The sequence below is a fragment of the Hypanus sabinus genome, chromosome 25 (assembly GCF_030144855.1).
Source record: "Hypanus sabinus isolate sHypSab1 chromosome 25, sHypSab1.hap1, whole genome shotgun sequence".
Taxonomy (NCBI): Eukaryota; Metazoa; Chordata; class Chondrichthyes; order Myliobatiformes; family Dasyatidae; genus Hypanus; species Hypanus sabinus.
The window spans coordinates 19598182-19706305 of record NC_082730.1 but is presented as its reverse complement, the minus strand read 5'-3'; the positions used below and the strand labels follow the sequence as shown (position 1 = coordinate 19706305).

The 108124-nt window shown below is 40.3% G+C and overlaps 1 protein-coding gene across 2 annotated transcripts; it reads left to right on the top strand.

Moving 5' to 3' along the window:
• Positions 1 to 25514: 25514 nt before the first annotated feature.
• dstyk (dual serine/threonine and tyrosine protein kinase) lies at positions 25515 to 100626 on the top strand. Of its 2 annotated transcripts, none has more exons than XM_059950249.1 (13): positions 25515 to 25858; positions 43481 to 43866; positions 69548 to 70241; positions 79680 to 79918; positions 82052 to 82135; positions 83611 to 83787; positions 85464 to 85593; positions 86197 to 86353; positions 87179 to 87311; positions 90508 to 90621; positions 93221 to 93335; positions 94944 to 95078; positions 96287 to 100626. In XM_059950249.1, the coding sequence occupies exons 1-13, from the start codon at positions 25609 to 25611 to the stop codon at positions 96448 to 96450; spliced, it is 2778 nt and encodes a 925-aa protein (XP_059806232.1). In that variant the 5' UTR covers positions 25515 to 25608; the 3' UTR covers positions 96451 to 100626. The 2 variants fall into 2 exon arrangements, with proteins under 2 accessions (XP_059806232.1, XP_059806233.1); XM_059950250.1 differs by having other exon boundaries at positions 25704 to 25883.
• Positions 100627 to 108124: the final 7498 nt, after the last annotated feature.

Here is a 108124-nt window from a genome sequence, read left to right as displayed (position 1 = left end):
TGTGTGCACATTGAAAGCTGCGTGTGGTGTTCTTCAAGAAAAATGAATGAAAATGCAAATTTTGCACGGTCGACCTTTACTGCCAATGCTGAGTTTTGTCAGCGAAAACAAAGATTGTTTTTCAAGTAGGCTTTCAGTGGTGTTTCCTTGGTTTTTAATGTTAAACTGGAAAAATTCAAGCCCTCTAAAAATTTGACACGGCCAAGAAGGAAGATGAAGACAAATAAAACCAATAAGTAAATTTATAGATTATAAAATAAAAACTTGAAATACTCATCAAGTCAGGCAGAATTCATGGAAGGAAGATTACTGTTTATGTTGCAGTTAGAAGTTCATGTATGTTTTTTTTAATTTCCATCTGCAGTTGAAGAACCTGCGGTTCTTTGTAGTTCTTTGATTTGCATTTATATAATACACTTTAACCACATTACAAACTGCTTTACTGGCAACAAAAGGATTTTAGAAGTGTGAAGTACAGCACAAAGTACTGGAAATACTTAACAAGTCAGGTAGCATCTGTGGAAAGAGAAACGGAGTAAATATTTTGTGTCAATGTTCCTTCATCAAAACTACTCTGATTCACAAATCCACCATATGTCAACGTACACGACCATGAGATTTATTTTCTTGCAGGCATCCTCAGTAGAACAAAGAAATACAATTGGATCGACAAAACACGACACACACAGATTGACAAAACAACCAACCTGCAAAAGACAAACTGTGCAAATCTGAAAATTAATAAATAAATACAGTGATTATATAACTTGTAGAGTACATGAAAGTGACTCCACAAGCTGTGAAATCAGTTCAGCGTGGAGGAGAGTGAAGTTATCGACGCTGGTTCAGGAGCCCCAGTGTTGAAGGACAACAGCTGTTCCTGAACCTGGTGGTGTGGGGCCTGTATCTGCTTCCTGATGGCCTTTAACCTCTTAGACAGCTTGAAATTCCAGACGTCTGGACACAGCAGCTGATGAGACGTGTTAAACCAGTTCACATCAGAACTGTGCAGGAAGTGTACAGATATCTTGAAGGATTACAGATGGAAAGTGAAAGAGACATTAAGGGATTTGGAAATAATTGAGACATTCCCAGACTGGGTGATAATGTAGATCAGTGTGGAAGTTAAATTCATATAACTTGGATGCAGGCAGGAGAGTTATGGATCACCTGAGGTTCACAGAGACAGCAGCAAAAGGCCATTACATTTTCCTACCAATTCTCCATTCCCCACACTGCAACAATTTATCTCACTTGTGAATACGTTTGCTCATTCTCTCTCCACAGTTCTCAGCTAAAGACTTACAAAAGGTTCACAGCCCTTTTGAGGGATAAATTCCCCTTCATTTCTGTCTTAGGTTGATGTAGCCTTATCCTGAAACCTCAGAATGTTTCCTCTTATTTCAGATTCATCTGCGTTGGAAACATTCTCTCCACCTTGTCATAACCTCAGAATCTTAACACTTTTTCTAAATTCTGATGACCGACTTGTTTGACCATTTTCACATAAGGCAACCCACTCATCTGAGAAGTCAACCAAGGAAATATTATCTAAATTGTCTTCAGGCACACATCTTCCCCTCTTGATAGTCTTGCCTGCTGTAGAATGATGCTCAGCCTCATTTTGAACATCATCTATGGTGGCTCAGGAGCCTCACTCATGCATGATAGCCATGCTGATACTTGCTTGAACTAGAGGTTGTGGGTTTTAATGGTGAAAGGTGATACATTGAAGGTTACCATGAGGGGAAACTTCTTCAGTAAGAGGGTGGTGCGAGTGTGGAACGAGCTGCCAGCAGAAGTGGCGGATGCATGTTTGATTTCAACATTTAAGATAGAGCGTAGAATAGTGGTCACCAACCTTTTTAAGCCCAAGATCCCCTACCTCAGCCTCAGTGAAAGGCAAGAACGATTCCAAATCAACTAGTTACACGCACGCGCACCGGGGCAGAAAAGACCAGAAGTAAAACCCCACAACCCGGAAGTAGAAATAATGTATGAGCACCAAGGGTTACCACCCATTTTTTCGCACCGCGGACTGGTTTAATATTGTCAATATTCTTACAGACTGGCCAACAGGGGGTGGTGTTAAAAGCAACTGGAATACAGCAATACTCGAAGCAGGGTCCTTATGCCCAGTCTGTTCTGCAATTTAGTTTACGTGGGTCTCAGGTGCTGTCCTGCTTGCTCATGTTTTTCCTGTCTTTAAGTGCAGGGTGCTTGGACTCAAGGTACCGAAGCAGTTTTGAGGGCTTCATTGCCTCATTAGACAGCCTCTAGGCCCGAACTCCATCCTCCCGCCCGCCTGCCGCCAGCCGCCTTGGCCAAGTGCGTCTGTTCCCGTGCCAGGGCCGCGGCGGTCGCAGTTCGGAGAGAGCAACCAACCGAGCGAGGAGTGCAACAAGGCGCCCGCCCACCCCCCTTGTAGGATCTATCGGCGGACAATAGTTTGTTTCAGTAGATCGCAGCGAGGCAGCTGCTCTGCTGCTTATGAAACCCTGAGCCCAAATTAGGTTGTCTGTGAATATTTTAGCACCAGGTTCCCCACGAACATTCGGTGTGCTAAACAGGTTTAGAGGCGGTGCCCATCTGTGCGCGCTCCAGACTAGTAGCAACGGCACTTCTCGCCAGCCGGTTACACGAGGCCAACCAGTGATCCCTGACACACTTGGGCAATGACCTCACGTGTATTCAAGTTCAACGGTGGGCGTGACAGGGAATGAGGAAAGGTGAAGCTGACTCATATTGTTTCCTCGCAGCCTGGTGGTTGGGGACACTAAGTTACACTGTAGTGCATGGCGGGGGGAGCTGCACGCATGTGCACTTGGCAGAAAGAATGGAACTAAAACCCCACAACCCGGAAACATTCTCTCAAGAATATTTGTGTATTTATTTTTCTTTTATTTTTTTTGGGATCTGCTGGGAAAGTCTCAAAGATCAACTAGTCGATTGCAATTGACGGGTTGGCGACCACTAGCGTAGATGAATGAGGAGAGACTTGATAGGTGTATATAAAATTATGATGAGTACAGATAGAGTGAATGCAAGCAAGCTTTTTCCACTGAGGCTAGGGGAGAGAAAAACCAGAGGACATGGGTTAAGGGTGAAGGGGGAAAAGTTTAATGGGAACATTAGGGGGAGCTTCTTCACACAGAGAGTGGTGGGAGTGTGGAATGAGCTGCCAGATGAAGTGGTAAATGCAGGCTCACTTTTAACATTTAAGAAAAACTTGGACAGGTACATGGATGAGAGGGGTATGGAGGGATATGGGCCAGGTGCAGGTCAGTGGGACTAGGCAGAAAAATGGTTCAGCACAGCCAAGGAGGGCCAAAAGGCCTGTTTCTCTGCTGTAATGTTCTATGGTTCTATAAGTTTGTATAGATACGTGTATGGGAGGGGTATGGAAGGCTATGGTTCGGGTGCAGATTGATGGTGCTGGACAGTCATTTTGGGAGGTTCATGTTGCATGTGTTTCTGGAATCCGGTTACTCTTTTTTTTTGCTGTTTTTGAGTGTTTTGATCAGGGCAATCAATGTACTTTGGCGAAGAATGGCTCTGTGGCCTGCAATCACCAGCGATGGGGCTGAACTAAACCGAATACTATTCGACTCTTGGGTTTGGTATTTGATATTCTCTGTGTTGTCGACTCGCCTTTTTCCATTTGCACATCTTGCTTTGTTTGCTTTGCTCTTGAATGGGTTTCATAGGGTTTCTTTGTTTCATAGTTGCTCCTGCAAGGGTGTTTCTCAGTTGTATTCTGTGTGCATACCGTAATAACAGATGTACTTTGAATCTTCGAACCTTTGGAACCATAGTTCAGCACAGATAGATGAGCCAAAGGTCCTGTTTCTGTGCTATACTGCACTATCAGTCAATACTATGATTCAATGGCCCAAGTAAATGGCCCCACACAAACACTGGACTGTGATGGAAAGGGTGAGACTTATGGAAGAGGAGTGGCGTTTCTAGTCAGGAAAAAAGTCACTGCAGTGCTCAGTCAGAACAGACCAGAGACTTGTCCATTGAGGTTTTATGGGTGGAATTGAGGAATAAAAAAGGTGTGACCACTTTAATGGGGCTATATTATAGACCATTCAACAGCCTGTGGGATTCAGGGGAACAAATTTGTAGAGAGATCGCATGCTGTTATAAGAAACTTAAGGTTGTGATAGTAGGTGATTTTAACTTCCCACATATTGACTGGGACTCCCATACTGTAAGAGACTAGATGAGGTAGAGTTTGTCAAAATGTGTTCAGGAAAATTGCCTAATCAATACATAGAAGTCCCAACTAGAGAGAATGTGATACTAGATCTCCTATTAGAGAATGAGACAGGACAGGTGACAGAAGCTAGTGTCGGAGAACACTTTGCATCTAGTGATCATAATGCCCTTAGTTTCCAGGTAATTATGGAAAAAGATAGGTCTGGTCCTTAGGCTGCAATTCTAAAAGCCATTATTGATGATATCAAAATGAATCTGACAAGTATGGATTGGGACTGGCTGTTTTCTGGCAAAGGTGTACTTGGTGTACTTGGGAGGTCTTCAAAAGTGAAATCTTGAGACTACAAAGCTTGTATGTATCTTTCAGAATAAGTGGTGGCACAGGTAGATAGACATCTGTTAGTCTCAAGAGACCATGGATTTGCACTTTGGGAAGTTTCCAGAGCGCAGGCCAGGGCAGGATTTGTATGGAAGACTGACAGTTGCCTATGCTGTAAGTCTCCAAGACAGCAATGTTGTCCAAGGGAAGGGCAAGGGCCGATACAGCTTGGCACTGGTGTCATCGCAGAGCAACATGTGGTTAAGTGCCTTGCTCAAGGGTACAACACGCTGCCTTAGCTGAGGCTCAAACTAGCGACTTTTCAAATCACTAGACCAATGCCTTAACCACTTGGCCATGCATCGGGTAGATAGGGTTGTAAAAACATGCATTTGGCACATTGGATTTCACAGATGGAAGTATAGAGACAGGAGATGGGATGTTATGTTGGAGTTGTTTTAGATGTTGATGAGGCTTAATTTGAAGCATTGTGTGCAGTTTTTATCACCTACCTACAGGAAGATGTAAATAGGATTGAAAGAGTACAGAAAAAACTTAAAAGGATATTGCTGCGTCTAGAAGACATGAGTTATAAGGAAAGTGAGTTTGTTAGAACATTATTCTGTGGAACTTAGAAGATTGAGGGGTGATTTGATAGAGGTAAACAAAATTATGAGGGTAAATCTTTAAGGGATACATGAGGGGAAACTTCTTCACTCAGAGGGTGGTGAAAGCATGGATTGAGCTGTCAGCACATGGTGGATGCAATTTTGACTTCAACGTTTAAGAGAAGTTTGGAGAGGTACATGAATGGGAGGGGTATGGAGGGCTATGGTCAATGGACAATAGACAATAGGTGCAGGAGTAGGCCATTTGGCCCTTCGAGCCAGCACCCCCATTCAATGTGATCATGGCTGATCATCTACAATCAGTACCCCATTCCTGCCTTCTCCCCATATCTTTTGACTCTTTAAGAGCTCTATCTAACTCTTTCTTGAAAGCATCCAGAGAAATGGCCTCCACTGCTTTCTGAGGCAGAGCATTCCACAGATCCACAACTCTCTGGGTGAAAAAGTTTTTGCTTAACTCCATTCTAAATGGCCTACCCTTATTCTTAAACTGTGGCCTCTGGTTCTGGAATCCCCCAACATCGGGAACATGTTTCCTGCCTCTAGTGTGTCCAATCCCTTAATAATCTTGTGGTCGAGGTGCAGGTCGATGGGATTAGGCAGGTTAAATGATTCAGCATGGACTAGATAGGTGGAAGAGCCTGTTTCTGTGCTGTAGTTCTCTATGACGCTCTGACTTTAATGGGCCAGCTGGACACCAGCACTGTTTAGAAGAATGATCTAGCCAGGCATCACTCCACTTTTGCAACCCAGACCAGATTTTTTGTTTGGGTCAGGTTTTGCTCCTAGTCTTATTCTTTTTCATAATTCCCACAAACCAATGTAGTAAAGGTTTGGTTTGTGAGTGCCATGAGAGTCACAGAGCACTCGTGTGCAAATATAGCCTGCTCTCTACTATTGTTCTGCCTGGTCCTATCAACCCACACCTGGGCCATAGTCCTCCACACTCCTCTCATCCATGTACTTATCCAAACTTCTCCGAAATGTTGAAATCAATAGTCAGGTTCTCTGACTATGCACATCTGTCTCTTCCTCCTTTCCAGGATTGGGATCGTAAGGTACACAGTCTCCAGATGTCACCATAAGGTACACAGTCTCCAGATGTCACCATAAGGTACACAGTCTCCAGATGTCACCATAAGGTACACAGTCTCCAGATGTCATCATAAGGTACACAGTCTCCAGATGTCATCACATTCAGGCAAACAAATGATTTGTCTAAGGCAAAGGTACATACTTCCACTGGCGACTCAGCTCTCATTTGTGCTTAATTGCCAACCAGTGTTTTAGACTGCTACTGAAAATGTCCTAACACACTGGCAGAAAGTGGCACGTTTAACCTCTCCACTCAAGGCAGGCAGAATCCCTCCTGAAATAAGACCAAAGTGCACACCAAGGGCAGTTTCACCAGCATTCTGTATAGACGGGGTACTCCGTCCACCTTACAAAGAATGCCAATGTTTCCGTTACCTCCTAATCATTTGCTTTACCTTGAAGTCAACTTTCTTTTCTTCAGTAAGAAAGCTCAAGCAGATATATCTGTGGTGTGTTACTTTGTAGTCTGTAACCATTTACACCTTAATCTGGTTTTCTATTTTCCCGAACAAAATGGATGATGTTACAATTCCTCACCTTTCATTCCATCTGCTAAATTTCTGCCCTTTCACTTAGCCTGTCTATGTACCTTTGCAGATTCTTTGTGTTTTCTGTGAAACTACCTTGCCCAACTACCTCCTTGTGTCTGCCTGTTTGGTGACAGCATACTTGATCCATGCAAATAGCCAGTACTGAAAATATAAACCGTTGAGGTCTCAGTGCTGATTCCTGCGGCACCTCACTGACTGGAGCTTGTCAACCTAAACATGCCATAATGATCCCAACTCTCTATAGTCTGTGAGTGAGAAATCCTCAAAACTTGGTAACAAATTACCCCCAAGACAGGGAGTCCCAGCCCGGGGTCTACAGACCCCCTCAGTTAATAGTAAGAGTAAATAAGATTGAAAAACCCCTGCCTTAAGACCATGAATATTTACATTTCATGTGACACCTCATTGATTGCTTTTTGAAATTCAAATACACTACATCTATGAGTCTCCCTTTATTTTCCCAGTAAAGTACATCCTAAATCTTACACGTTTATCAAATACAATTTTCCTTTTATAAAGCATTGGTGATTGTCCTCTATTTTAATTTTCCCTGCACTTTCATTGCAATAGAAATGATTTGGAATAAAGTCCACATGCAATTACTAAAGTCTGGATGAGGGTTTGCAAGTCTGAGAGTCTTTCCACCCACATAACATTGCTACAGGTTCCTCCTGAATTCCAAAGGTGAATGGATTAGCAATTTAATTGTTCAGATGGGTGTAATTGGGCAGCAAGGGCTCATTGGGCCAGAAGGGCCTTGTTACTATGCTGTACCTCTGAGGACCCCAACCTTGAAGGAGGGTTCAGAGGCTTGCGTGCCTCAGTGACCTGGACAGCTATGTTGGCTGGAGTCAGGGCTTTTATGCTTTGGCTCTTAGTAGGGTCACCCATGCCAAACAGGTCAAAGGGTCGAGCCCAGACTAAGAGAGGTCCAGCAGTCCTCCCGGTTTGGAGGTTTAGCTCAGGGCTAACAACCCTGACTGGTTAAACAAAATTGTTACGGAAACGGCAATGAAGAATCGTTCTACATCTGAATGCGATGGTATTCCTGAGTCTCCACCCGGAACTTTCATGAATGACAGCAATGAAAACGAGAGGAAGCGAGAGACAGGATGAAGGAAGCCCTGAACTCCGTCTGAGAAGGAGGACCTTCATTGCTGCCCTAAAAGCTAGCCGCATAACGGGCAGTACAGTGGAGAACTTCTAAATAAAGTAAAATAGAAAATTAAAAAAAAACAGGGCTCAAAAATGTTTGATCTAAAATTCAATCTGGGATCACATGCTTTTAAAAGGTGGATATAATTGGTTGATTTAATTTTTTTTAAGAAGACAGAATGCTTCCACCTGCTGTCCACAAGGACTCACAACTGCTTCAAATGATTCCATCGTTACAAATCGCTGGTTCCTTGCACCAGGGGCCATTATTCATTTATGAGCCTGGATATTGAAAGGCAACTGGCTCCGGTACTGTGAGGGACGTCACATCCAAGCAGAATCCTTTTCTCTGCCAACGTTCACACGTGGATAAATTCCTCTGGATAAAGATAAGGAAATGGAAGCCCTGCTCTTTCTTTCCTAACAGGATGGGGATTTGTTGAGGAATACTATAGTGTGGGTTAATTTAAAGTTGGGTGGTTGTTTAGTGTGAGACGTTTTCATTGCTGCCATGAAGCAGACTTCTTCAGCACAGAATGGGACTGTCTGTACTCCTCACTGCCCTGGCGACGTAGCCAACATAATCAAAGACCACCCTCCCATCCCAGATGTTCTTTCGTCTCCCCAACCAGAGGCAGAACATAAAAAAAGCCTGAAAGCACATACTACCTGTCTCAAGGGCAGCTTCTACCCTGCAATAAGACCACTGAACATACCTCATCATGGTCTTGTACCTTATTATTGCTTGCACTGCATTTTCTCTGTAATTTTAACACTATATTCTTCATTCTCCTGTAGATTTTCCCTTGATGTAATGATATGAGGAAATAATCTGAATGGGTGGTGTGCAAAACAAAGTTTTTCAGCATGTCTCAGTGCACGAGACATTGATAAACCAATTTAACAGTGATAAAGCCCACCATATCTGTGCTGTGAAACAACTACCCAACACATCCCACTCTGATGCTCTTTCCCCTGGCAGGCATATGATTCCCTTCAACCCTTTATCTAACTCTTTTTGAAGGTTACATTTGACTCTGTTTCTCCTGTCACTTGAAGGCATTGTAATCCAGATCATAGCAGCACGCTATAAATACAAAAAAAAAATCCTCACATCACCCCAGGTTCTTTTGAACGATTTTGTTATATCAGTGACCCCCTTGACCACTGCACTCTACCATCAATACCTCTGCATGTCAATCTCAATTTAATGGTTTTAGTTTAATTTGAGCCTGATGCCAAACAGATCAGATACATGCAGGCAGCACTGGGAGAGCAGTGTGCTGTCAGAAGTGGCATCTTTCCGATGACGACGACGACAAGGCTTTGCGTGCACTGATTGACCGAGGGGAGAGATCTCAAACGTATGGGGAAGAAGCAGGAGGATGGGATCGAGAGGCCATGGGTACTAGACGGCTGACTGAACTTCTGTGCCCCAACTCAAAGTATGTATCTGGCAAAATATGTATGTATCTCACAAGGGGTGAGTACTTCAATACCAAAATGTAGCAGAAATAAGAGTATGACATACGGCACCAAATCCTAATCTGAGATCCATTTTCTTGCGGGCATTCACGGTAAAACAAAGAAGTGAAGTAGAATCAGTGAGAAACTACACACAAAGATTGACAAATTGTGCAAATACAAAAAGTACATAATAATTAATTAATAAATAGATAGATATATAGATAAATAAGTAAATAGAGACCATGAATTGCAGAGTACTTGAAAGTGAACCCAAAGGTTATGTTCAATGATAGTGCAGTGTTGCGGTGAACGAAGGAGTCCAGCCTGCTTTTGATTTTAATTAATATTTTTCTACAACAGGGTGAATTTGAAATCTCTAACTCAGAGCTAAGAATGCTATCCCCTGATTCATATTAACTTATGGATATCATCTTTCAGTGTATGGGAGATGACTGTGCTTAACTGGCTATCACATTCTGCAAATTATGAGAGTGAGCACACTTCAAAAGAGAAATAACTTGGAACATCATGTGGTTTGTGTGTAGTTTCTCACTGATTCTACTTCACCTCTTTGTTTTACCGTGAATGCCCGCAAGAAAATGGATCTCAGAGTAGGATTTGGTGCCGTATGTCATACTCTTATTTTTGCTACATTTTGGTATTGAAGTACTCACCCCTTGTGACCTGAATTTTAATACTAAAATTCCTATTCAAGCATGGTGGCAGTCATTTGGCCTGCTGCTTTGCAGCTCCAGTGACCTGAGTCTGTGCCTGATCTCTGTTGCTGTCTGTATGGAGTTCGCAAGTTCTCTGTGATTGCATGTTTCCTCCTCTAGCTCTGGTTTCCTCCCACTTTCCAGATGTGGGTTGGTGGGTTAGTTGGCATTCCCATTTCCTCTTCTGTGGCTGGGAGGCAGGGAGGCAGGAAAATCAGAAGTGTGTGTGTGTGTGTGTGTGTGTGTGTGTGTGTGTGTGTGTGTGTGTGTGTGTGTGTATGTGTGTGTGTGTGTGTGTGTGTGTGTGTGTCCAAGATGGAACAAGCGAGAATGAGTGAGAGAGCAGGTTACCAGTGAACATGTAGAGGATTGGTATTGATGAGATTTCTTAGAGCATGGGGTAAGATGTAGGTGCTGTGCAAATACAAGCTGGTGTTAACATTTGAGGACATTGTTGTCTTGAGTTCAACAGGACACTATTTTAACCTACTTTCGTATAATGGTTTTCTTAAAAGATGCCTTACAAGGTGTGGTGAACTACATATACCTGTCTGGACACGCCCCCTGCTGACTGCTCCTGTGGCTCCTCCCACAGACCCCTGTATAAAGGCGATCAAGGCCTGAGCCCGGCCTCTCAGTCTCCAGGATGTAGTATGCTGGTCACTCACTGCTTGTTCCTTCTTCCAGTCTATAAAAGCCGATATCTCGCCTTTACGTCTCAGAGTGAGTTATTGATGGTGCATCACAAGGGACATTTGGTTTCTCTGTGGTCCCTCTTCTGATGAATCAATATTTAATTGGATTTGTTCAGTTTTTAAAAACTCAGCAAAAAAAATGAACAGGTGTTCAATAATTAATTCATTTCAATCTCCCTTCCCTTGTAATTATACTTTGAAATAAGATCCATGGAGCTCCCATTCATTCAGTCCCAAGATTAATTTACTTCCTTTCCTCTCCTGTAAAGGAGCTGAAATGTCATTTTTGGAACTGCTGCTTCACGATAACTGAGTAAGTTAAATTACATTTGCCGTGTGCTGCTCTGGGATTTTTACAAGTATTTTATTATTAGCAATTTCATCATTCATCTCTGCAAACTTTAAATGCAGCCAAAATTGTGTAACACAGAGGGAGGGATTTGGACCATTCAGTCGTTGCAAGAACCATTTTTTAAAAATAATTGACAAGAATAGCATTTATTACATATTTGGAATTGCCCTTCAGTTTGGTGGATTACCAAACTATTAATGGAACAGAGTGAAGAGTTAACGATGTTCTCGTAGATAAGGAGTCACATATTGACCACATTGAATAAAGGCAAAAAAAATCCTTTTCTGTAAATACGGAAGCAAGATATTTCTCTGGTCACTCAACATGCAAACTACAGTTTTTTTAAAAAAAAAATTCCCAGATTTAATTAATTAATTAGATTTCCATTACCAATGTAATAGGAATTGAGTTTCATTCACGGGAATGTCAGTTCAGGCCACTGTGATGCACGTCCAGCAACCTAATCATTTTTCACTGTAAAAGCATAAATCAAATTAGGCCCATGGCCTTATTCCAAAGACTTTACAAGTTTCCATCCTTTAACTTTCAGACTTTTAGTTTCTTACTGTTCTACTAGTCAGACAATGTTTTCTAGATCATCATTCAGTAAATAAACAACCTTCCTTCAGATCCTTCTAAAAATATTCTAAAATCTATACCCTCTGATCATCAATCCTGCTGCCTCTAGAAACATTTACTCACTTTGTTCTCTGCCAAATCCCCGTCATCATTTTGGATATTGAAAACTAAGAAAACCACACAAAATTAAATTAAAACATTAATGTTGGAGCAAAAAAGCTGGTGAATAGAGTATAGCTCAGTGCATTACTCTCACTCATTTTAGTCATATTTGGACATACAGTAACTTCATTGTTATCAGCAGACCCACTAGTCACTCTTCCAGCATTTTTATAGACCATCCTTGACAGTCTCCAAGAAAAGAATGTTTATCTCTTTAACAAATGCCAGAAGTAGGCAAACCCTATGTGTGCTGGCGATAGCAAACAAACACAGAAGCCATGTTTCAAATAAAAATAGAATTCACACATAATACTTAGTCCAGCAGCATTCAGTCGAACAAAACAGCATTTCAGATCAATGACCCTTGACCTGAAAGTCTATTTGTCATTGCACAGATGAAGGTATTGCCAATGGCATGGGAGAAAGATGAGATTTTATGTTAAGATTCAATGATACAATGGACAAGCCCATGAGCCATCAGGATGGGGGAGGAAGTTAGTGGTGAGCTATAGAGAGCAAAGGGAATAGACAATTCAGCAAAAATAGTCAACGAAACTACGTTGAACCTCCTTAGTGCAGGATGGAGGAGATGGGGGCATTCTATGAATTACACATATACCGGGCCATCACTTGAAAGGAAAGCTTGAGTCAACTCTTTGAAGAGGAGATGAACAGTAAGATGGGGAAAACAGCATTGTGGTGCATCTGGTAGAGGTATTGCCAGTGGCCTGCATTCAATCCTGACTTCAGATGCTGTGTGAAGCTTCCACATTCTCATGTAGGACTGTGAGCATTTTCCTTTCTGTCCTCTGATTTCCTGTCATATTCCCAAAATTGGCTTCTGCAAAGTGTCCGAGACTATTGCTGAGTGGATGAAGTTTGGAAGAATTGATGAGAACTTTTAGAGATTTTAAAAAAAAGATTAAGAAAGGTTTAATGCAAGGGAGGTGCTGATGGTCAATGTGGACTAGAGAGCCAATGGACCTATTTCTGTGCCATATCTTTTTATAACTCCTTGACATTACATTTTCTGCATTGGCGCTGGTGAGTGTCAGGGAAATAGTACCTGGAATTGAGGCTGGGTGCTAAGAAAAAAATTAAACTTGTGTTTTTGAGTAGTTCATTGTTTCTATCATATTTCTTTGCTCTACAGTGAATGCCTGCAAGAAAATGAATCTCCGGGTAGTATATATGTACTTTGATAATAAATTTATTTTGAATGTCGAATAGTAAAAACTGGAACTAAATAAAGGAGAGGGGAAAGGGAGCTATGTGTTGTGGTGATAGCCCCTGCCAGGTGATAATGCCAAGACAGCAAAGGGACGTGCTCTGGAGAAACAGTTGTCCCGAATAGATGTAGGTCCTTCCCATCTACTTTTTATTAGACCATAAGATAATGGAGCAGAACTAAGCCACTTGGCCCGTTGAGTCTGCTCTACCATTCCATCAAGGTTAATTTGTTATCCCTCCCAACTCTATTCTCCTGCTTTCTCCCTATAACCTTTGATGCCCTGGTTAATCAAGAACCTATCAATCTCTGCTTTAAGTATATCCAGTGACTTGGCCTCCACAGCCATCTGTGTGTGGTGAACTACATATACCTGTCTGGACACGCCCCCCCCTCCTGTGGCTCCTCCCACAGACCCCTGTATAAAGGCGATCAAGGCCTGAGCCCGGCCTCTCAGTCTCCAGGATGTAGTATGGTGGTCACTCACTGTTTGTTCCTTCTCCCAGTCAATAAAATTGATGCACCATCAATAACTCACTCTGAGACGTAAGGCGAGATACCGGCTTTTATTGACAGGAAGAAGGAACAAACAGTGAGTGACCACCATACTACATCCTGGAGACAGAGAGGCCGGGCTCAGGCCTTGATCGCCTTTATACCGGGGTCTGTGGGAGGAGCCACAGGAGCAGTCAGCAGGGGGCGTGTCCAGACAGGTATATGTAGTTCACCGCACTGTGGCAATGAATTTCACAGATTCACCATCTAAAGAAATTCCTCCTCACTTCTGTTCTAAATGGACATCCCTCTTTTCTGAGGCTGTGCCCTCTGACCCTAGGCTCCCCAATAAAAGGAAACTGCCTCTCCATGTCCACTCTACCTCTAGGTCTTTCGATATTCAATAGGTTTCAATGAGATTCCGCCCCTCCCCTTCTTCTAAACTCCAGGGACTACAGGCACAGATCCATAAAACACTCCTCCTACGTTAACCTTTTCTTGCGAGCATCCTCCGAATCCTCTCCAATGCCAGAACATCTTTTTGAATATAAGGGACCCAAAACTGCTCACAGTACAAGTGAGCAGTGAGGTCCAACCGAAGTCACATAAAACCTCAGCATTATATTATTGTTTATATTCAAAATTAATGCGAACATTGCCCTTGCCTTCCTTACTGCCGACCCAAGCTGCAAGTTATCCTTCAGGGAATCCTGTACAAGTCCCTTTGTACCTCTGATTTTTGAACTTTCTCCCTGTTAGAAAACAGTCTATGCCTTTTTTCCTTGTACCAAAGTGTACAGCCATACACTTCTTTGGACATTCTCCTAATCTGTCTAAGTCCTCTGCAGACTCCCTGCTTCTTCAGTACTACTTGCCTCTCCACCTATCTTCGTATCATCTGAAAATCTGTCCACAAAGCCATCAATCCTGTGATCCAAATCATTGACATCTAACATGACAAGAAGCGGTCCCAATACGAACACCTGTGGAACACCACTACCCTACCCAAAAAAAGTTCAAAAGATTCAAAGTTCAAAGTTAATTTATTATCAAAGTACAAAAATGTCATCATGTACAACCCTGAGGTTAATTTTTGTGTGGGCAGTCACAGCAAATGCAAGAAACATACCATAATAGAATCAATGAAAGACCACACCCAACAGGACAATTACCCAAAGAACCATTGTGCAAAAGCCAACAAACTGGAAATACAACAAGAAAAAATAGTACCATATATGGGGAACATGAGATGAAGGGTCCTTAAAAGTGAATCCATAGGTTGTGGGAAGATTTCAGTGATGGAGATAGTGCAAATTAGTGAAGTTATCTCCACTGGTTCAAGAGCCTGATGGTTGAGGGGTAATAACAATACCTAAACTTGGTGGTGTAGGTCCTGTGGCTCCTGTACCTTATTCCTGATGGTAGCAGTGAGAAAAGAGCATGGCCTGGATGGTGGGGGTCCTTGATAATGGATGCTGCTTTTCTGTGACAGCACTCTGTGTAGATGTTCCCACTCTGCCAGTCAGCCAGTTTTCTATCCATGTTGGTATCTTTCCTGAAAAACCATGGACTCTTAGTTTGTTAAGCAGCCTCATGTACAGCACCTCATCAAAGGTCTTCTGAAAATCCAAGAAAACAACATCTACTGACTCTCTTTTGTCTATATTGCCTGTATTTTCCTGATGCACCATCAATAACTCACTCTGAGACGTAAGGCGAGATAACGGCTTTTATTGATGGAAGAAGGAACAAGCAGTGAGTGACCACCATACTACATCCTGGAGACTGAGAGGCCGGGCTCAGACCTCCATCACCTTTATACAGGGGTCTGTGGGAGGAGCCACAGGAGCAGTCAGCAGGGGGCATGTCCAGACAGGTATATGTAGTTCACCACATTTCCTCAAAGAATTCCAACAAATTTGTCACACAAGATTTCCCCTTATGGGAATCAGCTGATTTTGGCCTATTTTGTCCTGTGCCTTCAAGCGCTCTGGAATTTCATCCTTAATAATGGAACCAACATCCTTCCAACCACTGAAGTCAGGTTAAACGGCCAATAATTTCCTTTCTTCTGCTGCTTTCCCTTCTTAAAGAGTGGAGTGGTATTTGCAATTTTCGAGTTCTCCGGAACCTTTCCAGAATCCAGTGATTCTTGAAACCATTACTAATGCCTCCACAATCTCTTCAGCTACACCTTTCAGAACCCTGGTGCAATCTAGTGCAGCTTCATCTAGTGCAAGTGACATTTACCTTCAGTTCTTTCAGCTTCCCAAGCACCTTCTCCCCAGTAATAGTAACCACATTCACTTCTGCCCCTGACACTGTGGAACTCCAGGCCTAATGCTGGTGTTTTCCTCAGCGAAGACATGCAAAATACTTAGTAAGTTTGCCTGCCATTTCTCTGTCCCCCATTACTACCTCTCCAGTGTAATTTTCCAGCTGTCCGATATCCAATCTTGCCTCTCCTTAATTCCTTATATGTCTAAAAAAAAGTTTTGGTATCCTCTTATATTATTGACTAGCTTTCCTCATGTTTCATCTTTTCTCTCCTTATGACTTTTTTTAGTTGCTTGCTTTGGATCTTTAAAATCTTCCTGATCCTCAAATTTCCCATTAACTTTTGCTACGTTGTGTGCCCCCTTTTGCTTTTGTGCTGTCTGTCACTGACTTTGTCAGCCATGGTTGGCTCATCCTCCCTTTAGAATACTTCACCTTTGGGATGTATCTATCCTGCACCTTACAATTTGCTCCCAGAAAACTCCAGCCATTGCTGTTCTGCCATCAGCCCTGCTAGTGTCTGTGGTGAACTATGTGCCTGTCGGGACACGCCCCCTGCTGACTGCTCCTGTGGCTCCTCCCACAGGCCCCTGTATAAAGGAGATCTGAGGCCTGACGCTCGGCCTCAGTCTCCAGGACATTGTATGATAGACACTCACTCCTGGTTCTTTCTTCCAGTCAATAAAAGCTGATATCTCGCCTTACGTCTCAGTGTGAGTTATTGATGGTGCATCAGTGTCATTTTCCATTACAAAGGTATCTCTCTCATACCTCCGTAGTTCCCTTTAGTCCACTGCAATACTGATACCTCTGGTTTTAGCTTCTCCCTCTCAAACCGCAGGGTGAATTCCATGTATCATATTATGTTTACTGAGTCCTAAGTGTTCCTTAACGTTAAACTTCCTGAACAAATCTAGTTCATCACACAACACCCAATCCAGAATTGTCTTTCCCCTTGTTGTTGCAGCTGGTTTGCAGACAACTTACAAAATAAATAGATGCTCTAGTGGTTATACTTTTGAACTGCAATCACGGCAGTCAGCAGCCTGTTATTTCCCTTTTGAACCGACTAAATAATCTTGCATTTTTGCATTTTCCTGGGGGATTCGGTGAACTAGACTCTCAAGAGTACAGGTACGGCAGGGGCAGCCGTCACTGGGTGTGGACACTGCATCAAGATCTGAAAGCGCAAGAAGAACCTATGGTCAAGATCTGAAAGCGCAAGAAGAACCTATGGTCGGCTCCATTACTCTGCACCAATTAAAACATCGAGCAGGAGCAAAATCATCGAGGATGAGAGTGGAAAACGAACAGGTACTCAGTGGTGTCTGCCAGTATTTGCCTGGTCTCCCTTTCTCCTCGCTGCTGCTGTCGGGCGGGAGGTGCAGGAGTCTTGGGTCCCACACCGCTGGGTTTGGGAGCAGTTGTTACCTTGCAGTCATCGGGCTCCTAGACAGACTTCACTCACCTCAGCACTGAACGGACTCTGCAGCTGCAGACTCACCTTTGGGGACTCTGCAGTTCATGTGGTTTATTTGCTCTTTTGAAACCATTTGCACAATTTGCTCTCTCGCATATTGGATATGTGGCGGTCTTGTTGTGTGTGGGTTTTTATTAGAGAATTCTATTGTCCGTCTTTGTTTTGTGAGTGCTTACAAAAAGATTGTACGGGATATGTATACTTGCATAGTACTTTGAACTTTGGACTGTGTGTCCAATGATTGCCTTGTTTCTTTCTTCTGTGAATGGGGGGTGATCTGAGATTTACCAGTTCACCGGCTGTTTGATTGAGCTTCATGTTGACTCATTTAATTGTTTTTTCTTCAGAGCTACAGCACAGTTACAGGTTCTTCCAGCCCAACAAGCCCAATAACACCCATGTAACCAGTTAACATACTAACCTGAAGATGTCGCCATGCCTCCAGCGCCAAAGTATCACGCCTACAATTTACTAACTGTTTCTAACCTGTACGTCTATGGGCAGTGGGAGCAAACCACTTGGAGCAGGTCCTTCCAGCAGGTCCAGCTCCCCTAGCCTAATCACGGGACATTTACAATGACCAATTAACCTCCCAATCAGAAGAGCCTATTCTGTTAGGTATTTCAGCAAATAGTTAATAATGATTCCTAGGTTCATTCAAACATGATACAGGGAGAACGTACAAACTCCTCACAGGCAGTGGTAGGAATTGAACCGGGGTCACTAGTATTGTCAAGCGTTCTGCTAGCCACCATGCCGTCGTGCCACCCTACTTCGCTCTACCATTGCAAGTAGCCTCTAATGGGATAAAGATATTTTAGGGTAATTCCCAAAGAAATGTTAAAGCCTGCCCCCTTATTCTCGATGGTTCAAGAGGAACCGTTCTTGCCACTGATTTAAAAGGTTAATGGTTCAATTTCAACTCCAGAGGTCATGGAACCTATACAGATTGAAGAGGAGGAGGTGCTTGCTATCTTGAGGCAAATCAGAGTAGATAAATCCCCAGGACCTGACAGGGTATTCCCTCGGACCTTGAAGGAGACTAGTGTTGAAATTGCAGGGGCCCTAGCAGATATATTTAAAATGTCGGTAACTACGGGTGAGGTGCTGGAGGATTGAAGGATAGCTCATGTAGTTCTGTTGTTTAAAAAAGGCTCAAAAAGTAATCCGGGAAATTATAGGCCAGTAAGTTTCGGTAGTAGGTAACTTATTGGAAGGAGTACTAAGAGATAGGATCTATAAGTATTTAGATAGACAGGGACCTATTAGGGAGATTCAACACGGCTTTGTGCATGGTAGGTTATGTTTAACAAATCTATTAGAGTTTTTCGAGGAGGTTGCCAGGAAAGTGGATGAAGAGAAGGTAGTGGATGTTGTCTACATGAACTTCAGTAAGGCCTTTGACAGGGTCCCGCATGGGAGGTTAGGTAGGAAGATTCAGTCGCTCGGTATACATGGCGAGGTAGTAAATTGGATTAGACATTGGCTCAATGGAAGAAGCCAGAGAGTGGTAGTGGAGGATTGCTTCTCTGAGAGGAGAGCTGTGACTAGTGGTGTGCCTCAGGGATCAGTGCTGTGTCCATTGTTATTTGTCATCTATATCAATGATCTGAATGATAATGTCGTAAATTGGATCAGCAGATTTGCTGATGATACAAAGATTGGAGATGTAGTGGACAGTGAGGAAGGTTTTCAAAGCTTGCAGAGGGATCTGGACCAGCTGGAAAAATGGGTTGAAAAATGGCAGATGGAGTTTAATACAGACAAGTGTGAGGTATTGCACTTTGGAAGGAAAAACCAGGGTAGAACATACAAGGTAAATGGTGGGGCACTGAGGAGTGCAGTAGAACAGAGGGATCTAGGAATACAGATACAAAATTCCCTAAAAATGGCGTCACAGGTTGATAGGGTAGTAAAGAGAGCTTCTGGTACATTTGCCTTTATAAATCAAAGTATTGAGTATAAGAGTTGGAATGTTATTATGGGGTTGTATAAGGCATCGGTGAGGCTGAATTTGGAGTTTTGTATGCAGTTTTGGTCACCGAATTACAGGAAGGATATTAATAAGGTTGAAAGAGTGCAAAGAAGGTTTACAAGGACGTTGCTGGGACTTGAGAAACTGAGTTACAGAGAAAGGTTGAATAGATTACGATTTTATTCCCTGGAGTGTAGAAGAATGAGGGGAGATTTGACAGAGGGCTATAAAATTATGATGGGCATAGATAGAGTGAATGCAAGCAGGCTTTTTCCACTGAGGTTAGGGGAGAAAAAAACCAGAGGACATGGGTTAAGGGTATAGGGGGAAAAGGTTAAAGTGAACATTAGGGGGGAGCTTCTTCACACAGAGAGTGGTGGGAGTGTGGAATGAGCTGCCAGATGAAATGGTAAATGCAGGCTCACTTTTAACATTTATGAAAAACTTGGACAGGTACATGGATGAGAGGTGTATGGAGGGATATGGTGCAGGTCAGTGGGACTAGGCAGTAAAATGGTTCGGCACAGCCAAGAAGGGCCAAAAGGCCTGTTTCTGTGCTGTAATGTTCTGTGGTTCTATGGTTCCAGAGACCTGTGTAGAAAACTACAAGTTTGCACTGCAGGGCAGTGCTGATAGGCTGCACCAGAGATGGTGATTGCCATTTTGCAAATGATCTAATAAACCAAACCTGTTGCCAGCTGACGAAAACAATCATGATATTACTTTGAAAAAGAGTCATTGCCAGTGGTCTGGTCATCATTATGAAGGCAACTTTTTCATCGCACCTTTGTTTGTTGGGGTCTTGGGTACAATTTGGCATGCCATTTCCTATGATATTGCTGTTACATTAATGCTTAATTGGCTGTAAATCATTGTCAATGTTCAGAGGTTGTGAAATGTGCTGGTGAATGGAAATTGTTCTTTCAATCTGTTGGAATAGGTGGTTTGAAGCTTGGTTAAAGAAAGTCCGATTTCAGAGGGGGCAGTGGAAGAAAAAGTTGAATGAGAAGGTTTGGAGTCGATATCAAGATAACAGAAAGCCTGCTAGCAGTGGTGGAACAGTGGAAACGGAGTACATATATGAGGTAAAATGGAAGGATGCAATTAATTCTGGATAAGACTGGGTGAGCTTTAGAGAATGGTGTGAAAAATAAAAAGGTATCCAGTAAGTGGTAATTCTGTGGACAAAAAAGACAAGAATGGCCACACTGGTTTAAGCTGAAATAAATGCAGCAGCAACTCAAATAACTGGTGTTGTGCAGAAGAGCATCTCCAAATGCACAAAACATTAAACCTGGAAGTAAATGGGTACAGCAACACAAGTCCATGGACACATACTTAGTGGCTACATTACTAGGTGTGGTGAACTACGTGTGCCTGTCTGGACACGCCCCCTGCTGACTGCTCCTGTGGCTCCTCCCACAGACCCCTGTATAAAGGCGATCCGAGGCCTGACGCTCGGCCTCAGTCTCCAGGACATTGTATGATAGTCACTCACTTCTGGTTTCTTCTTCCAGTCAATAAAAGCCGATATCTCGCCTTACGTCTCAGAGTGAGTTATTGATGGTGCATCACTAGGTACAGGAGATATCTAATAAATCGGCCACCGAGTGTAGTGTTTGGGATGGTGGTATGTCAGAAAATAAAGAAGAGTGAGAATTAAGTTGGACACAGGCCTATATCTTTTTTCTGTCAAAGGGTCATGATTATTGGAACTGTCTTTCCAGAAGGGCTGTGGAAACAGAGCCTTTGAATATATTCACAAGGAGTAGATGGATCTTGAATGGCAAGGGAGTGAAAGGTTACTGGGGCTAAATGGGAATATAGAGTTATGGTAACAGTGATCAGATCAAGTTACAGAGCAGGCTAAAGGAGTCAGGTGCACTACTTCAGTTACTATTTCTAAATTTGTATTCCCAAAATTTGCTCTCTGTACAAATGAAAACAAATGGCAAATGTTAAAATAATAAGAAATGGAAAATAGGCTGAAGACTTGAGACAAACCTGATTAAGAACTGCTGCTTTTGTGTCGATGATAGAATTTTGTTTTTGTTGTTGTGTTGCAGACACTCTACCAATTAAAAGAGTGTTGAAAATCATAATTTTCAAGCTGAGAATTTGGCCAGTTGTCAGTTTCAGGGGTATTCAAAGTCTGTTTAATGCAATTGGACAACCTTGGCCACCTGCTGTCTTCCAAGCCATGGGTAGTAACATAAGAATGAAACTAATTAAAACTCAGGGTGGGATAAGTACTGAAGTAATCTTAACAAGTATAAATCTATCAAATGGAGAACTTCAAAACTGCAGATAAGTAAAAGGCAGGCATCTCTTCTGTTAATATGGTTGGGCCATATTACTTTTGGGACTGGAGGGAGTCGAGAGCATTAAAAAAAGATGGATAAATATTTGAGGTATACTTGCATAAGGGCAGAACGACGGACTGAGTGAAAAATCAATAAACAGCAGATACTGGAAATCGGAAAGAAAAGCAGAAAATCCTGCTTCAGACCAAAGCCATTTCATTAGGACCAGGAAAGAGAGACAAGTAAGTTTTATGCTGCAGAGAGGGTGGGAAGAAAAGAAGAAGTAGATGCTTTTTATAAGGTGGGTGAGGATTGTCATGGCGATAAGCGACTGAAAAAGCCCCCTGGTTGATAGGTTAATCAGGAGTGTGCCATTCCATGTTGATATATCATATAAATGCATGTCCTGGAAGGTGGATAATGAAAAAGAGTGCAGCAGAAAATGGAGAATGGAAGTTTGGGTGAAGAGAGGGGCTCTGCACCATGTTAACCAGAAAACCCTGGAATCCAGGATGTAGAAAAGAGGCAATAGCATGAAAAAGTAGGGTGTCCACTGCACTCCTTGGGAATCAATGGACTGAGAAGGTTGCAAGGGTTCATTGGACAGAGGACAGTGGATGAACAATACATCGGAAGCAGTGAGGAATTGCATGTTCTTCATCACTTTCTTCAATAAACAACAGTCGGCAATGGTGTATTGGCATCTGCACCAGACTTCAAGGTGAGTGGTCCCGGGTTCGAATCCGGCCGGCTCCTTGCACGGTTTCCATCCGTGCTGGGGTCAAGCGTCGAGCTAGCAACTCGGCCTTGTAAAAAACAGGCAAATGCTAAAGCAGCAGCAAAGTTGTCACCCAATGTGCCACAAGGCGCAGAGAGAAACTCAAAAAGATCATTAAACAAGATGTATTCTTCCCTGTCATTGGTAGTTGCCTCAAAGAAGCAACATCTATCATCAAAGATCTTCTCCATCTGGGTCACGCCATCAGATAAGAGGTGCAGATACCTGATGTCCCACACCACTAGGTTCAAGAGCAGCAGCTTATCTTCAACCATTTAGTTCTTGGACCAATCAGCACAACCCTAATCACTACAGTTGAACAACACTGCATTAAGATTGACTTTCTTTTGGATCTAGTGGTATTCCTCCTTGTAAAGATTGAATATATTGAAAGGCCTAATTTGAGTGGATGTGGAGAGAATGCATCCAATGGCTGGGGAGTCTTGGACGGGCACAGCCTAGAATGCAAGGACTTGCCATTAGAACAGAAATGAGGAGGAATTTCTTCAGTCAGATGGTGGTGAATTTGTCGAATACATTGTTTCAGATGGCTGTGGAAGGCAAGTCATCGGGTATGTTTAAAGTAGAGGTTGATAGGTCCTTGATTAGTAAGTGTGCCAAAGGTTTCTGGGAGTGGGCAGGAGAATGGGGTTGAGAAGGGTAGTAAATAGGACAATACTGAATGGGGAGCAGACTCAATATGTTTAATTGATGTCTCTTTTCAGAATGCCGCTTATTTGATGCTATGTGCTTGCGACGCTGTTGCAAGAAAGAACATCATTGTACCTGTGCCAATGACAATAAAATCTCCTTTGACCTTGATATTTTCAAGGAAACCCAGGATGCAGGAAAGAGCAGGCTGAGAAGTAGGAGGTCCATTGCATTACCTGAGACAGATTGCCATATCCACAAGGCCAGGGCTGCATTAGACAGAGAAAAGTAGATGGACTATTTTTAACTGCACTGAGGAAGCAAAGGAGAACTGTACTTAGTGATTCTGAAACAGCTTCTTGCCTTCCACCGTCAGTTCGTGAACACTACCTATTGCACTATTTATTTGTTGTTATTTATAGTAATTTCATGCCCTTGCACGGTGTGCTGCCGCAAGACAACAAATCTCACTCCATGTTATGTGATAATAAATTTGACTCCGATTCTGTTTTAAGAAGCTCACCAATGCTTCTACCTCCTCAGGAGGGTGAAGAAAACTGGCACGTCCCCATTGATCCCAACAAATTTTTATCGAGACACCACAGAAAGCATCCTATCTGGATGCATCCCGGCTCGCTATGGCAACGGCTCCGCCCGTGGCCGCAATAAATTCTATTTAGGACTCTCATTCCGTGGCTAAAGTATTCCAAACCGGATTTAGGGTTGCAGGCTACATAATGAGAGGCAAATTTTAAGTGGCACATAGATGTAAATAAACTAAGGAGCAGCCTTAGAGCAGGCTCTGGGGAAGAGGTGGTGGGATGAAACTAATGTGGAGCAAAGGAAAGGGAAGTGATTTAGATAAATGTGGAGAAACAAAAGCAGGGTGAAGACTTTGAAAAAAAATCAGGAAACGAGATTAAGTTGCTCAAGAAAATGTATCTAGTAGTACATTTTGTGGTAATTCAGAAAGTTCACAATGATTTTGTTCACTGCTGGAGGAATTCCATACAAAAGTAGATAAGTTACGCCTCAGCAATGGGGGGCATTTGCGAAACAGCAACTGGAATACTGCACACAGCACTGATCTTTTTTTAAACAAACGATACTGAAACATTTTGACAATCTACTTCGTTATAGAGTCAAAGAGCACCTCAGCACTTCAGCCAAACTGTTATTCTGCCTAGTCCTATCAATCCACATCTGGACCATATCCCTCTATGCCCCTCCCGTTCATGTATCTCTCCAAATATCTCTTAAATATTACAATCAAACTTGTATTCACCACTTCTCCTGTCAGCTTATTCTGCACTTGTGCCACCTTTTGAGTGAAGAAGCTTCCCCTCAGCTGTGCACCTTAACCTATGACCTCTAGTTCTACTCTCCCCAACCTCAGTGGAAAAAAGCTTGCTTGCATTTACCCAATCTATACCCCTCATAATTCCGTATATCTTATCATTTTGCACCTTATTGTCTACTTGTACTACACTTTCTCTGTACATGTCACTTTATTCTGCATTGTGTTATCGTTGTACCTTGTACAACTTCAATGCATTGTGTCATAATTTTATCTGTATGAACAGTGTGCAAGACAAGCTTTTCACTATATATTGGTACATGTGACATATACATGTTTGGAAATTGCACCGTCTCGGATCGCAAGACCCTGCAGCGGATAGTGAGGTCAGCTGAAAAAATGATCGGGGTCTCTCTTCCCGCCATTACGGACATTTACACTACATGCTGCATCCGCAAAGCAAACAGCATTATGAAGGACCCCACCCACCCCTCATACAAACTCGTCTCTCTCCTGCCATCTGGCAAAAGGCACCGAAGCATTCGGGCTCTTACGACCAGACTATGCAACAGTTTCTTCCCCCAAGCCATCAGACTCCTCAATACCCAGAGCCTACACCAACCTACTGCCCTCTACTGTGCCTATTGTCTTTATTGTCTTGCCTATTATTTATTGTACTGCCTGCACTGTTTTGTGCACTTTATATAGTCCTGTGTAGGTCTGTAGTCTAGTGTAGTTTTTGTGTTGTTTTATGTCGTTTCAGTGTAGTTTTTGTATTGTTTCATGTAGCGCCATGGTCCAGAAAAACGATGTCTCGTTTTTACTGTGTACTGTACCAGAAGTTATGGTCGAAATGACAATAAAAAGTGACTTGACTTGACTTGATGATAAACTAATTCCAATTTGAAATTTGGACTACATTACCCAGGCGACATCGGTCTATTTCCCAGGCGTCATTGCCATTAGACATTAGCTATCAGAAAATAACTTTGTCTAATGAAGCCTGAGCGGACTCCAATTCCCAGCGGCCAGTGCGTTGGTAGTATTACCCATCAGGCCCCGGTTAGCCAGGGGGCGGAAGGCGGGTGTTACCCGAGCGAGGGAGGCCGAGGGGCGGCGCCGAGTCGAGGCGAGAATCGCTGCAGCCGGGCCCAGCCACTGCCGTCCCCAACACGGGGAAATGGAGGCTGCGGGCGGCGGCGGCAGCAGCAGCAGCCGCTGCCTGACCCCGACGGCCAGAGACCTGTACCGGATGCTGGCCAGCTGTAATAAGCACTGCTCGTACCTCAGGCAGAACCTGCGAGAGACTAAGAAATACTTTAAAGAGCTACGGCAGCCGCAGTGCAGCAGCCCCGGGCCCCAGGTCGAGGAGCCGGCAGAACCGAGCAGCGCGCACGCCGAAGCCCTCAATGGCATCGGCTCTCTGGAAGGTGAGGGATTGTGGAACTTCCCCGGGTAAGGAAAGGTCTTGTAAGCTTTGGAGGTGGAGAGGTCCTGGGACTGGGGTCCACAACCTGCCCTTGACATTCGCTGGTAAAGGTGGGCATAACTGCAAACCCGAGCGTAAAGCTAATTTGGCGAGGGATTAAAAATAAAAAAAAAAGCTGCTTCCAGCGTTTTCTGTTTTTTTTAAATTGATTTTTTTCTTTGTTTACATTGCACGATACGATACATTTCTCATCCGTGACAAGCAGAGAAAAGTTGGGAAAACTGCTTAACATCTTTTATCCGAACCTTTATATTGTTTTGAGTGACATTATTTAAAGGTCTGGTTTTGTTTACTGGAATCATTACACAGTTCAGAGCCTGTGTTTAAAAGCAAGCCAGGCAGAAGAAAAAAGGTTTTTGCCTTGCTTGTGATAGTTGACAAGAATGTCGGGTGCAAGAGGCATGCTTGGGCAGGAGTGAATTATATAAGTATTTATATGGAAAGAGACTTGAATCCTTCGATCAGAAAGGATTTATCGATATCGGTTTCTTGTTCATCTCTGAAAGTCTTGTATTTTCACCCAGTATAGATTCTGGAGGAAAATAGAAACGTTGCAATATAGTTGTCCTGTTGTTTTCTTGTTTTAACTGTACAAACTTAGAACGGTTCAGTTATTTTCATGTCTCTCCACTGGTATTTGAACTCCACCCCTCCCACTTCCACTACCTTTTGTCTAATTCTATTTGTGCAAAATCATTTTAATTCCAGCTGCTGGCTAGTATACAAGCACAACAGAGCCTAAAGCTGTAAAATCCTCTAGTATGCAAGAAGCAGAATGTGCTTGTTGACTTTATTTCTGCTTTTCTAGGATTTTTTTTTGTGTGTGCATGTAACAAAATAGCAAATGCTATCAAGTATTAGAAAACCACTTACCACTTATGTACTTCACTGGCTTCGTAAAGTGGCCTGCTTGCTGTCAATCCCAGACTTCTGTATAGGTTCCACATGTAATTTTCAGGTCAATGTTTTTGGATACAGATGCTTTTTCAGAGCTTTGTTGGCGTACAAAACATACCTTTTGTATTGAGACACCAATACCTTTAGTAAAATTATTGGAGTGAAAGAGATTTGCAGCTTTTGGAGATTAAATATTAATGAGCTTGACCTGATAAATGGTGAGCAATTCAGTGGCTTATCCTTGATAAATAATTGCACATTGTGTTGTATAGTCAATAATAAAATGAATTTAAATACCATTTTTATCTGAAATGAATTAGTCTAGCTGTTGCAGAAGAGGCTGCTGTTGAAGTATGAAGTGCCTTGATTGGCAAGATTGGAAAAAGGCAGGTGTAGATGAGTTGATCAAATACATTTTCATCATAAAAGGTAAATAAACCATATTGATTAAAATAATGAATAATTATTGCCCTTGCGTTTTGTAACTTAAATGGCTTTGTATTCTTGGGTGATCCTTGGGAGTTGAGGATAATTTGCTTTTGATCCAATACTCCTAGATTCAAGTCTCTCCAATTTTTTAGATTCTGCAGAGTGGGGTACAGTATTTATTTGTGACCACAAACAAGAGGAGATGTACGGGTGCTGGAAATCCGAGCAAAACACTCAAAATGCTGGAGGAACTCAGCAGGCCTGGCAGCATCTAGGAAAAGAGTACAGTTGACATTTGCGATGTTGATTTTTTTCCCTCTATTGTTGAACTTGTTTTGTGTGCTTATTGTAGAAATGTTGAGTGCCCTTCATTTTGTACCCTCATTTATCACTTACTCCCTGGTGGAGGTGTTAATTTTTTCCAAGGAAACTTGGAGAACACCCTTGAAGAATTTACTCTGTTCATGAAAGAGGTTTGTTGTACAATGCCTTGTTATAGAGTTTTTATTTTGGAGTTTCATTGTAGATGTGTTAATTTAGTGTTTATGGGAATATAGGCCTGTAAAAATGTGCTGACTCGTTGCCTATTCTGTTAATTGGAGTTTTTTTCGTCTAGATAACATTGGTGCTTTGCCTGAACGTTAATGCTTCCCCCCCCCCCCCCCCAAATTATTGGTTAGATGAAAAGTGAATTTTACTGTCTTCCTTGGTAGAATATAACAAGATATTTGAAATATCTATTTCTGAGGTTGTGGGGGGGGGGGAGGGCAATGATATTTGCTTTGGTCTGATTCGTAAAACGCCTTTGTTCCCTGTTCATTGTCATGGTTCATCCTCTTGTAAGCTTGTCAGGAAATCTGTAGTTGTCCTGTCGAAGGGTTTTGGCTCGAAACATCAACTTATTTTCCCATAGATGCTGCCTGGCCTGTTGAGTTCCTCCAGCATTTTGTGTGTGTTGCTGTAGTTTTGATGTTTTGCTACTGTGCACACAGGTAAAATATCACGTTAGTTAATTAACAATATTCAACTCCATGATGTTTGGTTTGAGATAAGAACATAGAACATCAGAGTACAGTCTCTTTGATCCATAAGCAATACTTGCAAGAAATCAGCATGGATGTTAATTGAATGTACAGTACATATTCAAAGAAAGATGGTGATTTCTTCTTGAACTTTCCAAAGGTACTGATTTAGTAGTTGGGCTGAGGGATTGTTGTGTAGTGAAATAAGGATCAAGCTGTTCAGGGGACGTAGTCACTAAAGGTGAAACTGAATGGTGACTTGGATCTGGTGACGTGAGCATTCAATACTCAAGTTAAGGAGTCTACCCACTAATGGTACAGCGTGGCAATGGGTGACAGAGTTAAGTGTGATTTGTTTTGGGGGAATAAAGGATGGAATGGGGCAAGTGGGTGGAAATAACAAGCTGAAGGCCATAAAGTGGGGAATTATTTATAAAATGTGGAAGAACGAGCGAGCATTTTCTGGCAGCTGAGGCAAGTGTTGCAGAATAAAAAAGATGATGAAATATGGAAAGTTAGATTATTAGTTTAAGCTGTGGAAATAATGCAGGGCACATTGCAGGATATAGTCTTGTATTACTGGTGTCCCTTGAGACAGGTTGTAGCAATAAACCCTTTTCCTAACACAAGATCCAGATTGTGTATCTTGGCTGAGATGAAAAAAAAATACTGGTGCTTCTAATTCATGTAGGTAATGTTGAATTTTCATTTCATAAACATGAGTTTCTGCGGATGCTTGAAATCCAGAAGAATGCACACAAAATGATGGAGGGACTCAACAGGTCAGCCCGACATGTGCATTATCCATTCCCCTCCATAGATACTGCCTGACCTGCTGAGTTTTCCATTCTGTATGTTAATGTTGACATTTGCTGCAGACAAAATAGCATTAAATGATTAAAATAATTTTATGCAAGTGATTATGCAGTGAATGTTTTTCAAAAGCTTATCAGTGTCTTTTTAATAGTGCAGCTTAGAAACAGGCCTTCAGCTCATCTTGCCGGTGCTGACCATCTGCAACCATCCCATTGGCTGTACTCTGACTGTGTCCTTTTCAGGCACTATCGATCAAACCACTTGTCAAAATGACACTTGGATATTGTAATTAAAAATGTAGGATTTGTCTTGACCAATTTTCTATTGGTATAAATATTGTACCACAGCTGATGTAACCCTACAGTGTTGTATCTTCTCAAATACCATTTTGGAAATCTAAAGGAAGTACATCTGCTGGCTTCCCTGCTAGTCGCATCCTTCATGATTTCACTTTCATAGAATCTTGCTTTAACTGTTTAATTAGTTTATCCTTCAGTTGGTGCAAATTCTCTGTAGTTTGTGAAGGCATGTAAACACTCATCAATAGCAGGGAGTGGTGAAATTTCACATTTGCTGAAGGATGCATAATTTCTCAATGCAGCCTTGAAACACTACTAAATCTTTTTCTCGCCAAATCTCAAATTTTGGTGTCAGAGTATTATTTTTGCCACTTCAAAGAAAACTTGTAACCTGTGAAGCAGAAAAATACACTACCTGGGGTATTTGTTAGCCAGGTACTTTTCCTTAAGTTGGTAGAAGTGATCTGCCTGCTTTAGTCAGCATTATATATACATAGCATTTTCTAAGCCATGTTTTTCAAAAAAAAAGGAAGATGAACTAGTGGTTAATTACATTTTGTCCTCAACAGAAGTAATAAAAATGATCTGAACAGCCATTGTGCACGTTCAGCCTTGTCAGCCTGGAATATTTGATGATAGGTTTTCCAATAATGGCAGTAACAAAAGTTATGATTACTGGGTCATGTTGATGTTTCTGACACAACAGTTAAATTGTTAAATGCAGTGTACGTTCTGTGAAACTTAATCTTGACAAATCATGACTGATAGCTGCAATATTTTTTGGTTCAATACTCTGTTAAAATGCAGTGCTACCAGTGCATTAGGAGAAGCCATTAATGACTAAATAAATCAATTCCATGTTGAGTCATAGTTTAATGCTTTCTCATGTTATGAAAGACATTTCAAAGCCAAGACTTTGACGTGCTTCTACACAAAATTGTATGTTGTTTTCTGTCCATGGTTCACTAGCCCTATTTATACTTGATTTCCTCTGTCATTCCTTTCTCATTGCTTTTGATTGTTTCTTAAGAGAAACAAATGGCTCGCTTAATGGAAGAGGAAAAGATTTCACTTCAATGATAAGAGAATATCTGCAGATACTGGAAATCCAAGCAACACGCAAGATGGTGGAGGAACTCAGCAGGGCAGAGAGCATCTGTGGGGAGAAAAGTACGGTCAACGTTCCGGGCCAAGACTATTCGGCAGGACTGAAGCATTTTGTGTGTGTCGCTTGAATGAGTTAGTTTCTATGATCTTTTTTACGCAGGAGGAATTCAGTGGGGTCAGGCAGCATTTGTGGAGGAAATTGATTTTAAACATTGCAGTTGTAGAATTTTATTCTAGGCCCAATAACTTCTGTATGTGGTTATCTTGCAACTCGGGGTGAGTTTCCAGTGTTGGCAGTAAGAATGGAACCACAGCTGAAAGGTATTGTTTTAAAATGTCTGGAGTGATTTGTTACAGGCGCTATTCAGGGAACCTTTGAGATCCACCCTTTGGTACTGAAGCAGCACCGATACCAACTGTGATCTTACCACCACATAATGTGCTGTCAAGGCGATGAGTGGGTTGGGGCAAATGGCGCAGCCACCTGTTATTGGCATGGCACACAGTGTGCCCTGGCTGACATGATCTTTCACCAGTTCCATGAGTTTGCATATTCCTGGGATTGTACAGTCACTCAAATGGCCACGTTCATGTAATAACAGCTGTTGTTACTTTTTGCTACAGTTTTCCCAGTTTGTTTGGATGCATAGTCTCCCCAGTGGAGTTACTTATCATTGATAACAAGTTCAGTGGTGCCAGCTGTTGAGCTTGATGCCATGAGAGACAATGGTTTCCAAAAACTCTGCAGCCAAACAAAGGAAGGGGACAGCAGCCCTCATCAGTTGCAGCAGAATGGGATAGAGGGTTGTTGAAAACCCTGGCAAACTGTCAACACATGGGGTTGAAAGCCCCAGCCATCTTGAGTTCCACGTTGACGGGCTGTACTGCTTTCCCCAGTCCTGTCCATGTTGAAGATAACTTGTGAGTGCAGAGTTTCAGTAGAGGGCGTGGATTCAGTCCATATTTCCAACAGCTCGTAAGGAATTGCACTGAATTGGTGCTATGTTCTTGGCATAGTTGCTGGAATTCAAGTATGTCTTCTCCATCTGCAAAGGTGTACAGTATGTACTTCAGTTTTCATGAGGGGACTGAAGATTCTCTGCAATATAGTGCGAGACAAGGTCCTAGTGTGTGGATATTGTGATAACCTGCCTTGGCACTGTTTTCGGTCACCATCTTTCCTGCCCAGTATTTTGTTTAATTAATATTGTTAGTTATATGAAGGAATTGGTTTCTTAAAGTTGCCATAGCCAGGTGTGGGGGCTATGGAAACTATGAAAGTGGAGATGAGCTCCCACTACCTGTTGTTATATGCTTCTGATGGCTTGTGCCTAAAATAGCCTCTGACAACCAAGTCCAGCTCTTGGCCTTCATGTGTAGCTCAGCTACTCAGCACAGAAGAATCACTTTCCCATCCCTCTCCACTTTGTCATTTACTCATGATGCTTTCCCACCTTTTTCCAGTGCCCTTCACCCTCACAGCTGTCTACCTGAGGTTATTGTATATAGTTGACCTTTTCTATCTCCTCCCTTTTTGGGTTCTACCCTTCATCTATCAGTCTCTGTCTATCCTCCTCCTTCACGACCATCTAGCTTCACCTGCTCATTATCCTCCCCTCATCTTCAATCACCTTTTGCCTACTTGCCTCTGTATCACACCTTACTCTCTTGTTTATATAGCAGTTCTTTTCTCTCTACATTCCCGAAGAGTTGACCATCCCTCTGCCTTCATAAATGCTGCTTGACCTGCTGAGTTTTTCCAGCAGTTTTTTTTTGCACTTCAGTTCCAGCAGACGCTTGACTGAAAAATGTATGTTGTGGTGGCAACGTTTGCTGTAAAGGCAGATGATTGTCATTTCAAATGAAGTTGCATAGGATTTTTTGAAACAGCAAAAGGTAGGGTGAAGGTGGGTGAGAAACTGCATTTTTTTCTCTCCTAATCAGTAGATACTGGCAGTAATGATTTTCCTATTGTCATTTGCTTATTCAAATTCTTTCTTAAACTATCCTTTTGTACCCTCGTGTCCTTTGCTATTCAGCTATTGCAACAAGTGTGTTATTTTACCAGCAGTCATGGTGTGAAGTACATTGTCAGTACCCAGCATCATGTCACCCTTTGTCTTTCAACTCCTTGGCTATCTCAGTTTGGTGTACAAGTTGTCATCTCATGATGAGCTGACTGTTCTCCAAGTGTAAACTGGGAAGAACAAAGCAAGTCTGTGATTATCATTATTGATGCTGTTTTCTTCTGGGCCAAATCACTTCTGACAGGTTTCGTTCGATCACTTATGTTGGCAGTTCTGTAGCTCTCAGCTTATGATCTTGAGGATGCCAGCACTCCAATTTGAGATTTTTGCTCATTATGATTTTTATCCTTTCTTCCAATATCGATGATCACAGCCTGAAGGCTCCTGAACTTGCTCACCAAACCACTGAAGCTTTTGTCTGCTCCCCATCCATCTTGACTCCATCAGTAGGGCTGTCAATAAACCTACCTGCATGCATTATTGGAATGTATTTCAAGATGTTACGAACTACGTGGAAATTCTAATCGACTGGTCAGTGTACTTAAATTTTGTGTGAACCACTAGGCTAGTGCTGTGGAGTTGATATATGTCCAGATTTACTTACCTTGATCCTCCTGTATTCCTGCAGACTATGGCTTTGACTTTAAAGGTGTAGAAAATCATGAGGCCCATAGGATGAATTCACTCAGACCCTTTCCACCCTGAGGAAAATTTAAAAAAATTGAGAAGGCAGTGATTTAAAAGGGACCTTATGGGTAACCTCATTCAGACGGTGGTTTGTATGTGGAACGTGGAAGTGGTTGAAGCAGCTACAAGAACATTTTAAGTTACTTGGGGAAGCTTCAGAGCAAGGGGTCACAAATTTTTTTTATGCCATGGACAAAAAAAAACTATCTGCCTTGATGTTAAACATATGAAGACCACTAAAATGGATGAGAACTGGTCGTGGCCATTTAATATGAGACAATTGAGGAACTTTGCCTGATTGTGACTGCAAATCATGGAGCACAATAATGTTATCGCCAGTGTTAAGTTTTGGATTGAAATTTATGCTGCAGAATTGTATTATTGCCTTGGTTAAGAAATTTCAAATTAGCACTGGATATTCCTGCAGAAGCCAAAATGTGGTTTTGATTAAATAAACAATGCCTGGTGTGAGCACCTCCATATTTGTTGCATGTTCAAAATTCTGCATCATCCAATTTGGAAATATTTAATGTAGATATAGATTTTTGTACTTATTCCGTATTGCTCTAAGTAGAAAAGTGTTTCCTCTAGGAGAGAATTCGACCACATTAAAAGATGAAATATGCCTATTTGACCTCACCTCTGCAATTTAAAATGTGCATTTTGTTCTGCATTCAAAACAAATTTTTTAGTGTCATTTCTTATATAATTCAGACAGCATTGAGGAAAAATATGCAGCTTAAATGCTGGTTTTAAACATCTTTTTCTCCCCCCCCCCCCAAAAGACTGTAGTCTGTAACATTTAGTCTTAGACTTTAAAAAGTAATTTAATTAATTCTATCCTGGCCTTGAACTTGGTTATCTTCTAAACTTCATAGAAACTCAGAATTTTTGATCTGAATTTAAGAGTATCTAGCAGCACTTTAAGGAATTAATGTTTACCTTTCACATTATTTTCCTAACTGGCAATTGGGATTACTTTTTGACGTATCAGAGACATGCAGGTGAGTGAAAAGGTGCGTTTATGCATAGAAAATCAGAGTCGGGGGAAACATGATCTAACGAAGTTTTTGTAGTCTTGGTAGATGAACTCTTTATCTTGCTGGTAATATTCCAAACCTAAGGAGCTTGGAAGCTATTTCAAACCATAGAAGCTGATCAGGTTAACCTTTGGTTGCATTACTACTGTGAATGTACTGTAGACACTGCTCTGAAGATTTAACATTGAACAATAACTCCTAAGGGAATTTCCTGAGTGGATGGAGATGAAACAGTCTCTTTATTGTAATAACTTTACAGTTATGCATATGAATAGTCTGCTGGATCTGATGTATGATGTGGTAATTTAAAATTCTGCTTGTGTTTTGGTCCTGTGAGCATATGTCCAAACCTATGATTTGAGAGCCCGTTTGCAGCGTCAGTTGGTAAATTTCTATTAAATTGGAGCAGTTTATAGACCCAAGGGGAAGAGTGAACTTGAATTTGTTTTGTTCAAAATAAACATTAAGCATTTCAAATCATCCTACAGGGAATAAGTTGAAAGAGAACTGCACAACTTAAAAACATATTTGGCGCAATTAACGGGCTGATCGTTTTCCTTGGCGTCAATTTCCTGCACTAACACATATCAATAGATTTTTGAAATTAATTGAAACTCGTGAGCTAATAATAAGCTTTCAATGCACTCTTTGGTAAGGAGATTTTCCACTTTGTGGGTGAAGAAATTAATTCTCATCACAGTCTGAAATGACTGGGAAATTTATGATCATAAACATCAATGCATCTCTGGTGTATTTGATTTCAGTAATATTTGAAATATTGTAGATATATTTAAGCATTCTTATTCCTATTCAATTCATTACAGGTTATATGTAATAGTGTGTGGATGACATACTCACCATCACGTCATATGTAATTGCCTCACTTTAAGTAAATAAACATAAACAAGTTATCTTCTGGCTCCCCTTGCTTTCCTTTCAATTAGGTTTATTTTTGTTTTGGAGCAAAACAGTAGCAACAAGCAAGGTTTAAATGAACCAGCGATGACTACCTACCTACCTGATGAAGCAAAGTGAGATGTTAGACTTTTTAAAAAAAAAAGTGATAAACAGTCAGGTGAAGAAATAAACAGTGTAGTACGTGTCTCTTTGGGAATGGACAGAGACTGTCGTTTATTTTTTAAAAGGCAGAAAATAGGAGAGTTTTGGAGTTGATAAACAGTGAATATCATGTGATACTAAATTTAAAAAGAGCAGAAACAGTTGGCTCCACCAGAAAGATATGTGTTCAGTGGCTCAATGGATGACTGGCTCTTGTATACTGAGCTAATTGAGCATTATTTTGAAGGAAATGGAACATCCAGTAAGAAGCAAGTGCCAATTTTGCTTAGTGCATTGGGTTTAAAGGTATACAGTTTGCTCATAAATTCAACTTCTCCAACCAAACCAGCCAAAATTAGCTTTGCTGACATCATGAAAATTTTGCAGGAACATTTAGAAGAGAAACCATTGCTGATTGCAGAACACTTTAGATTTCATACACGGAATCAAAATGAAGGGGAGTCCATTTCAGCATATGTGGCTGAATTGAAGAGATTGAGCATTGTAAATTCAGTGGTTAGTTTAATGATGCATTAAGAGCATTTAGTTTGTGGAATTGTGAAAGAAAGCATTTAGAAATGTCTCCCAACTGAAGCACAGCTCACATGTAGAAGAGCAGTTGAAATATCTGTATCAATGGAAACAATAGACAGAGACAATTGAGTTGCAGTCAGGAATGAAAGTGAGCGAGAACAAAATGGCAATGTCCAAACAGAAACCAGCCAGGTTACCATTTTGACAGGGGCTTGCGTACTCCAGAACAATGCAGAACAAGGCCAAATTTACAAAGTAGAACACATACAAAGAGCATGTTGGGCAGACAAAAATAAGTGGATTGCACAGGGAAAAGAAAAAGCTAAAAAGTCAAGTTTTACTTTTAAAAAGGGCACTGATCTGCATGATATTGATAAAATCTGATAATGATGAGAGTGACACAGGACTGGGTAGCCTTGAAATTTACAATGTGAAAGCAAGACACAAGCAGAATTGCTTAGAACAGGAGTGAATGACAAATTAATTAAAATGGAATTGGACACAGGTTCAGCTGTTTCAATCATTCTACAACATGAATTTGAATGGTATTTCCAAGATACTAAACTGATGCCTGCAGATATTCAGTGAAGAACTTGTACTGGAGAAAAGACAACTCCTGTGGGAATGACATTTGTTACAGCGAAATACAACAACCATAAGCTACTTCGGGCTTGTATGTGTTTAAAAAAAAAACACAAGAGGGCCAGCATTTTGAGAATGTGAGTGGTTGAGACAACTGTAACTTTATTGAAGATCCAGCTATCATCTCCATGCCATATCCCCTGCAATAGAGTCAACTGCAAGCGGATGATGCCACAGCAGTGTTCAAGGATGGCATTGGACAACTCAAACATATCAAGGGTAAAATACTGTTAACTGAAAATGCCACACCCAAGTTTTGGAAAGCCCATCCTGTCTTTGTACAATCAGTGATTTTAAAAAAAAGCCAGTAAGCTGGATCACAGGCAGGCTAAATGAATTCTTTCTCAGTTTGAGTGGAGCCCAGGGGCATTGTTAGTGGGTCCCAGTAGCCAAGAAGAATGTGTCTGCCAGGATTTGTGGTGATTTCAAGGTACTGAAAGTGGATCAGTATCCTCTGCCCAGGGTAGAAGATATCTTTGCAAACCTTTCTGAAGGAAACCACTTCAGCAATGTGGACTTGGCTGAGGTCTACCTACAGATGGAGATGGAAGAAGAGTCTAAAGTACTTTTCACCAGAAAGACTCACAAAAGGCTTTATCGCTATAATAGGCTTATTTTTGGAGTTGCATCTGCACCAGAGCCTAAGGTTGTTTCACAGCCACAAGACTCACCTGCCCAGCAGAGTGATCTCCCTGTTCAGGAAAGACATTATCCCACAAGAGTAAGAAATCCTTCACAATGATTAAATCTTTAGGCCTGAATGGGACATCTTAAAATTTTCTCTGCTGTGGATGTCTACATAGTTGGTGTTTTATAGTATATACTGTGTACATTGTTGAGATGCAGTTTGTATTGAGTTGAAGTTTATAGCTGAGCAGGGATTAGTGTTGAATTTAATAATTCAGTTATATTTGAGTAATGTTGTTTAAGAGCTCTTTGTTTTAAGGGTTATATGCGATAGTATATGAATGTCATGTGTCATAATGCCACCACATCATACTTCAAGTTTTAAAAAAAGTGAACAAACACCAGTTATCTCCTGGCCTTGTTTTTCCTTAATTTAGGTTTTATATTTGGAGTTTTCAAAGAAAACATAACTATCTCCAGACCTGAAATCTTGAATCCTGAAGGTTTAAAAGTGTTTCTGCAGATATTGGGTGCAAGATTGCACATTCAATGGTTCTCACAGATTAAAAAGTAACATTTATTACATCTAATTGGAGAGATGAATTGAAACTGAAGGCTAAATAATGTGACATTTAGCAGAGGTTAACTATTGAGTAATCACTGAAGAGTTTGGGAGTGGGATTAATATGGATTTATGAGGGGAATTTTTTTGATGAATGTTAGTTTTGAAGATAACTGACAGAGTAAGTCAGGAAATTTTGGAAATTATGAATTAAAGGGAACTTGAAAATTAACTGCCACCTGAAGTTTCATAGAATTTGAGCACCTGAGGTTTAGTAGTAGTTAACTGGCGTGTATTGAAGATTGGTTAATCAATAGAAGACACAAATTATTTCAGTTTGGGTGACTGGATAGTGGGCTGCCATTGGGATTGGTGGTCATGGTGACATTGTGGAGAAGAAGTCTATGCCAATCATCAATCACACATTTGTTGTTGGGGCCTCTGCTATTTAATATCTTCAGGTGATTTGGATGTGGATTAAGTGCCACATCGATCTTTGATAGTAGTGAACTGGGTCATGGGTGTTTGAAGGGCTGCAGAGATGTTTCGTGAGGATGTAGGCTGGACAAGTGAAAGGGGCATGGCCATAGATTAATGTGTTCAAAAATATCAAGTTGCATGGAACACGAGTCTTGACGTGTTGAGACTTTCAATGGAGTCTGCTTTCCTGTGGAACCTGGATGTTGTTGTGTGCAATTTATCCGAAAGTAAATTTGCAGCTACATCAAGAAATTAGGTAAATTCTGAGATGGCCTTTGTTACGTATTCAAATGTACTCACAATAAAGAAATCCAACTGTGGTTACATAGAACATTGAAATTGACTGGAAAATGGTCTGCAGGTGTAATCTTCCTAGCCAAGGAAGAATCTAATTGCAGTAGTAGAATGCAACACAAGTGAAATCAGATGGATTCTTAAGGTAATGTTTTGCCTTCTGAGGTTAAAATCTTCTTTTGAAGAATGAAAGTTAGTTTAACTGAGAAATCTGATTAGACAAAGTTTTGCCCAGCTGGACAGTCTGGAGTTTGGGCTAATTCCAAGAAACAGAATTGATCATTCAATAGATTTCCTACCCAAAGGGCACTGAATGAATCCTTATTTTCTACTCATGAAGGTTATGAAGGCTGTTAACTATCTAAATACATTGGAGTAACAATGCATGTGAACTTGAGCAAAAATGAATTGCTTGTTTTAATTAGCAAACATGAGGAATTCTGTAGATGCTGGAAATTCAAGCAACACAAAAAATGCTGGTGGAACGCAGCAGGCCAGGCAGCATCTATAGGGAGAAGTGCTGTCGACGTTTTGGGCCGAGACCCTTTGTAAGGACTAACTGAAAGGAAAGATAGTAAGAGATTTGAAAGTAGGAGGGGGAGGGGAAAATGTGAAATGATAGGAGAAGACCGGAGGGGGTGGGGTGGAGCTGAGAGCTGGAAAGGTGATTGGTAAAAGGGATACAGAGCTGGAGAAGGGAAAGGATCATGGGACGGGAGGCCTACGGAGAAAGAAAGGGGGAGGGGAGCACCAGAGGGAGATGGAGAACAGGCAGAGTAATGGGCAGAAAGAGAGGGAAAAAAAGGAGGGGGGGAACTAAATATATCAGGGATGGGGTAAGAAGGGGAGAAGGGGCATTAATGGAAGTTAGAGAAGTCAGTGTTCATGCCAACAGGTTGGAGGCTATCCAGCTGCTTTATAAGGTGTTGTTCCTCCAACCTGAGTGTGGCTTCGTCTTGAGAGTAGAGGAGGCCATGGATAGAGATATCAGAATGAGAATGGGATGTGGAACTAAAATGTGTGGCCTCTGGGAGATCCTGCTTTCTCTGGTGGACAGAGCTTAGGTGTTCAGCGAAATGGTCTCCCAGTCTGCGTCGGGTCTCACCAATATATAAAAGGCCACACCGGGAGCACCGGACGCAGTATACCACACCAGCTGACTCACAGGTGAAGTGTCGCCTCACCTGGAAGGACTGTCTGGGGCCCTGAATGGTGGTGAGGGAGGAAGTGTAAGGGCAGGTGTAGCACTTGTTCCGTTTACAAGGATAAGTGCCAGGAGGGAGATCAGTGGGAAGGGATGGGGGGGGGACGAGTGGAAAAGGGAGCTGCGTAGGGAGCAATCCCTGCGAAAAGCAGAAAGAGGGGAGGAGGGAAAGATGTGCTTGGTAGTGGGATCCCGTTGAAGGTGGCAGAAGTTATGGAGACTTATACGTTGGACCTGGAGGCTGGTGGGGTGGTGGGCGGATGGGGTGAGGGCAGATGTGCATGAAATAGGAGAGATGCGTTTGAGAGCAGCGTTAACGGTGGAAGAAGGGAAGCCCCTTTGTTTAAAAAAGGAGGACATCTCCTTCGGGGCTTCCGTTCATCCATGCAGCTCTGTCATTTCTGATTCCTGAAATGAATTGTCAAAATGAGTTCAGTGCAATATGGTTCACTAAATGATTCTTGAAGGTTAGCTGTTAATTCAGTGAAGGATTTACAGCTACCCAGGTGTTGCACATGTAGTGGAAAAACCTGTGTGCAATCCAGAAGTTCAGTAATGTCTTTGATCCAAGGCATGCTTAACATTTTTGTCATAAATATTACTTAATGACTTGGGGAAACTCTTACTTTTGGATACAACAAATTTGAGCGAAGTTAATGCTGGAATAAGGTTCAAATTAATGTATGAATTTTAGAATAAAGATGTATTATTGAAGATCTTTGTAGTGCTTTCATCTGCTTTATGGCAAAAATTCTAGTTCATACACTTGTGATCATCTGACCTCATTTGAAGATCTTGTTTTTTAAAGATAATCTTCAAAATGAATTTGGTTGTATTTCAGTATTTTGCTTTGTGTGGATATGCTTCTCTGTTTATGTATTGATCATATATTGTTTAGATTTATTAGCTTTATCAGGCTCTTTTGCAACTAATAATAAAACCTGAGTAAAGAACAAATCGTGCTGAGTATAAGAAGGCAAATCCTGCAATTAAATGCTGATTAAGTTTAGAGCGAAGGCCATTAATAGTTGAGTAAGTTTTATTTATTAACTGTTTAATACATCACAAAACAGAGCAATGTGGGTAAAATTCTTTGAGGCAAGAGCACATTAAAATTGCATACTGAATAATTGTTCTGAAGCATACTTTAAACTCGTAAAACATGTATATTACTAAAGGCACTTGGCAAGCTTGAAAAAAAGAAGCATCCCCTATTTAAAAAACGTGGATTAATTTTATTAATCCATCTGATTTTCATGCTGTGCTCTTCCAGTTTCTTAGCCCTATAAAAAACACTGTTTCTGAGAACTAGCTTCTGCCTATTCATCTTTCTGTCTAGGTCATTGCACTGTCTGATTTTGTCTTATTTTGGCTCATGGTTCAATGTTAAATCTTTGAATTTAATGGTTTTAAAAAGCAGGAGTGGGTTATTTAGCCCTTTGTCTCCTCCAGGATTCATGATCATGTTAAAGCTGGCTGTAACTCCTTACCTTAGTATGATTAATATCCAAAAGTCTATCCAAATCTGCATTGGATAGAATAGTCTGAAGGGATACTAACTTCTGAAGAAATTTCTTCTCCCATTGCTGAAAGGTTTAGTTTTATCTTGAGACCATGACTTTTACTCTGAACATCAAAGCAGAGTGAATATCATCCCCGTATTGGCCCATTTAAAATTATATTGTTCAGCAACTTTGTCTTTCACAATAAGCAATAAATATCGAGAACATGAGGTTAAGAGAAAGTGAGTCCATTGGTTGTGGGAACATTTTAATGATGGGGCAAGTGAAGTTACCCCTTTGGTTCAAGAACATGATGGTTGAGGTGTAGTAACTGTACCTGAACATGGTGTTGAGTTCTGAGGTTCCTGTATCACCTTCCTGTTGGCAGCAATGTAAAGAGAACGTGTCCTGGGTGGTGAGAGCCCCTGATGTTAGAGGCTACTTTCCTGCAAGAATGCTTCATGTAGATGTGCTCAATGGGCTATACCCATGAATGACTGGACTGTAGGAATTACTGATGCAGCCAGTCAGTTTTCTATTCTTCCCACTTCTAAAGAAGTTTGTCAAAGTTTGCTTTCTTTGTAATTGCATTTGCATGCTCGAACCAGGATAGTCCTTCAAAATGTTAACACCAAGGTTTTAACAAAGTTGCTGACACTTTTCACCTCTGATCCTGCAAGGACTGGCTCGTGGACCTCTGGTTTCCTTCTCCTGAAGTCATTAATCAGCTCCTTGGTCTTGCAGACATTGAGTGAGAGGTAGTTGCCGTGGTACACTCACTCAGATTTTTAATCACCCTCTGAGATGCTGATTTGTCACCACCTTTAATTTAGTCTATGATAGTGGAGACGTTAGCAAACTTAAAAATGGTACTGGAGCTCTGTTTAGCCACCCAGTAATAAGTATAAAGCAAGTAGAGCAGGGAGCGAAGCCTCATGATGCACTTGTACTGTTTGAACTCGTGGAGGAGTTGTTGCCAAACCATTCTTACTAGGGTCTGTAGTTGCGGAAATCCAGGACCCAATTGCACAAGGAGGTATTGAGGCTAAGGTCTTGAACCTTAATGATTAGTTTTGAGGTAATGCCAAGCTGTTGTTAATAAAGAGTTGACAATTGATGAGTTTGTGATTTAATGTGATAATATATTCCCAATCTTTTTTTTATGGCCTTTTCAATAGCCTCTGAGGTTAGTGGTAACTTGATGTTGAGTTGCAGGACTTGTATACACATGTGAAAACTGGGAAATGATAGCTTGATAAAAGGATGCAAGATGTGGAGGCACCTCATTGAGGAAAGGGAAAACCCTTTCAACCCTTTGGAAAATGCAGCTGTAGATATTAGAGAAAAGGATTAGAAGCAAATGTGGAAATACTCAGATCAGAAGTTATCCTTGCTTGAATTGATTTCACTGTGAAGCACTGTAGCTCATTCGCCATGGTTTAATTATTCTGATGAGGAAATCTAATTGCCCAAAAGGTGTGCTGGTCTGAGTGAATGGGGATAAATACGCTCCTTTATTGTTCTCGGAAACCAGAGGTGCATGTTTAATTTTTTTTTAAATTGCTTTGTAAAGCTCTTGGCAGCTCCAGGTATTGAGGTTTGATCCTCAACTGTGTGGAGTTAGCACATTCTCCCAAAGACAAATTTAGTTTCTCCCTGATGCTCTGGTTTCTCTTTTTATCCCATTGACATGCTAGCTGGTACAAATGTAGATACATTAGGCAGGTAAATTGCACTATGTATGTTGGCTGGAGGTTGCATGGTGGGGGGTTTGGGGGTTAAGTTGATGGAACTGAGTTGATATAAGTTGGATATTAGATGCCCCTCAGGCTTGATGGACCAAAATTCCTTTTTTTGATATGTGGATAGAAAGAAGCTGTTTGACAAATTCCACTGAACAGAATTATCAATGACAAGTGGTATTAATGTTGCTTCTCCAGCCTGCACAGTAGAGCCAGAATACCTGTAGTTAATTGATCTGTGCTGAATCTCATTTAGTCTTGCTGATGGTTCATTTTACATGTAATACTCTTGTCCTTGTAGGGCATGTCTGATGCATAATTGAAGGTTACCTGATAACAGTGGAAGAAAGCTCCCATTCATAATTGCTTTGGGGCTGTATTTAACTTTGCACCCAACAAGTTGTGCTTCCTAACAGTTGTGAGCCTTGTCAAACTCTTGGTTCTGTTGAGGAGCATGGACCTCATTGCTAATTTGTTAAACATCTGGACTTGGGCAAATGTACAGGTCCCCAAGTATGGAAATTAGCTTAGACGTTATGTCATTGATTCCATGGTGAGTTTACAATTTCAAATGTTTAATTTCTGTTTTGTAGGTGCTTTATGCTGCATATCATTCCCACGCCATGAAGAGGACTACCTCCAAGCAACAGTGGGCTGCTTTCCCTGCATCGTGATCCTGGGTCAGAATTGCTGGGCCAAGTTTCATATACTGAACAGTCTCATGGGTGAAAGGCTCTTGCCAGTTATAAAGGGCAGTAATGAAAATAAGTGTAAAAGGCGTCGGCTGAAATTCACCCATGGTAAGAGGACAAGTGTTAGCTTGGCTTTGCCCGGACATTATGTATTGGTCCACCATCATGTTGCACAGCAGGGCAAGTGGGACACCATTCCTGAGGAGGACCTGGAAATCCAAGAGAGTGAAGATCCTGCAAATCGTGCAGCTCATTTGGAAATAACATTACACCATCCGTTATTGCAGGTAACATGATAACACCTCATATACCGTTTGGGTAGTCTGCAGCCCCTTGGCATGAATATTGAATTCCCCATCTTCTGGTAATTCCCTCCCCCTCCCTTCCCCCATCCCAGTTTCACTGTGCCTCCTCCTCCAGCTGCCTATCACCTCTCTCATGATTCCGCCTTCTACTACCCATAGTGCTTTCCCCATGCGTTCCTCCTTCACCTTTCCTGCATATCCCCTCCCTGCTTCCCCTCCCCCACCCCTTGATCTTTCCTCTTACTAGTTTTTCACCTGGCATCTACCAGCCCTCTCCTTCCCATCCTCCCCCCCCCCCCCCCCACCCACCTTCTTTATAGGGCCCCTGCCCCCTCCCTCTTCAGACCTGATGAAGAGTCTCAGCCCGAAACATTGACTGCTCATTTCCACGGTTGCTGCCCGACCTGCTAAGTTCCTCCAGCTTGTTGTGCATGTTGCTTTGACCCCAGCATCTGCGGTGTACTTTGTGTTTATGATAACCATTAATGTGGACAATTCTAAGTAAAGTCACTGATATGAAGGGCTGCATATTTCTTATCGTATTAAGGCATATTGATATTTCTTTACTTGGCAATGTCTGACAAGGAGCATTGATGCTTTTTTTTTCATTCTTAAGGTCAAGTTAAATGGCCATGGACTTTTTTTTCCTTTTAAAAAAAAGTTTGTAAATAAAAGCCTATGGGATCTTGGGTAAAGTTGCATGTTATATCCAAAGTTGGTTGAAAGTAAATAGTATTGCAATACTGCATTATGAAGTTGTGTGTTTTATTACTGAAGGTGTTGTTGTTCTATGTCCATGATGAGGTGAACAGTCAAATATCTCTTTGGGCTATATCTGACAGAATTATGCAGTAATTGATAACTGGCATTTTCTAGTGATTAATCTAGAAGATGCCCATTCTCAGCTGCACCCAAATGTTAAAAATCAGAAAGCTTCAGTTTGCAATTTATTGTTGCCATATGTACGAAGATACTGTGGAAAAACCATTTTGTAAGCCGGGTATACAGATCATTCCAGTTGGATGCACTTTGAGGTAATACAAAAGGAAAGGAAGAATATATGTGTAGGGCTCCGTTAGTCTTGATAGACCATGGATTTGCGCCTTGGAAAGTTTCCAGGGCGCAAGCCTGAGCAAGGTTTTATGGAAGACCGGCAGTTGCTCAAGCTGCAAGTCTCCCCTCTCCACGTCACCAACGTTGTCCAAGGGAAGGGCATTAGGCCCCATACAGCTTGGCACTGGTGCCATCGCAGAGCAATGTCTGGTTAAGTGCCTTGCTCAAGGACACACATGCAGCCTCAGCCTAGGCTCAAACTCGCAACCTTCAGATCACTAGACGGACGCGTTAACCAACTGGCCACGTGCCAACACTGAGTATAGTATAACAGTTACAGAGAAGCTGTTGTATTTTATATATTATTGAGATACAACCCTTTGAGCCATGCCGCCCAGCAAACCCAGATTTAACCCGAGCCTATTCAAAAAGGCAGTCTGTCATTAAGAAATCCATGGGAATGAGGCAAAACTGGCATGTTTCAATAATAGAAAACCATAGTCTGAAAACGGGTATTATAAGACTATTTGTTATTCATTTATTTTAAATATTTAAAGTTGAATTTACTTAGTGTAATTAAGAAATATGCAGATATAATTTACAGATAGTTCATAATGAAGAAGAAAATTGTGTCCTGGGAAAGTGCAAGTGGCAAATGGATGCTGAACAAGATAAGTTTGAGGTGATACAGTTGGTGGGAGCATAACAGGTAAAGGGAAGGGAATTCACAATAATTAAAGGCATAGCAAAGTTGTGACCTTAAAGAGCTTGCCTTTTAATGTGTTAAAATTTACAGAATTTTATTTACAGAACATGTAAAAGAGCTTAAAATACAAATGGGGTTGGAAGAGGATGTACTCTGACTCTATAAAAGATCATTTTAGATCAAGGCTTTAAGATTGACTTGCGTTAGGAAGAATGGTGTATGTGAGCAAGTTACCTGTAGATCTGAATTTTAGTTGGCCTTTTTGAAACACAACTTGGGGCATAGATGAGGGAGAAACTGCTAGTTCTAGCAAAAGATAACAGCTGAATTTTAGGTTTGAGATTGTTTAATGTCATTTCTAGTACAGAAGTGTGAAGCAGAATGAAATTGTTAGTCTGGATCCAATGCAGCACAAAAAAGCATAAGATAAAGAACATGGTAAAAAACGCCATGCTGAATAAATACATACAAGAAGGCTTGTATAGATTGGTTGTATATCCATAGAGTGGTGCTAGGCTCAGGAGTGTCTGTATATAAAATGACTGACAAGAAATGATGGGTGGTGGGTGTTGTGGAGTGGGTTTGTAGGTGGAGGTATTGATCAGCTTTACTGCTTGGGGTAAGTGACTGTTTTTGAATCTAGTGGGCCTGCTGTGGGTGCTGCATTGTCTCCTCCCCAGTGGGTGTGAGATGAGCAGGGTGGGTGGGATCCTTCATGATGTTACAGACCCTTTTCTGGCACCTTTTTGAATGTACATCTTTGGTGGTGGGTAGGCTGGTGCCAGTGATGCATTGGGCAGCTTTGGCTACTGTACCTGTTGAAGAACCTTCCTGACCGCTGTGTGCTGCATACCATGAAGCTTTGCAGCTTTTTAGCATGCTCTACTGTGCATCAGCAAATTGACGAGTACAGATGTGTGTAGTACAGCTCTCTTCAGCCTCCTGGTTACAAGAGGAAAGACCTCTGTAATATAACTTTTTCAGAGGTTTTTAAGGCTTGGAAATAGCTATATGAAGGACTGGGTGAAGCCAAAACTGCATGAATAACTACAGGAATAATGAATTGATGTTTCATAATTTATGAAACTATGGATCAATAATTGGAAAGCTGGATTCAACTGGAGCTGATCAGTCAACTTCTACTCAGAATTCTAAAGCTTTCCTTTTTTATCATGACCAGAGTGAATGATGACTCTTATGTTCATCAAAATTATTGTTATATCAGTGTTGGTTGACAGATTTCATATAGTATGACCAGAGGGGAAGGTAATTTGCAGTTTGGAATGTGATCATTTTCAATGGCACCCAAGGTTAGAAACTGGGACTTGCAGTGTGTTTTGAAACTCGGTTTAGTAGCCCCTCAATCAAGGGTTATGTAATCTGGTCCTTCATGGCTTGAAAGATTAGTAGTGAGGAAGCTGAGTGAGCTGTCTGTTAGCAACATTCCATTCGGAATGTAATAGCTTGAACAGACAGCACTTTTATTTGATGTTGCATAGAGGAAAACATTATTTAAAAGTGTGACATGTTCTGGTGCCATGAATGTTGGCCTAGATTTCATGTTTTTAACTACTGAACAGTAAACAATTCTTCAGTCTTGCCTAAATTATACTGTGAATCAAGATCTCAATATCTTGGAATAAAAATGATTAGATCCCTCCAGTCATCCCTTGGCTTGAACTTCTCATTTGTCTGTGTTGCAACATAATCAGAGCATTAAAACTTACGGAAATTTTAACTTTTAAAAATGCATTACACAATTCTAAAAAGGCAGGTATAATTAGATGCAGGAGTATGCCATCTGGCCATTTTTGAGCATGCTTTGCCATTCATTGATCATTGTGGCACTTTTTTTTTACACACTTTTCACAATTCTGTTGATGTAGAGTGTATTGACCAGTTTTGGTTGAAATGAATGACTGAGCTTCCATAGCCTTCTAGAGAGGAGAATTCCAAAGATTTAACACCTGAGTGAAGAAATTTCTCAGTGCAGTGAGATTACCTCTTGTTTAAACTGGTTGCATACGGGACTAGTCTATTAAATTTCTCAAATGGCAAATCTGGCATTCTAGAAACTAGTCTGATAAATCTGTCCAGTAGAAGGGTCTAAGCTGGAAATGTCAACTGTTCACTATTTTCCATAGATGCTGCCTGACCTGCTGAGTTTCTGCTCCAGCATTTGTGTGCTGCTGATGAATCTGTTTCATGCCTTCCAGCAAGGATATCTTTTCCTTGATAAGGAAATTAATATTGTACATAAATCGCAAGAGCACCCGTTGGGGGGGGGGGGGGGTCAGTAGACCCAGGAAGTGGGAGAGAGAGAGAGATGTGCTGAATAGACTCAGGAAGTGGGAGAGAGAGAAACGTGCCGAATAGCACGTTCCACCCGGGATGCCAAATAAGGTGACAGTGACTACGTGAAAAGCCCTTGGGCAAAGTGGGCTGGTTGAGAGAGAGATTGCATCATCCCAACTTGATTGACACCTGCAACCCCATGAGGAAGTATAAAGGAGGGTCTAAGGGGGATAGCCCCTTCAGCCACACCAAGAAGACACGAGAGTGATCCCGCCATAGCAGGAAGCCATTCTGAAGGAGGCCACGTGCGTTAGATTCTGGGATTGGAATTTGTGGCTGGAATCATGGAAAACCGCTTTTAACTAACATCGGGGAGAGGGAACCAACGCTCCCCCGATTCCACAGAAGCTTCATCAAGACCCGGCAAGTTTTTCCTCTTCTCCCCAATCTCTCTCTCTCGGTCGCCCCACGTGAAACCCAGCGATTCCCAAAAGGCTGAAGCCTGCAGACTTCTGAGTTACTTTTATATTTCCAACGGACAATATATTAACCCCTAGACAACATGAGAGCTCACTTCTTAATGATGATTATTACTATACCTGTGCTTTAGATTGAGTATTGATGACGTGCATGATCTGAATGTTTGTATTAACCTTTTGTGCCCCTTTATAAATAAAAACGTTTGAAAATAGTGACATCAGACTTCAACGGACCTCTCTATCTTTGCTGGTAAGTTATCCAGTTACGGGATACGTAACACTCTGAAAAATTTGTTCATAGTAGTGAAGATTTTGTGTAACTAAAGGATTGTATAAGACAGTATGGTATCGTAACACCTGCATTAAAATCTTATTGGAATAAAAACCAAAATACCATTTGGTCTTTTAATTTCTAGCTTCAGCTGTATGTTAACTTCAAATTAATTAAATGCCAGGACAAACTTCAACATTTCCCAGTCTAAAGTTCAAAGTAAAATGTATTATGCATGTCACCACATACAACCCTGAGATTCTTTATTTTCCCTGCGGGCATATTTAGCAAATCTGTAGGACAATATCATCACTAAAAAGAAAATGTTGAACTTTTCTGGTTGATTCACAAGTGATGATCTATTTTTGTCCCATTGATTCATTTAAAAGATGTTGCAGGTTCTTTCTGTACAGTGTTACCTGAAGAATCGTGGTATTGGTTTATTATCACATGTACTAAGATACAATGAAAAGCTTGTCTTGAATATTCATACAGATCAAGTCATTCCACAATGCATTGAGGTAGAATAGGTCGAAAGGTAATGCAGAATGAAGTGTAAGGGTTACAAAAAAAAAAGAGCAGTGCAAGTAAATGATAATGTGCAACATAATGAGATGCATTGAGAGGTGAAGAGTCTTATCATACAGGAGGTCTATTTGAGAGTCTGATAACAGTGAGTAGAAGCTGGCCTTGAGACTGGTACATGCTTTCAGGCTTCTATCTTCTGTCCCACTGGAGAGGAAAGAAGAGCACGTCTGGGGTGGGTGGTACTTTCAGTTATGCTGGCTGCTCTATTGAGGCAGCAATTAGTATAAACAGTCCATCGAAGGGAGACTGGTTTCAGTGATGTGAAGTGCAGAACAGTTCCCACACCAAGCTGCTATGCATCCAGCTTTCGCTGGTGCATCAATTTGAAAATTAATAAAGGTCAACAGGAATGTGTCATTTTTTTCTCTCAAAAGTAGAAGTGTTGGGTAGCTTTCTTGGCAATGACATTAACATAGTTAGACCAGGATAGGCTATTGGTGATGTTGAAAGGTCGAAACTTGGAGCTCTTAACACTCTCGACCTCTACTTTTTTGATAAAGATGGGTGTGTGCACTGCTTCCTCTTTCAGGGGGCAAAGATCAGCTCTTCTGTTGACATTCAGGGAATGGTTACTGTCTTGTACAATGTCACTAAACTCTCAATTACCTTCCTGTACTCCAACTGATTGTTATTTGAGGTATGGCCCACTATAGTGTTATCGTCTGCAAACCAGCATAGTAAATTTTAATCTGTTTTTGATTTGGGATTTACTTTATCTGAAAGTTTTGTAAAGAGATATGATCTAATCCCCTTCATCAGTTTGTACAAGTAGCTGTATCATGACAGCAGTTTATGATTTTTGATAATCTTAAGAACATGTGCTGATTGAAATCAATGCAATCTAAAGTTGATGTTGTAGAAACATAAAAACATAGAAAAACTACAGCACAATAGAGGCCCTTTGGACCACAATGCTGTGTTGAACATATACTTACTTTGTGTGGTATCTTTTTTCCCCTCTCTCTCATTTCTCTCTTTAGCTGAAAGCAAGTTGAATATTGGGAAGCCCTTTAGGAATGAGAAGTTTGGTTGTGCATTGACAGGAATGGCACGTGCTGTCCATACTTGATAAACGTTCCCATTCCTGACAGTTTCCTCGTAAATCAATGAACGTCCTGTTGGATTGTTTATCTTGCCAAAGCCATGTATCAGGTCAACTGACAGTGCAGAGAACAATTTGTAGTTGCAATCAACACAACATTCAGTCAAGTACTCCAGCCATTATAATAGAAACAGTATCCGCATTCTTGTAAGAACTACAGTCTGGTCACTTTATTAGGTTCAGGAGTGAAACCCATTGTGGTCTTCTACTATAGCCCCACCACTTCAAGATTCGACATGTTGTGCATTCAGAGATACTCTTCTGCACACCACTGTTGTAAAGGGTGGTTATTTGAGTTGCTGTCATCCTCCTCTCAGCTTGAACCAGTCTGGCCATTCTCCTCTGGCCTCTCTCATTAACAAGGTGTTTTCACCCAGAGAACTGCCACTCACTGGATGTGTTAATTTTTTCCACACCATTCTCTGTAAACTCCTCCAGAGACTGTGCATGAAAACCCCAGGAGATCAGCAGTTTCTGAGATGATCAAACCACCCCTTCTGGCACTAACAATCATTCCACAGTAAAAATCACTTGGATCACATTTCTTCTCCATTCTGATGTTTGGTCTGAGCAACTGAACCTGTTGACCATGTCTACATGCTGTTATGCATTGAGAGCTGCCGCATGATTGGCTGATTAGATATTTGCATTAACGAGCAGGTGTTCCTAATGAAGTTACCACTGCGTGTATCTGGTGCCAGAAGGGTGAGTCCTGAGATGCAGTAAGCATTGAATAAGCTATCATTTTTTAAAAACTATCATTTGATTAACTTCTAAGCATGTTCTGAAGTTGGGTGGACCTTAATCATTACAATGAGCTTGAATGGTTCCAGTGCTTGATAACTTGTAGTGATAATATCCAGATGCATGAGTTTCTTATAGAAGCTGAGTCATTTGGAAACTGCAATGTTGTAGGCTCCAGTTATTTCTGTTCCTGTCCTAACTCTCATTGCAACACATCTGTGTCTGTTTTGAAAAGTAACTGAACATTAAAACACAAGTTTTTGTTGGATGTTGCATGATTAACGGAGGGCTGCCCAGTTTTGGAGTTTGGCATGCATTTAAAGCAATAGCCATGTTCTGATTTAAAATCTCTAGATAAGCATATAATCAATAGAAGAATTAGGCTGCACCACTATGCACAATTTATTCAGAAAACTGTCCAACCCCAAATTGCAAACTGTTGGCTTATTTTTGACCCATTTTGTTGAATCAGGCATCAAGTGAGAGGTACACTGTATGGTAATTTATTTGACAGTAGTGTCATGAGGCATTTTCAAAAAAAAAAGAGGTTAAGGGTCTTGACTATTCATTTTCCTCCATAGATGCTGCCTGAGCTGCTGAGTTGGACCAGCATTTTGTGTGTTAATCACAATCATTAGTATCTGCATAATCTCTATCTGTTTTATGATTAGTTGTTTTGAATAATAGGTTGTTACAGATGATCTTAACTTGTGCTCTGCTATTGAACTGCAAACTTAATATCCACTTTTTTCTTTCTTTCTTTCTAAATCTTTTTATTAATATTAGTAATATGGACAGAATACAAATGATATATTGATAAAGAAATTACCAACATACAAATTCCATTACATATGAAAAAAAACATACATAATAGTTACAATATAAATGAGTTTACCAAGACATAAGCCATAAAATATATGTATGAACATAGTAAATCTAAATATTTCATAATGTATGATATAAAGAGAACAGAAAAAAGAAAGAAAAAAAAACAAAAAAAAATTTATATAATGCAAAACTAGCTAATCTAATCTAATAACTATAACTAATAAGTAATATAGAAGAAAAAAGAAGCAAAAAAAAAAGAGGAAAAAAAAAGGGAGCTGTTTATAATATCTCACAAAAATAAGTATTCATCAATGCTGTCACTTCCGGTCCTCTCAAAATACATAAGCTAAAAGCTGGGAAATCAAATGAACTTGGCACAGGGTCATATTACATCATATGAAAATGTTGAATAAATGGTCTCCATAACTTTTCAAATTTAATAGAAGTCTCAAAAGTACCACTTCTAATTTTTTCTAAATTTAAACATAACAAAGTTTGAGAGAACCAATTAAATACAGTGGGAGGATTAATTTCTTTCCAATTCAACAATATAGATCTTCTAGCCATCAGAGTTAGAAATGCAATCATTCGACGAGCAGAAGAAGATAAATGCAGTGAGTCTAACATTGGTAAACCAAAAATTGCAGTAATAGGATGAGGTTGTAAATCGATATTCAAAACCGCAGAAATAATATCAAAAATATCTTTCCAATATTTCTCCAAAAATGAACACGACCAAAACATATGAGTTAAAGACGCAATTTCAGAATGACATCTATCACAAATAGGACTAATATGAGAGTAAAAATGAGCTAATTTATCCTTGGACAAATATCCAACAAATATAACTTGCCTAGATTTCATTTTTTTAGATATTTACAGATTAGACATTTTTTAAGTTCTGTACTCTCTACGTTTCCAAATTTTGTGCCTTCAGATATTTTGGAGAGTTTATTTGAATTAGACCCTTTTCAAAAAGGGCTTATTTCAAAACTTTATAATATAATTATGAAGATACGTTCAGAGCCTCTTTATAAGACTAAAAAGGATTGGGAAAGAGAGCTTAGTCTTAGTATTTCTAGTGAGAATTGGGATAGAATTCTTCAATTAGTTAATACATCATCGTTATGTGCCAAACATTCATTTATACAATTTAAGGTCGTACATAATATCCACTTCTGCATTAAGGATAATGTTTAACTTGTTTCAAGTGCTAGAGAGGTGGGGAGAAGGGGAAATGAACAACACAAAGTAGGAACTTAGCTGTTCTTTGATGCAGTTGCAGTGTTTAATGCAGCTTCTCAGTGGGCAGAGTCTATATTCCATTAACTGCCACAACTTAAAGAAATTGAAGGTGGTAATCTCATGTTTTTTGTTTACTTGTATCTGTGCATTGAATAATTGAAGCCTTGCTGTCATTGTTAGTTTAAATAAGAACTGAGCTAATGAATGGGTGGTGTTGGTTGTTGGGACATGAGAAAAGTTTAGAAATGATCCGTTTGAGTATCAGATGGGGCTTGTGTGCCCTGTTGCCTTGATTATTAAAGAAAGAAGCAGTGTGTAGTACTTCTAGATGAAAAATGCATTTAGAGCTCATGATTAACAATCCTCCAGTTTTTGAGATAAGTAGCTATGATTGAATTTGCTTTATGTGTATACTGTTTTTGTTATTGATTCTGGACTTGATGTTTGGAAATTTTCTATCCTTTTCTCAAACTTTTATTGCCTTAGTGAGAGAGAGCATAAGATGCTCAAGTTCCAAGCAGTTGTTCTTGTATGCAGATTAAAAGCTAGTTCAGCAAATATATTGAACTCCATTTTTAGAGTAATGGCATAACTTCAATTCAATGCATAAATGTCGAGAGAGAATTGATGAGGGGAGAATTTCATGAGCTCAGAGGGATCCAAAGAGATCAATCTTGGACATCACTGTAAAATAGGAAGGATTGGCTTTGGCACTGGAGCGAGAAATACATTGGCTCACATTTCAACTGCGCTTGTGAAAAGGCAACTGAGCTAAGCTGTGGTGTACGTTGAGTAGAAAAGTTGACATTCATTATTTTGGTTATAATATGCCCATGACTGAACTGTAGCCCAATTGGAGTAAAGACTGTGAACGGAGAGTTACTTGTCATTGAGAAAGAATGAACTTCAGGTGTTATCAGGAAGATTCTGTAATGAATTCACTACAGTTTCTGCCCTGTATCTGATTGGTATTGACCGGGACATAGTAATTTCTGAAATTGCTTTTCATGCAGTTATTTTTATATGTTTGATATTTATTACTTTTTCTGTTGGATTGTTTGTCAAAAGAAGCAGGTTCCTCGAGCATTTTGATTGAGTTACTCTCCATTTCCATCATCTGCGGAATCTCTTGTTTATAGAGTATGTGATGCCTTTTTTACTGGGAGGATAGGCAGCCAGATGGGTTTGTAAGGTGGTTGGGGTGAAGAAATGATAAAACCTGAGCTACTTTTGGCAACCTGTAAAATTCCTCAGTGAGCTACTAACAGTTTGAAAGCTGCTGTTCCAAAAGAAGAGTGGAATGCTGCTATCAAACTTATTTTGGTAGAATTAATTAAAGTTCTTCAAATCGTTTCTAGTCTCTCAGCTCTTTTTAATCTGAGTGCCTTTTTAAGTGTTTTGCTTGAAGTTTTTGAATTATTTTAATTTAAGTTATTGAATTGATCTGTTGATTAAGATTTCTTTCAAGATCAAAGTGTATTTTAAATTTCAAGGGACAGCCTATACCATGGATTTTGTCCTTGAAGAAGCATGTAAATACATGAACTCGAGTATATAGTTTACTACATGACAAAATAATTTCAGTGCTTCAATATAGGAAAAGCAGGAGTAAAAATTTACCTGCTCTTAACTTTAGCACTCTGAATGTTAGTACTCTTTTCCTCAATATTATTATAAACAGTTTACATATCATGAGTCAGGGAGTATCAACAGACCCATTCTGGCTCATAACTTTTTTGTGTAAAGGGAAGGGTTGTGTAGAAGCAATGCTTGAAAAATGAGAAACTAATTAGAAATGCTAAGGAGAAAAGGGCAAAGCAGTAGGTTAAGTCATAACTGTATCATCCAGTTAGTTTCTGGAACACAACAATAAGGACAATTATTGATGAAAACTTGATGCAGACATGAGCTAAGTTGTGGATGAGTACAATATCATGCTTTATATTTCTAATGCTTTTCATTTCATCTGAGAGATGTGAGCAATATATCATTCTGGAATGGAGTTAAACAGTATGAATTGTTGGAGATGGCATGAAAGGTTCAAATCAAGGGATAGACTCTGTTCATTTCAGTGACCTGGGTTTATTGCTGACCTTGGGTACTGTCTGTGTGGAGTTTGCACCTGAAAAAATTTCTTCTCTGTGCTCAGGTTTTGATCTTAAAGATATGTGGTTTGGTAGGTTAATTGGCCACCATGTAGGTCCTGGCATTTTGCTAAGTTTGGAGGATAATGACCATTTACAGAGAATAAAAATGGGGTAAATGTAAGAGGTAAATACAAATACTTTATTGTCACCAAATAATTGATACTAGAGCATACAATTATCACAGTGATATTTGTTTCTGCGCTTCGCGCTCCCTGAAGTACAAACTGAAGTAAATATAATAAAAATTTAAATTAGAAATCATAATTAGAAAATAGAAAAGGGAAAGTAAGGTAGTGCTAGTGAGGTCCAAATATTTGGAAGGTACGGCCCAGATCCAGGTCGGGATCTGTTCAGCAGTCTTATCACAGTTGGAAAGAAGCTGTTCCCAAATCTGGCCGTATGTATCTTCATACTCCTGAACCTTCTCCCAGAGGGAAGTGGGACAAAAAGTGTGTTGGCTGGGTGGGTCTTGTCCTTGATTATCCTGGCAGCACTGCTTCGACAGCGTGTGGTGTAAACTAAGTCCAAGAATGGAAGATTGGTTTGTGTGATGTGCTGGGCTATGTTCACGATCTTCTGCAGCTTCTTCCGGTCTTGGACAGGACAACTTCCATACCAGGTTGTGATGCACCCTAGGAGAATGCTTTCTACGGTGCATCTATAAATATTAGTGAGGGTTTTAGGGGACAGGCCAAATTTCTTCAGCTTTCTCAGGAAGTAAAGGCGCTGGTGGGCCTTCTTGGCAGTGGACTGCTTGGTTAGACCAAGTCAGGTAATTTGTCATATTCACCCAGAGGAACTTATAGCTTTTGACCTGTTCCACCTGCGCACCACCGATGTAGATGGGGTCGTGCGGTCCGCTGAAGTCAACAACCGATTCCTTTGTCTTGCTGACGTTGAGGGATAGGTTATTGTCTTCACACCATGCCACCAGGTTCTTAATTTCCTCTCTGTACTCTCATTACCCAAGGTGCGGCCTACAATTGTGGTGTCATTAGCAAACTTGTATATTGAGTTTGATAGAAACTTGGCTACACAATCATGGGTGTACAGTGAGTACAGCAGAGGGCTGAGTACACAGCCTTGTGGGGCACCGGTAGAGTGATTGTAGAGGAGAGCTTGTCCCCTATCTTTACAGCCTGGGTCCTGTCTGTGAGGAAGTTGAAGATCTTACTAAATGTAAGATTTGGTATAACTGAGAGGTTGATTGACATGGATTACAGGGCTAGTTTCCTTGCTAAACAACTAACTTGATGACTTTGATCTAAAAGTCAGTGGAGGAGATAATAGATGTCCAGAATGGCTAAGTGAGGGTGTTTAGAGTGTTTTGAAGACAGTGGTGGTTATATTCCAACACATTGATGTGGCGTGGGCAATGGCAGACTCATTGATTTTCCTTCTGTTATGAATCCTGTAACTGGAGAACTTACTAGCAAAGATAGAGAGGTCCATTGAAGTCTGATGTCACTATTTTCAAACGTTTTATTCGTAAAGGGACACAAAAGTAGGGTTAATACATACATTCAGATAGTGCACATTGTCAACATTCAATCTAAAGCGCGGGTATAGTAATAATCATCATTAAGAAGTGAGCTCTGCTGGTGTCTAGGGGTTAATAGATTGTCCGTTGGAAATATAAAAGTCACTCTGAAAGTCTGCAGGCCTCAGCCCTTTGAAAATCGCTGGGTTTTGCGTGGGGCGACAGAGAGAGAGAGATTGGGGGAGAAGAGAAAGAACTTGCGGAGTCTTGATGAATCTTCCGTGAAATCGGGGGAGCGTTGGTTTCCTCTCCCCGATGTTAGTTAAAAGCGGTTTTCTGTGATTCCAACCACAAATTCCAATCCCGGAATCTAATGCACGTGGCTTCCTTCAGAATGGCTTCCCGCTGCTGCGGGATCACTCTCTCGTGTCTTCTGGGTGCGTCTGAGGGGCTGTCCCCCTGAGACTCTCCTTTATACTTCCTCACGGGGTTGCAGGTGTCAATCAGGTTGGGATGATGCAATCTCTCTCTCAACCAGCCCACCTTGCCCAAGGGCTTTTCACGTGGTCTCCATGAGACAATAGTTGCTGGCATCTTATTCTGTATCCCTGGTGGGACGTGCAATTTTTCACGTTTCTCTCTCTCTCACTTCCTGGGTCTACTGACCCCCCCCCCCCCCCCCTCAACGGGTGCTCTTGCGATTCTCACAAAGGAGGGGGCTGGGATCATAACACTTCATTCTGAGTTATTGAATGAAGGCAATTACCAGAAGTGAACTTGGGTTTCCAGTGATGATCCAGCAAATCCCAGCTAAGATCTATCTGGACAAGATTGCTTGTCCATGATTGCATTGCTTTGTGCAAAATGCAATGTGGTTTGATTTTCATGCTTTACTGTAAATGTTGGGAATCAATTAAAGATGAATTGTTATGTAGCAATGATTTTATTATGAGACGAGTTAGATTGGGTTGAACTAGGAAGAAACAGAGTGCAGGGCGCCAGATGATCATGCTGACATTTGGGTGCATAAATGGGAAACACGTTCAGGACTGTTAGAAAGATAGAGTGTAGGGCGACTGAAGATTCTTGGACTGTACATCACATCAAAGTAGAATGAAGTCCTTGTTAACTCTTAGCCATAAAATGGGTTTTGTTCCAGTTGACGAAGGAAAGAGGATATTTATCCAAGGGGAACAGTGAAGAGAAGAAACAAGCATTTGAGACTTTGGGGGTCTGAACTAAATGAAAACTGGAAACTAGTTGCCTTTTCTTTCTGTGCTGCGGTTTAAAGATGGTATATGGTTTGGAAAAGCCACAGTTTGAATACTATGGGTAAATTCGGGGCATAGACAAGAGCAAACTTAAACTCAAAGTCAACTTTGAAAAATGTTAGCAACACACACAAAATGCTGGAGCAATTCAGCAAACCAGGCAGCATCTATGGAAAAAAGTACAGTCAGTGTTTGGGGCCGAAATGTTAATAATTTTGTTTATAGGTCACTTTTCATAGATTTGGCTCGAAGTGCTTTACAATGAGATAAAACTGCAAGCATGAAAATAAAAATAAACATTAAAATGAAAGACAAAGTTGTCGGTTAAAATCAGGGTTTACAAAAATTGGATTTGAGCTTGTGTTTAAGTGTCAACTGGGTCTGCATCCCTAATAGTTACTGAATTCCACGGTTAGGAGCATAGTTCAAAAAAAAGCTGACCCTCAAGAGATTGTTTTGAAATGTATTCAAAAGTTTGTTAATTTAAAAAAAATGATTCTGGTAAAATGGCAATGCGTTTGATCACTGCACCTTCTATGGGCTCAACCAAGATTGTTATGGTCTTTTTTAATGTATTTTTTATGATGCCAAGACCTTGCTAGACATCAAGAACTTAAAAGTAGCACGTCTTACACCATCAGCAAGTTGCTCAATGCTGGCGAAACTGAAGGTGCTGGGCTTGGTGTGTACCATGCTGCTGCTCGATCAGAAGAGTTGGCGCACAAAGGTGGTGTGTGCTCCAATGACGAATGATTCTCTTAGCTGCTTTTGTTGCGGTCATAAGACCTTGTTGGATATTATTAATGTGGAATGCCGCAAGTCTGATTGATTTATTGGCAGACAGCGGGGGGGGGGGGGGGGGGCGGTTGGCTGTGTGGCCTCGATCGTTGCGAGGGCGAGGCCTCAACCTGCAATGTCATGTGCTTGCAGCTGCTCAGAAGAGAGCCGTCAGAGTCAGTGCGCTCCATTGGAGGCGGTGTGGCGCAGCGTCGAAGCTGCAGTTGGTGCTGGCCCCAAAGTATTTGCTCAACAGAAGACAAGCAATGTTGTGTTCAACTGCAGACTACTGCAGCATTCATGGACTCTGGGTCTTGGACTTCCTTTGTGTGAATATATATTACTAATATCTTGACGAATATTTGTATGTACTTTGTACTGTGTGTGACTGTTGGTCTGTGTTCTGCTTGACCTCTGAGCAATGCTGTTTTGATTATCTGTATTTGTGTATGGTTGAATGGCACTTGAACTTGAACTTAACTCCTGAAAGGGTTGTGGTAGAGTGGTGCAGTGGAAACATGATTGAAACTTGATTAACGCTATTCACATTTGGGAACTGGAGTTGCTTGAGAGTTGGTGAGTGGTGATTTTGTTTATCTGTAATTAGTGTTGTGTCAAACATTTTCCTGCTATTCAGGAATTGGTGGATGGGAGAAATTGCTGCAAAGGGTATGATCTAGGTAAAATTCATTGGATTTTTAACCAGATATTATGGATGAGCAGAGAGCCGTTGAGTTTAGCACTTTCTCTAAAAGAGCAGCACCAAGGACAGTTTCAATGCTGCTTTTAATAATACTGGTCCATCAGCTTGGATCATGGAGAAAGAATTTGCAATTTGGTGTTGCCATTTTCTCTGCCTTAACTATGCACTACAATCCAGTTCATCAGGCTGCAGTTAGTCCTTCAGTTTTGAACAGTTTCATTAGCTTGTGACTGAATTCCTTTTTCTGCATCGTTTTGTGTGGTCTCTTGGAGATGCCACTGACTGCCTCCATTGTGGAAACAGATGAAATTCATCATTCATTCCTCAGCGTCTTGTGGGCAAAGGCACAGTCAATTATGATGGAGAGTTTTTTCGAAGGATTTTTTATTAGATTACATCTTGATTAGGGTCTTGTCCTTTTGTAGCATGATTTTAAATTGCAAGGGATTTGGGGTTGGGGTAGAATGACATTAAGCAAGGAATAAGCACTTAAAATTAATAGTCAAAGCTACTTTTAAATAGAAATGGTGATTGTAATACTGAGATTTCATGCAAATGAATCCTAAATTTTGTTTGTGTCTTTGGCTCAGAATCAAGTTTATTGTCACTGACATATGTCAGAACATTTGTTTTGTTATAATATTATAGTTCAAGACAATGCAAAATTACAATAAAAATTCAAAAAGTGCAAAAGAGGAATGGTGAGGTAGTATTCACAGCTTGCTCAGAGATAGGATGGCATGGGAAGAATCTTTTCTTCATTATGTGTCTTCAGGCTCTTGTATCTTCCTCCTTGATGGTCATAATCAGAAGAGGGTTTTGCCATTGGCTACCATTTGACAATGCATTATCGAAAGCGCTCCGTTAAGCTTTAGTATTAGCTTTTCACTGACGCAGAAAAATGGGATTTTAAGTTGTCAGAAGCCATTGATGGAAAACATATATAGTTCTGTTGTATTTGATCAGTGGATTGTACACTGTTTGTCAGAGTAGAATGCTGCTCAATAGTTAGATACTGTGTGTGGCACGTTCTGGAGGAATAAGCACTGGGCAAAATTTTGATTACATTACTGGCCCATGGCACAATGATTTTCATTTTGGAAGTAACAATTGTGATTTCAAGCTCCTGTGTGTGTGAACGGACAGAATCTTGGGAGGCAATTTTTGTTTTGGAAAATGCTAATATTTGTCTGCAGCTATAGAATGAGCTGCTTAGTTTCATTTTGGCACCCAGAAAAATTAAAGTGTATCAGTAGAGTCTTTCAGTTTATACTTTTCATAAATTGTCTACTTTCAATTTATTACAGACTTGAAATGCATTGATGAAAATTGTGATTTTTGTCAAAAATCTCATTAAGGAAAAGTCATTTAAAAATAGAAATCCCTTAACTGTCATTTTGTTCAATCTAGTTAATTTAAGACTCTAAGAAATCTAGTCTTCAAGTTGAGGATTATTGGAATGTTTGTATTCAAAATTTTGTTCCCCACAGCTCGCCATTTAAATTGGTTGTGGTTTAGCTAACTATGAGTCATTGATGTAAATGAAGCTTTGTGATGAGATCTAGCAGAAACTTAATGTGGTTTGAAAGTTTGGCTGCAAACCCTGGACTTGATGTATATGAACTTTCAACTCAGCATTGCCAAGAGCAACCTCAGGGGAACAATGAGAAATTAATTTGTTTGCTATTTAAATGAATCGTTTCATCTAAGAGAAGCATCTTTTTGGAGAACTTTTTAGATTTCCCAGCATTATTAAGTACAAAAATTCTTTAAAGAAAGTAACATTAAGTAATAGACCACTTTTAAACTAAAAACTTGATTACTTTGTAGGTATATAGTCCAATGCGTGATTAAACAAACATAACAAATAATTGCTAATGATCAATGACATTTTGAGTTGAATGAGCAAAACTGATTATCTGGGCGTTGAAGCAGTCAAACTGGGTGAAGGACAACTAAACAAAAAGGAGAGCGTGTGGCAGATGTGACAGTTTAACCTTCAGATGATCAATTCTTACAACATGACAAGAGTGAGCACAGCAGCAAGACACAATATGGTCACTCTGCATCAGTGAAGTCTCTCCCAAGCCGAAATTTTGTGACGCAAGAGCTTCAAATGTGCTGTCCAAGCAGTTCTGAAAGAAGCACTATGAAATGGGTAAGGTTGAGCACCAGAAAAATGGTGGTTGGCCATGGAAACTGAGTTCAGCTGATGTGAGACCTATCAGACTGACTTCCCTCTAAATCGAAAGAAGTCCAGCACTGTTATCAGCCCTGAACTCACTGGAACCCAACTGCACCCTACTACAGTCTGGAGAAGTCTTGTCAAAAATGGCCTTCAAGGAAGAGTTGCTGCCAAAAAGCCATTCCTCCAAAATGGAAACAAAGCCAAAAGACTTGCCTGCATGCAAAACCACAAGGACAGAATAATGGTAGCAAGTGCTCTTGACTAATGAGTCAAACTTTGAAGATTTTGGCTCAAGTAGGAGGTAGATTGTCCTTTAAAAGAGGTGGATGAGTGTCTACAGCCAACACTGAAGAACAGCAGAGGTTTCCTGCAGGTTTAGTGCTGAATTTCTGTAAATGGTTTAGGTGATCTAGTCAAAAATAATAGAATTTTTAATGCTGAGCAGTACAAATGTCCTCCATTGTGCAATGCCATCAGGGTGGTGTCTGATCCGTCCCAATTTCATTCTGCAGCAGTACAATGACCCCCAAACAGATGGCCAAGGTCATAAAGAATCATCTTCAGTGAAAATAACAGAGTTCTGCAACATATGTTATGTCCTCCACAGAGCTCTGATCTCAAAATCATTTAGGCTGTCTGGGATTATCTAGAGCATAGGTGTCAAACTCAAGGCCCGCGGGCCATATCCGGCCCGGCGTACAATTATATCCGGCCCGCGAGATCATTTTAGATAGATCTATTATTTTAATTATTAATGGCCCGGCGATATGAAGCCTATGATTGTAAGTTAATACCAATCATAAAAATAATGCTTGCTCAGCAGTCTTCTTCATAAGAAACGGAATTTGTGAAGTGAAACACTTTGTAGTTATAGCAGAGACTGAGACACATGAGAACAGGCTGAAAAAACGGAGGCAATGAAAGCTGCATTCGCACGCGCCCGACTGATCCGGCCCGCATGAAGCAGCATTTTGCCCAATCCGGCCCGTGACCTAAAATGAGTTTGACACCCCTGGTCTAGAGAGACAGAAGCTAGTGAGACAGCCAAGTTCTGCAGAAGAACTGGAGCAAGTTCTCCAAGATGCCTGAAACAACCAACCGATTTTAAACTGCACAACAGTGTACCAAAGAGAATTGATGTAGTGTTAAAGGCAAAAGATGGTCACACCAAGTATTGATTTGATTTGATTTTTTTTTACTGTTTGCTGCTCTTGATATTTAGAACTTTCTATTTATTATTTTTGAAAGCAACTTTGCTTACAGATTTTGTTTTACATTCATCTAAGTCTTACACAACATGGGTATATATACAAATAAATTATTAATACACAGAGGAAAATACTGAGGTAGTATTTATGGGCTCATTGTCCATTCAGAAATCTGATGGCAGAGAGAAAAAAGTTGTTCCTGACATGAGTGTGTCTTCAGGCACCTTTACCACCACCTTGATGGTAGCGAAGAGAAAAGGGCATGTCTTGGCTGATGAATGTCTTTAGTGATGGATCCCACCTTTTTAAGGCATTGCCTTTTGAAGATGTCCTTGATTCTGGGGAGGTGATTGCTTTTGATAGAGCTGGATGGATTCACACCTTTCTGCAGCCTCTCCATTCCAGATGTGATGCAATGAGTATGAATGCTCTCCACAGTGCATCAGTAGAAATTTGTATGTTTTTCTGGGTAACATACCAAGTTTCCACAAATTCCTAATGGTACATAGCTGCTGTTGTGCCTTCTTTGTAATTACAAATATGTTGGGCCAAGGATAGACTCTCAGAGATGTTGACACCCAGGAACTTGAAACTGCTCACTCTTCACTTCCTGATTCCTCTCAGGACTGGTGTGTGTTCCCTCAACTTCCCCTTCCTGAAGTCCCCAATCAATCCCTTGATCTGTCAGATCTTAAGTGTAAGGTTGCTGTTGCAACACCCCTCAACGACTTGATCTGTCTTACTTCTGTATGCCATCTGATATTGTTCCAACTGTTGTGTTGACAGCAAACTTGTAGATGGCTTTTCAACTGTGCCTAGCCACACTATCATGGGCATAGAGGAAGTAGAGCAGTGGGCTATGCACGCATCCTTGAGGTGCCAGTGTTGATTGTCAGTGAAGAGATGTTGTCTCCGGTGTTGGAACACAATGTAATGTTCTATGATTTCAGTTTTTAACTGTATCTATTCATTGTTTGATCAGTAAATATTTTATGGCCTGACTTGCCGAGTATTTCCAGCATTCTGTTATCATTTGTGAAACCTGAATTTATAAAATTCAATAGTAAAACCAGAAGACTGCAACAGAACTAGATGGAAGATGAGGTGCTGTTTATCAAACATGATGGGCCTGATTCTAAAAGTACAGAGATCTCTGCTTTCTCGTTTCCCTTTTTTTCTTCCTCTGAGTGGTGGGCACGCTCAGCCTGACCTACTGAATATGTCTTCGTCTTCCAGCTCTGCACTTTGCAACTCCATTCTGTCTTCTATGTTCTCACTTTAACTGCTCCCATTTGGTCATTGACTAGGAAGAAGACATCTCTTCCTCTCAAATGCCATTTCCATCTCTGCTGCATCTGCTCTTAGGATGAGGCTGTACATTCCAGAACTAAGGAGATCCTCCTCCTCCAAAGAAAGGGGTTTCATTCCTCCACCCTCAACCTCATCTGTTTCACGCGCATTTGCCCTCATCCCATCCTCCCGCCACCCCACCAGGGGTGAGGGTTCCTTTTGTCTTCACCTAACATCCCAACAGCCTCAGCAACTAGCACATAATTCTCTGTAACTTCAACCATCTCCAATGGGATCCCACCGTCAAATGCACATTTCCCTCCCTCCCCACCTCCACTTTCTGTTTTCTGCAGAGAGTGCTCCCTATGCAACTCCCTTGTCCATTCGTCCCTCCCCTCTGATCTCCCTCCTGGCACTTAGCCTTTTAAGTGGAACAAGTGCTACACCTGCCCCTACACCACCTCCCTCACTACTGTTCAGGGCCCCAAAGAGTCCTTCCAGGTGAGATGACACTTCACTTGTGAGTCTGTTGGGGTCATGTACTGTGTCTGGTGCTCCCGATATGGCCTCGTCTGTAAGTGTAAAGCTAACTGAAATTCTGATTGTTTTATCTTGCTTTGTTTTTTTTAAACTTCTATTTGTTTCAGCAAATGTTTCTGGCATCAGCCACAAATTGATGGGAATTATTTGTCCCTTGGAGGTCTTTGCACATTGTCAGGATCAACACATCCTAACGTTTAAGTCCACTGTTGTTAACTTAATATCAGTCTGCCAGAAAAACAGGATCTCCCAGCAGTCACTCATTTTAATTCCATTTCCCAATCCGACATATCAGTCTATGCCTTCTCTACTGTCACAATGAGACCACACTCACTTTGGAGGAGCAACACCTTGTATTCCATCTGGGTAGCCTCCAACCTGATGGCGTGAATATCGATTTCTCAAACTTCCGATAATGTCTCCCCTTTCACCATTTCCCATTCCCATTGACCTCTCCGTCCTTTCTCCTCGCCTGCCCATCACCTCCCTCTGGTGGTCCTCCCCCTTTCTTCTAAGGACTTCTGTCCTCTCCTATCAGATTCCCCCTTCTCCAGCCCTGTATCTTTTTCACCAATTGACTTCCCAACTGTTTACGTCACATCCTTCCTGCTGCCTCCTGGTTTCACCTATCATCTTGTGGTCCTTCCTCCCCTCTCCCCTCCCCCCCACGTTCTTTGACTCCTTATTTTTCTTCTAGTCCTTGCTGAAGGGTCTTGGCCCAAAACGTTGACTGTACTCTTTTTCATAAATGCTTCCTGACCTGAGTTCTTCCAGCATTTTGTGTGTGTTGCTTTTATTTAAAGACTTCAAAACCGCATCAAAACAAATTGTCCCTACCCTACTCTTTATCCTTTAGTGGTCCTACTCTCCCTAGTTAACCTTGCTACTCTGCTTAGTTGATCTTGATGTACAGTAAATTTAGAATGCCTTGGAATTCTTCTGAATTCTACTTGCTAAGAACTTTTAATGGCCCTTCCTGGCTTTCCTAATTCCCTTCTTGAGTTCTTTTCTGGCTTCCTTTTTAATCCTCAAGTGCTCTGTTTGATTCTGTCTTCCTAAGCATTATATACTTTTCCTTTTTCTTCTAGACTAAGTTCATTGATTCTCTCGACATCCAAGATTCTTTTATCTTGCGATCCTGTCCTTTCTCTGCCTTGCTTCAATTTGATACACTCCTGTAAGATCCATACTTGACCTTATTTCTATAGCTATATTAAAGCTTGGGGTGTTGTGGTCACTGTTTGCTAACTGCTCGCCCACTAAGGTCAGTCATCTGGCCACGCTCATTACCCAACACTAGATCCAGTGCGACCCCTGTTCTTGTTGGACTGTCTACACGTTGATTTGAGAAAACCTCCTGGATGCTCCAAACAAATTTTGCCCCACCTGAACCTCTTGCACTTAAAAAGGTTTCAGTTTATATTAGGAAGTTTAAATTCCCCATATAACAATCCTGTTGTTTATACAGCTTTCTTTAATCTGCCTACATATCTATTCCTCAATGTCTGGTTGGCTATATTTGGGGGGGGGGGTAGGGGGTTCTGTAGTGCAGTCTCATCAGAGTGATTGCACCCTTCCTATTTATATTTGAGTTCTACCTATATAAACTCAGTGGACTAACCCTCCACTATGTCCCCTCTGAGTGGAGCTGTGAAATTGTTTCTGTTTAGTAGTGCAACTCCCCTGCCTCTTTTTCCCCTCTTTGAAGCATCAAAATCCTGGGACATTAAGCACCCATTCCTGTCTTTCTCTCAATCAAATCTCTGTAATGGCCACAGCATAGTTCTGTGTACTGATCCATGCTCTAAGTTTGTCAATTTTACCCACAATGCTCCTTGCATTAAAAAATGCAAATTTCAAGCTATCTGTCCCATCATAATGTATTAATTTGTCCTGCCTGCTTAACTGGCCTTGACATTTACCTTCTCCATCCATTCACTCTCTGATCTGGTGTCCTGGTTCCCATCCCCTCCCAAACTGGTTGAAAGCTAGTTCGATAGAGCTAGGTGAGGTCTCTGTAAATGTACAGCCAATTTTATTTACTCAACCAGGATTTTAACGAGGAGCTTAGATCTTCCTGGTTTAAGATTCACCAGGAAGAAATGAAAAGACTTTTTGATATTATAACATTGAAACCTCTTTGAAATGTTCTCCTGGAAAAATGCTGCTCTTGTACACAAAATCAATAATAAAATGGGTTAGTGGTTTGTAAGTAAAAGCAAGAAGTTAATGAAACAGCTGGTTCTTCCTTTCTTCTTTTCCCCCTCTTAACTGCATCCCTACTCCCTTGAGTTACTTCCTCTGTCATTGAGGTGCAGATTGTAAATGCAAAGATAAAAATAACCAGTTTAGAGTAGCTGTTTCCTCTTCCACCCCCTCGTCAAATAATCACATTAAGGAACTTTAATTTAGTCACTATTGTATCCTACCTAGGATCCAGGTTTCTTTTTTTTATTTTGCTCCCCTCATTAAGTTTGACCACTTGATTTGTAGGGGAGTTAGGTCATTGGCTGAGGTTGATAGTATGTGGCCCTGTAAACTTGAGTGCGGCAGCAGAGGAGCAGAATGGATTGGTTCCTTAATTCCAGCTGCAAGTTCAGATAAAGAGGCAGAAAACCACTTGGTCAACATCAGCAGAAAAGCTCATAGGAGCACAAGGCCTAGAAGGTTGTGTGAAATGTCAGGTACTCTTAGATGTGTTCTTAATTTCTAAATTTTCCAATTTATTTATTGGAGAACTGGATGTGATCACCTTTATTACCTTATTTTGTGATTATTATGTATTTTCATTGTCATGTTGTCACTGCGATTTTGAGACCTCAGTCACGTCTTCTCGTTGTATAAATAGATTTGATTTCAAACTGTAAGCTCCTGTGGTTTATTTGGCTGTTTTTTGGGGGGGGGCACTGTAAATGCAGATTATAATTTCATAGGAAGTTTTTGCATATATCTGGAGAACTCTGGGTTCAAGATCATGAAGATCTTATTAATGCAGCAGCTTAAGATCCAAAACTCATAACACTAATGACTTGTAGCAACACTCACAAAATGCTGGAGGAGCTTGGCAAGTCAGGCCAAAACTATCGAGAGATATAAACAGTTGTCGTTTCAGGACAAGCTCCTTCATCAGGACTGGAAAGGAAGGGAAAGAAGCTTTTCAATTCCGATGAAGGATCTCGGCCTAAAGTGTCAACTGTTGATTCCCTTCCAAAGGTGTTGTCTGACCAGTGGAATTCCTTTAGCATTTGTGTGTTCTTGGAGATTTCCAGCATCTGCAGAATTTTGTCTTTTAATGCCTTGTAACTTATTGCAGTTACTGGTTATGTAGGGGTGGTAAGTTGCATATGACCCAGTTCCCAGAAGTACTTGGTTTGGCAATCATTCCGGTTATTTTGGTAGTGACATTTTTTTTCTAGCTCAAAATAATTCTATTTGCATATGACATCATCAAAGTGGGCTGTAACTAGTATGCAATGTTATGTCATTCTCAGTTGTCATGCAATAATCATTGATCCAATTTAAAGACAAAAGGAGCTGCCAAACTCTGGTGCAGGTAGGTCTGCAGAAGTTCAAAGAGCTACTATGTGCTTGATTCAGAGTTGACATTCATTTCTGGATTTCAGAGCCTTGCAACACAGAAACAGGCCTTTTGGCCCATCTAATTCATGCCAAACGATTACCCTGCCTAGTTATATTGACCTGGACCACAGTCCTCATACCTTTTCCATCCATGTACTTATGTAAACTATGCTTGAAAGTTGAAATCAAGCCAGTGTCCATCATTTTTGCTGGCTGCTTGTTCCACACTCTTAAGACCACCTGAGTGAAGAAGTTCCCCCTCGTGTTCCCTTTAAACATTTCAGCTTTCACCCTTAACCTATAACCTCTAGTTCTCATCTCAACCAACTACAGTGGAAACAACCTACTTATATTTACCCAATCTATACTCATAATTTTCTGTGCCTCTATCAAATCTCCCCTGAGTTTCCTATATACTACAGGGGAAAAAGAAGTCCTAAACTATTTAATCTTCCTCTATATCTCAGGTCCTCAAGCCCCAGCAACATTCTTGTACCTTTTCATTTTACTTGTTCAATCTTATTTATATCTATCCTATAGGAAGGTAACAGAACTGCATGCAATGCTCCAAATTTGGTCTCACCATCATATTGTAAAACTTAACACAGCATTTCAACTCCTGTACTCAGTACTTGGATTTATGAAGGGAAATGTGCTAAGAGCTCTCTTTACAACCCCATCTACCTAAGGCACGACTTTCAAGGACTTGTGGATCTGTATTTTCAGGTCCCTCTTCTCTCCTCAGTGCCTAACGTTCAGTGTAAATTCCCAAAGTGTAACACTTACCAAAATTAAGTTCCATCTGCCATTTTTCAGCCCACGTCGGCCCTTATTGTACTTAACCTTCACAGGACTGAAGGCCTTTCTCTTGTATCGCTAATCACTGTCATCTGTATTTCATTTTCATTGCCTTACAATATCACAGGAATCCAACAGCCGATTGCAATGCAGTTTTTTGACTCCATCAGTCAATGGATCCTTGTGACTGAAACTTGCTGTTGGCATGGGAAGCTAAAGATGCCTTTGCAGCATTCTTAATACCGCATTGGGAATTCTCTGGTTTTGTGTAATCATTGTTGTTGAAAGTGGGCATGAAGCTGTATTTGGCTTTGAAAAAGCTTCTGAGGCAAGTAAATTTTTCTTTTTCTAACATTGTTTTTCCTTTTTAGGAAATGGATGTCCTAGTTGTACCTTGTCACGAAGCCCAGGCAGAACGGGGCATATTAGATGAATACCTGAGACACTCCATGCCAATTCTTGTCTATGCTATCAGTGAGGACCGTTTGACAGACAGTGAAGAGGGAGAGCTGGAGTACTTGAAGAAGAAACATGCCCTACCTATTTTCTTCATCAAAGTGCCAAAACAGTTGACAGGCCACCACCCAGAATCTCACTCAGGACCAGACAAGGATTACCTATTGAAAAGTTCAAAGACTGAAAAAGAAAAGAGCTTGCTTTATCGTCAGCTGACAAAGTTGGAGTACTTAAGTCCCACAGGATGTGGAATATTTCTCACCAACAAAGTCCCAAGTGTGTTGGTAGAACACTTTGAGAAGTTAAGGCAACTTGGAGCCTTTGCAAAGCAGGTGGTGCAGATGTATCTGGTTGATGCAGCAACTGTGCTGAATGGTGTCCACTGCCGCTGCCTTGATATCTTCATCAACCAGGCCTTCGATATGCAGAGGGACTTGCAGATTACTCCCAAGCGACTGGAATACACGAGGGACAAGGAAAATGAGTTGTACCAGTCTCTGATGAGCATTGCAAATAGGAAGCAGGAGGAAATGAGAGATATGATTGTTGAGACGCTGAGCAGCATGAAGGAGGAACTTTTGGAAGAAGCGGCAAACTTGCAATTCAAAGGTGAGTTTAGCCTGTCAGTTTTCATTTTGAAATTAATATTTGTTTGAGTCCATTTATTTTACTTTGTGCTCACATATTAAATGCTGGTCTGGGTTTCTGATCTGTAATTGTGATCTATTGGATGACATTGGAGGCTGCATAGTGTTGGGTTTGGTGCACAAATTTGTAATGCTGCCACTACTCTTGTACGTAACTGATTTTTCTATTTGACGCACTCTTACAAGTGGAGAGCATGCTCTATTTCTCAAGCATTGTATGAAGTTATTTGCTTTTAAAGTTTTAAAATTTTCCATGCTTTCTTCCCCAGTTTAAAACCACTCGTATCTAGTTTGTGGGAATGAATTGATTAACAATTTATTTAAAGAATTATTTCATTTTATACATGGCCAGTTGATATAGAAAAAAATTCGATTCAATTTATCTGTGATTTCGAAGTAACTAAATTGGGAAGTGGGTTCTTTTATATTTCAGCTTTTTAAAAAAACCCACTAAATTTGTAATTGGCCTTTGTCACCTTCATGATCTTGTTTGCTTCTTTTAACTTGGAGTAGTAATGTGTGCTGTATTTTAACATAGCATCCTATTGGTCTTTGCTCTAAACATTGTATCAAGTTGTTGCATATCAGTGGTAATTCCAATAAGAATTGGTGTTTAAATTGGAAAGGAGAGACTTGCCATGTTTAAGGAAGTAAGGTGCTTGTAACAAAAGCAATGATTTGGATATATATTTGAGTTCACTAAGGCCTGATAGATGAAATGATTCAGAACTCTTCAGATTAGGAACAAAGTACATGAAAATTAAACAGAAAGTGAGGATATGGGCAAATCGGGGATTAGGTCACAATTTAAGTTCAGGTTTCTTTCCTAGCCCAGTTTTAAAAACAAGCCATCCATCCATCCCACTATGGTTCTTTCTGTCATATTCAACAGCCTGGGAATTTTTCTTCCCAATACCTGGAGGCTGTTGGATTTTGCAAGCATTTTCCTCGTTTCTGTTCGCAAATATTTTATTTGTTGCAGGTGATTTCATACAGAAGCTGTTGGTGTTGAACTCCTGGCACACTTGTGCCGAATACAACTCACACTAAATCCACAATCTGTGGTTGTGTCTGTGTTGATTGGCTGTGTTTTCTGAGAGTAATTGCATTTAATATGTTTATTCAAGGAAATCTCAGTCTCCACCATCCAAACACCTCACACTTCTCCCAAGACAATGTACCGTAGATTCCGGACTACAGAGCGCACCTGATTAAAAGCCGCACGCTCTAATTTTAGAAAGAAAATCAATTTTGTACTTGTACAAGCCGCACCGGATTTTAAGCCGCAGGTGTCCCACGTTGTAATATGAGATATTTACACAGAAAGATATTACACGTGAGGATTTTTTAACTTTTAATTAAATCCGTATGGTAACAAACAAATATATATTGCAAATGCTTTTTTTAGAACAGTGCCTGTAACACAGCTACTTTTAAATATACATATGTATCGGTAACACACAAATTACGTTGCGTATACTTTTTTACTGAACAGTGCACGAACAACATTCCAATATCTCCTAACGACTGGTAAAAAAAAAATATATACTGCAGCCTACCAGGAAAAGTTATTGATCGCCTTCTTCATCTTCCTCCTGCGCACTAAAACCATCAAATCCTTCAGTGTCCGAATTGAATAAAACCTCAGGATCTCGTCACTCACTTCAGTCTCTTCGTTGTCGCTCTCACTTGAGCGAGCGCACGCGGTCCTCTTCATCACGCAGCAGTCCAGCCTTTCGAAACCCGCTGGTGATGGTGGATGTTGTGACACGGCTCCACGCATTTAGGATCCACTGGCAGACTTGAGTTAAAGATGCTCTTCGCATGCGTCCTGTTTTGGTAAAGGATTTCTCGCCGCTCGTCATCCAAGCCTCCCACTCAACGCGCAGCGCCACTTTAAATGCCCGGTTCACGCTGATGTCCAGTGGCTGCAAATACTTCGTGGTGCCCCCAGGAATTACAGCTGGAATTGAGTTTGTACTCTTGATGGCAGCTTTCACTGAACTTTCATTGTCAGCCGCTTAAAAAATCACCATCAGTGGAAGCTTTAGTCCGGATGCTGTGCAGCTCAGAACAAGTAAAATGCGTTCTCTCATGGCCACTTGTTTTCAGTGTGATGGACGAGTCACCTTTTTTATTAACAGTCCGAGTGAGAGGCAGGTCAAACGTCAAAGGTACTTCATCCATATTTATGATATCATCTGGCCCGATGGAATTCTCCGCTATCTTTGTTTGAGTGAATGTGCGGAAGTTAGCAAGTTGTTCCTTGTGGTCGGGAGGGAGCTGCTGACACAGAGTCGTGCGTACCCTGACGGACAGGCCTTTTCGTCTCATAAATCTAAAACACCACGATGGCCCACCTCTAAAATCTTCGATTTTCATTTTGGTGGAGATTGCTTTAGCCTTCAGTTTGATCTGCACGGTGGAAACACCGCGGTCGCCTGCTCTCTGTGTGTTAACCCAGTCTTCAAGAAAGTTTTCAAGTTCGGGCCATCTGCTGTGATTACCTCTGAAAGCTTTTGTCGTCTTTTTGCATTGACTCAGTTCTTCACGCTGGCGTCTCCACCGTCTCAACATCGATTTATTTATGCCAAGATTATGTGCAGCAGCTCGATTTCCTTCTTCAACCGCCAGATTGATCGCCTTTAACTTAAAAGCTGCATCATATGCTTTTCTTCGAGTGTTTTCCATGTTGATGAGGGTGAGTACAAATGACTGATTTACAATAATTTAATTGTGAAAGTGCGCTTGATTTATTGTACAATTTCATTGGACCTCTGTGAACTACTCATCAATTTTATTGGTCTACTGTTACGAGGCAAAATGTTTTTGGCGGCATGAAAAAAAAACATGCATTAGCCGCACCGTAGTATAGGCCGCAGTGTTGCCGCGGTGTTCAAAGCGTGGGAAAAAAGTAGCGGCTTATAGTCCGGAATTTACGGTAAATCATTATTGTGCAGTGATACTTTTGACTGGTTGGAAGCTGCAGTGGGAATGAGCACCCTCTAGTGGTAACACAAACATGAACCTCTACAGATGCTGAAAATCCAAGCAACACACACAGTGCTGGAGGAACTCAGCAGGTCAGGCAGCATCAATGGAAAAGAGTAAACAGTTGACATTTCTGAGCCTGAAACATTGACTTTTACTCTTTTCCATAGATGCTGCCTGGCCTCCTGAGTTCCTCCAGCATTTTGTGTCCCTTTGGTAAGCTTGGTTTGACACAACTGCTGCATGATGGAGGGAGACTGATCAGAGAACTTAATAAGACTGCATTGTAGCTTCAAAAACAAACAGGCTTCAGGGGAGTTGACGAAGAGATCTTTAAGTTAATCTGGGCAATATGATTGGTGTAAGAATTGGGTTTCATCATTTCTAGTTGAGCAGCAATCTATATGTGGTTTCACTGAGATTCCAGGAATTTCTACATTCGATAGAAGCATAACAACTAGAGATTATATTCCTCTGGTTTCTTATTTGAGCTAAATTGTGCCTGCAGTTCCCTTGGCTCTTGTACTGATGTGTAGAGCCAAATTTTGCAAGTCTGTTAAGTTTAGCAACTCCACAAAGAGCATTAAATATTGCCCAAACTAATGATTAGTGATTTAAGGGTAAAGTCCTCAAAAAAAATGGCAACTTTTAGATCTATGTCAAAGGGTAAATTGGTTCATTCATCCAAAAGAGAGGTTCAAGTTTATTATCCTCTGTATATGTATACAACCGAATGAAACAACGTTTCATTGGACCATGGTGAGTCTTGATTTTTCCAGCTTGTTGACTCTGGCCTGCATGTGTGTACTGGGCCCTTATTCCCACCTTGTTCATGATGTTAGAATTGACCTGTCAATTGGTGGAATGTGTGCCTCTTGTGTCTAAAGTTGTAAAATTTATCTGATCTGTGAGTCCTGAATGAACTGCTTTTGGTGCCCTATGGATCAGCCTTGATTTAATTCCCTTGGTCATTTATGGAATTGGGCATCAGTTGCTACTGTGGTTGGCAGGACAAATGTAGGAAATGAGCTAAAGCATTGGAGTAATTTCAGTGCTTTTGACATGAAAGCAGGGAGTCCACTGCCTTCTAAGAATATTTATTAAAGTTGTATTTGTGTACAATAGAGCAGAGGACCAGTGGATGGGAATAATTTTGGAGTAAGTGTGAAACCAGTGCTTTTGTAATTACAAATGCTTTGTTTTTACATGTTTATCATATTTCCAAGTGTGCAAATGAAACCTTCAAAATAAATTAACATAGAAATTAGTGGATGAAAAATTAAGATTCATTTATCAGATAACATCTTGTGACTTCCTTTTAGTTCCTGAAGCTGGTAGATGTTTCAAAAGCTCACTGCCAGAAATCCAAATGATCAGAGGGGAACCTTTTATGGCATGAAGTTGTAAAATATAAAATGTACACAATTATGCACTTTTCCCCTACTTCGCTTTAAACACGAATTCAATACAGAATGCATCTCAACTATATATACAATATACTACATAATACAACTACTATTTCGATATCCACAACAAGAGGCCCCAGAACCCGAGATTCAAGTCTCACCTGCCAAGCAGAGTGACTTCCCTGCTCAGGAAAGGTTTTCTCCCATAAGAGTCAGAAAGCTGCCATACCATAGTGAGTAATTCTTTTGGCCCTGAATGGACAATTTAAAATTTACCATGCTCTGGACGTCTGTATAGTAGTTGTGCTATATGGTATGTATATAGTTGAGATGCATTCTATATTGAGTTGGAGTTTATAGCTAACCAGGGAGGAGAGATGTGTATTTGATACTTCAGTAATATTTGAGTAATCTTGTAAATGTTGATTAAACATTCATTATTTATGTAAGTCAGAATCAGGTTTATTATCACTGGCATGTGTCGTGAAATATGTTAAATTAGCAGCAGCAGTTCAATGCAATACAGAATATAGAAGAAGAAAAAAAATTAAAATATAATAATGTGTGACGCGTAGCCAAGTGGTTAAGGCGTTGGATTAGCGATCTGAACGTCGTGAGTTCAAGCCCCAGCCGAGGCAGCCTGTTGTGTCCATGGGCAAGGCACTTAATCACACATTGCTGCAGTCCACCCAGCTGAAAATGGGTACCGGCAAAATGCTGGGGTTAACCTCGTGATAGACAGGCGTCCTATCGGGGGGGGGGGGAGTCTTGTACTCTCAGTCGCTTCATGCCATGGAAACCGGCATAAGCATCGGCCTGATGAACCTATAAGACTCAGGACAGACTTTAACTTTATAATAATAAATACTGTAAATCAGTTTACAGTATATGTATATTTAATAGTTCAAAATTGTGCAAAAATTGGAAATGTATATTAAAAAAGTGAGGTAATGTTCACGGGTTCAAAGTTCATTTAGGAAACTGATGACAGAAGAGAAGAAGCTGTTCCTGAATTGCTGAGTGTGTACCTTCAGGCTTCTGTACCTCTACCTGATTGAGAAAAGGGCATACCCTGGGTGCCAGAGGTCCTTAATAATGGACAGTGCCTTTCTGTGACACTGCTCCTTGAGGATGTCCTGGGCACTTGGTAACCAGGATGGAGCCGACTAAATTCACAACCCTCTGCAGCTTCTTTTGGTCCTGTGCAGTAGCCCCCATCCGCATACCGGACAGTGATGCAGCTTATCAGAATGTTCTCCACAGTACATCTATAGAAGTTTTTGAGTGGATTTGAAATACCAAATCTCTTCAAACTCCTAATGAAGTATAGTTGCCGTCTTGCCACCTTTTATAGCTTTATCGATATGTTGGGACCAGGTTAGGTTCTCAGAGATCCTGACACCCAGGAACTTGTAACTGCTCACTCTCTCCATTTCTGATCTCTTTGAGGATTGGTATGTGTTCCTTTGTATTACCCTTTCTGAAGACCACAGTTTTCCTCCTAAATGCTGATTCCTCACCACCTTGGATCTCGCCAACTGCAAATTGAAATATGGCATTGAGACTGTTTAGCTTTGTCGTAAGCATAAAGCTAATAGAGCAGGGGGCCTAAGCTCACATCCTTGTAGTGCACCTGTCCTTATGAAGATTGTGCAGGAGATGCTGCCAATCTGAACTGACTGGGTAATCCAAGTAAGGATATCAAGGATCTAATTGCACAAAGAGGTATTCAGATTTTTATTGGCATTGAGTCCTTTTTGAAACGGAGAGCAGAACAGTATTCCACCCGAAGTAAAGCAATGATCTATGCATTTCCTTGATTCAGAACATGTCAGCAAATATCAAGTTGACAATAGAAATGCTGAATTTTTAAAGTAGTCACGCACTGAAAAATAACTTGCTGTGTTCTACATTGATCCATGCAACATTTCTACTTGGTTCAGTAGGAGACTGGAGTTTTCACTCATACGAGTGATTAATGGCTGTGAACACGATGCATCCTCATTCAGTACTTGCTGTTCTTGAGCTAGGAGTAAAGTTCCCTTTGTTAGTCCAGTTTCCTACTGTAAAAGCAAAAACTTATTTAGTTGAAGAATTTTCATGTTTGAAAATCTTTTCTAGCCACTTTTATATGATGCAAAATGGGAGTTTCAGCATTGTGTTTTATTTCAGAATTGACCCCATGTTGCCAATACTGTACATTGTATTTGGAAATTCTGAACTTCATTCAACGAAGATGACTTGAGTGCATGTTGGTCTATTTGCTTCTTTCCGTCAACTTTCTCCCCACTGTTTTCTCCCATACTTCCCTCTTTCCAAGTCATTCTGATAGTCTGCCACTTCAGTAGTTTCAAGAATGTAATGTTCACTTTGTGTATTCCCTGCTAGATCAATGCTGGAAGCTGCCATGATAACTGCTGTTTCTGTTCCAATTGTGATATCAAAGCACAGGGGCTTTCCTTGATTCTAACATTTATTTATTTCTAAGTTATTAGTTATGATTTGTACAATTTATTAAGCTTGGAAATGAAATTATCTGTTTCTGCATCACATTGTTAACTATGTTCTGTACACTTCACAGCCAAGGATAAATTGTGAAAGCTGCCACTAGAAAGAATCTGATTTCCCAGAAGCCAACAGGAACAGCATGTTGCCATGATAGTGGGGTGGGGAAAAGCCAAAAAAAGGAAGTAGTGGTACAGCAGTCAGCACAAAGAGGAAATACTTTGAACAGTAGCTCATTAAGTGGACGGATTATGAGCAACCTGGAGAAGTTGGATCTGCACGATGAGTTTGGGGAGCAGTAGCACCACCTAGTGTCAGAAAGCACAGAATGCATTGACAGTTAAAAGGTCTAGTGTGCTCAGAAAAGATAATGTACAGATTATGGTGTAACTAAGCATTATAAACAGTAAGTTCTTAACTCTAACCCTACCTTCCCTCATTCTTCCCCCCCCCCCTTACAAATGCTGGGAACTGGGATCAGCAGGATTTTCAGCGTGGTACTTGGATTGCAAAATGGTATTTGGTCATTTATTGATAACTAAATACCCAGAACTAGTAATGATGTCACTTTATAAAAATCAATGGAGCAGGCAATGTACCACTAAAGCCTATTCTGCTAATACTTAAAAAAAAATTCCTGTCACTAATTAAATGACCTTGCCATGACTAGTGTTGGGTGTGTCTGCATCCATGCCACCCCCCTGCCCCCCGGCACTCCTTCTCTGCTACAGTTCTTGTGCAACACCCTTCCAGTTGTGCTCCACCCTTGCCATTCTCAACATCCTTTGTTCCTACCAGATTTACAAACTCATTCTCTACTCCATGTTGACAAGTACAGTACTGTGCAAAAGTCTTAGGTATATATATATATAGATAATGAGCCTAAGATTTTTGCACAGTATTATATTTCTTCCAATTTCAATCCTGAATACAAATAACCAACCACAAACTTTGGTATTCAAATCATTAAAATTTCTCATTTCATTTCTGAGTAAGTGATCCCAGCCTGTCTATATGAAATACTATTAATTAACTTCAATGTTATTATGTAGCAGTTTGAGTTGAGGTGAATTAATTATGTAGGAGAATAATCTCTGGTAGGAGTGTTAGTCACACTTAAACCAATTTAATAAGTTGGGCTCTTAATTTAGTATGTTAGCTTTAATTGATATTCAAATTTGCATTTAATTTGTAAAGTGGAACAGAATTCAGGGACTGGATAGGGACTGATTCTGAGAGACTTCCAGTGACGGTCCTGTAGCCTGAAATATTTTTACTTCATGCTGATTTAATCCAAATTTGCCAATCTCACTTCCACCCTCCCCCCACCTTCTTTATAGGGCCCCTGCCCCCTCCTTCTTCAGTCCTGACGAAGCGTCTCTACCCGAAACGTTCACTGCTCCTTTCAACGGATGCTGCCTGACCTGCTGAGTTCATCCAGCTTGTTTGTACGTCTTGATTTGACCACAGCATCTGCAGTGCACTTTGTGTTCACTAGATCCAGAGTTGCATGTATCCTGGTTATACCTCACTACATAAGGCTTCAAGATTTTATTGCCATATATTGTGTATTTTTATCTTCCAGTACCTTCATTACTTTATTTGAAGGTGGCTTAAGGCACTGTCCTTCATCAGTCAGAACATTGAGTGCCTTGCTTGTTGTATAAGTCATTGATGAAACCAGATTTGGAATATGGTGTTCAGTTTTGGTCACCAACAAACAGGAAAGATGCCATTAAATTGGAGTTTGAGAGAATTTATATGGGTGCTGCTGGGACTTGAGGGACTGAGCTGTGGACACATGTTGAACAGTTAGGGACTATTTTCATTGGACCACAGGAAAATGTGGACTGATCTGATAGAATATATAAAATTACAAGTGGCATAAATAGTGAATGTGCATAGTGTTTTTTTTTAACAGCATCAAGGGTTAGAGCAGGGGTTCCCAATCTTTTTTATGCCATGGGCCCTTACCTTTAACTGAGGGGTCCATGGGTGAAAACCCTGAACTCGAAGCTGTAGGCTTAAGGTGAGAGGGAAGAGACTTTAAGGCTTCAGCCAGAGAGTGATCAGTACTGGAGGAAGTGGTTGAGTTAGGTACGTTAACAACATTTAAAAGACCTGGACAGAGACATGGATAGGAAAGGCTTTAGAGGGATATGGGCCAAATGCAAGCAAATGGGAATCTTGAATGGCATAAATCAGTTGGGCTGAAAGATGTGTTTCTGTGATGTATGACTTTTGCCAACATTTATAGAATTTTGCCACTCTGTCTTATTTCCATTTTAATTAAAGTGTAATTTAATTGTGACTCTTTTGCCTTGGTTAAATGTAGGTTCCCTAAATTTTTTTTGGTCTTGTAATACTATTCTTAACATGTACTGAAATATTTAACTACAGTATTTATGTAATTTGAATTTTTGGAATGCTTTTTAGCATATTAAGCTTGTTTTCTCATTCTCTTTTGTTGCCCTCTCATTCCCCACCCTCGACTACAGACATAATTATCTCTGAGAATGGTGAGACTGTTGGCAATAAGGATATTAAGTGCTGCATCAAACAGATTCAGGAGTTGATTATTACTCGGTTAAATCAGGCGGTTGCTAATAAGCTAATCAGCTCTGTTGACTACCTTCGAGAGAGTTTTGTTGGGACCCTTGAGCGCTGCCTGAAGAGCCTGGAAAAATCCAACCAGGATTCTGCAGTGAACAACGTTGCCAGCAATCATCTGAAGCAGGTGTGTCAAAAGTGACAAAAGCTCATGGGCATGCAAGTATTTTCAGCACTTACTGTGGCACTTAGTGGCTTCATGTATTTTTGTTTTTGCTTTAGATGGTATTTTCCAGCGAGTATCATAACTAAATCTGTGTACTCACTTGAGGGGAGAGGAGAAAACTGCACAGATATTAGTAATCCCAAATGCAGCACCATGAAGGCTGGTGGAGACATTTTCATTTCAAGGAAAAAAAATGTATGATACTTATTCATAGAGCAATGCAGGAAAAAAATGACATAAGCTAGTCAGATGTATCCAAGAGCAGAAATGAGATTAATCCCCTTCTCTCCCATTCTATTGTCTTTGCACTTGTGTACCACCACTCATAACTGTGGCTGAAAGAACATTAAGTGCTACTTTATTAGGCAGTCAGTAATAAAGTAATTTGCTCTGACTACTATTCAGAATTTTGTTGGCTTAGGTTTTCTCACAAGCCAAGACAATGATGATGCTGTTGTCTGTTTTGCTTGTTGTTGCAACAGAACTGAAATGAGACGGACTTATTCTGTCCTCCATCTCAAGTTTCTGATCTGAAAGTTAATTTTTGAAATCACCTAAGTAATTCAATCCTGTTGATAGTTGGCTGCCAGTGAGCCAACAGTATGAAGATAACAAACACGAGAAAATCTGCAGATACTGGAGATCCTAGGCAAGCACACAAAAAATGCTGGAGAAAATGCTCTCTCCTAACAGCTAACTCCACAAAATGTAAACTTCCTGTCCTCAACATAATACCAAATAGAAGAATTTGGAATATAGGGTAGAGGATGTAATTGGTGGAGGATTTTGCTATATGACATGGCATTTGTTTCCTGTGATCTGTACAGAAACCACACACAATGATGAGTATAGATGAGTATTGTTAATCTAATGGCGAAATAATCTTTATCTGTGCTGCAAATTGTATTATGTTGTCATAATCTTGGCATTGCCCCGGTTTGTTAATTTTCTCTCTTAGAAGAATCGTCACGTCAGTTGTCTTTGTTATAACACTTGTAGCCATTTTGGTCTTTTCCCTGTACCATGACGATGTGATGGGAGGAAGTCTGCTGCAGTGCGAGATTATAATTAATCCTTATTAAGGAATGGGAACTTAAATTAGGGATGTTTGCCCATGGTATTACAAGTCCTGTGATATAATAATCCGAGTGAGAATCTTGAAGATTGCCACATTAAGCAAACTGGAGGCGTCCTGGAACCTGTAAGATAATGTTAAGGAAGAAATTTATGTTAGAGAGCTTTTTTCTTTGCTAGCTGTGAAGCTGTTTTACTCAGCCAGAGCATTCTCTTGTAATGTCAATGAAGTAACTGAAATGCTTGAATAATGGGGGGGTGGGGGGCATATACTAGCTATATTATTGCCTCCAAGGCTTGGTGTCTAGAGAAAACAACCCAAGATGTCCAAACTGTCAGAGCACATACCATCTAATCCTGGTCACACCCTCTCTCAAATCTCCCAATTCCTTCCCCTCTGTAATGGGCTGCTAGAATTGAATAAATTACCTAGGTAAAGCCTAACCAGAGTTTTAAATAGCTGTAATATCCTGTATCTTGAATTCAGTGCCTTGACGAATAAAGGCAAGCATACCACACACCTTTATTGCTCTATCAACTTGTATGGCCATTTTCAGAGAGCAATAGATTTGAACCCCCATGTCCCTCTGTACTTCAGTGCTGTTAAGGATCTTACTTTAAGGGAAGCTGAAACTATACTCTTTTTGAAAGTGAATTTCCCACTTCTTGGCCAGTCACCATGTGGCTCATCTGGTTCAAATAGTGCTGTTGAAAAACTCTATAGTCATGCACTTCAATTTTATCCTTCTAATACAAATTTTTGTTCGAAGTCCAAGGTGTATGTAATGCAATGCTTGGATTGTCTCTAAGCTAATGATAGATCTGTTGCCTAATCATAATAATCTATTAGTTTGTCTTCCGTTATGATGTGAGGAAGGTGAGCTTTGGGACCAGGAGGTTTAGTTCTTCGAAGATATGCTGTACTTGAAACATTGTGTGTCACAATTTTCTTGCATTGAGAATTGTTGCTTAATGTTTTAGTTATTCAGGGGTGTGGTAAATAATGGTGTCTTTTCATAGATTTTAAATGCAGCATATCATGTTGAGGTGACTTTCCATTCAGGCTCAACGGTCTCGCGGCTGCTTTGGGAGCAGATCAAGCAGGTAAGTGTTACTTGCTGATCTATCTATTATGATAGAATAGATGAGGTTAGAAGATATTCAGTCACCTCATTTCTATATGCTATCTGAATTATTTCATTCTTTTGATTTTCATCTATTTTACCTTTTCTCATTTCTCCTAAAAGCTTTTACATTAGGATCGTCAATCAAATACTTGGTGTACTGCTGGATGGGCATTTTGTTTGATTGCTGCATAGTTTAATTTTGAGTAGTACCTTTTGTTAAGCCAGCAGTATTGTGGCTACTTTTAATTTCTTGCATCGATTAATGCATTAGGATATGGGTATGGAATGGGCTCCCGGCAGCAATGGAGGCAGAAATAATAGGGTCTTCTAAGAGACTCCTGGATAGGTACATGGAGCTTAGAAAAATAGAGGGCTATAAGTAAGCCTAGGTAGTTCTAAGGTAAGGGCATGTTCGGCACAGCCTTGTGGGCTGAAGGGCTTGTATTGTGCTGTAGGTTTTCTATGTTTCTATATGCATAGAGTCTCATCAGAGTAGCTGTGGAATTTTCATCTGAGTAATTAAATGTACAATAGAACATCACTGTGGTCACAATGTTACTGGATCGTGATTTAAAACCCATGTGAAGTCTTTAGGGAAGGGAATTTGTTGACTATACTCGATCTGGTTTGAGTCTCCAGACCCACGATGTGCTAAGCTTTCCACCATTCTCTGAAAATGGCACAGCTAGCCACTCAGTTCAGGTTGAGAAACAACTGCTGGCTTTATCAGCAACATTCACAAGGTGTTGTTGAGCAAATGGCCAAATTACTTATAAGGAGTGCTGTTCAGTCTCTCTTCTGAAAGATGAGCATGTGTAATGGCTATGAGCTTTAGTTTTGTGGGGATGTTTCCACTGTATGCGTTTGGCAGGGTCATTTTGGCCGAGGTCTCTGTATTACCAGCTGAGGAAAGAGAATGATAGATCAAAATGTCCCATGTCTAGAAACTGGAGTGGATCACTTTGCAACAGAGAAAGTTAAATAAATTAATTTAAAATCGATGGAGATTGCCAGAGGTTATTTCATCTGGGCTGCTAGTTTATAAATGGTGCATAATGTTTTGCAATTTCATTTATTGTGCTCTTGTGCTCAATTAACCTATCAAGAACTGTGCAGATACCCTGACTCGTAACGATATGAATTTCATAACCTTTAGAGCGTTGTTTGATTTCTGGTAGTTAGCATGTTGGACAATATATTTTCCTTGAGTTGTGTTGCATTTAGTGTAGCAACAGGGGGAGGGCATTTTGTGTTTCCAAGAGGGAATTGTGTGTATGAATGATCAAGTAATTGCCTGTTCTGTTCTGATCTATGAACCCAGGATGTTTGGGAGGCTTAGGAATCTTAAAACTGTCCAAGAAGAGTAGTATTTGCATAAGAATAGTGGATTAAAGGAAACTAATGGAAGGCTTGACATGAGCGACTTACTTTCTTCCTTTTTCCGCTCTGCAGATAATTCACAGGATGCCTTGGGTACATCCTCCAGCTGTAACCATTGAGTGGAAAAGGAAAATTGCCCAGGATGCTATTGAGAGCCTTTGTGCATCAAAACTTGCAAAAAGCATTTGTAGTCAGTTCCGCACCCGTCTCAATAGCTCACATGAAGCATTTGCTGCCTCTCTACGACAGGTTTGTTTACATTGAGTATTTGTATTGTGATGCTCCTATCAGGTTTGCTTGAGAATGATTAAGCAACTATATAATTAACAATGCCCAGAATATTCATCCACTTGGATTTGAATCACACCAAAGTTGTTATTAAAATGTGAATTAAAAAGTTATTAGTAACAATAAATATGGAAAGAAGTTTGGTTCAGTTGTGTCCTTGAGTGAAGACAATATGCAGTACTTCTCTAGCCTGACTAACCTGCATTAATGTGGTTGATCTTAATTGTCTATTGAAGTGCCCACAAAAAGGGCTGTGCCAATTAGGGAGAGATTACTTTGCGTGCTTAGGCTCTGCAAGCGCCTGTCAGAAATGCGCAGAAGGTTGCTGATAGTTCTGACCTTCTGCCCCATGATTGGAATCTCCACTGACTACAGTGGTGAATCAGGCATTCTGAGCTCAGAAACTGGATTCAATTTGCATTCAATCCCTTGGTTTTGTGCCAGTGATTGCCAGTAGATGTGCTGTGACTCCATTTATTTGAAATAGGACAGTGATATTGATTTGGTGGGGGAGAATTTGTTTCTTCTATTATAGATAATTGCATGACTTGGCAGCATGCAAAGTTATGTATGTTTAGTGGAGTAAAATAGTGTATATGCTAAAATTCTGTGAAAGTAAAATGTTAGGTATACTCAAGGTCAGGCAAAGTTTTATGCAAAGGAAGTTTCAGGCATCCTGAGGAAGTCTCACTGGCCAGAGTTTAACTTTCTTTCCCCATGGACATAAGCATTTCACTTTGAGTTTGTGGTGGCAGTACAGGTGGCCCCCACTTTCGAACGTTCGATTTACGACAGCTCGCTGTTACGAAAGACTTACATTAGTACCTGTTTTCGCTAACCAAAGAGGATTTTTGCTTTTACGAAAAAAAGATGCCCGTTTTATATGTGTGCTTACCCTGAGAAAGACTACAATGACTGTGAAACCTTGTGCGGGCAGTTGTTTGCGTGTGCATGTATGTGCATATGCGTGTACACACGTACGCATGTGCATACATATGTGTGTATGTGCCAATTTTTTTTTTCTCCAAATCGATTTTGGCTCACTGCCTTCCTGAGTTTGATAAGTGAAACTACACCGTACCTACAATATTTCTACTTTATATAGGGTGTAAATTTATCATACCATTACTGCTTTTACTATATGTTAGTGTTATTTTAGGTTTTATGTGTTATTTGCTTTGATTTGGTAGGTTTTTTTTGGGTCTGGGAACACTCAAAAATTTTTCCCATATTAATTAGTGGTAATTGCTTCTTCGCTTTACGACATTTTGGATTACAAACAGTTTCATAGGAACACTCTACCTTCGGATTGCGGGGGAAACCTGTACTTCTAAGCTTTTCTTAAAAAGAAATTGTTTCCCTTTTTGAACTCAGATATACTAGCTATGCTCCAGTCTTGAAAATGGAAATAATTGAAAGGGCTGTGTTTCAAAAAAACACAGATGCAAATTATTCTTTTTGTTTCCATTCCATTGTTTCCATGTTTATGAGCTGTCCAGGAATACACTTTGCTTCCCCAAAATCGCTGCATCTTCCAGCATAACCTATCCCATGTGGTATTTATTGAATTTGCTTTCAATGCATCGTCCTCCTGCTGAATCTTCCAATGGTTGGTTTTCTCTGCTGTTGCATTACAGCTTGAAACGGGCCTTTCAGGAAAACTTGAAAGAACAGAGGATCTCTGGCTAAAGGTACGGAAAGACCATGCCCCACGCCTAGCTCGTCTTTCATTGGAAAGTCGTTCACTCCGCGATATGCTGCTGCATGGTAAGGCTGCTCTTTGAGTCTAGAATTTTCATTTTTACTTGAATGGGTGCAGAATACTGCTTTGTGTACTTGCATTTGTGAGATGTGCTTTGTGGGGTGGTGGTGTTAATATTTTAGAGGTGTTTGAGGCTCATGAATAGGCAGAAAATGGAAGGATATGGAACATGTACAGATAGAGATTATTTAGGTGTCATTAGATGAATTTAGTAGAGCATCATGAGCTGAAGGGCCTGTTACAGTACTGTTCTATGTTCAAGCAAGCGGTCTCTCAACCCTTTAAGTTTGTGCATTGTTCTGAGAGATTTGCTGATTTATTCTTGAAGTAAGAAAACAAAGAACAATCTAAAGCTAATAAAAACACAAAATGCTGGCAGAACTCAGCAGGCCAGACAGCATCTATGGGAGGAGGTAGTGACGATGTTTCAGGCCGAAACCCTTCATCAGGAAGGGTTTTGGCCTGAAGGGTCGTCACTACCTCCTCCCATAGATGCTGTCTGGCCTGCTGAGTTCTGCCAGCATTTTGTGTTTTTATTTATTTCCAGCATCTGCAGATTCACTTGTGTGCCTTTGAATAATCTAAAGCTACTTGTTTCTGTAACACAGGTAAACCTAAGCTGGGACATGAGCTGGGCCGTGGCCAGTATGGAGTAGTATACCTCTGTGATACTTGGGCTGGTCACTCTCCCTGTGCTCTAAAGTCTGTTGTACCTCCAGATGACAAGCACTGGAATGACCTTGCACTAGAATTTCACTACACAAGGTATGAAATGTGTAGAGATTGCTATCAATATTAAATTACTGAGGAATTACTAAAAGTCATAACTGTGTGAAAAGTTTCATCTGGCTTTGGTGATCCACAGAAGCTTGGTTTCTTGTCCACTCTTGGTATTCTGCAGAGTGCCATTTTTCTCCTTTGAATAGAATAGAATTCTAATTTGCATTTAAAGTGTGAAATTTTGTGCTGGCCTGATGTGAGGTGAATTTTTCTTGGCTGTTCTACTTTGTCCTTTTGGAAATGTTTTCATGACGGACAACTGATGAGTGATTACTTTAAATGAAATCAGTGGCGAGACCTTCACAAGAGGGAATGCTTGTTTTGGGCCTTGAGCATTTTCAAGTTGATGCTGTTAGGCTGTAACTTTTTTTGCCCATAGTTTTGTTGAATTGCTGGTAAGGTGCCCTATTCATGCTGCAACGTTCTTGTTCCAGGCCTGTGCCTAGCAGCTCAAAATTTGGCTGTGAATTATCATCTGACCAGACTGAACAGGCTTGAAAGGCTAGATCCTTGACTTCTATGTTAAGGACAGGTCATGATAGAGACACACAATCAGTTAGTAGTTGTGATAGATCATGGGAGGTACACGGAATGAGCACAGGATGTCAATCTAAGCATTTGGTTTGTTTTCAAAATGGAGAAATAAGTGAGTTTGGCAATCACCATTCATTTGTTTGTTGCAGATGAAGAGAATGTGAGCTACTGTTTCCATTTTCAGAAGAAAGCTGTATTGATCATGAATTTTGAATTTCTTGTATTGATATTTCCATTTTATAGTTTTAGACATTTTTATTTTCCTCCATCTAACAGATCCTTACCTAGACACGAGCGACTGGTTGATCTTCATGGGTCAGTTATAGATTACAGTTATGGAGGTGGTTCCAGCATTGCTGTCCTGTTAATCATGGAGAGACTACACAGAGATCTCTATGCTGGGCTGAAGGTAAACATGAGAAATCAGACTCTTAATCCACCAAGGTTTTGCCTTAATCTATAGAGGTCTTTCACCTCCTTCTGGTTGCCCTGCCATTCATTTAAAATGTGACTAATTCATTTAATCACCTTTCTCCCACTTTTTTGATGTTATTATGCAAAAAAATAATTTTTGGCTCTTCCAGGTAACCCGTATCCATTCTAATCCTCAGAAGATTGCTAATCTTTGTTCATCTAGGGCTTCTGATTGGGGACAACTAACTCTTGGAGACTCACTTGTCTACACATTTCTTTTTGAACTCCATGACTATCCTGCCATATTCATTCAGGTCCTCTTGAGTCCTTGACCATGATCCAGTTCACCAATTTGAAGTAATCCCTTAAATTTCTTGATTTATTAAAGTTCGTTCAAGGCTGTTTAATGTTGTTTGCAATACTCAAGTGTAAAGGAGAATGAAATAATTTCCAGATCTGATGCAGCTCAAAAATAACAATATGAAGATGGCAATAATAAAAACAAATATAAATACATGGCTTGTATGTCCATAAAGTGATACTAGGCTGTGCATAAGGTGACTGACAGGGAATAAAGTAGTGGTGGAGGTGTTGATGATCCTTGCTGCTGGGGAAAAGTAACTGTTTTCGAATCTGGTGGTCCTGGTGTGGATGCTGTGTAACCTCCTGCCTGATGGGGAATGAGACAGACAGTCCATAAGCTATTTGGAGGGGATTCTTCATGATGTTACTGGTGCTTTTCTGACACCTTTCTGTATTTATGTCCTTGTTGGCAGTTAGGTTAGTGCCAGTGATGTGCAGGGCAGTTTTAACTATCCGCTGTAGAATGTAAATGAATTGAACCCTTCCGCCAGACATGTTGATTTCCATGTGCACCAAGCCTGTCCTATAATTTACTTCCATTAACATATACTTCTGTTGCATTCTGTCATGTTTTTTGAGCTGCTTAAATGTCAAACTATTATTCACCTTCACGCCTATTGTAGCAACTTCAATTTTATAATCACACTGGTGTTTTAAAAAAAAACACTCCTAAATTCATTCGACATGTCAGTAAATTCATTACTCTAATTACAGTGTCTTCTCAAAAGAAGCATCAGGATCAGATTTATTGTCACTGGCATGTGGCGTGAAATTTGTTAACTTAGCAATAGTTGAATGCAATACATAATATAGAAGGGAAAAAAATCAATTAGAGTATATGTATATTGAATAGATTAAAATCTATGCAAAACAGAAATAGTATATATTTTTTAAAAATGAGGTAGTTTTTCAAGGGTTCAATGTCCATTTAGGAATCAGATGGCAAAAGGGAAGAAGCTGTTCCTGAATCACTTCATGTGTGCCTTCAGGCTTCTATACCTCCTACCTGATGGTAACAGTGAGGAAAAAGGTCATGCCCTGGGTGCCAGCGGTCCTTAATAATGGACAATAACTTGACAACATTTGAGACAACACTTCTGAAGATGTCCTGCGTACTTTGTAGGGTAGTACTCAAGATGGAGCTGACTAAATTTATGGCCCCCTACAGTTTCTTTCTGTCCTTTGCAGTACCCCCCCCCCCCCCCCCCAAATACCAGACAGTGATGCAGCCTGTCAGAAGGCTCTCCACAGTACATTTATAGAAGCTTTAGGGTGTTTTTGTTGACAATATCAAATCTCTTCAAACTCCTAATGAAGTATAGTCACTATCTTGCATCGATAAGTCAGGACCAGGTTAGGTTCTCAGAGATCTTGACACCCAGGAACTTGAAACTGTTCACTTTCTCCTCTTCTGATCCCTCTATGAGGATTGGTATGTGTTCCTTCGTCTTGCCCTTCCTGAAGTCCATAATCAGCTCTTTTGTTTTACTGACGTTGATGCTGTGACACCACGCCACTAGTTGGTATATCTGGCTCCTGTATGCCCTCATCTCCATCTTGAGATTCTACCAACAATGGTTGTATCATCACCAAATTTATAGATCGTGTTTGAGCTATGCCTAGTCACACAGTCATGGGTATAGAGAGAGTAGAGCAGTGGGCTAAGCACACACCCCTGAGGTGCACCAGTATTGATCATCAGTGAGGAGGAGATATCATCACCAATCTGCACAGATTGTTGTTTTCTGGTTAGGAAGTTGGATCCAATTGCAGAGGGAGGTACAGAGGCCCAGGTTCTGTAACTTCTCAATCATAATTGTGGGAATGATGGTATTAAATGCTGAGCTATAGTTGATTAGTTGATGAACATGGTTGTTTGTATTGTCAAGGTGGTCTAAGGCTGTGTGAAGGGCCATTGAGATTATGTCTGCTATTGACCTATTGTGGCAATAGGCAAATTGCAGTGGGTCCAGGTCCTTGCTGAAACAGGAGTTCCATCTAGTCATGACCAACCTCTCAAAGCATTTCATCACCGTAGATGTGTGTGCTACTGGATGACGATTGTTAAGGCAGCTCACATTATTATTTTTAGGCACTGGTACAATTGTTGCCCTTTTGAAGCAAGTGGCAACTCTTGCCTTGTAACAGTGAAAGTATCCTTGAATGCTTTCATGAAGTATCATGTTGTCTACTCCATTAAACTCTCTTGTACTGGGTCACTCAAAAATGGCTTCAGCTTGCTGAACTGTTCTTACTTGATACCAGTTTTTGATATAATTCTGGTAAAAAGACTTTCTCCCCTTGGATATATAATCAGGTGATTTTTGGCTGTAATCTTTTAGTTAACCCAATTTTAAGATAAAATAGAATAAATGGAGTGACCCAGTGATTTTTTTTTCCCTTTTACATTTTAGAATATTGCACTGACTTGAGCATCCAGCTGGCTATTAGTCAACTTCAAAAATGTGCAAAGGCATTTTAGGTGGAAATTAGGAAAGTTCTTGAGGACTTTTCCAGTTCTCTCAGGAAATGAATTTGCAATCTAGAGTATGTGGCTTAGTTCCAGAAGTACTGTGATTCAGATTTACTACATGTTATGGTGTTTTGAATGTTCAATGTGGAACATAGATGTGAAGGCTTGCAAATCATTGTACTTGGTTTTTTTAAAGTGATTTAGACTTCAGAATTGTTCTATGTCCTTCTGAAAGAAATGAATTTTTTGGTTTGTCAGGTGTTATTATTTTCCAGAACTGGGTGGTAAGTTTTAAAGCCAGATTATAATGTTTGCAAACACGATGCTAAAAATTTCTGATTTCTGGTTTTTCTAGGCTGGTCTCAAGCTGGAAGTACGTTTACAGATTTCCCTTGATGTTGTGGAAGGTATCAGGTTTCTCCACCGACAAGGCCTTGTGCATCGAGATATCAAATTGAAAAATGTCTTGGTAAGATCTGAAAGTTCTCATTTAATTTCTCCGATGCCATAGTGTGATGTAATACTTCTGTTTAGATAGATTTGCTGTCAAAAACTAATTGTCGGGCATTATCATTTACAGTTTGCTGAAAAAAGACTTTGCTTGGATTATTCCTTACAGCATTTGTTTCCTGTAGTATTCAAAATATACAGACTGTACCTAGGTTACAAACACCTAATTTATGGGCAACCCTACATACAAGTGAGCTCGCATTAACTAAATTCAGAAGTCTGATGTATGTGCATGCATTTGTTCCTTTATATGGGAGAACTAGTTTCACTTTTCGATTTGTTTGTCTTTTAGCAATTGTTCTCAACAGTCTGTGTTTAGATACCATTCATTACAATACAGGGTAGGTATGGTAACCATAATAGAGTGATTTCTCTTTTGTCTATTTTCTGACTTTGGGACATCTGTGCAAATGGAACCCATTTGTTACCCAGGGACATCCCATATCTTTTGGAACAGGACTAATAGTCCTTCATGAATTGATTCCAAGTCTGCTTGAGTAGCATTGTGGCAAAGAATGCAGACAAGATACTGTACCTTTTGTGGTAAGTGCAAGGAAAGATGGAGTGAAAACACCATGTTCAAGTTTTTTATCCAATTCCTTTCTGAAAGTCCCTATGCAATCTATGTTGGAATAAAAAACCTTGTCTTATCCTGGCTTCGGGTATGACTTGGGCCTTTTTCTTATTTTAACTTGTATTTACGGAAAACTTTTCCTCATTTTTTTGACTTAATCTGATCAGGTGTTTAATTTTGCCTCGCTTTGGAATACAATGAATGTAGATGTTTGTGTTGTCTCCAAGAATGAGCTCATTTTAGGCCAAAGAAATCCGTAACACCAAATTGGTAACCCCTTATTTGCTGCATGTGTGAAAATGGACACATTCTATGAAAGAAGTAATTTTGATCTCATACCATGTAGAATTTTTTTTAAGCTGCCAATGTGTTCAGGAGTCAAATTAAGTGAAAAGTGATCTCACTGTTGATTCCAAATATTGATATGTTGAAACTGAATGTTCAGATATTTACTAGTCTACCTCATTGCTTGCAGAAGAACAACAAAATTGCTAATATTTCTTTGTAATCTTGGAGAGTGGTCTTTCTGTTTCAGTTAAATTTGGAATTGCTATTGATCCATTGTTCTGTTCCTGGTGTGCCTTTGTTTTAGATAGTAAGATGCAATAAAGCAAAGCAGCAAAGTTGAAAGGGAATGATGCAAATCCATCTGACAGAATGACAATCTTTCATGTGTACTTGGATTTTGGACGTGTCAAAACAATGTTTAAAAAAAGAACATCTTGTTGTTTTCTCTCTAAGCACTTCATTTGATTTTCTTGACAAAAAAATGAGGGAGCTAAACTATGACATCAGATTTATAATGAGGCAGGAGACGAAGAACCAACCCAGCTTTCTTTCATATAGAATCTGTATAAAGTGTACAATCCCCAGATTGAGAAGTATTTGTGAGATGCAAATAGTGCAGATAATGGACTGATTCATGCAATGCTGTCAACGATTGCATTTTCATTGTAGAATTTAAGACATTAAGCAAATTCCTCATCTTTTTTCCAAACCATTATTGGACTTTTCAGAATGTACAAAAATGGTTAGCTGTTCTCCTAGAATAAATCCTGTACTTTAAGATATGCTTTAGATCTCGAATCATCAGAGCTTTAAATTTTTCTTATTGAATATTGTCTGAAATACCTGTCGTATTAGAATGCAAAGCCTTCAAGCACTGTGGTGAAGATTGTAACAAATGCTTTTGGGGACAGGCACACCCTTGTGTAACACCTTGGTTGCGGATAATGCATCGCAGCTGCAGATATCTGGGTCTGTATGTTGTCAAGGAAGATTGGTTAGTTTGTTTATATATATATATACAATGTATGTGGGTTAGTTAAAATATCCTGCATTGCTTACAGCTTTGCTCATGCTCTACTGGCCACTTTATTTGCATCATTTGTGCAAGACTATCTTTGACCATCTCTTGGCAGAACTCCAGCAACCTGAGAAATAGTTGGACTAAGTTGGACTGCAGACAATATCACTAGGCTTGATAAAGAGCACTCAGCATATGTTGGTGGTAGAAGTATATCACCTGCAAGAAAAAATATTGACACGATGATGTGGGTGGATGGTAGCAGAGGATATTAAAATGCTGTTACTACGTACAGCTTGTACTCAATTCAACCATTCTTTACCGGTGAAGCAGATGAAGAGGCTTTCTAGTTATCAAAACACTCTTAATTCCTATTACAGGTAGACTTGGCTCCTTAACAATAACTAGTTCATAAAAAAAAAAAAAAATTCTGCTTGTCTGGCAGGATAAGAATCACCAAATTCACCAGATATGTATATTTTAGTTAGCGTAGTGGATATCCTGTACCTTTACCTGTGGATACTGATTTCCAGTATTGCTTTTAATACATTGACAAAGGACTGATCATTTAGTTTGAGTACTGGACAATGTAGCAGCTTGATATCAGGTTTTACCATTTCTTATTCTTGGTGGTGCTTTCAACATAATGTCTTTTGTTTCCCTTTTGCAATCCCAAAGTTGGATAAGCAGAATCGAGCCAAAATCACAGACCTGGGATTTTGCAAGCCTGAGGCAATGATGTCTGGAAGCATTGTGGGAACCCCTATACACATGGCACCTGAGCTCTTTTCGGGTATGTTGCTTTATCACTGGATTGTCTTCTGTAATCATTGAAATTGACTTAAGAGATTTGTAGGTTCCTGCCACTTAGTAGCCTGTAGTAATAGGAAGCCTTATTGGGAAAAATGGGTTCAAATCTGTATCGCTGCTGACCTTTGGCATTTCCTACTTCCCTAAGTTGCCATTCAGGATTTTCTTTCTTGCTGTCCAGTGTCTATTAAACATTAGGTGATCACAGGATCTTGAGAGAGATGCTGACGCTCTTCCACCATGGAAGGTCCATGTGCTTAAAAGTGATGTGCAAGAAGCAGTCCATGTCCATTGTGAAGCTGCCAAGGGTCTGCTGAGAGGTTGCTGATCACTGATGTTCACCCTTCACTTTAATTCGGGTTGTGGTTTTAAAATGTGCTTTCCTTTTCCTGGTATCACTGCTTGTGTGAATAGAGTTTAACAGCTGCCTCCCTCGAAGCGACTCTTCACCGTGAATCAGGCTTTTTCATTGTCAAAGGTAGACTGGGCACCTAAGCAGTCTTCCAAATTACTTCACTTTTTTGTTGGTGTTAAGCTGAAGAAGAGAACAGGTAAAGGCCATTCAGCTCCACAAGCATATTTGCTCTATATTGTACTCATAGATAGGGAACTGATGTTGAGGCTGTATAAGGCACTCGTGAGACCATACTTGGAATATTGTGTGCAGTTTTGGGCTCCTTATTTTAGAAAGAATATACTGACATTGGAAAGGGTTCAGAGAAGATTCACAAGAATGATTCCAGGAATGAAAAGGGTTACCATATGAGGAACATCTGGCAGCTCTTGGGCTGTATTCCCTGGAGTTCAGGAGAATGAGGGGGGATCTCATAGAAACATTCCAAATGTTAAAAAGCCTGAACAGATTAGATATGGCAGAGTTATTTCCCATGGTAGGGGATTCTAGGACAAGAGGGCACGACTTCAGGATTGATGGACATCCTATTAGAACTGAGATGTGGAGAAATTACTTTAGTCAGAGGATGGTAAATCTGCATTTTGTTGCCACGAGCGGCTGTGGAGGTCAAGTCGTTGGATGTGTTTAAAGCAGAAATAAATAGGTTCTTGATTAGCCAGAGCATCAAAAGGTATGGGGTGAAAGGGGAGTGAGGATGACAGGAAGAATTGGATCAGCCCATGATTGAATGGCAGAGCAGACTCAATGGGCCGAATGGTCTACTTCTGTTCCTATATGTTATGGTCTTGTGGTCTTTGGCCCACCAGGTACATACTGACCATCAACCACAGTTTAAACTAGTTCTGTATTAATCTTGTGTTTATTCTCCTTCTCATCAACTGCAAGTATTACTATTTGCTTACACACTAGCAACCAGTTGAACTACCAGCCTGCATGCTTTTGCGATGTGGAGGCACCCATTATCAGCATTATCCAGCAGTGGGGGTGGGTGAAACGTGTGAACTCTACACAACCAGTTGCCAAGGTCAGGATTCAACCTGGGCCAATGAGTTGAGGCAGCAGCTCTGCTAACTGAACAATTGTGCCATTTGTGTAACAGAATTGTGCAATAACATACCTTCTTGCCTTAAGATTATATGCTTAATTTTGTTCCCTCCTATTCTGCTCCCCTTTCAGGAAAGTATGATAATTCTGTAGATGTGTATGCATTTGGCATCCTTTTCTGGTATCTTTGCACGGGGACAATTAAACTCCCAGAAGCATTTGAGAAATGTTCAAGTAAGGATCAGCTGTGGACCAATGTGAAGAAAGGTAATTATTACTCTTAACTTTCTGTCACAGTCAAATGAATCAGAGCTTCCCTTAATGATCATTTGTGCTTATTGTCATGGATGTAACAATGGTTTTGCTGGCAGGGATGTAAGGAATCTCTTAAAATAAACACTGGGGAAGAGATGGGAAGCTTTGTACAAGGAATCCTAGAACTGGGGTTTCAGTTGCTGCAGGAATTTGGGGAAAGCACAAAAGAGCAGGATACTAAATTGAAGGAAAGCCATAGTTTAAAATGAGCATCAAGAAGTCCTTTCAAATGAAACGCAGATGGGGTGACCAGGAGTGTTGTGCTACTCTTATTCCCACCTCCATTTTCTGCTGCCCTTGGCTTTGTGGAAAGTCTAACATCAAAAATTCTGGCAGTGTCCAATTATGCAGCAGTTCTATTGCTGAGGACTCTCTGTAAATCAAAATTTCCACAAGTCGTATATGAATAATTTTCTAGAACCAAGATGTGTAGCTATTACAAAATATCTTGGCACCAGATTGGCAACAAATTTTGTGTGAAGTAAAACGTTAATAATTAATTGAATCATTTTAATGTCCTCTGTTTTAAAATGTCCTCTGTAATTGTCTTACAAGTTTCACACACTTGAGTGCATCTGATTCCAGTCCTTGACTGATGTTTGAATTAGGAATTTCAGTGAAACTTTTTTGATTCTTTTATCTGAGAAAGAAATATCAAATTATTTTCTTGTGGGTTGGTAATACTTCTGTTTTGTGGTAATTTGGCTAACAAATGCGTAGGACTTCAGCATCCTCAGGTCTCTTTATACACACCACTAATGTCATCTTTCCACTGTTGTGGGTTATTGATAAAGAAATAACCCAATTTCTGGTTTGGGAAAATGAAGTTCATTGTCATTTCACGGTTTCTGCTTGTTTTTTAATCCCTTCAATAGCATGGACAGTAGCCAAGCCTTAACGTCATTTTGGTTTTAGTTTGGGAGGATTTGCATAAGTTTGAATCTGCAAGTTAGCTCTCCATAACTCAAGGACTACCTGTACTTGTCTTTTGGGTACACTAAAGGCTTCAGGCTCTCCACTTTAACTGTTTCTCTTTCCAGAGAACTATTTTTAGGGCAACTGGTTTGCAATTTGTAATGGGAAAGAATTGAGAAGTTCTTCAGAAGAGTCTGTACACACCCTGGACTAAGTGGCAACCTTTTATGATTCTGTGCTCCCAGGTGCAAGACCAGAACGGCTTCCTGCATTTGATGAGGAGTGCTGGCAACTGATGGAAGCTTGTTGGAGTGGTGACCCTTCACAGAGGCCTCTATTAGGAATTGTTCAACCCATCCTGCAAAGCATCATGGACAGGCTCTGCAGAAACGTTTCTGGGCAGCAGTGAAAAAATGGCTCCACGTGACTGTTGAAGGCAGCGTGGATTTGCAGTAAATGCCCATAATGTTGGGTGTGGGGGACTGGGATGGGTTAAGATAACCCAGTTCATTGTGGCAGGGGTTTTTTTTTTGCAACAAACCAGTATCAGTATTAACACTAGTTCAGCATCACTTTTTACCACCTGCTATGCAGCACAAAAGTAAAACTTGGATGTTTTTATTCTTTTGACTTTCTGATACAGTAATACAGCTACTTGAGACTTTTTGCTTTTTTTTTCACCCCAACAGTATTTTTGAGCAAATCATTGTTTGGGGTTATGAGTTATCTCTGCCACAAATAGAAGGTGCATCATATTTGTCTCTTTTTCTCTCTTGCTCTAATCCATGCAAACTACTGCTTCATGAGCATGCATCAGAGTCGCTAGTAACAGTTCAGCTCCTTGATATTGAGGGAGGAGAGGAAAAATAACTTTAAACATTGACCTTTTGGTCCTTTCCCTTGTTTTGTTTTAATTCCAAATAATTTTTGTTGGCACTTGTTCTCTCTCCACAAATAGTGTCACCTTGCACTAATTTTACACTTTAGTTATTTGTTTGATGACGCAGATTGGAAAATTAATGCAGAGCTGCACTATTTGATATGTATGTGAAATGGTGATACCATTGAGCTTTAGAATGCAAGTGCCTGGAAGGTGTCCCATATTTAAAAAAGGCCACCATCTGCTTTTCTACTTTAAAGCTTTAAAATCTTTGTGTATTAAGATCCTTTTCAAAACATTAACAAACACTATCATGCTGCACACTGTCATTGTTCAGTTCGATGAATCCTAAAAAGTATTCTGATAGAAAGAAAAATGCTTGGAATTCAAGTTTGAAACCGGATTTAATTATGCCTGTAGTCTGTCTTTTGAGTGTGCTGTTGGTGTCTAAATTCTAAATGTTAGCCGTGTTATGGATTGTTTGGCTGTTGATCTAAAATCAACAGTCCTGAGATGGAGGACAGAAACAAGGTTGCTATTGTCCTTAACTGTGATCCCTCAAAAGGCTTCCTGATCTGAATGACCTTGGAACTGTCTAGTATTAAACACTACATTTTCTGCAATTGCACATAGCTCTATTTTAGCATTGTAGGACCAAGTTGAAGATCACCAAGTTGTTACTTATTTCTGTAACTTTTCTGTCTAAATGTCAGTCTGTAGCAAACTGGGAATCAACATCATTCCCAGTGTATTTGATTGGGCTTTTCAAAATGTTTAGGTGAACCAACACCGGTGTTTTACACTCCACTGTATATTGACAAAGTGCATATGACGCATGATCTACCCTTTTTGTGCGACTGCGTCAAGTTTATTTTCACTTCCAGGAAATAAGTTGTCTAGTATGGCCTTTTTATAAATGTATATCTTTTAAACTGTTGTGTAATTTCATCATTAACTGAAAAGATAATTGTTATCATTTTGAGTTTGTCTTTTGTCTTTCACTTGGTCATATATAACCAAGTATACTGTACGTCTTAAATTTAGTTCAGTGTTTTGCATAGCACAAGAGTGTCATTTTCAACTTTCACACAGACAAGATATGTATATAGTATGAATACATGTTGGTTACATTTTCTCATGGGGGGATGCAGATATTGTGGGACAGATACGTAAGTAGGTTAGCCTTGTTGGAGCGATGGAAACTGTGGGAATATAGACTCTGATTTATTGTGCAAATCTGCGATGACTGCCCACTCCAACCTACTTCAGTGCTTTGTCTTTTGCATTTCGGAACGGAGGAGAGTATTGAACACTCCACCTATCTTGAATCTGTTTGACAGAGATAACACTATAAGTTACATATGAAGAGCTGGAGTTCATTTGCAGTTTACAATTTTAACCAGTATGGATTGATCAGACTATGTAAAATGCAAGTCTTTAATTTCAGGGTTGGTTTTGCTATCGACTCCAACTCTGTACTTTGAACAGTTGGGTGACGGATCGGCTGATGGGGTTGGTAGACAAATGAACAACATTTAGGGAGGGAATGTCAACGCTGGACTAATTTAACTAATATAAGGGAGAATTGTGACACTTGGGATGAATAGGTATGCTGATGCTTGTATTAATGTTGTACCTTCCCAAAGAGACATTTTAAATGGCCACTTGCATTGGGAACTTGAGTGGGTTCCAAGGAGTACACCAACTTGGATACATGTGGAAAAATATCTTTTATTAACTACTTAGTTTTGTACAGCAAGATTCCTTGTAGGGGGGGTGGTGGGGGGAAGGGAGGAAATTCTCTTGCTTCCGATCTGAAAGTACCTTTCAAATTATATTAGGATACGATTAAGTATTAATTGACTAATGTTAATTAGTACTAATTCATTTTAGTATTGTTAAATTAGTATTAATAAACACATTAGTCACTAACCTGTACCTGTTCATTTACATTTCAAACCTATGAGATGGATGAACCTTGATTAGTCTGTAAATGGACACCACCAGACCATATAAACACTACACTGCAAAGGGTGGTAAAAGGTGCTTCAATGTTGAAATTCAATACCAAGAATCCAATGTAATGTCAGTAAAGCAAGCTTGGTAATTGGGTGAAAGATGGCTGGAGATCAGCCTACTTTAACATTAAGTTTCAAGGAAAAGCTTCATGAAAGTCAGTAACTCCAAGATAGAAAAATAATTCAATCTTTTAATTGTCTGTGGAAAATATTTAAACCCCCTGGATAATTCGTGGAAGGGCTCCGCAGTGATTATTGAGTGATGAATTGTTTACACACTTAATGTTCAGACACTACCTTAACATTTCAAAACCATCTTCTACATTTTACGGACTTCACTACTGTTTAGAGATCAACTTAACATTCCTAACATCTACCTTGAGATTGTATTGGGAGGGAAAGTTTTTCTTTTTTGCCGAATCAATTTTCCGTAAAAAAAGAACACTTAAATTTCTAGTTCGGAAATTGAGAATATTAAAAATCAAACCACCTACATTGAATGAAGATGAAGCTTGTGCAAGCTTACACAGAACTTTTAACAAAGATGTTCTTTAATTTTAAGACCCACATTTGAATCTGCATTAGGCCTGTGAAAAACATCATTTACTTCCGCCTGTCCTAAAGCATGTTCCTTGAGTTGAGGCCTGTTTTAGCTACATTCTTACTACATGTAAAGCTATAACACAAAATTATCTTTGGAAGTCATGAGCAGATTGGGAAAACAATGATTTAAAGTGAGATAGGAATGTGACTACATTAATGTCCCTGCTTAGAATACCCCACTTTGTATGTTGCATCTGAGGTCAAAGGAAAAATTGTTGTCCGTCATTGAACATTAGAGGAAAGGTTCCCCAAAGTAGAAAGTTATATTGGAAGCAGCACTTCAAAAAAGACGCAACAGCATTACTTATTAAGCTTCAGAAATGGATTGTCAAAGACAAAGAAATAATTGACATTGATGATGAAGTGAGAGGGAAAAAGAGTTGCTTTTTCAAACAGCATCACATTTCTATCCAGGGAGTCATGAACCTTCACCCAGATACCCAGTCTGGCATCTTTTGATGGGAGGTTTCAGTGGTTCAAATCTGAAATCACAATTACTTATTAAGGAATTGTCTCTACTTCAGTACCTTAGCTGGGTATTATATGGATTTCTTAACCTGTAAGCACTTTTGGAATGAAGATGTCATAGTGCACTTGAACTACTTTTAAGATGCAAAGCAGATTGGTGCAGATCTTTAATTTTGTCCGCTATTGTTAAATTTAGTAAGCAAGTGAAGGAAAAAACCAAGAGAGTGTCATTACTTAGTTTCAAATAATATGTTGAATAGTCAGTTGAATAATATTGAAGGCAGAGGTGGCTGTTTTTTCCAAAAGTAGTGAGTGAACTAAGTTATCTTAAAAATATGGAAAAGGATGTGGAGGTTCTTGTTTCTCTTGTGTGCTGTGGAATGCACAGCGATCAAGGATCACTAAAATCAAGAACACACCAATTAGAGAAACTAGAAGTAAGCCAAAATACTCTGAACTTTGGAATTATTCCAAACTGAACTTAAACTTAATGTCATTTTCTTATTCCCACAAGTTGACCTGTTCCAAGTGGCTAAATGTCTGATCATGTCCAAGTATTTAAAGTTGCTCTTGGCAAAAATAAAGCTTAAAAGTGTTGATGGAATTATTAGTCTGATTTATAGACTTGTCTCCTTTTGTATTTTTTGTGTATCTGCTTAACTCCATTTGTGTACATGTGAAGTAGCCAGACCCATTGCACTTGTCATCTCTTGTTAACTTCTTGATAGGTGAAGATGGCACTTCATTGCTCAAACTTTAGTTTACTCCAAATACTAACTGTTTGGGAACTCCTCTTCATCAGCTACCTCTAATTGGTTTGCACAAGTTTTTTTTTGTGCTTTTATTAAGGCACTGCTTTTCACTCACAAAGTGTATTTTAAAAAAAATACCAGGATGCTAACTTGTGACATGTTTACCTGTTTGTGCATTCACCTCTGATCTTTTGGGCAATGCTGAATCTTGATCCATTTTTCCCTACTTCATCCAGCAAAGTGTCCATTTTCCACAGGACTTGGCATTCTACTGAAATGCAATCATGGGACATGTCATCCTGCTTCCTACTTGGCCTGTATTTCTCTTTAACATGCCAAGGTCCAGCTTCATACACACTTCCACAAGAATGCCTAATTCCGCATGGGTAAACTGTCCATGCTGCAAATAAATTGTGGTTTAGTAATAATTAAAGCAATCTGTCATATTAAGCTGTATTTGCTTAAACATATCATGTAGAAGTATATCTGCATCTATTTGTGTAATGCATCTACTTGTAAATGTACAGGAGAGGATAATTCATCCTATAATTGCTTTAAAATGCTTTTTGGAAAGACTACAATGGGTAATGGACAAAATGATTAGTTAATAACTACCTACAAGGCCTCATTATATAACTTGTTTACCTGCATCTTTAAAATCTTCAAGTTGTGACTTAAGTACTTCTATCTTGATCAACAATGCACTTGTTTGGCTGATGAGTTAGCCCACATTATCATCCATCACTTAGCATTGAGAGTATGCTTTACCCGTTTCCTCAGCTTCAGTGCAGGCACATGCAAAATTTGCCAACTCAGAAATGTGGGACTTTGCATGGTATCATGGTTACAAAAGCCATCCTTGGGAGAAGTTCCCTCAGACTGTTGCTAGTACTCTGGCCTCTGACAATTCAACATGATTTGATGACATGAGATAAGAAAGACTTGTTATGGCTGTCATCAAGGTTTTGAGGACAGGGATAAGATCTCTTGTATTTGTGTGTTATGTTAACTAGTGGATGGAAGTGTATGTTTTCTTGATGTCAAAAATCCTGTTTCTTTATAAAGAAAGTTTACCTTTCTCATCTACTTCCCAATCTACTCACCTTAATTTACCCAAATCTAATAGAACTTAACGTCCTACCTAGACTAAGCCCTGTTAACAAGAAAGTTTTGTACAACTGAGATGGCATTATACTTGCACCAAATAATTGCTCATCACTTTAATTAGGAGGGCATAGAGGATCTTGTTGAAGCAATACCACAGTATATCCATTTTTGAGGAAGACTTCTGTGGGTACAACTTGTTAGCTGCACAAATCATTAGCACAATCTTGTATAGAACATTTTGTTTTTTATTGTCTTCCTGTTTGGTACATTCTGACACTTTATTTTAATGTAAATGATGGCTAGACTTGGCATCATAAAGGTGATCTTTTAAATGCTAAATATGCTTGGACTCTCGTGCAATGAAAAACAGTAACCAGTTTGGTGCACATTAATATTTTACCATTGTGTATTCCTTATAATCCTCAATTAAGCCATTGGGTAAAGTATAAAGATCAAGTAATTATTTTAAAATGTTCTATTGTTAAAATGCCAATACTCTCAAATCCTTGTTTTATATAAAAACTGGAAAAAATGCACAAAGTACAAGGTGCTTATATAATAAAGATGAACATTAACCTATTCTGTGTTTAATATCTCACTTGGGCTGCAGTTCTGCAAATATACATTTTTCATATTGGAGATCCTGTGGAATAACAATTGGAGCTTAATTCACAAAGTAAATATGGACAAGTCTTCCTGTAGAATTTCATTACAGGTTTGGACCATTCAGTCTTTTGTGGTTCTCTCCTGGTTTACTTTTGTGCCTCTATCCTTTTTCCTTTTGACTAAAGCCGATTTGTACACTCTTCCAAATGGGAAAATTTCCAAATACTGTAAATAAAAGTAATACAAACAGGGGAACTCAGCAGTCTAGGCAGCATCTATGGAAGAGAGTAAATGGTTGATGTTTTGAGCCAAGACCCTTAGTCAGGACTGGAAAAAGAAGGTGGGGGGCAAGAGGGGAGGAAGTACAAGGTACTAGATGGGAGAAGCTGGTGCAGGAGTGAAAGAAAGCTGGGGAGTCAATTAAGGGCTGAAGAAGGAGGAAATATCATGGAGGACAGAAGGCCATGGAAGAAAGGGAAGTGTGAGGAGCACCAGAGAGGGCTAATGGTGAAGGGGGCAGGCATTACTGGAAGCTTGAGAAATCAATGTTCATGCCATCAGGTTGAAGGCTACCCAGACGGAATATAAGGTGTTGTTCCTCCAACTTGACTGGCCTCATCATGGCAGTAGAGGAGGCCATGGACTGACATATGGGAATGGGAAGTAGATTTAAAATGGGTGGCCACTGGGGATCTTGCTTTTTCTGGTGTAGGTGCTCGGTGAAGTGGTCTCCCAATTTGCATTGCGTCTCATCAATATACAGGAGGCCACAACATGAGCAACGGAAACAGTAGATGATCCCAACAGATTCTCAGGTGAAGTGTCATCTCACCCCGAAGAACTGTTTGGGGCCCTGAATGGTAGTGAGGGAGGAGGTGTAGGGGCTGGTGTGGCACTTGTTCCACTTGTAAGAATAAGTGCCAGGTGGGAGATCAGTGGGAAAGCATGAATGGTTAAGGGAGTCACGGGAGCAATCCCTGCAGAAAGGGTTGGTGGGAAGAGGTGCTTAGCGGTGGAATCCTGTTGGAGATAACGGAAGTTACAGAGAATTATACGCTGGATACGGAGGGTGGTGGGGTAGTAGGTGAGGACAAGAGGAAGCCTATCCCTGGTGTGGTGGCAGGAGGATATGCATGAAATGGAAGAGATGCTGGTGAGGGCAGAATTGATGGTGGAGCAAGGAAGGACCCTTTCTTTGAAGGAGGGCACCCCTCACTAGTTCTGGAATGAAAAACCTCATCCTGGGAACAGATGTGGCAGGGGTGGAGGAATTGAGAGAAGGGGATGGTATTTTCAATGTTTAATGCCCTCATACATTTGTTTAGGATCTCAAATAATAACTGGCGCAACACAATGTCGAAATAGTAACAAATTTGATATTGAACTGCAATATTGGGGAATACCATCAAAGGCGTGAACAAAAATGTTACAGACTCAGAAGTTTAAAAAAAATTAAGACCTAAACAATTAAGCATTTAACAGCCTGCGGCAGAGTGATTGAAATCTCAGCATTTCTCAGTTCATTTGTCCATCATCTTCAATTTGTGTACTGATACATCTGCCCACATTTACATTCTAAACCAAATGTAGATAGACAATGTGTTGATGGCTAGAGACAACTGTAATATTCACAGCATTCAGTTCAAAATAATGCAGAGACAAAGCATTGCCTGAATTAATTTAAATTATTAATGAAATTGGAAGACATTAAGCAATATGTTTCTAGAGTGGGGTGGGTGTCGAGTTGAAAGAGAAACTTGAAAGTGTTGGGTGTGCTTTTGGAAAAAATTCTTTAAAAAATAATACTTGGTTATTGGATCAAAAACTCATTTCGAGATCTGGGGGTTAACTTGCTGTGCATTTTAAGAGAAATTTGGGGCTGTTAAATGAACCATAATTTGTATTTTGGTGTTTGAAATGTGTATGCATCTTTCTGTCAGTGCAGTATTTAAGTTTATAGAACTGTTCAGAACTGCATGAGGAACCTGCCTTCCCCCTTTCCTCAGTTGTGCAAGTTCAGACAGATGGTGTCTCCAAGACTTGGGGAATTTCAGGTACCTGGTCTACATTAATCCAATGCTTTTTATTGAGATACAGAGCTGAATAGGCCCTTCAAGCCACACTGCCCAGCAATCCCCTGATTTAATCCAAGCCTAATCATGGGACAATTTATAATGGCTAGTTAACCTACCAGAGGAAACCCACGCAGTCAAGGAAAGAATGTACAAACTCCTTGCAGGCAGTGGCGGATAATGTATTGACTGTGCCATGCACATTCTACAACCTTAAGACAATACAACCCAACATTACCCTTGCAGGGACTTGCATGTGTTTCTCTATGCATCTATTCCTGGATGTTTAAATTCCACAAAACTTTTCATTTCAGCCTCTTCATTCTTTTCTACCACAAGATGGTGCCCTAATACTAAGCTCGAATGCTTCAGGCTAAATTAGGGACCTCACAAATTAACATTCAGTAGAAGTAGGATATTTAGCAATGTCACAGAGAGGTGTTAAAACAATAAGGTGATAGCAATAGGGGATTTCAATCTCCTCTGTACTTACTGGGATCAGCCTCAGATGGGTGCAATTTTAAAAGCATATCCAGGAGAGCTTTTTGAACCAATACATTTTATGTCCAACTAGAGAAGAATCTTTCCCACTGGAGTCAGAGGAGTGTCAGTGGGAGAGCATTTCCTATAGAGTGAGCATTGCTCTGAGTTTCAATATAATTATAGCTAGAATTAGTTTATGTGTTATGTATATATAAATATAAAAATTTAGTTGACTCCATCTTGCTTTCCAGCCTACAAAGTACCCAGGTCATCTTCAAGAAGCGGTGTCTCAGAAAGGCAGCATCCATTATTAAGGGCCTCCAGCACCCAGGGCATGCCCTTTTCTCACTGTTACCATCAGGTAGGAGGTACAGAAGACTGAAGGCACACACTCAGAGATTCAGGAACAGCTTCTCCCTCTCTGCCTTCCGATTCCTAAATTGACATTGAACCTGTGAACACTACCTCACTTTTTAAAATATACAATTATTTCTGTTTTTGCATGATTTTCAATCTGTTCAACATATGTATACTGTAATTGATTTACTGATTTGTTGTTGTTTTATTTTTCTATATTATGTATTGCATTAAACTGCAGCTGCTGTTAACAAATTTCACAACACATGCTGGTGATAATAAACCTGATTCTGATTCTGGAATGCCCAAGTCTTTCACTCACACACAGTATTTGTCAATGTGGGGTGGAGAGTGAGTTTATACATCTGGCAGGAGCAAAGGATGTTGGGAATGGTGAGCATGAAATGCTACAGGAAGGGTGTGGGACAGGCAGCAGAAAAGGAATGCCGGGCGGAGGTGGTGTGTATGCAGACACCAGGCAAGGTCATTTGATTCCAAACAATTATTTTTTTTGATTATTACAGAATGTGTGGCGGTTCTTGCTCCCTACCCTGTCCCTTCCCTTTTTCCCCATACATGATTCCCCTCTCCCTGACCCCTTCCCACTCTCAGTCCACTGTAGAAACCCATTATCAGAATCAACTTTATCATCAGTTACATAAGTCATGATTTTTTTTTTTGCAACTGCTGTACAATGCAATACATAAAATTACTACAGTACTGTGCAAAAGTACTGTATCCTAGTTATATATGTGCCTAAAACTTTTGCATGGTACTGCAAATCAATCCTATTTGCCTACACAATGTCCATATCCCAAAATGCTTTGATCCAGTTAACCCTATTCCTCTTATTTTTCCACATCCCTGTATTTAATTTTCACTTCAAGTACTTACTCAATTCCAAAATTCATTAGGCTGAAACAATAGCTCTGGTTGCTGTCCATAGATGCTGCCTAACCCTCTTGTTATTTTCAGTATATTTTCATTCCTCCAATTCCGTTCTTTAAATAATTTTTGAATTTGCTTCTGTTTCAGATAGTGCATTCCCAAGTAGAACAGTTCATCTTATGAGATACCTTTTCCCCCTCTGGTTCTGTTGCCAATGTAAAATCAAGTTGTAATGTTGAGGCCTTATAAAACACTGGTGAGGCCTTGCTTGGAATATTGTGAGCAATTTTGGCCCCTTATCTAAGAAAGGATGTACTGACATTGGAGAAGGTTAAAAGGAGGTTCAGAAAAATGATTCCAGGATTGATAGGCTTATCAGATGAAGAGCTTTTGATGGTGTGGTGAACTACATATACCTGTCTGGACACGCCGCCCCCACCCCCTGCTGACTGCTCCTGTGGCTCCTCCCACAGACCCTGGTATTAAGGCGATTGGAGCCACAGACCCTTCCTCAGTCTCCAGGATGACGTGTGATGGTCACTTGCTGCTTGTTCTTTCTTTCAGCCAATAAAAGCCTACCTTAACCCACGTCTCAGAGTTATTGATGGTGCATCAGATGGCTCTGAGCCAGTACTTACTGGAATTTATTAGACTGAGGGATGACCTCATTGAAACCTATTGAATATTGAAAGGCCTCAGCAGAGTGGATGTGCAGAGGATGTTTCCTGTGGTGCAGGAGTCTAAGACCAGAGGACACAACCTCAGAAAAGGGGGGGGGGGTGTCCTTTAGAATGGAGATGAAGAATTTCTTTAACCAGAGAGTTGTGAATCTGTGGAATTAATTACATCAGAGGCTGTGGAGGCAGCGAGGTATATTTAAGGCAGAGGCTGATAAATTCTTGACTAGTCAGGGCGTGATGGTAAAACAGGAGATGTGGGGACTGAAAGGGAAACTGATGAAATGGTGGAGCAGACTCAGTGGGTCAAATGGCCTAATTCTACTTCTGCTCCTATGGTTTTATATTAAATCTGTGCATTCATATTTACTGACATTTCTGCTCTGGCAGCAGTTTTTCAGAAATATGACACCCAACCTCAAAGCTTTCGTACTGACAAAATGGTAAGCTTGAAGTCTGACATCATATTGGACCTTGAATAGGAGAGAAAAGAAATGGGCAAATCCAACTTTGATTCACAGCCGAATAAACTCTTGAGCCTTAAATGCAGATACCTACAAGTTGGCAAAAAACCTAAAATACTAAATGATATAAAGAACTATTCCATCTATGTAGACTCTTTCCAAGAAAATTTTTAGTTATTTTCTTTAACGTGTTCTGAATCTTTCCTGGACCACAGTATGTTGGACCGAGCAGGGAATGCAGCTGTTGTCTTCTAAAAAAAACATTTGGTTAAAAATGGCAGCTCTCACAGACATTTCTTTCTGGTCCAAACCCACAATTGATCAAATCTATAAAAATTAAAGGAACAATTTTATCATTGAGGTATTTAATGGCAAGTCAGCTGGTTCAGTCCTAACACCTTGGTCAGCTGTGTTACTGAATCCTCCTCTACTTCACTGAGATGTTCCGGGATTTCCAATCTTGCAGAAAATTTCAAAGTTCTGTAATTTTCTAGCCTTACCAGTTTGAATAACGCGTTGTCTTAAAGAACCAACTTCCCCATGGACTTAGGTTTAAAAATAAATTACTTGTAATTGGAGTTAGAATGGTTTCTGCAATGACAGATGTTCTTCATGGAGAGATACATAATGTTCTGTAAGTAGAATGGAATTTTGGTGTGTAGGGTGGACGCAAGTCACTGGGTGACCAAAATAAGCTCTGGGACATAA

Bases quoted from the DNA above. Each gene is read 5' to 3' on its own strand.
- dstyk (XM_059950249.1), top strand. From the start codon at position 25,609: ATGGAGGCTGCGGGCGGCGGCGGCAGCAGCAGCAGCCGCTGCCTGACC. The intron at 70,242-79,679 runs GTGAGTTTAGCC...CCTCGACTACAG, and splicing joins GGCAAACTTGCAATTCAAAG to ACATAATTATCTCTGAGAAT. The intron at 86,354-87,178 runs GTATGAAATGTG...TCCATCTAACAG, and splicing joins CTAGAATTTCACTACACAAG to ATCCTTACCTAGACACGAGC.